The 144,179-nt window shown below is 38.7% G+C and overlaps 1 protein-coding gene across 3 annotated transcripts; it reads right to left on the bottom strand.

Annotated features, from left to right (window-relative positions):
- Window positions 1–28,831: 28,831 nt before the first annotated feature.
- Window positions 28,832–138,379, bottom strand: LOC149185226 (putative galactose-1-phosphate uridyltransferase). 3 transcript variants are annotated; one of them, XM_089417835.1, is made up of 3 exons: window positions 137,507–138,379; window positions 136,219–136,524; window positions 28,832–28,993 (listed from the first exon to the last, which is right to left on the bottom strand). In XM_089417835.1, the coding sequence occupies exons 1-3, from the start codon at window positions 137,984–137,986 to the stop codon at window positions 28,847–28,849; spliced, it is 933 nt and encodes a 310-aa protein (XP_089273961.1). In that variant the 5' UTR covers window positions 137,987–138,379; the 3' UTR covers window positions 28,832–28,846. The 3 variants fall into 3 exon arrangements, with proteins under 3 accessions (XP_089273961.1, XP_089273960.1, XP_089273962.1); XM_089417834.1 differs by lacking the exon at window positions 28,832–28,993 and adding an exon at window positions 45,941–46,509 and having other exon boundaries at window positions 137,507–138,376; XM_089417836.1 differs by lacking the exon at window positions 28,832–28,993 and adding an exon at window positions 48,609–48,677 and having other exon boundaries at window positions 137,507–138,378.
- Between the last annotated feature and the right edge of the window lie 5,800 nt (window positions 138,380–144,179).

The following is a 144,179-nucleotide window of genomic DNA, read 5'->3' as shown; positions in this document are numbered from 1 at the left end:
AAAAATTCACTCTAATAGTGAAAGATCAAAACTGAAAAAGATAGCTACTAGCCTCTCAACTGAGGGTATTGGTTGCTTCTAGTAAAACGTCCACCTTATCCATCCTTTACCTCTTGCTATGTCTAGTTTCCATGAGGACTTTTTCCTTGGTTTCCTTTGTTTTCCTGAACCTCTTTGAACTTGTAGCTTTCCATTTATTTATTATCAAGTCCTTTATTGGAACATTGTCCATGTCTATAACCTCCTTGGCAAGGTCCTGGTTTTGCTTCAACTTTATCTTCAGCCTTAATTTGTTTAAGGGCCTGGTGTGAGGTCTTTTTCCCCCTTTGAACATTTCAAATAGGGAGGGTTCTTCTTTAGCTGAAAATTCTTCATCATGGGGTTTATGGTCAGACCTCTTTCCTTTTTTTTGCTCTAGTCATTGGCTTTCTGCAGGGAACCTTCAGTAGGTATATTTTCAACATGTGGGGAACTCACAAAAGCAGAGTCTTCAACAGACTATATCTTCCTAAGCCTATCACTTCTTCTAGAATAGAGCTTGGGTATTTTAGGGACAAAAGATGAGGGTTTGTCTTCCTTTCTTCGACCTTTGGTTTGCACAATGGGGTTTCCCTAAGAGGAGGTTCCTTCTTGAGGGTTTTTGGCTTGTTTGGTTCCCTTCTTCCTTCCTCTTTTAGACTTAAGGGGTTGGGGTTGAAACCCTCCCAAGAACAGGAAATGGCTCCAATTTCTTCCAGCCTTTGCCAATTGATTTTCAATTAATAACTTAATTAAAACTTTGTGATAGATGAAATGTGAAGATGGGTTTGTTCTGGCCCAAACCTGAGTAGCCATGTGCTTGAGACTTTCTAACAAGAAATAACATGTATTCAATCTTACTTGTCCTACTATATGAGCTAAGAAATGGAAATGGTATAAGTTTGCCCAGTTAAAATGCCCTTCACACAAGAAATATAATTGGGCAATGCATAGCAGCCCATGCCATTTGTCTTCCAGTTAGGATCTATGCATCCCTGCCTTCCAATTTATTTCCTTGAACTAAGCCTTTAGGAAGAATGGGACATCAATCCCAGTTAAGACATGGATTCTAAAGACCTTCTCTCCATCTGTAGGCAGAGATGCAACCTCTGAAACCAGTTCCTCTGTCACCTGGAATGAGATCCCTCCAACCTCCACCTCTTGACCTTCAAAACCCTAGGCAAAACTCGTCATGGAAATCGATGCATATTCAGAAGAATTCCTCCCACCTAGCTTGTTGAAAATGTTGTTGAATATCTAGGTAAATCTCCAGAAGGTCAAACCTTTTGGTTCATTTTTGTTAAGCTTCCCACCTTTCCCCATTATCTTTACAACTTGGAGATTACGTAGATGAGAGACCGAGATTTGATCCTGTATCTACGCTGAGTAGTTTGAACCAAATAGCTTTCCAACGATAAAAGTTAACAAAACTTACAAATTGAAAAGGTGAAATTACTTATGCGGGAAAAACAATGATTTTTCGAGAATAACTAATTGACAGGTGAAATAATGTTTTTTCGATGGCGGAAAACCTTATTTTCAACACATACCTTTCACCTTCAGATTTACCATGGCATGACCAGGCAATTATTATTTGGTTGCTGACGTGGAATGTGCAGCACATTTTAAAAATCGAAATTCAAATTTTAATTTTGGCATTGATACTCCAGATATCAGCGAATACTTGATAACGTTGACACTCCCGTTGTCAGCGTATTCCTCTAATAAATTTTTGAACTTAAAAAGCGTTGATAGTCCCATTGTCAGTGTTTCTCTTGTTTATTACAAAAAAAAAATCACTGACACTATAATTGTCAACATTTAAAAAAAATCAAACTTAACTAAATGTGAGTAACAGTTGGCTCCACGGGGATGTTGTCAATCATTGATGGCAGGAAGAACCCCACAGACCAGAAGCCTATTTATTTCAAAAAATCTTGCCTGAAGCAATACTTCAACTAACTCTAAATAAGGAAAACCATCTTTCAAAAACATGTTCTTTTTACAAACTCTATTGGGATTTTTTGGAAAAACATAACTGTTGTGAAACAATCTTATTCTCTGATAAACATTATCAGAAACTTAGGGGCTTCTCCTTGGGCTTCAGTTCTCCAGAATGCTCATCCACCCCTGCAAGTACTTTAGAAAATATGGATATTTACAATGAAATTTGAAACATTCTTTGTTCAGGGAATGTAATGTTTCATGAAACATCCATTGACTGGACCTCCTGGTAGCAACACTCCTTCCAGATCTTCTAAAATGAAATTGTTTTTACCACGGAAAGTTGTGATTTTGTATGGACCTTTCCAGATGTTGTCAAACTTCCCATGCTTACCTTTGTCCTCAATGTGAGCATCCCACTTCAAGACTAGGTCTAGGCACTTAAAATCATCTTCTTTTGTTTTTTTATCAAAAAATTTCTTGATTTGATTATGAACTTCTTGAGACTTTTCATACACCTTCTCTTTGTCTTCTTGTACCTGTATTAACTGATTTATCCTCCTTTGCAGATGATTCGGTTCTTCTTCTAATTCCTGTAAATATCTCATAACAATGATTCCAATTGAAACCAAGAATGTTGCATCAACACCGTATACTAACTGAAAAAGGGTAGTACCTATTGATATTTTAGTATTGATCTTGTCTAACCACAAAGCAAACTTGAGTTTTGTATGCCAAGTCGTTTTGTTGTCTTCTAACAGATTTTTGATAATTATGATAAGGCTTTTGTTTGAGGACTTAGCCAGTCCATTACCTTGAGGGTAATAGGCTATGGAATGACTAAGTTTAATATGGTACTCATCACATAATTTTATTAGTCTTTTGGATTTGAAACATTGTGCATTATCAATAATAATTCTTTTTGGACTACCAAAACTAGAAATAATGTTTTCTAAAAAATGAATAACAACAAGATTAATAGCTTGCATGCTTGGAAGTGCCTCAATCCATTTGGTAAAGTAACACATTCCTGTTAATATCCATTTGTGTTGTGTTGAGGATGTCAGATGAATTTCACCTATGAATTCAAGGCCCCATTGCTGAAATGGTGCTTCTACAAAATTTGGTTTGAAAGGTAGAGACATTAATTTGGCTTTTCCTTCAAACAACTAACATTTATGGCAGGCTGTAACTTCCTTTCTGACATCAAAAAAAATTGTAGGGCAGTAGAATCCTGCTCTCAAGATCTTATCAATAATAGCCTTTCAGTAATGATGTCCTCCACAAGCTCCTTCGCGAAATTCTTTGATCATTGCTTTGGCTTCATCTTCTAATAGGAAATTCAATAAGATGTCTTGCGGGTCTTTCCAAAATAAATAATCATCCAAAATACAATATTTAACATATTTGAGCCTTAAAAATCGGGTCCGAGCTTTATTTTTCCCCGATGGCACTTGTAGATTCTACAATATGTAAATGACATTAGTATACCATGAACAATCTCTGAAACAACCATCCACTTTAACCATTAACTCATCTACTGGTAAATCTGATAATTCCATAATTGAATTCACATCAAAAGTATCAAGATTTGTTTTAGTGATTAGTATAACTAAACCCTATCCTTTGATTAATTTGGTAGGCTTGATTTCCAAATCAAATTCTAACATCTTAGCAATCCACTTCCTCCTTCTGCCATCACTATCATACTATATCAGAATACTTTTTATTGTAGCATCTGGTACATAGGAAATCACGTGAGAATGTAGTATAAAGACCCTAAAATCTTTGAGTGATTTGATCAACGCATATGCATGTTTGTCCATTATGTTGTATTTCAGTTCAACTCTCAATTTCCTACTAAAAAATGAAATGGGTTGTTCTTGACCTTCCCCATTCTTCTAAAGTAAAACACCGAAGATAATGTGCACGGAAGCAAATGAAAAAATTACAAAATCTTTAGAGAAATATGGACTAGTGAGTAAAGGAGCTTGAACTAAAGCCTTCTTGATATCACCAAAGGATGTCTTTGCTTGTTCAGTCCATTTAATCCCATTTCCTTTCTTAAGCATGTTTCACATGACCTTCAAAATATCTGCAAAATTTGGGATACATCTTCGCAAAAAATTTACCTTACCTAGAAATGACTACACTTATTTCTTGTTTCCTGGTTGTTAAATCTTTTGTACTACCATCACTCGATTGGGATCTATATGAATTCCCTCCTTTGATATTATGTGACCCAACAACGTACCCTCCTTCAAAGCAAAATGGGATTTTTTCGGATTTAAAGAAACTTTGAACTTCCTGCACTTAGTGAAGACTATCCTCAAATGTTTTAAATGAGAAGATTCAAATTTTGAAAAGGCAGTGATATCATCTAGATAAATTACAACGAACTTATCTCTTTCATCGATGAAAGTGATATCCATCGCTCTCTGGAAGGTAGCTTTGGCATTCATGAGTCTGAATGGAATTTTTGAATACATAAATGTGCCCCATGGCGTGGTGAAAGTAGTCTCGTCCTGATCTTTTTGATTAACTAGGATCTTATTATATCTAAAAAACCTGTCCAGCATGGAAATCCTTTCTAAGCCAACCACTTTTTGCAAAATGTGGTCCATTTTTGGTAAAGGATAATTATCTTTCAATGAGACTTTATTTAAATTTCTGAAATCCACACACAGGCGAATTTCCCCACTCTTTTTCTTGACTAGTACCAAGTTTGCTATCCAATTTGAAAATCTCAGTGGGATGATGATTTTGGCAGCCAACAGTCTCTTCACCTCTTTTTCAATCAGTGACAAGAAATTTGGATTGATCATTCCTAATTTTTGTTTAAAGGGCTGCTCATTTTCCTTGAGTGGTATAGTATGTTGGATGAAAATTTTGTCATAGAACTTTAAGTCCTCATATCTCCAAGCAAATACATCTACAAACTCCTTTAACAATTATGCATACTTCAGCTTCTGCTTTGGTTTCAAAGTGTTAGAAACTTTGACCATCTTTGGATTATCTTCAGTTCCCAAATTGTAGTCTTCCATCTCCCCATCACTTGGTAGGATTCTAGGATTAACTACAACATCGTTTGAATCAAATAATCTCTCTAAAGGAACTAAACCTCTAGGGATTATATTATTATTTAACTGAATTATATCATGTCCAACAACAATATTCAAGAACACTGTTGTTTCAGTACTTTCTCTATGGTCTCATCTTCATCTTTGTTAAATGGAGTGCTAATAAATTCATCAGTTCTCTCAAGAATCTTCTAATTTGTTGACCGTCTTCAAAAACCTGTTAGTGCCTAGTATTGTCCGGGATAGAAGGCTTATATCTCGCATTGATCTCATATTTTCATTAGGATAGATAGGAATTCTAAATGCACTAGCAATTGTTGCTAAAGAGTCTGCAATTCCATTTTCTTCTTTGGGGACGAGAGAGATTTCATGCTCAAAGAAAAAATTTGAAAACAAATCCCATACATAATTCCGGTAGGCTCTCATCCTTGGGGTTCTGCTTTGATAAGTGCCTTTGACTTGGTTCACAATTAGCTCTAAATCTCCAAAAATATGATTTTTCTTTGCTTTATGTTCTCTTAACAGATTCATCCCAATAATCATAGCTTCATATTATTCCATGTTGTTTGTATAATCAAAATACAATTTGTATGAATGTAACTGAATGGTACAATCTAGCAGAACAATCCAAATTCCTGCCCCAGAACCCTTCTCACAAGCGGAGCCATCAAAATACAAATTCCATACTTCAACTAAAATGTTTGAACTTGTTTTTTCTGAATATCGACCTCAACATGTTATGAAACTTCTCCATCAATACAGAAATTATTAAGGAAAATTTGTGATCCTACCTTTGTATCTACTGCATAAATGGGATGATTATCTAGCTGAGTTCTACTGCTTACAATATAGGCCATTTGGACTTCCCTATATAACCTTTTTAACTCACCAAACAAAGGGATCGATGTGTAAGACATGTCCATTTGCAATGGTCCTCATAATCTTGTTGCACAAGACCGAGACAATAGCATGCCGAATCTAGCTAGAATATCTACTACCACTATGTCCATCATTACACTTTTGGCAGGTATTTGTGCCAAAGTTATAACTAGATCTTTTATCATCCCTAAACATTTTAATTTTATGGAATCAAATGAGAACAAGTCCTTGTAAGGTCTAGCAATCTAAAGTCCTAGATAGTCCATGACTGACTTAGGCATTAGGTTATGCGAAGCTCCAGAGTCTAACATAACATTATGAAGAATTATACCATGTATGTTCAGACTTACATAGAATGGAGGAACATCATCATTTATACTAGTGACATGTGGATCAAAAACAAATTCAGGAGCATCATCATCTAAATTTAGGGAATCTTGTGAGTTTCTATTAACCTGATCACTCTCTAAACTCTTGACCACTGTAAAGATTAATTTTTTTGTATTTTTCATTTCTTAAAAGTTCAGCAAACGGAATGGATACTTTCAACTTACTAATTTCACTTTCTAGATTGAAAATTGACTATGTTTTTTCCAATTCTTTAATCTTCGTCTTAGCTTCTTTCGCTTTTCCCAGACTGTCCTTCTTAGGCTCCTCTGGTCTCTTCAATATTTCCTTGAATCATCTTGCTACTCAGTTGTTGTCTTTTATGACAGAGTCTTAATAGGAACAATCTGGCCTCTGAGATTGTACTGCCTCTGAAAATCTGCTACTACATTGTTATAACCATGTTGAAAAACTATTGAATCACAAATGTGAATGTTATCATTTTCTCCTGAGCACCTGATAGAAATATCATGCTCCTCCTTGGTAGCAAATGCTTGTGTTTCTTTATCATCGTAATATCCAATCTGATAATCTTCTTCCTCGGTGACCTCCTCATCAACAAATTTTACTAATCTCCAGCACCATTCTTCTCTCTTGGGCGATTCTGAGCACCTTGAGGTGTCCTGAAGTTTGGATTTCTCACCCGAGGTTGATTTTCAACCATGGAAATAGTTAGCTTATCAACCAACGTTTCCATCGTCTTCAACATCACATCAAATTTCAAATCAGGTGAAGAAGATGACTTTGAACACCACTCTCTTCTAAGTTTCCATTTTTGCCTTCTTGGCCAACAAATTGGATTCTACTCCAATTGCATTACTTTGCATTGCTTCTAAAGTGACAGGATTTCTCTCCCGAAGTTGATAAGAAATTTTGGCATCAAAACCCTCAGGATAATGCAACAAGGCTAATCCAGGAGGAGGTTTTATCTCAACTGGAATTGAATTGTAAACTCTGTTAAATCTGGTTATGAATTCTTGAACTGACTCCCCTGGACTCCTTTTTAAACCTTCATATTCAGCTAAAATATGTAGGGAATTTTTCTTCACCTCCCACCTGGTGAGAAATATCTGTTCAAACTACTGGAAAGTATTGATACTTGTTGCAAGTAAGGATCTAAACCATCTCTTTACCTCTCTTGATAGACTTTGTGCAAAAGTCTCAATTTGACGTCCTCATGGTCAGCGTCCTCTAAATCAATAAAGTCATTAAGTTTCTCTACATGTTGTTGAGCTATGTAAAATCCAAAGCCATCAAACTGCGTTGTTCATAATTCAAGGGGATGTCATGTATCAGACCTTGAAGGTTTAAAGGTGCATATCTAGAAGCCACAAGGTTGGGAGATGAAATGATGCTGATAGTAAGAGTTTGGACAATAGATGTCAAAGGCACTAAGACTTTTGTGATATCAAGATTATGGAAACCCACAAAAGACAGAGGAGTGGTTGAAGAAAATAAAGATGGAATGAAATAAGGAAAGGTTGAAGACTTAGTCGCAACTACCTGGAGTTCCTAGACTTTCTATTCTAATTTCTGAAAATGAGACCAAATCTCGAAATCTTGTGGTAATAATTCTAATTCTGGGATGGCAGAACCAGGGGTAAAGGTATTTAAATTTGTTGGATCAAGGACAGTATCTAAAAGACTACTTTCGAACTTAGATCTGAGTAAATTACTTTCAAATTTAATATCTAACAACAAATCCTCAAGAGCTTCAACCTTTGTAGGTAGAGAATAAGACCTTTCTAAGTAAATCATACCTGATTCCTTTGGAGTTTTCTTCCTGAACAATTTTTCTGGGCTTGACAAAATTTGGCGTGGATCCAAATCCTAGTGGGGATTGTAGGTACATCATGAAGGTTTCCAAGGCTCTAGTAGTAGATGGAAACATTGGAAGAACGAAATAAAATTTGTGGCCAGAGGATTCTCCTGGGATCAGTGATTTGTGGTGGGAGAAATTGTACTAACATCTAGAATTGTGCCTGATGATCGAGAGAGCTCCTAGTTTAAAGAAGGTAGATAGGCCAACAAGTTTGAAGGATGTCAATGTGCCGAGATCTATGGAAATTCAGTGGTGACTTTAAGGCGGATTTACAAGATCAAGCATTTGATAGATGGCAGAATAAAGCAAGATTTTCCCAAGAAGAGGGAGAGGAGATATTTGCTCCAATTGTCAGGAAGAAGTGTACAAGGAAAACCCTTTGGAGTTTGAGGTACAGGAGAGGGGATCTCATATTTGCAGACTGGAGAAAGATTTGTACGAACCTCAGGCTTGGTATGGATATCTGAGAAATCTTGGTTGATCTTGTTTCTGATGAGAGTGGAAGGATTCACTTGGTAGAGGGAACAACTTGGATTGTCTCAACAGAATTTGTTTCAGTGTTAGAGGGATCACCCAATCAGGGTGATCGGAAAGCAATTTTGGTGATGGATTCAAGTTGGTCAGGTTATGGCTGAGCCAAGGCATGTGGAACAACATTTGTTGAGGTACTAACATGGTAGAATTGGATATGGATTAAGATATGTCTCATACAATTGTAGGGATTCACAAATTCAAATTGGGGTCTGAGTAAGAAGTTGACATCACTACTGACGCAGAGTATATTGCAGTTTGTTTGGTGAGTCGTGAAGCAGTGTTGCTTTGGAATCTACTTGCAGAATTGTTTGATCAAGTGCGAGAGACAATTGTGATGACAGGTCAAAGCATGTGGTACAAAAGGAGCAATGAGGCTCCTATGTATTTCTATAATCAAGCTGGTTGCTGACATTCTCACAAAGCCTCTATCCCTAGATGAAGTTGGCATACTTCTGGGACAAGCTTGGAGTGATTGAGAATGCTTCCCTTGGTTGAAGGGAGTGTTGATGTTGTAGCATCAAGGGGTGGATAATCTCCCTTAGGTCATGGGTATTGACCAGAAATCCATGTAATATGGATGGGGGAATTGGCCCAGTTGCATCAAGGCCTAGATTTCACCCTTGGTCGAGGGTTCTCTGACCATATCGCCATGGATTTTGGCTAGTAGGTTGAGCTTGTGCCTTATAGCATCAGACATGTATTTTTACTATTCAATAGCATGTGACGACATGTGGGAATGGTAAATGGGCCTCGGGTTTCACCATGGGTTAGGTGGGTTCCTAAAAGGACTCCAAGTGACGACTTGGTAGATTGGTGACCCAAGGACTAGTCTTGTGTCAAGGTTGCCTAACCCACCAATGAGTATTTCGCTTGTGTTTGACAAGATCCTTTGCAAAGGAGATATGACTAATGAGTTACTAGATCCCTTTGCATTATGCTAATGCGACATGCTTTCCACATGAAGTGGATGGACTCATCAATATACCTAAGCTCATTCAACCTTTTCTTGGGATAGAGAATTTTTTATTCAACAAGAGAACATCTATGAAAATATTTGTGAATACCTCCCTAACTAAAAGGGACTGTTGAGTTTTGTAGCTATGGTTGATATTCTCCTTTTGTATTAACCCACAAAATAAGAGGAAGTGTGTAATTTAAATTTGAAATTGTTTTTCTCCCAAAAGGTCAGGTCGACTCCATCATGATCAAGTCAACCCAACATGGAACGACACCCATTCAGACTCATTAAGATCACTATTTAAAGGCCATTTGACCTCTTCCTCTTGGCATAATTTCAGAACACGAGATATCATCTACAACATGCAGAAGGATAAATTTGAGGTGTTATTTGAGGTAGAAAGAAGCTCAAGTTTGACTTTTATTGACTTTGCACGTGTGGGAATCTTCTATATTTTTTTTGGGAAGCAGACCAAAATTTCTGAGGAAATCGAAGGAGGCTAAATTTGTCTCCATTTGACAAGGTTTGACTTGGGTTTGGTTACTGGTCAATTTGACTTTATTTGACTAGAAAGTTCAAATTGTATCTCTTATTGAATTAGACATTTTCTCTAAGAAAATGTAGTTGGGTTTTTCCCTGGTTAGGGTTTTCCGGGATAAATTTTGTCTCTTGTGTTTGGTTGTCTCTTCATGATTCTACTATTATTAATGTTGTTACTTTTTTTCTATGTATAATTGCTTAATGATGAAGTGGCACAAGATAAATAATGAAGAAAGCATTGGAAGTAATTCCCAGTCTAGAAAATCTTGAAAAATCAACAAGTAGAAGGTGGACAACTTCTTTTTGGTTCTATTGTTGCTTGAAAGTGTGCTTTAGGGCTCTGTCTCAATGTTTTTTAGTTGATCTTGGTCCATGGGAAAGTCTTTTACTTGCTTTGACATCTTACTTGCTCAACACATGTGCCACATTGCTCTTTTAACCCTCACAATTTCCTGAAAATGAAGTCTGTCCCGTTATGAAGATCACCCAATATGAGAAAAACACTTTAAGGAGCATGTTTTGAGTGCTTCAACTTGGAGAGGACTTGGCTTGACTTGGAGGCTACAACAAACCTTCTCTATGCCTTGAAGGATGTGGGACATTTCCTTGGGGAGCGTAAATGCATCATGAACTGTGACACTGCCTTGACAAATCATGGCCATGGACAAAGAGGTGTGCATAAATCAAAATATAGTCCATGTGGGGAACAAATAGGTGTGCCAGGATAGAGGGTAAAATGGGGAACTTACAAGAAGTGGTCACCTTTATAGGGCTTTAAACAATAATCTTTCCTTTAAATGAAGCATCCTAATAAGTCCACCTCCATGATGCCAGTATACCAACTCAAGACATAAAAATTCCCATCAAGGGAGGGAGTTACCGCCCACCAAGGGGAAGCCAACAGTGCCACAAAATGAGGCACCATGAAAATAAAGCTAAGAAGACTTTCCATGACCATGGACCATTAGAGATTCTAGGATACAATTTTACACTTCATCCCACATGGCATTACAAATCTATAAATTGCAACATTTGGGCTTACAAATGGAGTGGTCAAAATTTTAGTAGTGCGCTTATTGAAAGAGTTGTAATAAGGCCCATGCATAAATTCCAATTACTTTGAAACACACAACAAAGGGTTTGTAGCCATACTATTTCTCAATAGATTCATATGCCAAACATATTCAATAGGCGTCCCATTAAAGCCATACACGAAAGACTACTATGCATAATGTAAGATCTATATGATGAGAATGTAACATACAACAAGCCATTTCCATGATGGTTCTAATTCTTTGATGCACCACTTCATCTTTCCAAGGTAATAACTTCTACCAAATAATGCCTTGAGATATGATATGAATGAGAGCCATTGCAATAGTGTCTATATCCACAATCAATGTCAATATATTTGATCCTACAATGGTGTGATTTTCCACCAAGAATTTAAATTCGTCAAACTTCTTAAGGGATTTGTTAATTTTTGCTATTTGCGGGAGGTATTCCCTAGCTACAAGTCGGCTCAAGTTAAAAGAAGGAAAATTTAATTCAAATTTAATTATTAGAACTTCAAATTACCTCCAAAAGTACAAGTTGGCTCCATATTGTTTAAGTCGACCCAACGCAAAGAGACGCGCCCCTTGGGAACCTCTTGATATAAACCAACTTGACCTCCTTCATTTGACACATCAATTCAGATCATCATCTATCATTTGTTTACACGTGCGAGGAAGAAAAGGAAGGTTTCTATTGTTTATTGCCTCAAGAAGACCAAGTTTCTTATCATATTGAAGTCTTGGATCTTTTCCATACTGGAAAAGAGGGTCAAAACCCCTAAAAGGAGGCCTTAAGGCCTCAAATATGCCAGAGGGATGAAACAATTTTGTATAAGAGCTTCTATTGTAGGGTTGAAGCCCTAGAAGGAGGACTTATAGCCTTAAATTGATGTAAAGGTTGGACCGACACCTTGAGTGTTTGTTTTTCATGGAAGAAGGGCCCGCTAAATTTCCAGGTTGTTCATAAATCTCAAATTGTACTTTGTTGAATTGAATAATTTCTCCTATGAAAAGGTTGGTGGGTTTTTTCCCTAGCAGGATTTTCCCAAGGTAAAATTTTGGGTCTCTTATGTTTGGATATCTCCTCATGATCCTACTATCATTATTGAATTTTTGTTGATATTTTCTATGTATAATTTCTTAATGATGTATGTGACACAAGATGAATTGGTTAAGAAATCATTGGAAAGTAATTATCATATTACAAGATCATAAAAAATTCAACATGGTATCAAAGTTGGTTAAGTGAAAGAACAACCTTGTTTAAGAAACTTGTGTCTAATAAGAAATGTTGGCCGAGATTATGTTGAGGGTCGAGTGAACTCCGGAAGGTCAAGAGGCCTCAATAGGTAAACAAAGGAAGCCAAGAAGCCTCAGTTCGGAGGGCAGAAGAAGATAACATACCCCAAGCCTGTGAAGAGGCCAAAAATTTATCTTTCTGTGTAGGAATTTTGTTGAACTCTTTTTGCAAAAAGAGGTTTGAATTTATCCTTCCTATAATTGTAATCCTTAGTCATAAACCTCATATTCTGGAGAAGGTTGTTGTTCATTATAAGATGATTATGAACTTTGTTAGCAGTTGTGTATACAAGACAAGGAGCTTTTGACTGATACCTTGCATATGTTACTAAGATGCCATTACTTAATTCTTGCCAGAATAGATTGGAAGGTTGTTTAATTCAAGGAAGTTAGAACTAGAGGGAGAGAGAATGTTTACAATTGAAGGAGATCTAGAAGCTTCCAAGCTATAGATCTAGATCTTCACTGCATGTTTTCTGATAGAACACCCAGGTTTTTGCCAAATCAATACAATGATTACAGAATGTAAATGACACTTCATGGTTGTAATTATTCTGACAAATATTGATAATTTTAAGGTGTTTTTAAATATTTGTGAAGGATCATCTTAAGTATCACATGCTTGTGCCACTTGGAGATCATTGTTTGCAAAAATATCGAGGATTGGTTGATGAAGCGAGTTCTCATGAAAGATTTATGGAGGACATTGGAATGCCATGGTATTATTCCCTTTTCTGAAGACATCTTACTTTCATGGAGGATTCTTTATTAGAGAATTGCAAATATGGCTCGAATGTTGGAGGGTGTTGTTTCTTTACAATGTTGATCAATAAAAAGGGGAAGGGGAGGAGGGGGTGCAGAGTACAAGCCTTATAAAGACTATATTGGATCAATGATATTGATACATTTTCTTGGACTAACCAAATTGGAACATCCTTGATTGACTGGTAACATGATGGAATAAGGCAATCACAATTTCATCACATATGCAGAGGCATGGGGACTATATGGCACATTCTTTTCCACTCATGGTTTTGGACATTTCGATATGGAGATGATAAATTCTCCCACCTATATTGACTACAACAAGATAATTTGCACATTGACAAAATTTGTTGGGTTTACAAGGACGTCGATGAAATGTGGAAGACTTAGGGTTTGTACACCCTGGAAGACTAGAAGTCTTGGATGAGAAAGTCCTAGGGTTTGTAGAACCCTAGAACAAGACCTAAAGTGTTGACTGCTAATGGAGTTTGTACTTAGTTCATCTTCTTGATATGACTTAAAATTGAGTCTTTGGAGTAGTTGGATAACTCGCAAATGAAGAAACCCTAGCTCACACATTTCATGTATGGGAGGAAAGGAAAGTTGAATGCAATAGTAGTTGATGATGAGGATGAGGATGATAAGTTTGCAGATGGATTTCAATGATTTATGCATGAAGGCAAGGATCAAGAGGGAGTTGAAAAATCCCCTTCTCCTCAAAAGATAAGTACTTCATGTCTTTATTCCTTAATTATTATTACTTTATTTTTTGTTAGCCTCTTGTCTTTTTATCTTTTGCTTGGCTATAATTGTTTCTTCCATGGCCTCCTAATGAGGATTGCAAATACATCGTGAAGGCTACCAAGGATATGGTAGTAGATGGAAGCATCAGAAAGAACAAAGCAAAGCTTGTGGCAAGAGTACTCTCCTAGGATCAGGCATAGACTCAACTAAAGTGATTTGTGCTCAAGAGGGAGAAATTGTATTGACACCTAGAGGTGCCTGATGACCGGAAGAGCTCCCAGTTCAAAGGGAGAAGGCATGCTAGCAAGTTTGAAGGAAGTCATGGTCGAGAAAATTGTGTTGAAGAGAAGTCAATGGTGACTCCCAAATGGATCTACAAGATTAAGTATGCAGCATAGAGAGGTACAAAGTGAGACTCATGGCAAGAAGGTTCTCCTAGAAAGAGGGAGAGGGCTATGAGGAAATGTTTGCTCCAACTATCAGGTACACTTCTGTTATAACTATTATTTCTATTACTTTTGTTGAAGGATACATCAGATTAATGCTAGGACCATTTTCCTTGATGGAGTATTGAGGAAGAAGTGTACATAGAGCTACCCCAAGGCTTTAAGGTACATGAGAGGGAATATCATGTCTGCAGACTAAAGAAAGATTTGTACGGACCTCAAGCAAGGTATTCTCGAATTGATGGATATATGTTGAGTCTTGGTTGACCTTGTTATCATATGACTTGTTTCTGACAAGCACAGAAGGACTCCCGTGACAGAGGGAGAAACAATGGCAAGAGGATTTGCTTTTGTGATAGAGGGGGCAATCAAGCTTCGCTTCAATATTAGAGGTAGTTGACCTCTGAGTTCAAGATGATAGATCATTAGAGAAATTTTCAGGTCTAAAATGGGCCTCCTAAGGAATATTATAAAATAATAGTGGAAATAATAAAATAAGATTAGATTATCCCATTAAGTTTTGGAGGGAAAAAGGAAAAAACTATTTTTTCAACTCGTATTTTCAACTTATCTTTGTACGATTTTACTCAAATTTCAAGCAGGAGCACTCGTTGGATGCGAAATTTAATTTTGTACCCAAGGAGTAGCCATGTTGCATACTTTCAATGAATCCTGCTACATGAAAAATGTGAAATACATGAAAAATGCAAATGTAATCACAATTTTTCACATATTTCACATTTTTCGGGTAGTAGGGTTCATCGAAAGTATGTAACATGGGTGCAAAATTAATTTATGCATCCAACAAGTGCTCTCGCTCAAAATTTGAGTAAAATCATAGGGAGATGAGTTGAAAAAATAGTTTTTAATTTTTTTTTTTTTTACCTTTTTACTCCAAAAATAGTGAATCATCCCCCATCGTTGACATCATAATATTGAATCCTATTAGTTCTTATAAAGTTGACTTTTGTTGTACATTTTTGTTTTGAGGCCCAATTTTTACCTCAAAATTTCTCTAATTCTCGGTTGGATACATTACTTCTTGGGACTAGAAGTGTGGCAAAAGCTGGGTGAGATTTTCCTTGGTCAAAAAAAGCATATTAATATGATCCTTTAGAGATTTGGGATGACGGAAAGCTAGGACATGGCCAATCCCATGGTAACTAATATGAAGAAGCTGAGTGGCAGAGCGAGCAACTAAGATTGCCACAACAGGATGTGTTTCAGTGTCAAAGGGAGCACCCAATCAAGGTGACTAGAAACTAGTTGTGGCATACCATGTGTTGAGGTATCGACATGGTATAGTTGGATAGGGATTGAGATATGTCTCAAATGCTGAAGTACAACTGCAGGGATTCAAAGATTCTGATTGGGCAGGAAGTACTAAAGACAGGAAGAGCACATAGAGATGTTGTTTTAGTTTAAGTTCTGCTATGATATCCTAAATGAGCAAAAAGCAAACATCTCTCCACTCAACATTATTGAAGCTGAGTATACTCCAACTTGTTTGGCGAGTTGTGAAGTAGTGTGGCTTTGGAAGCTACTTGTAGGATTGTTTGATCAAGTGCAGGAGACAACAGTGATGATAGGTCGAAGCACATTGAGATCATGGTACCATCACATCTGGGACATGGTACAGAAGGGAGCAGTGACGCTCTAACACATCTATATGGGTGAGAAAGTTGTTGACATTCTCACAAAGCCTTTGTCATAAGATGAAGTTTTTATACTTTAGGGACAAGATTGGAGTGGTTAAGAATGCTTCCCTTGGTTAAAGGGAGTGTTGATGTTGTAGCATCAAGGGGCATAGATTCTCCCTACGTCAATTGTACTAACCAGGTCATGGGTATTGAACAAGAGCCATGTAATGTGGCTAGGGAGACTAGCCCAGAGAACATCAAGGCTTGGACTACTCCCCCGTTCAAGGGTCACCTAACCATATTTCCAAGGGTTACTTGGCTAGTGGGTTAAGTGAGTGCTCTATAACATTGGGAAAGTGTTTTTCTATTCAATAGCATGTGACGACATGTGCGGATGGTAAATGGGCCCATAGTTTCACCATTTATTAGGAGGGTTCCTAACATGACTCCAAGTGACGACTTGTTGAGCTGGTGACCTAGGACTAGTCTTGTTGACCCATTTAGAAGTTTATGACCATATTCCCATTAGTTTTGTGTTAGGAAACCAGCTCACAAAAAGATAGAAAAGATAGATCAACGTCTTAGAATTCAGCCTCTTCGAGAGGGAAACCTCCTTTACATTACACAAATGAACAATTCTTGGATGATTCAAATGACTAAATCTCCCTTCTATATATAGGAGTCTAAGGGGTCACAATATTATCAGGTCGACATAACAGTAATAACATAAGGGCACAAACATAACAATAGTGGGTTTCTATGGGGCATACTAATAACAATATGGGGAAAATAGGGGCACAATAATAACAATAAGGGATACAATGAAAATAGTAATGGGAGAATCACTAGTATTATAGGGGCCTAACATGCCCCTCTCCTTTCGAAAAGCGTTGTCCTCGACGATTGAGTAGTTTGGATGCTTCTGTATAAAATTCTCATCCTCCCATGTGGAATCTTCAGCGGATAAGTTCTTCCACTTGATGAGATACTCTGAAATTGATCGATTTCGTAGCTGTCGAGTTCTTATTTCTATGACTACTTCTGGTTCCAATATGATTTTTCCTTCCTCGTTAAGTTCTGGCAATATTGTTTGAACTGGGATCTTGTCACCTATAACCTTCTTTAAACATGAAACATAGAAAAATGGGTGCACTCGGGAAGCTGCAGGAAACTCCCATTTGTATGCCATAGTACCAATCTTTTGCAACACCTTGTACGGATCATAATACTTTGGTGATAATTTATTATCCTTCTTAGCTTGCTTGAGGGATATTTGTTTATATGGTTGTAGCCGTAGGAATACTCAGTCACCTACATCAAAACTTCTTTCGTTGTGATGTTGATCTTCCTGTTGTTTCATTATATTCTGCGCCAACGTGAAGTTATCCTTTAAGAGTTGGAGAACTTGTTGTTGATGCTCGATGTGATGTTCCACTGCTTGAACCTTAGAATTTTCTCTTAAATATGATGTGATGGATGGTGGATGATATCCATAAAGTGCCATAAATGGGGTCATTTTCGCTGAAGTATGGAAGGAAGTGTTATACCACCATTCAGCCAGAGGCAACCATTTGACCCATTGTGTCTGTTTATCAGATACAAAGCAACAAAGATATCCTTCCAAACATTTGTTTACTATCTCAGTTTGCCCATCAGATTGAGGATGATAAGATGAGCTATGAGCTAACTGAGTATCGAGACAAGAAAATAATTTTATCCAAAAATTTCCAGTGAAAATGGGATCTCTGTCGCTTACAATAATCTTTGGGTTTCCATGTAGCTTTTGAATTGTTTCCATAAATGTAGTAGAAACTGTACTGGCTTTAAATGGATGTGATAATGCACAAAAGTGTGCATACTTGGTAAGTCTGTCAACTACCACCATGATGACACTCTTTCCTTCGGACTTGGGTAAACCTGTGATAAAATCCATTGAAACCTCCTCCTAACGCTGGCTTGGAATGGATAAGGGTTGTAATAGACTTGGAGTCTTAATTGTTTCAACTTTATTTTGTTGGCAAACCAAACATTCCGCCACAAACTTTTGAATATCCGATTTAAGGCCATCCAAAAAAAATTCCTTCTTAACCCTGTGGTAAGTTTTTAAAAATCCTGAGTGCCCTCCTAAGGGAGAAGTGTGCGATTCCATAAGAACCTTTTGTTTGAGTTGGGAATTCTTACATAGGTGTAAGCGATCTTTGTACCATAACGAATCATTTTTCCAGCTAAATGTATCAAATGCACTGGGATCTTGTTGTAACTTTCGAATGAGTGCCCACACTTCTTCGTCATTCTTCCATTCCTCCCTTGCTTTGTTTATCCAATCTAGTTGGATAATAGAAATGGCGCACAACAATGCTTCCACATCCTCATCCTTTCTTAAGAGTGCATCTGCCACAACATTTTGCTTTCCTTTTTTATAGATGATTTCAAAGTCATAACCCAACATCTTTGTGACCCATTTTTGTTGCTCTTCAGAGGATAATCTTTGTTCTAAAAAGTATTTAATACTATCATGATCCATTTTTACCTTGAAGTGTCTTCCCATTAGGTAGGGTCGCCATTTCTTAAGTGCATGTAGTATTGCCAACATTTCCTTCTCATAAATAGCTTTGTGTAAATACTTTCCCTTGATTGGACGATTTTCGAAAGCAATGGGTCTTTCATCTTGCATTAAAACAACACAATTCCATTTCCTGAAGCATCACATTCCACAATAAAGGTTTTTGTGAAGTCCGGCGTAGCTAAGACCAGTGCTTGGCACATTGCCTCTTTAAGATGTTTGAAGGCCTTTGTTCCTTCTAGAGTCCATGAAAATGCATCTTTCTTCAATAATGTTGTTAGAGGTGTTGCTATTCTCCCATAATTCTTAACAAACTTGCGATAATGCCCTGTCAACTCGAGAAATCCTCGCAGATGCTTTATGGATGTGGGGATTTTCCATTCCTTAATGGCTTTAATTTTGCTAGGGTCTACCTTAACACCTTCATGAGATACAATATGACCTAGATATACCACCTCTTGTACTCCAAAGAAACATTTGGAGCTTTTTGCATAGAATTGTTTCTCCTCCAATAGTTTGAGCACCCTGTCAACATGTTCAACATGATCCTTCCAAGACTTGTTGTAGATTAGTATATCATCAAAAAATACTAACACAAATTTTCTAAGGGTGGGTTTCAAAATGGAATTCATCAAACCTTGAAATGTAGAAGGTGCATTGGTAAGGCCAAAAGGCATGACCAAAAATTCATAATGACCCTCATGAGTTCTAAATGTTATTTTCGGAATGTCTTTAGTCTTCATTCTGATTTGATGATATCCTAAACGAAGATCCAACTTGGTGAAGTAAATTGATCCATGCAATTCATCCAATAATTCATCAATGATAGGAATGGGAAATTTATCTTTAATTGTGAGCTTGTTGAGCTCCCTATAATCCGGACACATATGCCATGATCCATTCTTCTTGTGCACCAATACTACTGGAGCAGAGAAAGAACTTTGATTAGGTTGAATTATACCAACCTCTAGAATTTCTGCAACCATACGTTCAATTTCACTCTTTTGGGCATAGTGATATCTGTACGCCCTGATGTTTGGAGGAACACTTTCTGGAATCAAATGAATAGCATGATCATGATCATGAATAGGTGGGAGACCTTTGAGAGTTTCAAATACCTTGGAATGATTGTCCAAGACTTTTGGAAATCTGGAGAAATAGATGATTTCGATGTGGGAACCTATAGCGAACATAATTGTGCAATTACACCTCGTTGTTCCTTTTTTAGAAGCTTTGTCATACCGTTAGAGCTGATTATCTTTCCCGATTTCCCAACAATACCTCTTAATTCAACTTCCTTTCCTTCCGCACAAAATATCATGAAAAGTTTTTGAAAATTAAAAGCTATTGTACCCAAAGATTGTAACCATTGGACTTCTAGTACAACATCAACACCACTCATTGAATGGAAAGCATTGGGCTATTCAATACATATTCTCTCATGGATAACTTGATATTATGGCACTCTCCAGAGCAATTTATGGTTCCTCCACTTGCAACCATCACTTGACACTCTGGTGCTAGATATAGGAAGCAATTCAATTCTTTTGCTATCTTACAATGAATAAAATTATGGGTACTTCCCGAATCAATCAACACTATTACCTTTTTCTTCTTGATATGTCATTCTATCTTGATAGTTTGAGGAGTGGTAATTCTAGCCAATGCATTACAAGATATGGTCAGATTCATTTCTTCTTTATCTAGGGTTTGTTCCTGGAGTATATCCTCTTCTTTTGACATTTCTTGTTCCTTTTCTTTCTCCTCTTCACAATCTATGTAGAATAATTTATTCTCAGCACACTTATGACCTTTAGTGTATTTGTTATCACAACTGTAACAAAGCCCTTTTGCTCTTTTTTTCTTCTAATTGTTGTGGTGTCAACCTTGTAGGTTGTGGAAGGCTAGGGGCAACAATACTTCCATCTTTATAGTTGTGAATGGTAGATTTCCTGGTTGCCGTAATTTTTCTTTCCATTTTTCTTGCTAACCTGAATGCCTTCTCCGATGAATTAGGTTCCCAAAGGCGAACCTCATGTTGGATATTATCCTTTAAAGTCCCTATGAACATATCAATCCTATGCTCCTTTGAAATATCTTTTACCCTTATGTTCAATTTTTGGAAGTCCTCAATGTGCTCCATCATTGAACCCTTTTGTTTAAGATTTATCAACTGGCTAAAAAAGATGTTGCTTTTTGTATCCTCATAATGTGCTATCATTTCTTCCGTAAAAATTGCCCAACTGACAATTTGTTTACGAGAGCAAAGCCATCGATACCATACAAACTGATTTGGTTCCAAATATAAAGTTGCAATACGTACCTTTTGTGTGTCTTGCACATTATGGAGATCGAAAAATTGCTCCATCTGTAGTATCCATGTTCCGGGTTCCTTGCCATCAAACTTCCTCATATCGATTTTTGGAACATGGTGGGTCTTCAATCCAACATTAGAGTCTATGAAATCATGATTAACATTTCTTTTGTTCTCATCATGAGTTCCCTTTACTACCCTTTCACCATTAGTGACCATTTCTTGTAGCAATTTATTCAAATTTATCTTCAATTCTTCCATCTTAGCGTCCATGCCATTCATCTTAGCTTCCATGTCATCCATCTTAGCTTCCACGCCATCCATATTAATTTCAATGCCATTCATCTTGGCTTCATTTACCTTTAGTGAGAATGAAAGTTGTTGTACTTGGTCTTGTAATTTTGATATATCATGTTGCATTTCTTCCTCTTCTTCACGAGTCATGCTATAGCTTTCATGTTGCTTACTAGTTGTTTCCATTTTCTTTCTTCGGGGCATTAATTAATGCTAATAATTCTTCACTATTCCCTTTGAATTCCTTCAAACTAATTTTTCAAACCAATCTTATGCAAAATTTTAAAAAAACTACACACCTTTTTTTTCACTTTGTAAGAGCTCGATATTGAATCTGTTGTATCTCTGTAACTGCGGATCTCAAATATCTGAAATCTCTTCCTGCGATAGCCCTTTGAGTCATCTTTCTAACCCCGCAAGTCTGATCAAGATTGGATTCTCCAAGGAAGAGTTATTCCAAATCTCCCACGGTGACCTAATTATAGACTAGTTCAGTAGAGCGAACTTGTATGACGTGCCACGTGTCACTGTTTTGACCTTAGTACCTGAAAATGATACATAGAAAACTACAAGCCGTCCTCTTTCTGAAAATTCTTATGAAATTTCAATCTAATTCTCAAAACAAAAGTTATGATGATTTTCCCCAGGTCACCTGTTTGGAATGTAATTCGGGAGTCTGCAAAAATCCTAACTTCCTCATATCATATCTCCGCAAATATAGCGAGACAAGCTCTGAAATTTGGACCCAAAGTTCAGAACGATTTCGGCTCAAATGGGTTTTTTTGTAGCTTCTGAAACGTCGCAAAAATAATGTTATAGAGAAAATGCCACGATGACCTGTTTGGAGCAGTGAAACCCTAGAATCCAAAGCTTTGATACCAAATGTTAGGAAACCAGCGCACAAAAAGATAGAAATGATAGATCAATGCCTTATAATTCAGCCTCTTCAAGGGGGAAACCTCCTTTACATTACACAAATGAACAATTCTTGAATGATTCAAATGACTAAACCTCCCTTTTATATATAGGAGTCTAAGGGGTCACAATATAATCAAGTCGACATAACAGTAATAACATAAGGGCACAAAAATAACAATAGTGGGTTTCTATGGGGCATACTAATAACAATATGGGGAAAATAGGGGCACAATAATAACAATAAGGGATACAATGAAAATAGTAATGGGGGAATCACTAGTATTATAGGGGCCTAACATTTTGGCTAGTGGGTGACTAGATCCATTTGCAAAGGGTATGTGTCTAGTGGGTGACTAGATCTCTTTGCATGATGTTGATGTGGGATGCTTTCCACATGGGTCTAGAATAATAACATGAAGTGAATGGATACATCAACATAGTTGGAGCATTCAATATTTTCTTGGGATGGAGAAATTTTTAAACAAACTATATATCTGAGGAAGTCAAGGTGAATACCTCCCTAGCTTAACAGGGAGTGTTGATTTTTGGTAGTTACAGGAGGTATTCCCCAGCTACAAGTCGGCTCAAGTTAAAAGAAGGAAAAATGAATTCAAATTTAATTATTTGAATTTCAAATTACCTCAAAAAGTACAAGTATGCTCCATATTGTTTAAGTCAGTCCAACACAAAGATACTTGCCCTTTGGGCACCTCTTGATCATTATATAAAACAACTCAACCTCCTTCATTTGACATATCAATTTAGATCATCATCTATCATCTATCTACACGTGTGAGGAAGAAAAGGAAGTTTTTTATTGTTTTTTGCCTTGAGAGGACCGAGGTTCTAATAATATTCAAGTCTTGGACTTGTTCCATATTGACAAAGAGGATCGAAGCCCTAGAAGGAGGCCTAAAATCCTCAAGTTGTTGAGAAATCAATATGCTTGTAGATTAGAGGTGATTTCTCTTACTTAATAATTACTTGTGAATGTTGTTGACCTTATTACTTATATTATCTTTTCTTCATCAAGCAATTACCAAAAATTACAAAACATGAAGATCACAAGAGATAAAGAACACGAAGATGTAAGTTCCAATCCAAGGGAAAACCCCACAAGGGGGAAAACCCAAACAAATCCTCTTCTTATAGAATTCTATCAAAGTGAGATATCCAATACCCAAAATCCAAGACCAACACTGCCACAAATACCCCAAGTCAGCGCTCCTTCAAGCCTTCTTCAACCAAGTCAAAGTCAACGCTAGTCAACACTCTTGAAATCTGGTCAAACTCTAAAAATTTTGGACCTATAGTGTTTGAGAAGTTTCGACCCTATATTAGCTCTTGAAATTTCACGTGTGAACAAAATTAGGGCAGAAAAAAATTGATTTTCTCTCTCTTTTAACCTTCGCTCTCTCTCCTTTAATTTTTGCTCTTTCTTCCTCGACTTTCGTTGGTTTTTCCTTCTCTTCTTGGCACGGAAATTGAAGTGATGACTTTATGGATGAATTGGGTCGAATTGCACTGTATTTATACAAGTCTTGGGGGTCAAATAGTTGCCTTTCTAAGCCGACTTGTCCAGGAGGGCCGACTTGGTCTTGTAGATGACAAAATTGACTTTTTGACTCAAATAATATGATTTTTCCTTTTCTTACAAATAGTCCAAATGGGACTTTGACTCAATAATATTTCTTTTACTTATGATAAAATTTCTTTTGACTCAAATAATCCTACAAGCATGAAAAACATGCTTTTACTACAAAATAAAATAATAATAATAATAATTTATTTTTCTTCTTTTGTTTTTACATGAAATACATATTGATACAAGTACAGTGATAATTATGGAGACCGAACCTAGTTACATTTCCAACACTCCCTCTTAACTAGGGAGGTATTCATAATGACACAACATGGTACTCTCAAATTGAAATATGCTCACAAGGGATTTGGATTTATAAGCATAATCATCATGATAATCATAACCAACATTGTCAAACATAGCAAGGCCTTGACTAACAAGCTATATCTCTCCAACTTTTCAGAGCACGATGTTGGGAAGCATACATTTGGACACCACCACTGCGTCTCAAGGAACATACCCCATCCGGTGTTCACCAGGTATGTCCTTACATGACTATTCTTATCTTGGATATCACCCATCCTCAAAGAATATTGGTTCTCAGGACTACTCTTATCTTGGATACTTTATCCTCAAAGAGTATTAGTCCTTGAGACTACTCCTATCTTGGATACAATTCCTCAAGAAGTATCAGTCCCAGATGCTTATCCAATCCACCATTATCCCTACTAGTGTCATCACTCTGCTTACGATTGTTAGTCATGACCATAGTGCATTACACATGGAGAATACAGTGTCCATCCTCACTCCCTCTCAACCAAGGAGGAACAACCACAAGCCTAAGCTTGTTTAGTAAAATACTCATCAATGCATCAAGTGCATGTTCTTTTGTGGAGATCTGTTGTCACTGATTTGGCCCCTAATTGCATCACACTCTCAAATCATGAAACATTTCGACCTTCCTAGTTTTTTAACAATCTTTATGTAGCTTTGAATCTAAGTCATCCTGACAGCGAGTAGCTTATCAAACACTTTTTGGAGCCAAACTTCTTCACATTTGATTGCACAATCCTTCACATATTCTTTCCTTGCAATAGAATTTTTCTTCATGTTTTTTCCAATCTTATCAACTCCCATTCATTAAGAGTATTTCTATTAGTAATAACACATGTCAAAACAATCAATGTAGAGCCAATCATAGCTCCTTCTTTCAGTTGAGGTGGGTAAACTTCTTCTTAATCAATATCAAATCCAACATATCTTCTAATGATCAACGAATTGTCTCATTTCTTCTTGATACCTTTTTCTGCCTCTATACACATATCTGTTATATGTCCTTCCTACAAGCCATATAAGGTCTCACACATTATAGATGTCATTACTTATTATCAGAGTTACCAAAACAATCGATATTGCCCTCAATTTCAAGTAGTAAGATCCTTTAAATAAATTTTTGCTCTTAGCTTCCTCTGAAGTCGACATTACTTCCTTCTCATCATCTAACTTTACATTCTTCAAGAGATCATCAATGGTCATATCAACAAAAGTTTTGTCAAAGATATGTTCCGCTAAATGATGACCATCTAGGAGGATCCTAAATGCTTTAAACTTTCTTTCCAATTATCTAACTAGGACATAATATGCTTTTGCTATTAACCTTCTTGCCCAAGTATTATGTTCTTCCTTCAACTCCTACTGAAAAATGTGAGTCCTCTTAGCTTGATTGCAATATAATGAAAACTCAAGATAAGTATACTTCTTCCCTCCAAGCTACTAGTAGACTTCTTTGACTAAAATTTCTTCTTTTAATCTTCCTTGAAGATGATGTCCATGAAATGATGAGGTTCCTTCTTTATGATGAGAAATGTTATGCTTCCATGTTGCTTCTAGATTATTTGTTGGCCATTGGATAATCCAGCACTCCTTGTGTGTTTTACGACATGGCTTGACTGCCTCTTGTGGATCCGTTAACTGTAGTGATGTGTCCATTTACTAACACCTGTGGGTTTTGGTGTAATGACAATCGTAATTCCAACAAATGGTATCATAGCGGGTTCCCTTGGTGTAAACCTGCTTGAAGGAGATCTGGTTGAGTCATGGACTATCAAATTGTACTATGCTTAGTGCATCAAACTTTCATGAATGGAGAGATAAGGTTAAAACAGATTTAATGGCTTATGGACCTGGTGTATGGAAGCTTGTATGTGCCGATTACTGCAAAGACTCTCCCTCTATGCAAGAACAACAGTAGAATGCTAAGGAAAAATGTGTTATGTATAACAATCTTCATAATAAGGATCTTGATATAATAATAGACTTAAATTCTGCAAAAGAAATCTAGGATAGATTGCAATTCATGCATGAAGGAGACACTAGTAGTTGCACTGTGGAAAAAGAGAAGAGAAAGAGGAAGAAGAAAAATCTCAGTCAAAAGGAAAGTGTTCAGTCAAATGAGGTCTATGCTAGTGTGAATGGAACTTATTTCCATGAAGAAAAGACAGCTGAAGAACAAGCCAAGCTTGACATAGCCTTGACTGAAATAGAAACATTGAAGAATGAAAACAAAGATTTGAAGAAATTGGTGCAGATATGTGATAAAAGAGAACATGAATATAAGAAGGGAATCATTAGCCTAAGGACACAGCTTGAAGAAGCAAGAAGTATAGAAGAGATGATGAATAGTCAGCTAAAGGAGAAAGAGGTACAATGTGCAAGGTTAGAGGTCAAGATTAATTCAGCTAAAAGTGAGTTAGATGAAAAGAACATGTTGTGTAAGCAACTAGAAGAGGAGGTTGTCTCTATGAAAAACTCAGAAAAGTGCAGTAGATTAAAGGCAGCGATAAAAGATAATGAAGCAGCTCTAAAAATATCTACAAAAGAAGAGTCCAACAACAACATGTTTTGTAAAGAAACAAATAAAAACAAGCAACAACATCAAGAACCAAAAAATAAGGCGAAGAAATGGTCATATACAAGAAGGTCATTTGCTCCTAGAGATGAATTGAGCAAATTTGGAAAATTTCAAAGGAGAAAATATATCTCATGCTTCCATTGCCATGAACCTGGACACATAGCAGCAGATTGTAAGAACAAGAAAATCAAGACTATTCAACAAAACATGCAGCAAACAAGAAGGTACTATCCAACAAGCAAACAAAGGAGAACATCAACAACTAGGTACATAAACTCTTTCTATGGTTATTGTTATATGTGTCATGAATTTGGACATAAAGAGTTTGAATGCAATTTGTATGCAAAGAAAAGTATGAACTCAAGAAGGGGCATGCAATTTCTTGGCAACAAAAAATGTTATCTATGTAGAAATCTTGGCCACAAAGCCAAAGATTGCATGTTGATAAATACTCTAAAGGATTCAAAACAAATGATGGAAGCAAAACCAAGCAGACCAAACAATGAGACAAAAGGAAATGCAGAGAACAACAGAAGGAAGCCAACTAAGGTATGGAAGAGGAAGAAAAAGGAGCAGCTTGAGACTTCAATAGAAAAATGAAGTTGCATTACCTAAGGGGGAGCTGCTCAAGAAAGCAAAAGAAGAATTCATTTAGTATTACAGGAGCAGCAATATCTCCAGGAGAGAGCATTTCCTTAATCTTTAAAGAAAATCTAAGTGGATCCAGAGCAATCAAAGGAAGTTGAAAGCAATGTTAAGGCATCTGCAAAAAGATGGAAAACAAGGTCAGCGTGAAAGTGAAGTGCAACCTCTATCAATAATATTACTTTAGATGCAGAAAAATGGTTTGAAGATCTTTCATGTTTTCACATCTAAGGAGCACTAGGGTTTTGAGTGGTTAGAGTTGGATCACCAACAATATTGTTTGGAATTATCATCCATGGAGCAGAGGAGTTTCAACCAACTCGGAAGAAAGGTTTGGTATTTAATGAATTAGCATTTAGAGAAGTTGGGGATTTCACCAATATCGTTGTGATCAATTGCAATTTAGGGCACAGCAAAAAAGCACTTGCAGAGTCTTTGGTATCTATGATAGGTTCCTATAAGAAGTGTTGTATTCTCCAGAATGCTTATATGCATATGCTAGACGATGTGAAATTCCAATACGAAGAAGCTTTGAAATACTATAGTGCAACTCGTTCTGAATTCAGCGATATTGAGCCAGAAAACATTTTGAGAAATGTTATTTGGAAAGAAAATTCCACACAATTTGATGATTCAAATGATGAGAAGAAAAAGAAGTCTCAGCAAAAGAAATATGATATCTCAACCAAGGATGTCATTAGAGAAGCTTTAGCATTATATGGATCACTGGGTAAAATGCGAGTTTTTTTTGGGCAAACTTTCAACTTGCTTGTTACCACAGAGATTGTTGTTTTAAGGCTTTGAACCTTGAGAAGAAAGAACTTACTCTTGAAAAAGGAGAAAATGCTAATTTGCAGCATGCAAGGAGCTATGCATCTCTAGCTGAGCGATATTGGCAGAAGGAAGTGGAATTTTACTGCGCAGAAACACATCCTGATATGTTCTTAGAGATTCTTATGGAGAGGTCATCCTCATGTCTTACATTGTCAACATCCTGCCACTCAAATACGATGCTAGAATCGGCATTATTTCACCTACTGGAAGGACGAAATGCATTTGGGGGGAATTTTGAGACTCTTTTGGAACAACACTAGACGTTAATATTGGGCATTGAAAAAAAATAAATTAAATGCCAATGGTGTCAGAACTTTAATTATTGAAGAACGTTGATGTCGTTGAGTGATCGTAAAATGCCCTTATGTCTTGTGTGGTATCACCACAATGCTGCACATATTATTATCTCTAACGTTTATTGATGGCGTTGAAATTATATGGTGTTTCTGTGCATTATATCATTACGAATAGCATATTGAGATGGCATTGATTATATAAATTATGCCAACCGTGACATATATTATGTTGCAACATTATATTTTATAATTGCAGATATGTCTGACAACCAATACGTTGAATGACATGTTACAGAGAGCATGGAAGGGCTTTTGTAAATTAGGGTTTTGTGCCCTAACGATGGTGGAAAATTTAATATTAACATTGCATGTCAATATTTATTTGTATGAGCTGTGGATATCAGAATTTCGTTCTTGGATGTCAGTTGGTAAATGATGAAGATTGTGAGGTTCAACCACAGTAGCGTTTTTTTTCAAAACAAAAATATGTATGCTACCCATGCTGATGTCGTTTATCTTTCCTCCCTGCACGAAAGAGAAGAGATGCATCATAATTAAAACATGAGAAGATACTTTGAAGAAAACTGATACACGTCTGTTCATGAAAAAAGTTGTTCAAAGTCCGACGATCAATCCTTGTAATTGCACACATATATGTAGTTGATTTTTTTTTATTCAATATGTGTCAGTTGCATGTCGTGAAAGAACTCTTCATGTTGGATCACTATGATATCCAGTGCGCGGATTCGATGAGGCATGGAGGATTGTATTGTGGATAGCTAAGGAGAGGAGGTTTGCAATTCTTTCTTTAGTGGGAAGGTGAAACTTCTTTTTGTCTTGTGTTCTTCTTATTATTGATTCAGGGTATCTTGGCTTTCTATACTAGAGAGTATGCTGAGTTCTCCTCAATTGACAGCTAGAACCCGGGCTTTTGATTTGATTTTAAATCTTGGTATCCATGCTCATTTATTGGAACCTATGCTGAGTGAAGATCAATCTGGAGTTGCAGAAGAATGATAATCTCAGTCTACCAATTTTAATAATGGAGATCAGTTTCTTACTTTGGCAAAGGGAGCTTCAAAATGCCATGACAAACTAGAAAATGGAACTCCACGGGCAGTTAATGAATTTGAGATCTGGTTATTGAACAGACTTTATGAGTGACTACTTTTCCTTGTGCAGATAGAAGAGAAAGAAGAAGTAGTTTGGGCATATGCATTGAGTCACTTAATGTATATGATCTGTGACAGAGGAAGGATCCAATGATGTCGCTTGAAAGTTGAATGGAGTTGATATCAGGTTATTAAAGGTACTTTTGGAGATTTGTAGAAAGAATTCATGGGCAAAAGAACTTCATTGCGGACTAATTAGTTTGTTATCAAATTTATTGTATTGTATTCCCGTTGGGATGGAGAAGGCTAGTCTCGGTTCTTATGTTATGGGGCATTCAACGATTGGAACTTCTTGGTGGAATAGAATTTATTTGTCAAGAGTATGCAAGAGTAAATGTCGTGGAAGAAAAGAACAACCAATTTGGGGTCTTTTTTTTACTATTTTTTGCATAAGCTCAAGAACAAGCGCTTAGCTAGTGGAATCCCCTTACCAAGTTATGATGAAATTCAAGCTATTGCAATGGTGTTTTCCCTTGAAGATGCACCATTGGCCTTTGTTGTTGCACTTAAACTAGGATTGCATGATGTTGGGGAGAAGTTAAAAATTTGATCATTTAAGTGGTCATCTTAATCCTGAGGTATTGAATGACATAGTCAAATTACTGGATTCTGTAATACAACCATTTAGATGATGAGTTTTCAGAGATGCTTCATATTACAATGGTGAGTGAGGGTCTTACTCACATTCAGAAGGGAGAGTTAAAGCAGAAGATCATAGGAGATTCAAATAGAATTTCAAAGGCTTGGAGCACTTTTAGTTCTCTTCTACACTCTCCGAGAGCTACTCATGGTCAAAATGGTTATTGTTGGCTTGTTGAACTTCTATTTGCTGAAATGTTTAGGGAGAGTAATAAGGTCAATATTCAGAATTTTCCAAGGGAGAAGTTTTCCAGCATCCCACTAAAACCTTTAACGCTATACTGTGTCACCTCTAGTATATCAATGTTTATTTTAACCAATTCACTCCAACAGATCAGCGGTGAAGAAAAAAAGAATATGCAGATCTCAGAAAAAGGATGCCTTGTCAAAGGTGACGATGTTGTCTAAGAGGATTTACAGAAGCTGGAGTATGAAAGAAAGACTCTACCCATCGATGAAGATCTCACTGGAATGGGCCAATTTTACTGTCTACATTCGATCGATACTTACTAATATTTAATTAGAGACGAGCACTTCCAAACCAAGCACCACAAGAAAAGGGTAAAGCAAATGCAAGGACGTGCACCTCATACACAATTGGATAATGTGATTTAATGAATATTTATGAGTGTAATTTGAGTTGGGCTTTTGTATATGCAGTACTCGGTAATGTTGTGAAATGCTCAAGGTAACATTGTATATAACCATCTTTATTTGGTTGTGTAAAGTAGTGTAACGCTGCAAATATGGGAAAAGTTGGAATGATAAGGACACTGCTTTATGGTGGTTTTATGATTTAGGGGTGTGTGCTTTAGAGTTATTTTATTGCCATGGAAATCCGCTGAGAAGCTATGGAATTGTCTAGTTCAATAGAAAATGTGTATTGCAGATGAAAACCATATATTGTTGGGGTTAGCACTACATCAAGAAAACCATCGACACATCAACATTTGAAAAATTGCTGAGCAATTTTTCAAAATCTTATGCACACTCAGAATCTTATGTAGCATATAAAAGTGTTTTATCATGCTCATTGCTCTAATTTTGTCATATTCAAAGCTTAAATGAATTTAGCTTTTTGCAGATGACTGTATCGTTTTTCAGATGATATGGAGTTTTTCAGATGTGGAGTTTTTTTTGGTGTAGCCAATTAGGTTCAGATCAACATCAAATATATAGAATGCTTAAGGGGCTTTATAGTGCTTTAAAGTGCTACTGCCATAGCTTTAAACATTGGAGTTCAGTGGCTTTACACAGTCCTGGAATTTTTGTTACATTCCAACCCCCTTGCCATTGATGTCAAAGGGGTAGGTAAGCAGAGAAAGGATCACAATGATTGCCATTAATGCCAAAGGGGGGGATTGATGGCATTGTTGTCATTGATGGCAAAGGAGTAGTGAAGAGGGCAGTGAAGAGGCAGCAAAGATGTGATGGAAAAGGAGCAATGAAGAGGTAGCAAGGCTAGGAGCAACAAAGAGAAGCAGCATAGCAAAGGATCAACAAAGAAGCAACAAGGAAAGGAGCAACAAAGTAGTAGCAATGCAAGGAGTAGCAAAGGAGCAGCAGCAAGCATGTATGGTTGTGATCAAGGCAAAGAAGCAGCAAAAGACAAGGTAGAAATGGAACAAGGAAAAGAAGCAGGAAAAGAAGAGGTGATGGTAAAGGAGCAACAACAAGGCAAAGAAGCAGGTAAAGGCGAGAATCCATGACTGGTGATGCAGGAGCATCTGGACTTAGCCAACAATGTGATTGTATGTTCACATGTTGTGGCTAACAAGAGATGAATTTCATTGACCTGAGTGGTCAAAATCAATTTTAGTAGAGAGGGTTGGATCTCTCGAATTTGTCTTTATATTCAATTATTGTAATAATTAGATTATTGTATTATTTTTAGATTAAGAGATAAGTTGTTAGTATAGGTGTGTATCAGAGCTTGAGAATAGAGATTTAATTGTTAGATTGATTAAAATAGGGATCGAGTTGTCAATGCAGTTAGGATAGGATTTGATTCATAAAAGAGAAAAGAATGTAATGACATAGAGATTAGAGGAGATAATCGATAATAGAGTGAGTAAGCGAGAGGTGTGACAGAGATAGGGTTTGAGATTGAAACAGAGGTTAGACAAATTGTTGTAATCGACCCGAGATGGCCAAGATTCTGTAATTTCTACATTAATGGATAATTGATTGAGTGTGATGTTGCGTGTTATTCCTGGTGTGAAATTCTCTTGAATCTGTGTATCGAAGTTTTGGACCCTAATCGGTATTTTCCTCTGTTTAAACACTTTATTTATAAATCACAGTTGAATATTGTTAAGGGTTAATATTGTGTTTAAGCGCTAAACCTTTCCTTAAGCGTCTTTCTTAAAGTATGAATTAAGAACGTGGGTTGTATTTGATAAGTGGGAAGCGGTATCTCACGCGCCCAAAAGGTTGTAAATGGTATTTGGAAAATTCATGCGATCAACCTTAGCGGTCGACACGTAGCACGAGAAAACCACTTTTCTCGCGCGCTCTCAACTTGATATCGACCGTGCAAGGATCCACGTGAGATTGCACGATAGCCGTTCGATTGGACAGGTCACATTGACAGTGGAGATCGTCCGGGTTAGTTGGAGCAGACGACGTGATATCCGTTGGATCTGGAGAAGTGAGATCAACGGCGCGGATCAAAGCGCTTGATAAAAGGGAAAAGTCAAAGAAAGACTGACAGTGATTGGTCAGATAAGCGAGACCCTCAGGGGGAAAATCGACGTACAGGATCTGTTTGCGCACAGTTGATTGGTTACAAAGTTAACCAGTAGTCTAATTTCAGACTACCACCTCATTTTCGTCAACCTCCTGCGTCATTTTTGGTATTAGAGCACAAAGATTAAGTTTTGCTACAGTAAACATGCCACCTAGGAGAGAAGGAGGCATAGGTCGGGGGAGACCTGTAGCAAATGCAGTTCTGCTGGATGAGATCTGGAATCTGCGTACAAGGATGGAGACAATGGAGACTGCTCAGAGGAGAGCACCTGATGAAGGAGATGCCAGTGCTGCAGAAGAATCTTTTGAGGAAGAAGAAGAGGATGAAAGTGAAGCTGCCAAAGTTCTCAAGGTATTGGCCAAAGCAAGTGGAAGACCAAAGGTGGAAATACCTTTGTATGATGGGAATCTCAATGTAGAAGAATTGATGGACTGGATCAGTTCATTGGACAAGTATTTCGACTATGAGGAAGTTGATGACAAAAAGAAGGTGAAATTTGCAGTTACCAGATTGAAGGGTCATGCAACTATTTGGTGGGATGAATTACAAACTCCAAAGCGAGAAAGAGAAAGTCCAAGATCAAACAATGGGATAAAATGGTAAGTAAATTGAAAGCCAAATTTATGCCAAAAGATTACCAGTTAAATCTTTTCAAACAGTTACAGAATTTGAGACAAAAAGGAATGGCTGTCAAAGAATACACATAAGAGTTTTATACGATAAGCATTAGAGCAAGACATGCAGAGGATGATGTAGAAAAGGTAGCCAGATATATCAATGGGTTGAGATACGACATACAGAATGAAATCAGCGTACTGAGTTTGAAAACAATTGAAGATGCCTATCAAGCAGCTTTGAAGGCAGAAGAGAAGATATTGAGGAAACAAAATCAAAGGAACAGAGGGAAAAGTTCAGTGAGAAGTAGAGGAACTACCAGACCAAGATTTCAGCACCATTAGAGTGAAGCAGGAAGTTCAAGTAGTAGATCACCACAGAGAGGAGACTTTAGTAGAGGAAGATTTGCACCCAGAGGAAGACGCCGAGGAAGAGAAATTCGGTGTTACACATGTGGAGAATGGGGACATGGATCATGGGACTGTTCTCATAATAAAGCAACAAATCAGAGGAATATGAATGTGGCTGAGGCAAAGGAAGAAAAACCTCAAATTGCAAACAAGGAAGAATCACCTGAAGAAGGAGAATCTTTGTTGTTGAAAAGGGTATTGCTTAAGGCAGAGAAAGAGACAGGAGAACTAGCTCAGAGAAAGAGTTTATTCAGAACTACATGCAAGTCCAAAGGAAAATGTTGTAAAGTGATAATTGATAGTGGAAGCACTGATAACCTTGTTTCTATAGAAATGGTGGACAAGTTAGGACTAGTGAAAACAGTACACCCTACTCCTTACAAAGTATCATGGTTGCAAAAAGGACATCAGCTTATTGTGACAAAACAATGCAAGGTAGAGATACAGATTGGTACTTATAAGGATGTGATATTGTGTGATGTAATGCCAATGGATGTATGCCATGTGTTGCTGGGAAGACCTTGGCAGTTTGATCGGAAAGCTATTCATGATGGGAGAAGAAATACTTACACTCTGGAGAAGGATGGAAATAAACACACACTGCTGCCATTGAAGGATGAAGCAGGCAAAGAAGCACCTAGAAACAATGTTATGCTAATGAGTGGGAAAGAATTGCTGCAAGAAGTCAAGAAGGATGAACAGATGCATTTTACTGTCATAAGGAGACCTAAGGTAATTTTAACTTCCACAAACTTAGATGATTTACCTGAAGAAATCAAAAATATGTTGAATGATTTTGTTGATATTATTGTGGATGAGTTGCCAAATGCATTACCACCCATCAAGAGTATTAGTCATCATATTGATCTAATACCTGGAGCAAGTTTGCCAAACAAAGCAGCATATAGGTCAACTCCTCAGGGAAATGCAGAAGTTGGAAAACAAGTACATGAACTGATGGATAAGGGATTAATCAGAGAGAGTCTTAGTCCATGTGTTGTACCAACAGTACTCAGTCCAAAGAAAGGTGGTGAATGGCGTATGTGTACAGATTCCAGAGCCATAAACAAGATTACTATCAGGTATAGATTTCTTTTACCACGCATGGATGATTTGATGGATTGTTTAAGTGGGTCAAAGTATTTTTCTAAAATAGATCTGAAGAGTGGATATCATCAAATAAATATTAGAGAAGGAGATGAATGGAAGACTGCATTTAAAACAAATAGTGGGTTGTATGAGTGGTTAGTGATGCCTTTTGGACTCACTAATGCACCTAGTACATTCATGAGATTAATGAATGAAGTCTTGAAGGAATATGCAGGCAAGTTTGTCATTGTTTATCTTGATGATATTCTAGTTTTCAGTAGAAGCAAAGAAGAACATCTGGAGCATCTTAAGTTGGTTTTAAGAACTCTACAGAAAGAGAAATTGTTGATAAATCTGAAGAAATGTAGTTTCATGAAAGAAGAATTAATCTATTTGGGATTTGTAGTTTCTAAAGAAGGTTTGAAAATGGATCTAGAGAAAGTCCAAGCAATTTGGAACTGGCCTACTCCAAGAAACATATTTGAGGTAAGAAGCTTTCATGGTCTTGCAAGTTTTTATAGAAAATTTATCAGAAGTTTTAGTCAGATTTGTGCACCAATTATTGAAACAATCAAAGAGACTAATCAGCCATTCAAGTGGACAAAAGCAGCAAACCGAAATTTTAAGTTGTTGAAGAAGAAAATTACAAAGAAACCAGTTTTAGCTTTACCTGATTTTGGGAAAGTTTTCCAAGTTGAAACTGATGCTAGTGGAGTTGCAATTGGAGCAGTTTTGAGTCAGGAACAGAGACCAATAGCCTACTTTAATGAGAAACTAAATGAAGCTAAGAAGAAGTATTCTTCTTATGATAAATAATTTTATGCTATTGTACAAGCTTTAAAAAAATGGAGACATTATTTGCTACCAAAAGAGTTTATATTATATTCTGACAATCATGCATTACAGTTCATAAACAACCAAACAAAATTGAACCAGAAACATGCCAAGTGGGTAGAGTTTTTACAGAGTTTTACTTTTGTGATAAAACACACAAGTGGTAAGTTGAACAAAGTTGATGATGCTTTGAGCAGAGTAAATTTCATTGTACAAGAATTAATAGTTGGTGTTGTAGGATTTGAAGAAATGGTTGATATGTATAAAGATGATGCAAAATTCAAAGAAATTTATGCAGTGGTACAAAATCCAATAGTTCATAATAGGAGTTAGTGGTTAGATTATTTTATCCAAGGAGGTTTATTGTTCAAAGGTAAAAAATTGTGCATTCCCAAATGTTCTATGAGGGAAAACATAATCAAGGAGAAACACAGTGGAGGATTATTTGGTCACTTTGGACAAGACAAAACCTTTGCTCAGGTAAATGCTTTTTACTATTGGCCAAAGATGCAAACTGATGTTAAGAAATTTGTTGAGAAGTGCAGAATCTGTCAGCATGCTAAAGGGAGAAGCCAAAATACAAGATTGTACCAGCCATTGCGAATACCAGACCAACCATGGGATGCAGTTAATATGGATTTTGTTTTGGGGTTACCTAGAACTCAAAGAGGGAATGATTCCATTTATGTTGTGGTAGATAGATTTTCCAAAATGGCACATTTCGTTGCATGTAAAAAGACTAGTGATGCGACACATATTGTTAATCTGTTTTTTCCAGAAGTTGTAAGGTTACATGGATTGCCTATAAGTATTGTGTCTGATAGGGATACAAAGTTTGTTGGACATTTCTGGAGAACTCTTTGGAAGAAACTAGGTACCAACCTTAGTTTCAGTTCAGCATATCACCCTCAAACAGATGGACAGACCGAAGTGGTAAACAAAAGCTTGGGAAACATATTGAGAAGTTTAGTGTATCAAAATCTTAAGCAATGGGATTTAGCACTTGCTCAAGCTGAGTTTGCTTATAATGACACACCAAACCAAAGTACTGGGATGAGTCCATTTCAGATTGTTTTTGGAATGAATCCAAGAGGTGTGTATGAGCTCAGAAATTTGGGTAAACAGGAGACAAAAAGTGCAAAAGCTGAAGAGTTTGCAGACCAGATGCAAAGTTTACAGGAAGATGTCAGAGGCAGATTGCAGGAAAGCAGTGGCAAATACAAACAGAGAGCTGATATGAAGCGAAGAGAAAAAGAATTCCAAGTGGGAGATCTACTGATGGTATACTTGAGGAAAGAAAGATTTCCTGTTAGGACTTATAATAAACTAAAGACGAAAAAAATAGGGCCATGCGGAATTGTGAGGAAGTTTTCAACTAATGCTTATGAAATTGAATTGCCAAAAGGAATTGGAATATCACCTATCTTCAATGTTGCAGATTTATATCCATACAAAGAGACAAAGACAAAGCTACAGAAGGAGTCTGCAGAAGATGAAGAATAGACTGTACATTGCGAAGAACAAATGCCAAAGACAGTCAAGAAAGAGGTGGAAGCTGTCTTGGAGAAAAGAGTATCCAAAAGAACCAGAGGACAGGTTTATTTTCAGTGTCTAGTCAAATGGAAGGGACAACCAATAGAGGATGCTAGTTGGTTGACAGCAGCAAAGTTGCAGAAGTATGGAGTAAACCCTGAAAGTCTGATGGGGGATTTTTTTCTTCCCCGGGAATCTGATACAGGAGCATCCGGACATAGCCAACAATGTGATTGTATGTTCACATGTTGTGGCTAACAAGAGATGAATTTCATTGCCCTGAGTGATCAAAATCAGTTTTAGTAGAGAGGGTTGGATCTCTTGAATTTGTCTTTATATTCAATTATTGTAATAATTAGAATATTGTATTATTTTTACTCTAAGAGATAAGTTGTTAGTATAGGTGTGTATCAGAGCTTGAGAATAGAGATTTATTTGTTAGATTGATTAAAATAGGGATCGAGTTGTCAATGCAATTAGGATAGGATTTGATTCATAAAAGAGAAAAGAATGTAATGGCAGAGAGATTAGAGGAGATAATCGAGAATAGAGTGAGTAAGCGAGAGGTGTGACAGAGATAGGGTTTGAGATTGAAACAAAGGTTAGACAAACTGTTGTAATCGACCCGAGAGAGCCAAGACTCTGTAATTTCTATATTATTGGATAATTGATTGAGTGTGATGTTGCGTGTTATTCCTGGTGTGAAATTCTCTTGAATCTGTGTATCGGTGTTCTGAACCCTAATCAGGTATTTTCCTATGTTTAAGCACTTTATTTATAAATCACAGTTGAATATTGTTAAGGGTTATTATTGTGTTTAAGCGCTAAACCTTTCCTTAAGCGTCTTTCTTAAAGTATGAATTAAGCATGTGGGTTGTATTTGATAAGTGGGAAGCGGTATCTCACGTGCCCAAAAGGTTGTAAATGGTATTTGGAAAATTCACGCGATCAACCTTAGCGGTCGACACGTAGCACGAGAAAACCACTTTTCTCGCGTGCTCTCGACTTGATATCGACTGTGCAAGAATCCGCGCGAGATTGCGCGACAGCCATTCGATTGGATAGGTCACATTGACGGTGGAGATCGTCCGAGTTAGTTGGAGCAGACGACGCGATATCCGTTGCATCTGGAGAAGTGAGATCAACGGCGCGAATCGAAAAGCTTGATAAAAGGGAAAATTCAAAGAAAGACTAACAGTGATTACTCAGATAAGCAGGACTCTCAGGGGGGGAATCCACGTACATGATCTGTTTGCGTGCAGCTGATTGGTTACGAAGTTAACCATTAGTCTAATTTCAGACTACCACCTCATTTTCATCAACCTCCTGCGTCAACTGGCAATAAAACTATTGTGATCCAAGGCAAGAATCCATGACAAAAAAAGGCAAGGCAAGACTCCATGACAAAAAAGGCAAGGCAAGACTCCATGACAGCAAAGGCAAGGTTGCTAAGACAATGACATGAAGATGTTGTGATGCAAGTCCAAGGCAAAGAAAAAGATGTTGCAGAGATTATTGTGATGCTTTAATGGCAAATGTTGTTATTGATCGTGAGGAGTGAATGCTCAATTATATAGTCATATGTGATTTTTATAATGTTACATGATGTTGGCATTATGTTGATGAAAATAATATTGGGTGGAGCATTTATTTTTGTGTTCTAACATTCAAAATATGAAGAGTTTGGAAACGAATGAGTGGAAGGCAAAGAGTCAATCTTGTTCACTTCATCTTCTTATGTGGGATACAAACAACCATCTTCTTATGTGGGATACAAACAGCCAGCAAACTATCTTTATAAAAGATGTGATTTTGGAAGGAAATGGTGTTAGAGAGTGGGAGAATGTGTGAGAGTTGATTGAGATATTATGCATTAGTTACCTGACACATATGAAGTTTATATAAAGCAGATTTTAAAGGAAGAAGAGGCATAAATGAAGATGGAGATATGCATAATTTATGACAAGGTAAACTAGCAAGTTGTTGTTTCTTGTTTGCATCAGGGGATTGTAGTCTCCTTTCAAGTAGTGGCTTGATAAACATCAAGTTGGAGCCTGTTGAGGTAGGAGCCTCTTGTGGGTTGTAGCCTACAGAAAACATATGGGAGTTGGAGCTTCCTTGCATGTTGCAACTTGCAGAAAATTGAGGTAGCAACCTCTTGTAGGTTGGAGCCTACATAAAATCATATGTAATAAGGAGTAGGAGCTTGCCTTTGCATCACAACAATAATAAAATCGTGGTTTTCTCCCTTTATGGGTTTCCACATATATCTGGTGTCAATATGTGTTGTTATTATGTGTTGATGTGATGTTTTGGTTTGCTTATTACTTGTTGTTCACATATTCAATCTGTTGGTCATTATTTGTTAAGTTGCTCATGTAATGTTTCAGTTAATGAGTTTAATGAAAATAATTTTAATGTCGACGAATATACTAAATTCCCCCCACCCCCCGCTCAGTTTAGTCAAGTTTTCACCAATTGGTATCAGAGCCAAAGGTCTCAAGTTCAAATGACACCTGGCTCGTGCCAAGGGGGAGATTGTTGGGCATTGGATAATCCAACGTTCCTCATGTGTTTCGCGACATGGCTTAATCGTCTCTCGTGGATTCGTTAACTCTAGCGATGCATCAATTTACTAACACCTACGAGTTTTGGTGTAACGACAATCATGATTCCAACGTTATCTTCATACTTTCATACTTCTAGTCTGCTTCAATGTTGCTTCCATGTTCTTCTAGTAGAATAGACTTCTGCTACATTCTTTGATTCATCCATTCAAAAGTCAAACTTTGGTGAAATCACTAGATTTACACTTGAAGTAAAGTTCATGTTGGAGAGACTTCTATGATGCTACATAATGACCTTAACTCTATTATAGTTTTGCTTCTATTGAGAATGACATCTTCATAATATTTATGATGAAACTAACTGCTTTGATCACTGTAGAATACTTATGGAATGATGTGTATACAACCTTTTGATGATCCAAACTCTTTTATTATGGCTAACTATATGATATGATGACTGGTTGCAACTCTTTGTGAAGATATGTAGCTAAGTGTTCCTTTTAGCAATCTGAGTAGACTCTATTTCTTCCAATGTTGTATGCTTCTTTCCATGATACTATAATTTGCAAATCCCAAGACTCTTCTACAAATGTAACTGCAACAACTATTCTAATTTCCATCTAATCTAAGTGAAAATAAATTGCTTGCAAACCTGGTAATATTCAAATCCTTCAATAATAAAGGTCCTTATGGTCTTCAATCTTTGGTTTCTTCTTGACTTCTTCATCTTTTGCAATGTGAGCTTCACTTCTTTCTTTCCTCTTATTCTTCTTGTTCTTTGGATCTTTGGGACAATCTCTCTTATAATGTCCAAATTCATTGCAACCAAAACATTGTACTTTAGACATGTCTCAATTTCCACATGGCTTATTGTTGATGATGTTGTTGTATCTACAACGAGGTTCAAATCTTCCAAACTTCTTCCTTGATCTGGCAACAAAAGCTTGAGCATTTTCAGTATTAGGTTCGGTGTCATCCTTTGCTTTAAACCTTGCTTCTTCTAGAACACATTGTGCCCAAAGTTCTTCAAATGTTGGAGTTTCTTTTCTTACATAGATTCCACTTACAAAACTACTCCAATCTAGAGGTAGTGCATTGAGTATGGAAGTAATTAACTATGAATCAAATATGACTTCTCCAAGCCCTTGAAGTTGATCCTTCAACTTTGGAATTTTCATGAGATATGAAGCCACATCTTCATATTTAGATAACCCTGTTCTATAAAGTTGATTCCTCAGAAAGTTTTTTGACTTGTAGTATTGATGGAATATAATCTTACCAATTTGTCATAGACCCCTTTGGATGTGGTCAAAACTGAAACAAAGGGGGGGTGATCCTTGATAGACTCAAAGAGGATTCTTTGAGCCGTAATCTCACCCTTATTATATTTTTCCACTTCTTGAACATTACTTTGGTCTAGAGCTAGAACTATACCCAAAACGAAATCCATAACTTCATTTCTATGAGAACCAAATTAATTATTTTCTTATGAGCCTTGAAATTAGAGGCTCCATCGAGCTTGTTGCCTTCCTTATAGATAGATCCCATTAGACTAGGGGTTTGAGACATAGACTGTAGTAAAGTACTTACTTGTCAAAGGAGAGTGATATGTTATAGGAGTGCTCCAAGAATGTTGATGATGCTTCCAAGAGTCTCCAAAGATGTTTTTGAGACATGGCTTCAAGGATGTCTTCAATGATATGAGATGTTGTTATAGTGTTGTCTTCAAGTATGGCTGCTACAATAGTTTCTTCAAGCTGCTATGATGACTCCTTCAAGAATTGTTTCCAAAAGCCTTCAATGATATGAGAGAGAGAGATATAGTTGCTACAATAGTCTCCTTCAAAAATGAGTAATGGTTGCTAAAAAGGTGATGTTTTTTGGATCTTCTTCTTCCTTATATCTTCAAGTATGATTGTTGCAAATGATGTCCTTCAAAGTAGTTGAGAAGTGTCTTCAAAAGTGCCAATAAGAGTGATCTTCAAGTTGTCCTTCGTTCACCTTAGCTCTGATACCATGTTGAGAAATTAAGATGCTTGTAGATTAGAGGTGATTTCTTGTACTTGATAATTACTTGTGAATGTTGTTGGCCTTTTATTACTTATATTATCTTCTCTTCATCAAGTACTTACCAAAAATTACAAAACATGAAGATCACAAGAGACAAAGAACACAAAGATGTAGGCTCCAAACCAAGGCAAAACTCTACAAGGGGGAAAACCCAAACAAATCATCTCCTTGAAGAATCAAATCAAAGTGAGATATCCAAAAACCCAAAAACAAGACCAAAACTACCACAAAAGCCCCAAGTTGGCCCTCCTTCAAGCCTTCTCCAACCAAGTCAAAGTCAACACTAGTCAACGCTCTCAAAATCTAGTCAAACTCTGAAATTTTTGGACCTATAGTATCTCTGAAGTTTCGGCCCTATAGCAACTCTTGAAATTTTGCATGTGTGAACAAAATTAGGGCAAAATTTTTTTATTTTCTCTCTTTTGACCTTGCTCTCTCTCCTTTGACTTTCACCCTTTCTTCCTTGACTTTTGTTGGTTTTTCCCTCTTTTGGCACAAAAATCGAAGTGATGAATTTATGGATGAATGAGGTCAAGCACTGTATTTATACAAGTCCAGGAGGTCGAATAGCTACCTTTCTAGGCCGACTTGTCCAGGAGGGCCAATTTGGTCTTGTGGATGAAAAAAATGACTTTTTGACTCAAACAAAATGATTTTTCTTTTTCTTACAAATAGACCAAATGGAACTTCGACTCAATAATATTTCTTTGACTTACGACAAATTTTATTTTGGCTCAAATAACATTACAAGCATGAAGAACATGCTTTGACTAGAAAACAAAATAATAATAATAATTTATTTTTCTTCTTTTGTTTTTATATGAAATACATGTTGATATAAGTACAATGATAATTATGAAGACTAAACCTAGTTACATTTCCAACACAAGTCTGCGAGAGGGACGGAACAATTTTCTATAAAAACTTATGTGAGAGGGTCGAAGCCTTAGAAGGAGGACCTATAGTCTTGGATTGATGTCAAGGCTTGACCGAGACCTTGACAGTCTGTTGTTCATGGAAGAATGGTTGGTTAAGCCCTAGGAATTTTCGGGTTGTTCTATAAATCTCAGATTGTACTTTTGTTGAATTGAACAATTTCTCCTAAGAAAAGGTTGTTGGGTTTCTTCTCTAGTTGGGATTTTCCCAAGGTAAAAAAATGTGTCTCTTGTGTTTGGCTATCTCTTTGTGATCCTACTATCATTATTGTATTTCTATGGAGATTTTATATGTATAATTGATTAATGATGTATGTGACACAAGGTGAATTGGTTAAGAAATCACCAATTCATCCTTGGATTTAATTATCAGATTACAAGATCATAAAAAATTCAGCAAGATTCATCCTTGGATTTAATAATACATATCCAAAGAAAGCAAGAGAAATCATCAATCAAGGAAAGAAAATATTTAGCCTCACCAAGAGGAGTGATCATAGAGCTAGAACTATCACTATGAACAATTTAAGAGGGTGAGAGGCTTTACCTACTAAACTTTCAAGAAAGAACTCGTGATGATGTTCTCCTAGCATACATCTTTCATAGACACCAATTGGAGCCTGAATTAGTGGAAGGGCATCTATCATCCTTAGATAAATCATATAATGCAAGGTCACAAAGTTGGTATGAACCAGGTGTTGATGCAATAGTTTTCTAGTGTCGTCGATAATGGCGACCATTGTAAAGGATCCACTTCATTTTGAAAGGGATGAAGATTTCCCCAACTTATGGTCAAATTTGTCAAAATAATTGAAACCAATTAGCTTAAAATCATCATTTGTGTCTTTCATAACCCATCATTCTCGACAAAACTCCACCGCCCACATTTTTGTTGGTGTCAATGATACCATATGCCAAGAAAAATATTTGATCCTATTCCAAGATCATGAAGAACCCCTTTGAATTCGAACCATTTTCCATTCATGGATCACACATTACCAGTACTTCCCTGAAAAATCTGCAGTGGGTTTTAGCTGAAAAAAAGGGGAAGGAGTGCATAGGTAAAAAAAAATTAAAAATTTGCTTCCATACATAACAATAGGGCACTAAAAGCCCGAATTCCAGATTTGAAAAACAACCTTAAAGTAGTATTCGATAAGGAAGAAAGAGTCACACTTGATCTGATACCATGCTGGGATCATAAGAGATAGTAGATCCATGGTGATCTTTTTAACAAACCCTCATCCAACAAGAAGAAATTGCAGAAATGTAACAACAGTTAACATAGATCACAAGATGATGTTCATATACAATGACTTCAACAACATAATTTAACCATAACCAAGAGAGATTCACCACAAGTAGAGTAAAATATTATAGATGCCCTTAGGCAAAAGAATGAATGAATTCATTTGAATGAGAGGCATTTACAAATGAGGGAGGTGGTGTATTTAAATTTTATACTATACTAGTGTCAAGGCACTAGCCCAAAGGAGGAAAAGGAGGATATTATGTCGACCTCACCCTAAACACAATAAAATACAATAAGTGGGTTTAACTACCCAAAGGTCAGCTCATTAAGGATCTCAATTAACGACAGAGGGGGCTGGCAAGTCGTCACAAGTGAAGATTACACAGAATCTCAAGACTTAAGCCACAGTATAGAAGCACTTGTAATGATAAGCCACGAGTTTAAAGACAGCTAGCCAAAACAAAAACAGTTGACTTGGATCAGAGCATAACAACATATTGATACCAACTGCAGGCACATAAAATTGTAGATCAAAGTGTTGCATGAAATCCAAAACTTTATTATACGTAGTTCTCCGTAGCGGAGCTTGCTGCTTTGAGTATATATGCTTGAATCTATCTATTGCATTATCTATATTCTTGAATAAATCAGCAGTCCAGTCATGGATTGGGATTATGTACCTGGTTGAGTCCATAACTTGTCAACTAGGATACAGGCACTTGCTTCAAACCAAATAAATGTCTAAGATGGGTATAGTACTGAAATTCTTTCATGCTGCAAGCTACTGTTTCGAACTTATTTTCAACTAGAGACCAGAGGTATCTATAAGTTGCAAAATAGGCAACTCCTTTTAATTTCATCATAAGAAGGAAGATCATGAGTTCAGTATATAGTGAACTGTAGTTCCCTCAAGCACTACTGTAGGATTTAATCTTCACCAACATGGTGAAATCTATCATTCTTCACTACCTGAACCATGACCTCCTGTAATGAATATGACTGAATTTCCTCTTGAAATTGATTCAAGGAAGTTGGAACCAATCAACCATAGGGAATTATACAGATAATCCATAATTCAGCACCCACTGTATCAAAAGATGGTCTCATTCAGAAACCACATGCATTAAGCTCAGCCCAGCCTAGAATGTATTGAACTGTACGTCGTCAAGAGTGAAGGCACAGATGACTGGTCTTAAAACTAACAAAGGTATGTAGAAATCATAGCATGATCTCACATTAAACATACTCAGTTGAAACTTTTATTGTTAGCATGCCAAACAATAAATAGCATACTTATTAAACTGAACATGAAATTCATATCAAGCTAGTGCTGGCAACGCAGTATACTTGCTTCTTAATTCATCAAAGCAAACAATTTTGATTTTAGTTGAAAATAGTATTAACTTTTCAGAACATCGGTTTTACATGTCAGAAAAAAAGCATGTTGTGATAACCATGGAAAAGCACTAAAACCACCGTAGAAAAAAGGGACTGCAATTAAGCCTTAAACTTTGGCAAAGAAATTTTGATGATATTTCCCTGGAAGGAAAGGAGGAGCAGTCTGCCACACTTAAAAGGGAATCATATCCATCAAACAGGTCAAAGAATAACTCAACCCAACAAATACCACCTTTTATTAGGTTGATAGCGGAAAATAAATCTTTCACCAATTGTGATACATACTTTTATAGAAGCAAGAGGACAGTCTGTCCTGCTTAAAGGTTTTCTTTATGCTGAAGAATATCATAATTAAATCTGCTTATTCAAATATGGAAAAGTTTCCTCAAGTACATGTCAATCCAAATCTACTATCTGTGACATATTGAAGATCTATGTATGATACGAACAGATGACTCCACAGAAAAATCATGACAATAACTTTTTTATTTCTCTGAATACAGGAAGCACTATTGGCTCACTGATTTTACAAATTCACTTCTCGTAGAATTGTAGCAACATTTTCAGGAAAGATTGGATTAATGTAACAGCCACTTGCAATTTCAAACCCACCAATTCGAGTTAGTTGAGGCACAATCTGTATGAACCAATGACAGTATGACCGCTCGTATGTCTCCCTAAGAGGTGAGGAGTGAATCATGTAATTATATGGTGGATTTGCCAATTGGTGATCCAACTTCTGCAGAATATGCTTCAATATATATGCTAGATCCATTGCCTGTTCACAGATTCAATGGATTGTACATTAAAAATTATGTGTAGTTTTGCCATTAGTAATTATGATTGTAAACTCTGGACTAGAAACAAGAAGGAAATTGACGGGAAATTCAATTCACTAGCCAGACACACAGTAGGTAAACTTCTACTCACTTTCAGTTTGCATATCTTGTTCCATCGACTATTTCTTCCCTACTGTGCATGATGTTTAAAATAACCAGGAACCACCAGAAAGAGGGGAAATACAATGCTACAAATGAGGGGTGACTCATGAGATTTATAAAGAGTTTCAATCCACACTAAGATGAAAAAGCTGAGACAAAACAGAAGAGGGGGAATAGTAGATGAATAAAGCAAGCTAGACGTATTGATTTTCAGTAACTGTTCAAACGAAGAAGAAATAAAATGCAGAAACCTGAATGTTCAAATCCCCTAAGATCACAGAAGCTAGATTCTGCAATGTTACTTAGGTTCACCTATTACTTTAGAGCCCACAAATAAAATGATTACAAATAAGTTAAAATCAGAACTGCTCAATGACACTGCCACTCCTAGACCGTACTTGAGCTGAACTCCCTGAAAAACAATGAAAATATGAAAACCAGTCCAAGGAGTTAATGACTAGTAAGACCTGTGATTTTCCAAATGGAGGAGGATAGCCAATGGGCCTTGGCTACACTGGAAAGGCTGCAGAGTATTAAGTTGTCCATGAGGGTTCCGTTCTTGCTGTGGACTGCCATGTTAGAATAGCATTGTCGGCCCCTTCGTTTGAGTTAAGAATGCAACAGTGCCTCAGCAGCAAGTGGTGCCTCATCAGCAAGTGATGCCAGATTAGCAGGGGACATGAGAGGAGAGGACACTAGTTTTGAGGGTTCTGGTGTCAGTCTACTGGTGGAATAAAGGAAGGGTAGCTGGAGTAGAAAGAAACAGGCTTTTATGGACACGATTTCTCAGCCCATGGAGAAGGAAGCTAGCAGCAAAGAGTAAAGTCCAACATTAGGTAGCTAATAGCAGAACAGATTCTGGATCACTGTTGGACAAAGTTAAGCTTTTGGGTGGTTCTAGTCTCCCTAGCTTCTAGTAGTCTATGTATCATTGGGCTTAATTGTGCCTCCCGTATGTATTATCCTACATAATAAGGATGTTGACACAAATCTGTGCTCAGATTTTGCTAGAGTCATGTATATGGTTTTGATCGCAATGAGTGGAATGGTGGCCCCCTTTAAAATCCATTTTATGTGTCTATTTATTATTTTATATGGATGATGTTTATTTATGTAGTGATATTTTGCATTGCGGTGAATGGGATTGCATGGGATTGATATGTTGCATCATCAAGGAATATAAATTATAATTGATCAATATGATGGTAATAAAATGAATGTTAGAGTAGTTACAGTTGCATCCTCTCTTTGAAGTTTGTTATGGCCTTGCACTATTTTATGTTCCAAATGCACGTTGGGTGAGACCTTCCCTGTAACAAGAGATTGATATGCCAGCACTAAACTACAATGCTTTTGTTGCACACCTAAGTGCACCTTGGTTTGCATTCCAAACCAACAATTAGTTCTGCTGTCGGGACTAACCATGTCATGTGTGAGACCCTATGTTGCCAGGAAACGTGGGTGCGGGGACGGGGACGGGGACGGGGATGGCATTTTTGGAAACAGGGTGCGTGGGTTCGTCGGGTAATATAATAATATTAAATTTTAATAATTATATTTTATAAATTATAAATTATAAATTTATAATTAATAATATATATGAAATTTGAATTTCTATATTTTTTCAACTTTATATTTTAAACAAGAAAACTTTAATGATAATCATTTAAACATGCATATTATTAATTAATATTTCATATATATATAATTAATAATATATATGAAATATATTAAAGTTGAAAAAATATAATTAATAATATATATGAAATTTGAATTTGTATATTTTTTCCAAACCCATTCTGATAATGCATAAATGGACCTGCTTACCATTTTCATCTGATGGCAGTCTGGCACATGCCTTCAGAATAATAGTGAAGATCACCTGGTTTGGATTTATGCCAAACCAAAGCATTCTGCCACAAATTGGAAAGCATCCATGCAACAGTTGTGGTCAGCATATCCTGCTGTCATTGAGTTCCACGAAACCGCATACCACGCAAGCATCCTATCAAATACAGTTTTGCAGGTCAAACTTGTTCCCTAACTCTATATTGCCATATTAACATTGCAGGCATCATTGTTTGTCTGATCACACTGCTATAATGTCCATCCTTTTCCATGCTTCCAATTTCTCTTCCTATGCTTATCTTTCATTTTATTTTCCAAATCCAACAGAATTTCAGACCTTTCTCAATTGTTATGTTACCTGTTTGACCCTCAAACACAAGTCCCCAGTATTAGCTACCATAAAAAAGAGTGAAGATATTAACTATTGTTTTATACAGACAAGCATAACATCTGTTGCTTGATGCAATTAACTTATTCAATTTAGAGCTGCACCATATTTTCATCCAAAAATGAAACACATGAAATCAGTACAAAGTCAATTATACAGCTTGCTGGCAAGCGTCTTTTGTCAAGCCAACATATGGAATAATACATTACAGCTATAAACTATAATTCTTGTGTGCATCTCTCTATGTCCATTAATGTCTGTTCTCTCTATGTCCATTAATGTCTGTCTATGTGTATGCATCGATTTGTGTGCATACATCTACATCTTATATGTATTTATGTGAGATTTGAATTTCAACACTTCTCATCATGAGCAAAAATAGAACAAGAGTGTCTCTGAAAATGCCTTTACTGCTATTTATAAGTCATTACCTGAAGCTCCAAGGAAACAAAAAGGTCTCTAACTGAAGCCCGATCCCTATTCTGCCTAGACAAGCTCTCTGCAATCATATATCGAAGGAGGTCGACAGTCCACTCACATCTTTTGTTCACTTGAATATCTTGATGTAACTTCAACCTAAAAATTTTGAAAATACCCATGCTACTTCAAACTTGTTGTATGGGCTCTTGTCCTTGAGAAATGCCCTAGGGATATATAGCCTTTGGCATGATACATGAAAACAGTAAACAGTCCTCAAACCTCCACTCCCTTTGTAGAGACACCCACAGAATAATATAGCACTTCCAGCTAACTTATTTTACTTAAGCCTCAATATAAATCCCAAAAAAACAGAGTTGAGGAAATAATGAAGTGGATTAAATCACTCAAGATGGTTTTCTGCATGGTGACCTCATTTATGAACTTGGCAGAATAGTGGCAATTACGACATATGCACTTCTTGCGCTTTTGATGAGACTTCAGTGGTCTTTACAACTTGCTGAAAAGCACAAACAAAATATAAGCTTCTTCCTCTTCTAAAACAATGCAAATTCCCACCACTCCTATTGCACATCATGTGATGATCACTACCACCTGCTCCTGTTTCTTATCATGCAGCATAAAGTGCACATCAGGTACATCCCCTGCTTCCTTCATCAACCCTGTCAGTCACTGCAATTCTGCATAGATCTCCTCTGTCTGTGGGTGTGATCTATCTCCTACAACAAATGTATGCACTTTGTTCTTAACCTCAATCCAACTATATATTATTAATTATATTTTTAATATAATTTTTTTATGAAGAACCCAAAGAACCCAAGAACACAAGCACCCGTTAAAGGAAAAGAACCCAATTTTTTTTTTGAAGAACCCAGTTCTTCTGGGTTCGTCTGGGAAGAACCTGTACCCGAATCCAGTACTTGGGTGCGGGAACCCGGAACGGGTTCGAGAACCCCACCCCCGGTTGCGCGTACCCGTGCAACACAGGTGAGACCCCTACAATATGGGGTAGCAACTCATGAGGAAATTGTATCTGCCAGATTTTCTAATGGGACTTTATAGTGAATTTGTACAATTAGCTTTTGGGGTTATTCCAAAAAGTGTTTTCACCTTGCTAGGAGAGCACTATTGTAATCTCCCCAACCGCTTAAGAGGCATACGACGAGGTTCCACTAGCTTAATAAGTTCTCGTAGGCTAAGACAAGGAAAAATTTAACTAAGGGACCGTAATTCGCCTAGGTAAAACATTATAAATGTTGACAAGATGAAAAAATGATCATATCCTAGGCTAATAAAAAGTTACCTTCAATTTATAAAGTGAAAAGTTCATAAAGTGACTTTATAAAATTAAAAAGGTAAAATGGCGGCAAAAGTGGCCACTAAGTTATAAAAAGGGAAAAGTGAGGAGTCTCTCCTCATTCTATCATTTGTCATTTGAGAAAAAAGGATTTTGGAGAGCTTTTGGAGAAAAGCTTAGGGTTTGAGAAACCCTAGCTGCCATTGCTAGCTTCGGTGTTGAAACTATACACCCTAGTTGGTTTAGAGAGTGGAATCACTCAGATTTCACCATTGTGCTACCAAGAAGAAGAAGATTTGTAGAAGATAATGGAGGTAAAGGTTTTATTAGTTGATTTTACCTTCTGATTTTGTCTACTCTATATATCTTCTTATAGGTGGGAGTTCCAAGCCAAATCTAGAACCAAGGTTATTGTTGAAGAGAGGTTGGGTTTCTTCCTCATTTTGTTGGACGTGTTCAATAAAATAAAGGTTGAGTTTAAAAGAGAAAGGAAGGATGAGTTATGGGATCCCTGTAGCATGAGCTTCCTTTTTCAAAAGGGTCAAATCACCTTTCTCACTTGTTGGGTCAAAGTCTGCATAAAACTAGTCAAGTTTACAGCCAAGAGGGCATTTACATCAGAGTTGTGGGCCAAATCATTTCTGAAGTAGTTGGACGCAACTATGGAGGAGAAAGGGACGAATTTGCTTCATTCAAACTATTGGTCAAGTTGTTCCCTTGTTGATCGAGATGTATGGGTTCATTGAGCAGAGTTTGTTCCTCATTATGGATTGAATTTGTGCAGCAAAGAAGCTCGAGTTCCATCTCTGCATGGTGGCTAAGATATACAGTGAAAGGAGCACGAGATTCCCTATGATCCTTGAGGCTAAGATTAACTCTGAGTGTGGGACGAATTTTTGGCATACCATTGTGCTTGAGATAGAGTTATCCTTTATATATTTGAGTCTACACACCATGTTCTTGTCTTCTATTTACAGTGCTACCAACATATGTATTTTGTGCAATGTTGCAATAATCGCAATCAAGATTAAATCGGCGAAGGTTTGGAAAAGGAAAAACCATAAAAATCAAGATAGAATCGGTAAAAATCGGCAAAATTAAAAAATACAAAAAAATCATTTTTATTCAATTTTTTTAGTATCTAAAACATTCACAACATAAAATAAATGCATTGACACATAAATATGAAAAGAGAACTAATATATAAGATGTACAATATGTCTAGTGCTACATCACACGTGACATAACAGTGAATCATGTCTTGAACCTCGAGTCTTGACTCAGCCTCAAAATATCAAGAAAAAATATAATAATGTATCTCATATCATGAGTCATATACAATGAAATGAACCACTAAGTAACTAATGATTTCCTCTGCCCCTCTTGCAAGAAAATGTAATAGCTTTCCCTCTAGATGAAGAAGGCCCTTGGGCTAGCATTGGACTCTGATGTCCTCTAGAAGCTGAAGAACAAGGAGCCAGAAGAGGCAGACCACGTCCTTTACTGGTGACCATGGTAAGTGGTGTCACCTCCTCTTCCTGTTGTTCCTCCTCCTCCTCCTCCTCCTCCTCTTCCACCCTTGCGGCTACTACCCCCTCCACTACCTCCTCCTCTAACCAATTAGGGGTCGATTCCGTGATAGGCCTCTCGACATCAACCCTCCAGCAGAAGTGGTGTCAATCCCATCCAATGAGATGGCCTCCACATTAGGTATCCTCTCAAGTTGCCTCACCCACAATCGGAGATTGTAGTAGACGTAGATGTTGTTTTTCCACGATACTGGAGTCTAGGTTAGAATCTTACAATCACTAACACTACTAATCCAAGTATCACAACAAACTATTTTGCACAACGGAACAATACACAGTAGTAAATCTACTAGTGCACAAAATATAAACAACTTTTAACAAAACCCAACTTCATTATATTAATCAAACTGATAATACAACAGCCTAGGGCTCTTGTACCAGGGATAATGGCCCCCATACATCCACTAGTACAAGAATAAAAGAACAAGATACTCTGACGATCTAGCTGATGTAGTCAACGATCACAACTCCTCTTGTTGTAACATGAATGCACTGCAAGTCCTTCGCTTTCATTCTGCAACTCCTACCTCTATCAATGTACCAACTCCTTTAGGCCACTGAACATGGCTCTTTGATCTGCCCTTTAGCTAATCATAAGTCCATCTACAACCAACACATAGGGTCTTCACACTCACGAGTTGCTCCTTAGTCCTTCAAGGACACAACACTTTGAGACTTCTTGCCCACTGCTGCTCCTCAACTACTTAGGAACTTCTTCCCACTATTGGTTTCCTGTGTTGCTCCAATGAAGACAAACATAGGGCCGGAGGGCTGCCACCTATCACTGCTAGAAGCCCTTCTCCAACAATGAACTTGGGCTAGAAACTGCTCCTCTATGACCTCCTTTAGTCCTTTAAAGATCAGTCAATGAGCTCATCAATTCTGCCTCTCCTAACAGACCTAGTGTCCTTCCTAGTTCTGCACTTAGGGCCCACAAGGATCACTTTCTCGCTGCCCTCCTATTGTCACCCAAGATGTACAACTAAACATGGAAAAAGTGTCCAACCCCACAAGGTGTAGTCTTTATGACTCAACGCTCAGAGTAGGGGTTGTCACCTAATTCCTACTCACTTTGTTTAAGCTTTCTCCTAGGCAAGCTAAGGGGGATAGTCCCTAAAGGATGGAGAACTAAGGAAAAACTTTTTGGAACAACAAGTCTAGGAGATCAAGAGGCAAGGCAATCACTTCTCTTAGTAACTTGAATTGAGATTAGATGGCAAGTTAAGTTATTAAATTGAGCAATGTGAGATAGATAGATTTAATTAGATCAATATGACACTTGAGATTAAATAGTAAGAGACCAGTGCCTCGATAACAATGCTCAAATAAATCTTGAGTACTTGCACAGTGGTAAATAATATTCCAAGCTACAAGATAAACAATGCTGCAAGGAGATGTTAGTACGAGAAATTATTAGATCAAGATAATCAAAGATATAAGCAATAAACTATTAAAGGACAATTGCAAGGAAAAGAAACTTGTGCTTTCAAGTAAATATGATATTCAAAGCTAATAAGCTTGAAATCATGAGTATAATAATGTAAAGCTTGCAATTATGGACTGAGCTCACAATCCCAATTACCAATGATCAAATGATGAATGAATGCAAGACCTACCTATTGTGAAATGCAGGATCTTGTTTAATTTTAATTATAAGCCTAATCTAGATGAAAGCCTTCTCCTCAAATTTTTTGAAGCAAGTCTTAAACAAGGTTGTAGAAGAAGTCCTGGGGAAAGAGGCTAAGGCCTCATTAACGATACCTACCCAGGAATTCTAATGACCCAAGTGCCTTCGTTCCTACAAGGGATTGTCCACAAGATAACTGCAAGGAGACCCGTTTTAACCGTTGAGTAAGGGTCAAGCTTCTCAAATTGGTATGAAGAAGGTGGTCCTAAGTTTCTATCAACCAAGATTATGCTTGGAGGTAAATTTTAGGAATACAAAACTGGACTAGAATGATAATGCAAATGATGATGAAATTAGATAGTTTCAAAGAGATACAATAATGATAATATGCTTCAATGTAAGAGATATAAACCACTTATAACCAAGCTTATTTAAAATCACTTTAAAACACAAGGTTACAAGATTCCAATGATAAACCAATGAAGCAATTTAGGATTACTCAATGAAACGATAACAACAATATCAAATGCCTTAGTTATAGTGTTAGTTAAGATGATTTTCACTTATATGATATTATGATTGAAGCAAGTGAAAATTTAATGATGCCAACACAAGTAACCAATGACAAATGATATTGCTAACAATGATTTAATGAGAGAAACAACTCAAAGACTAGATCTAACTATGATATCAATGAAGTCCTATCTAATCAATGAGAGCAAATAGAAAAGGTTAGTATCTAAATCCAAAACAAGAGAAACTAACTAAGAAGATAGAGGCTCCTCCCAATACCTTGAGGAGATCACAAGAAGATGAGTACCTTAACAACAACAACCACTCCTCAAGTTATCAAACACCAAAGAGGAAGGCACAAGGCAATGGATAGTATACTCCAATGATGAACGACTTGCACCAAACCTCAAAAACCCTCACGACCTTGATGAATCAGTCAACTAGAGCCCACGACCAAGCAAGAGAAAAGGGTTAGAAAGTTTATGAGTTATATGTGATCAATTTTAATTATTTCAAGCCTTTTATTTGTCAAAATTTTTTAATGTGAGAACCCCTTAAAGGGTAGCTTCATATTTGAGTGGTATTTAACCTCCTTAAGGTTCATGGCTAGGAGGGATATGGCCTCCTAGGCCTGAGGCCTACCTTTGAATAATGATGTGTCATAATGAAAAGTTAAAGGGCAAAGCCTTAGCCACAAACTAGTAATAAAATCCTTCCAACAGTGGAGCAATACCTTTGCACACAAGAAGTGTTAGTCTTGACATATATGAGGTTAGGACTAGACTTTGAAAAGCTTTGTGGCTAGGCTAGGTGAGGCCTCTAGGCCTTGCGGCTAGCCCTCAAGGTAGCCTCCAAGTGATCAGATCCAAACCAAGTGACAAAACCCTAGCAAACGATGGACTTAGACCTGCAAAACCCCAAGGATTAGTCTCTTAATCATATGCAACAAGAACAGACCCTAATAGGTCTGTGGTCAAGGAAATAAGCCTCAAAAGGCATGTGGCTAGGCCTAAAATAGCCAATGACCCTAGTGGCTAGCCACAACAAGGTTTGCAATCAGACTTAAGTCCCAAAAATTTGATCTATAAGCCTGCCATGCCAAACCCAAGTCAGATTTTGATGGAAAAATAGAGAAAATAATTTACAAAATTTTCAAGCTCAAACCCTTGCCAAAAATGAATTTTGATGTGAGAGCAAGGGATCAAACCCTAGTGGCTCCTTTAGAAAAAAATTGTTGGTGATGAGAAGCCATAAAAATGATGGATCAAAGCCTTTAGAGGCCTAAAGAGGCCTTAAAACCCTTGTGGCCATGAAGAGGAGCTAGACGGTATTCAAAAGTGAGAAGTTGAGCCCAAACCCTAGCTGTCTAGGCTAGGTGAGGGCTAGAACCCTAAAAAAAATCAATTTCTTTCTTGATCCCTTGAATATCCACCTGCAAACGATTTCAAAAAAAAAACCATAAAGTCCTCTTCAAATCTGCAAGAAAAATTAAGCTAAAAGCCCCAATGGCTATGGATACTGGATAGTAAAGAAATATGTACAATTATTAGAGAAAAATTATTTACAAAATTTACAATGATTATGGCTCTTATAAGCAAATGTATTCAATTAATGCACAAATAAAATAAAATAGATGAGAGAAATAATTTTATAAGTAAGCAATAGCAAAATCTCTGCAAAACCAATTGTTAGATAAGCCTTGAAATTTAACAAAGTGGGCTCTAAATCTTTATTGTCTTGGGAGTTGGCTGGTCCAACCGAAGACTTCCCCTCAAACCCAAGATCTGAATACCATAAAGTCTCTACACACTTAAGATCAAGTTATTAGATCAATAGAGGCTAGATAGACACAATAACCCTCAAGATCTAGAGATACTTGCTAGATCAATCAAGTTAGAATGTTTCTCTAAACCCAGTAACTAATGCAAGATACCTGTGCAAATAGTTAATCCAACCATTGGCTAATGAAATAATAACTTATAAAATATTATTCAGTAGAGCATTAAGAACATGATCCAAGAAAACATTACCACAAGAAGCAGAAGAGGAACACCACCATGAATAAACCCCAAATACTTCTTTATTATTCCAAAATATATATATATATATATATATATATATTAGAACTAGCAGAGCTCGACTTAGAGCTCGATTACAATTTTTTTCATGATCAAATGAGGAGAAAATAGCTTCCTTACATAGAAAAAATGAGAGCTTGAGACCACTCCAAGTGGAAAAATGGCTAGTTCCCTTGGTCCATGGCTTGATCCGTGTCAAAATAATTCAATCCCTTAATTATTGTCGCACAGATATCCAGAAGAATCGAATTCCTTGATGGGTGTGCTGGATGGACCAAGCTTTGACTTCTGGCCCCTGGGTGGTTCTGGACCCATGGAGAATCTTCAAACAAATAGAATTCTTGAAATTCTCTCATTTAAAATAACCACCTGGACCAAAAATTCGATTTCCTTGTGAAAACAATTCCTTCTAGCCCAACAAATTTTTTGAGGGGATTTTCTGCCTTGGAAATGAGACCATTCTCATATTTTCGACTTGATTCCTTTTAGGAAAGGCCTTCAATAGTTTTTTTGATAATTTTTCCACTTGGAGAGAATTTAATTTTCTCTCATTTTTATTTTGACAAATTTTCCAGCTTAATTATTTTGACATTTCTCACTAGAAAATAAAATAATCGACTCATGAGGGGATTTATGCATATTTTCCACCCTCAAAGTGGGTCTAAAAAATATTTAGGTGATGATGTCTAATTATGATTAATCATCCACCTAAAATATTCCTAGACAACACTTTTACATCAAAATGTACATAGACATCCCATACAAAAGCGGAAATTTTACAATAAGACATGACCTCTAGACATAACCAAATTTTGTGACACAAGACGTATGATCCAGTATGATAATTACATAGACTCAATAACACTAGGACTCACCTAAGACCTTACCATCAAGCCCCACTCTAGCTTTGGAGTATGTGTGGGAGAAAAACTTTGTCGATTATTTGGGTTAGAAAATGCAAATAATTGGTGGAGGGTAAAAAACTCCATAGAGTGAAACTCTTTGCTAAGAATCAAAGGCTTACCTAGATGTTTTTACATGGCTTTATAGTCATACTAGAATCATTTTTACAATAAAGGCCCACGGGGCTGCAGAATTTGGAGTTAAAGTGACAAATTAGAAGTTGCAGGATGATGATGCCTTTGAAAAAAATTCATTTGTTGACATGTACTTTGCATCTTGGGGTCGTTGACACGTGTGGTCAACACCTCCAACAAACCACAAGTGTCCTTCAAATTTGTCCACCCTGGACACCATCCACTAGCATCAAATCAACTTTAACACATCAAATACATGCCTTAGAACTTGTGCATACTATTGTAGCTTTCATCCACTAGTTAGGGCATTAACACAGACTTGTTTAGCCCTCCAATTATGCTCCAACGATCCACTAGAAGTCTGCAGCCTTCCATTCTTAACTTCCTGCTCCCACATGTTGCCTGTATGCCTGGATCTGCTATGGAAAACTAGCCTTTCAGCCCCTCTAACTAGCCCAAAAATGGACTACAGTCCTTCTGCAATACTTCAGAGCATGTAGTTTGCCCAAAACAGAGAGGAAACATCTTTAACCATGCACAACCAGCCCTACCAACCACCCAAATTTGTCCCCTAACCATGCGGCTACCCTCCTGCAACTACTCGGCCCTATAAAAGACACAAATAACCCTTCTTTTCATCTTCAGCCCTGTCTCCTTAGCTGTGGCTGCCTAAGCATTGACGGGTGCATACGGGAATCCATATCATTGACCAACATAAAGAAAACTTCGCAAGGAAGCTGACAGACAGACTGGAAACTTCTTTGCTCAATGCTCACCCTTCAATGGCGATATTGATATTCGATTGTATTAAGTGAAGAGTCGTTGTCACGTGAATGGCCGTAAGTGATATATGGTATGCTTGAAGACGGTGTTCCATTAGTGTCATTTTAAAAGGAGGCACATATATTTTATGAAGACCATGTTCCATTATCGAGTCTTTTATAATAAAAAAAGGCATATAATGTATGGTAAAAAAAAATGGTGAATGGTATATTGAATAGTTTATGGTGAATGGTATATTGAATAGCACCGGTAAATGGTCGCTCATTAATTGGCAACGTGATTTTCATGGTAACGCTTGGAGATCTGAGATCAGTCTCAGTCTTGTACTTCTCAATTCCTATAGCTGGGAGATGAGCATACTTGTCAAGCTTTTAGTTCTAAGAGGCTGGTATTTTGGTATATTAAAGCTGTTGTCTTTGTATGCGTTAAAGTTCCTGGCATTATATTAACAATAGTCTTATTGAACGCTGAAATTTTTTGGCCATACGTTGAAGTTTTTGTTGACCAAGCGTGGTATACAAGTTGACTTCTCTGTCCCATCATATCAGATGTATATTGTTTCCCATTAAGAGTAAAATTTTGCAGCAGAAGTTTTTTGTTACAGTATGCATTCAAGAGGAAGAGGAAGATATTTCAGAGGCAGGGGGGGCAGACACTCAAGGAGAAAAGGCAGATTTGCACTGCAAACTACCATGGGACAAAATTGAGCAGCAAAGAAACCAACAGAAAGGCAAAACTGATGATACAGACAAAGGTAAAGCACCTGAATCTGCTCACTATGTTGTGGCACAATGTAACATTGGAGTAAATGAAGATTTATTTAATGCTTCACTTGCTTCTTGGAAAAATGATTGGTTGCTTGATTCAGGAGCAACCTGCCACATGACTCATAGAAAAGATTTTTTTGAAGATTTCACTGACAATGTTGATGGAGCAGTGTACTTTGCAGATCAATCAAAAATCAAGCCATCAGGGCTTGGCACAATCAGGCTTAAACTGCCTGGTCTTCCAGACTTTCTTCTGCATCATGTTCTATATCTCCCACAGCTCAAGAGAAACTTGTTGTCCTTGGTCCACATCCGCCAGCAAGGTCACTCCATTCATATGTTTGATGGCAAGCTTGAGCTAAGAAAAGCATCTGACCACTCAATTGTCATGAGGGGAATAGAAGAAGAAAGGCTTATCAAGCTGCAAGGAACCTCTGCTCATGCACAACATTTCTCATACAATTTTCATCATGAAGAAGGTACACTTCCATCAAGTTTATTATGGCATGCTAGATTTGGACATTTGAACTATGACAGTCTCCGCTTGTTGAAGAAAAACGGTGTTGCTGGTTTGCCTACAATTCCTAGGAAACTTAAGCAATGTGATGCTTGCATTCTAGGAAAGCATAGCAAACAGTCTTTTCATGATTCACATTCAAGAGCACATAGAAAACTTGAACTCATTCATTCAGATTTATGTGGTCCAATGCTTGTTCCTTCTGCAAATGGAAATAAATATATCATGACATTTATTGATGACTACACCAGAATGTGTTGGGTTTATTTATTGAAGAACAAATCTGATGCTTTTCAAACATTCAAGAATTTTCATAAATGGATTGAAAATGATGCACAATCTCATATTGGGTCTATTCGCACTGATAATAGAAAAGAATACACATCAAATGAATTTGAAAACTATCTTTGCCAACATGGGATCAAACATCAAACAACTGTGCCTTATAATCCCCAACAGAATGGTGTAGCTGAAAGAATGAATAGGACAATCTTAAATATGGTACGATCCATTCTCTTCTTCAAGAATGTAAAGATAATGTTTTGGGCTGACGTTGTGCTATGTGTTGCATATATAAAGAATAGATGTCCTATGTGTTGCATATATAAAGAATAGAAACAAGACTCCTTATGAAATGTGGTATGGAGATGTTCCTTCGGTAAAGCATCTCAGGGTCTTTGGTTCCACCTGTTATGCCTTGATACCAAAGGTACATAGAAACAAACTTGGTGCTAGAAGTCGTAAGTGTATCTTTCTGGGATATTCAAACACCTCCAAAGCATACTGTCTTTATGATGAAGTAAATAAAAAGTTTGTTCTATCTAGAGATGTAATTTTTTTTGAATCATCCAAAACTGACGATGTTGTTAAGCAGCAACTTGATCGTTTGGATAGATTCGCAAAAGCAAAATCATTTCAAGAATTTGATAATCAGATTCTACATCTTGAAGGGGGGGATTCCTATACTAGATCGACATGTGGAATCTTCTTCTGAAGAACACTCTCCCCCGCATGAAACTCCAACAACGGATGATGCTTTAAGTGATGTAATTGATAGAATTGGGAGACTCAATCTTGATTCAATCCCAACTCAATCAACGGAGCAGCCTGGACCATCTAAGTAAGGTCCCCCAAAGTGGCTGACAAAGACACTTGAAAGTGTTCATCCTGATGAAGTTGGAAAGACAGGAACCAAAAATTCAAACCGACAAAATGGAGGTGATGTAGATGACTCTAATTCACCTGTTGATATGGATGTTTCTTATGATTGTGAATTGAACTTGTCTACAGATTTTGAACCAACTTCCTTCAAAGAAGCTACTTCTCATGATGAATGGAAAGAAGCGATGCAAAAGGAGTATGATGCCCTCATAAAGAACGGCACTTGGAAGCTGGTTGATCCTCCATTAGGAACCAAACCAATTGGCTGCAAGTGGGTCTACAAAAACAAGTATAAAGTTGATGGCTCACTTGACAAGCACAAAGCTAGGCTTGTGGCAAAAGGTTTTGCACAGAAGGAAGGGGTTGATTATGAGGAGACTTTTGCCCCCACAGCAAAATGGGCTACCATCCGGACACTCTTTGCACTAGCAGCTCAGAACAGTTGGAAAGTCCATCAAATGGATGTAAAAACTGCTTTCTTGAATGGAGATCTAAAAGAGAATGTTTTTATGTCCCAGCCTGAAGGATTTGTTATGAAAGGACATGAACATAAAGTATGCAAACTTGTGAAGTCCTTGTATGGCCTCAAACAAGCACCACGAGCCTGGTATGAAAAACTAACTGAGCATCTTCTGAAACTCAATTTCAAACATTTTGATCTTGATGATGCAACTTTATTTGTCAAGAAAGTTGGCAAAACAGTTGTATATCTTGTGGTATATGTAGATGATCTTTTGATGACAGGGAACAATGAAAGCTACATTGCATCCATAAAGAAGGAATTGGGGAAAAGTTTTGAAATGACTGATTTGGGCTATGTTCATTACTATCGTGGCATTGTAGTAACCCAACATCCAAAGTCCATATTTCTTTCTCAAAAAAAATACATTGGAGATCTGTTGAACAGGTTTGGCATGACAGAGTGCAATCCTCTTGCTACTCCAATGGAACAAAACTTAAAGCTCACATCTATTGAAGGTAAAGAATTTGAGGATGCAACAAAGTATAGACAGCTTGTAGGAAGTCTCAACTACCTCACTACTACCAGACCAGACATTTCGTTTGTTGTTGGAATCCTCTCCAGGTTTATGCAAAAGCCTTGTGAGAGACATTGGTCTACTGCAAAAAGAGTTCTAAGGTACTTTAAGGGAACTCAAGACTTTGGAATCAAATATACACAGGTGGACGACTTCAGCTTGATTGGATACTCTGATTCAGACTTCGATGGAGACAAAGAAACTGGGGTATCAACTTCAGGATATGCTATGAGTCTTGGATCAGGAGCTATCTCCTGGAGATCACGCAAACAATCAGTTCCAGCAGATTCCACAATAGAAGCAGAATATGTGGCAGCAACGGAAGCAACAAAAGAAATTGTGTGGCTCAGGAAAATTCTTGAAGATTTGCAAGTAAAACAAGTACAATCAACTCCACTCATGATTGACAATACCTCTGCAATAAAGTTGACCATGAACCCAAAGTTCCATGATCGAACGAAGCACATCAATACTAAATATCATCTAATTCGACATCATGTTGAGGCCAAAACAATCCATCTCCATCATTGTTCCACAAATAAGCAAATTGCAGACATCTTCAAAAAAGCGCTTGGAAGAGAAAAACTTGAACGATTCAGAATGATGCTTGGACTCACCAACATCCCTTTCAGATTAAGGGGGGGAATGTTGACACCTAATCCTTGTGATTGGGTGAATTTATGTAAATAAATAAATTAGAAATATGAACAGTCATCGGGAGATGAACTGAACAGTCTCTTCCTCATGTATATAATGAAGATCTACCTTGTGGAATAATATACGAATCAGTTTTTGCTTTGTGGAGTTACTTCCTGGCCTGACATAAACTAGTCTGCATATGGCCTCTCCCTCTGGTTGGCAACTAAATGACAAAGCATGCCACTCCTATGAAATAAACATTCTCTTCACATCCCACATAGAATTCAAGAGAGATTGAAGAGATATGAAGCTAGTAGCAAACCGTATAATAGCAAGGCGCACCAACTCCTTGTTATTGGTGAATGTTCTCATCAAAGAAAGCACAAATGTATGATTATATATAAATTTTGTAATGTTTTTTGATGATTCAAGTTTTCAACAATATCCCTGACAAAATGAATTTTTCCTATTTCCTCCAACATCAAATCAATGTAGTGTGCAACACAAAGTGCCCAAAATAAGTTAGGATGCCTCTCCATAAGCATTCTTCCAACAACAACATAATTTGCAACATTGTCTGTTATGACCTGGACAACATGTTGTGAACCCACCTCCTAAATGAACATGTCCAACAAATCACATAATAATCGTGCATCTTTGATATGTGCAGATGCATCAATAGTTTTCATAAACATTGTCCCCTTGGGACAATTAACCAAGAAGTTAATAAGGGTTCTACTTTTTTGAAGAGTCCAACCATCTGACATCACAATGCATCCCATCTGGGACCATGATGCCTTGAACTCCTCCAATCTTGCAATGCATTCACCCTTTTCATTTTGAAGAATATTGTTGATTTTTGGGTAGCATTGGATGTGCTCTAGCTCCAAAATTTTGAGGGGCTAGAACACATGAGATCTCCAAGACTTAGAAATCGTTTGGTGAAATTCCACCTGGATTGTATTTTATTAAAATAATTAATATTTTTAATGAGGTTCCTAAGTCTAAACTTAGGAAAATAAAAATATTAATGGGTATTAATGAAAATATGGGTGAGAAGCTTCTAAGAGACGAGGATCAAGTTTAATTTAATCTTAGCCGTTGATTAGAGATTAGATCAAGGTCGTTGATTTCTCAACAAGAAAAGTATAAAGGAAGGTTTGGGGTCAGTTGGAGAACACACGGAGAGAGATTGAGGAAATCGATTTTCTAAGGTGAGAAGTTCTCAGCCGAAAAATTGAATGAGGAGATTTTGCTGTTGAGGGGCAGGGATAGTTCAGGAATACAGAGAGAGAAGCAGAGAGAAGCGTGTGGAGGCAGCGCAATAGCCAAGAGAGTTGACGTTGGGCCAGTTTGGGCCCACGCAGCCTTGATGCAGAGCCAGAAGGGCCAACGCAAAGAGAGAAAGCTACCTTCCACACAGAGCAAAGCCTTAAAGAGCTCCACGCAGGCCCACGCAGTTACTTCGAAGGGGCCACGCAGTTGTAGCCGGGGCTAGCCAGTATTATTGTCAGATCAGCGGAAATTTGTCGGGTGAAGTGAGGTAAAACTCAGGTTTTCCGTCATTGTATTTCTCTGTCACTGGTTTGTCGGGAGGGCAACCAACATTTGTATTCAGAACTACTACTTAATAATAGAAAACCCTCAAAGTTGTTGCACTGGTTTTCCCACATTGGGATTTTTCAGGGACATTTAGTCCAAAAATAAGTGTGTCCTTTGTGTGGTTGTCTCATTTATTTTTCAGTACTTGATCTATATAGTGGTGTAGGCTACAGTGTATTTGCATTAATATTTTCTTAATCTTTCTGAAAATAACTTGTTAAAATGAAGAACACAAGTAGGTAATTGATCCAACTGGATCCTAGAAAACCCTCTAAATCTTCAAACACTCAAAACTATCGCAAAAGAAGAACCTGTTAAAAAGTCAGATTACACTATCGGGAGGCAAAAACATGGAGAAAACAGTGAAAACAGGCTTATCGGAGGCTTAAAACAACTTTGTATCAGAGCCGTCGGATCTGGCCGATCAACGGTCTAGATCCGATCGGCAAATCGCAATCGACGGTGGTAGGTGGAGGAAATCGGAGCACACCATATGGAACTTGCGATAGCGATCAGCGGAGTCAACGAGGACCATCGATCAAGCACACAGATCGACGGCCCAAGTTGCATCACAGTATCACAATCGGCAAATACAAAGGAGCGCTTACAATGGCCCGGGGTATGTGCGATATGCGATTGCGATCAATCGCATCGCAATATCACGTCGGCACATTACAATGGAGCGGGGCCGATATACATATGGCTTGCGACAGCCGGACCCGATGGAGTTATAGACGATATTCTATATATTTTGAAATCTGGAAAGTGGCAATTTCCTTTGTATTTTGCATTTCTGCCAAATGAATGGATTACAAAGGAAATGCGCCTGATGCGATGAAACCGGACCCGAAAGGGTTCGTTAATGCAAATATATATTGTTTCAAGTCCGATATGAGCGGGATTTCATATTTTAATGTATTTTAAATATAAAAGGGAAATCACGATACAAGCAGGATTTCGGGCGGGCCAAAGGCGGTAAGTGGTTTGGGTCGGGCTTCGCCCGATCCCATACACTGGCTGCCACGTGTCCAGGCTAAGGAGAGAGAAAACCACCCTTATCGGGCGGTTAACCCCCGTATGAAAGAGCCGCCCGAAATGAACCACAACCGTTGGATCCAGATCTCCCAGATCAACGGTGGAGATGCGATGTGATTAAAAGGCGGACCTGATAGGAGTTATAAGGCGAAATTGATAATTTTCAAATCCGATAAACGGAAGTTTGGCAATTTTTCACAGTTTTTAGTGTATTTCTCTGTGAACACAAAGAACGTTGTTTCTGGGGATTTCAAAGGCCCGATGACCCATTCCGTTACAGAACAAGTGGCCACCATCCCTGAAAGCGTTTAGCAATGATTGCTAACGCTCAGAGGGGGGTCTAAGTAGACAGAGGCCGGGAAGCCAGAGAGCCCGAGAAGGAGAAACGAACAGACAGCGCCGATTGGCTTTAAAGCCACACACTGATAGAAACAAAGATAGGCAGTATTGGAAGCAGTGTTGAGACAAAGAGCAAACAGAGACAGAGTCGAGAGTTTGTGTATTCACAAAGACTTGGGGGATCTAAGTAAATCCTTGTTGTTTTGTATCTGTTGTGTGAGACTCAAATTGAGCTCACTTTTGTAAAAACTCTGCATTTGAAGACATAATAGAAAGGTCACCAATGAAGGCTAGACCAGAAGACGTAGCCCAAGAGTGTTGGGTGAACTCCTTATTAAACTCGCTGTGTTTATGTGTGTTTGTCTATTATGTTCTTTAACTGCTTCATTGTCTATGTATTTTGCAATCTTATCGATCCATTGCACAAAGTAACATAGGCAAATCCATGCACATGAGTCTGTAATACCTTAATAATTGTCTAAGATCTCATTTCCAGATCAAGTGGTATCAGAGCTTTAGGTTTGCTAAGGTTAGACAAGCTTGTGCTGGATTGTTGAATGCTAACTAGGTCAAAGCTCAAATTAGGAGAAGGAGAACTAGTTGAGGCTAACCTAGAAATTGGAAGAGTCTATCCTAGGAGGAAAATGGCAGAAGAAATTCCCTTGGAATCAGACTCTCAGTTCATGGACAGTTTCATGACCATGAGAGCCATGGTGGAAGAAATGTATCAGGAATTTAAGAAGGATTGAGGTGCAAGAACCTCAACACCCAAACGAAGCAAAGGAGAAGAGGAACCTCTTCTATTTGCCCATTCAGAAGGCAAAGGGAAAGGAGAAAAGCCTCCTCCATCAACACCTCCTTCTAGCCTTGAAAATAAAAAGAAGAAAACATCTTTGATTAAATTAGATGTAAAATTTGATTTTCCAGTCTATGATGGAGAATTAAATGCGGAAAAGCTAGATTTTCTAGCCTTGAAAATAAAAAGAAGAAAACATCTTTGATTAAATTAGATGTAAAATTTGATTTGCCAGTCTATGATGGAGAATTAAATGCAGAAAAGCTAGATAACTGGATTAGATAGATTGATGTGTATTGCAGGGTGCAGAACATCGATTCAGAAAGGAGTAAGATTCAGCTGGCTAGCCTTCGCCTTGGAGGAACTGCCCTGGTGTGGTGGGAAGGCAGGACCCAAGCTGATTTGAAGAAGCATGGTAAAATTCTTTCTACCTGGAGTGAATTTGTTTCTGCCCTTAAAAAACAGTTCTATCCACTAGCTTATATGCAGCAAGCGATGATGAGTTGGCAAACTCTTCGCCAATTAAAGGGGCAAAGTGTACAAAGCTATACCCAAGAATTTAGAAAAAGAGCTTTAATTCTAGGCATCTCTAGACTCACCTAGAACTTTGTTAAAGTAAATAGATGGTCTGCATAGCTATTTGAAGCACACCATTCTCATGTTTAACCCCACTAACATAGATGAGATATCCGTTCAAGCTACACATCTAGAGGCTAGAGGCAAGAATGTGAACCCCAAGATTGGGGGATCATCAAAACCCACTGCAAGCAAGAACAAGGAAAAGAGGAAGAATAAATGGAAAGAGAAGAAGGCAAACGTTGTACAAAAAGACAAACCTTCATGCACTCACTACAAGAAGGTTGGACATGATGATGAACACTGTTGGTCTTTGCATCCGGAGCTGAAACCCAAGAAGTTCGATGGCAAGAAGAAGAAGATTGTTGCTGCTATTCAGAAAGATTTGGGGTCAAACTCAAGTGATGAAACAGTAGTCACAACCACAGGTATAAAAGGTAAAAATTCTGAAGCATCTACTAGTAATTATGCACAATCTATTGATAATGAAGAAAATGAGAGGAAAAGACATGAGCTTTTTCATATTAGAGTTATTTCCAAGCACCAAAAGATTGATACTTTATTTGATAGTAGTTCACAAGTAAACTTGATTTTTGAAGCAATTGTAAAGAAGTTGGGATTACTAACCACACCTCACAAGAAGCCATATCCATTAGGTTGGGTATGTGATAAAGCAAAGCTACAAGTGACTAGACAATGTAAACTTAAGTTTGCATTTGGGTCAACATTTGTAGATGAGGTTGAGTTAGATATAGTTCCCCTGGATATATGTGGTATTGTTTTAGGAAGTCCTTACTTGTATGATAGAAAGCCATTTTCTATAGTAAATAAGTATCAACTCACAAAAGATGGAATAGAATATATTCTAAGAGCTCATCAGCTCAAAAATAACTACACTCTCATTAACTCAGGGCAGATGAAAACAATGTAAATTCATGCAAACAATTTTTACTAATGGTTGTAAAGGAAAAGAACCCTGATAAAAACAATGTATTTGAAGGCTGTGATGCTAAACAGAAAGTTGATTTAGAAAAAGTTGTTTCAAAATATGATATCATATTTCAAGAACCTAAAGGTTCGCAACCCAAAAGGGAAATTGTACATGATATTCATTTGCAGCAAGATGCTCCATTGCCTAACATCGGAATGTACAGGTTATCCATTTAGAGAATGCAGAGATCAAGAAGCAGGTACAAATGCTGCTCGACAAAGGGTTCATAAGACCAAGCACATCACCATGCGGATCTCCAATTGTGTTGGTAAGAAAGAAAGATGGTTCGTGGAGGATGTGCATTGATTACAGAGCACTGAATAAAATAACGATCAAGAATCGTTATCCTCTTCCTCGGATTGATGATCTATTAGATCAACTGAAAGAAGTTGTTTACTTTTCCAAGTTGGACTTGCGTAGTGGCTACCATCGGGTCAGAGTTGCAGAACAAGATGCATGGAAGACTGCTTTCAAAACAAAGCAAGGGTTGTATGAATGGCTAATTATGCCTTTTGGCTTAATTAATGCTCCTGCCACTTTCATGAGAGTTATGAATGATGTACTCCGACTTTTTATTGATGATTTTGTAATTGTATATTTAGATGATATTCTTGTTTTCAGTAAAACATGAGAAGAACATTTGAAGCATGTAAAGCAGAGTTTAGATGTTTTGAAAAGAGAAAATATCTATGTTAAGTTATCAAAATGTGAATTTGGCAAAACATCTTTAAATTATTTGGGTCATATTGTAGGGGGTGGTGAATTGAAGATAGATCCTTCTAAGGTCGATGTCATTGTGAAATGGCCTAAACCCAAATCTGCTACAAAAGTTAGGAGCTTCCTAGGAGCAACACAATATTGGAGAAATTTTATTGCTAACTTTTCCTTGATTGCAACTCCCTTACATGCTTTGACAGGATTGAACAAGGTGTTTCAGTAAGGAGGCAAACAGTAGAAAGCCTTCGACACCTTGAAAGAAAAAATTAGTACAACACCAATACTAGCATTGCCAAATCTTCAAAGACCATTTGAGATTGAAACAGATGCCAGTGACTATGCCATGGGAGCAGTGTTGATGCAACACGGTAAACCCATATGTTATCATTCTGAGACATTTAATTCCGCAGTAGTTAATTATCCCACATATGATAAAGAATTGTATGCATTAGTACAGAGTGTGAAAAAGTGGAAACATTACTTAATGGTCAAAGAGACATTTATACATATTGATCATCAACCACTTCAATATTTGCACTCACAAACTAAATTGCAGCAATCAAGACAATATAGGTGGATGGGTTTTCTACAACAGTTTCATCTTGTCATCAGATATAAGAAAGGCATACAAAATAAAGTTGTAGATATGTTGTCCAGACCAATCATAAATGCATCCACTATACTTAAGCATAACTCGGTATTGCATGAAAGCTACATTGAACAATATGCTCAAGATGTAGATTTTAAAGATGTATATGCAACTTTAAGTCATGGCAAACATGTAGAAGAATTGGATTATCATGTTAAGAACCAACTCTTGTATCATTTGGGAAAGTCATGCATTCCTCAAACTGAAAGAGTTAACATAATCCGAGAAGCACATACTTCTCTTATAGCAGGTCATTTTGGTGTAAGTAAAACAGTTGCACAACTACAAAGGTTCTGTTATTGGCCAAGAATGCATGAAACAGTTTCTAGATATATTAAAGGGTGTACCATGTGTGCTAAAAGCAAGCCCAGCAATAGAAAACTAGGCTTGTACACTCCACTTCCAATTCCTTCTCATCCTTGGGAAAGTGTTTCCATGGACTTTGTTGGGGGACAGCCAAAATCTAGAAAAGGTCATGATTATTTATATGTTATTGTGGACAGGTTCAGCAAAATGTGTATTTTAATACCTTGTAACAAGTAGATTACAGTTGAACAAATAGCAAAGTTGTTCTTTCAGCATGTATGGATTCATTTTGGGTTACCCACTTCCATTGTATCTGATCGAGATTCCCGATTTGTTGGAAAGTTTTGGTCAAGTCTGTGGGAATTAATGGACACCAGATTGAATAAAAGCACAGTCTTTCATCCACAAATAGATGGCCAAACAGAAGTGGTCAACAGGACAATGATCCAGTTGTTCAGGGGTTATTGCAGCAAGCATCCCAAACTTTGGGGTGAACATTTGTGTTATGTGCAACATGCTTACAACCGTGCTAAACACTCTTCTACACAGAGATCCCCTTTTGAGACTTGTTTTGGTTTTATACCAAGGTCTCCCTCGGATTTTGTCTTTAGTAAAGACATAGCAGTTGATGGACACAATGATGTGGACAAAGCAACCAAGTTCATTGAACAGATCCAAGAAATTCACTAGGTAGTGCAGAAACAGCTAGAAAAGAGCCAAGCCAAGTACAAGGCAAGGCATGATAAGCATCGAATTGAGCATAGCTTCCAAGTTGGTGATCAAGTCTAGCTGTACATCAGCAATGACAGAATGCAAGGTGAAGGTAAGAAGCTGAAGCCAATAAGGTATGGGTCTTTCAAGATACTTGAGAAAATTGGTGAGAATGCTTTTCGCCTTGATTTGCAAACTCATATGCATATCTATTCAGTCATTAATGCAAAGAACTTGAGACTATTTGAACCTTCATTGATTGAAGATCCCGAAAATCAAAGTCAGTTGCCTTCTATTGATGATCTGTTGCCTGAATCTCTCAATGAGTTGTAGGAAGATACAATTCTGAACAGGAAGGTGAGAACTACGCACAGAGGGGATGTTGAGTACCTCAAATCGGACTCAAAGGTTCAAAACCAAGCAGTGCAAGATGGATAGAGATTGGGCAAGTGAAGAAGCTGTATCCTCATTTGATTAATACTTAAAAACCAACTTTTCGTGGTCCAAAAGCCTTTTCAGTGGGAAGGTGTGATCCAAATGGATCCTAGAAAACCCTCTAAGTCTTCAAACATTCAAAACTATCGCAAAAGAACAACCTGTTAAAAAGTCGGATTACAATATCAGGAAGCAAAAACATAGAGAAAACAGTGAAAACAGGGTTATCGGAGGCTTAAAACAACTTTGTATCAGAGTCGCCAAATCTAGCCGATCAACAGTCCAACGGCCCGGGGTATGTGCGAGATGAGATTACGATCAAACGCATCACAATATCGCGTTGGCACATTACAATGGAGCGGAGCCGATATACATATGGCTTGCAACAGCTGGACCCGATGGAGTTATAGACAATATTCTATATATTTTGAAATCCGGAAAGCAGCAATTTCCTTTGTATTTCGCATTTTCGCCAAATGAATGGATTACAAAGGAAATGCGCCCGATGCGATGAAACCAGACCCAAAAGGGTTCGTTAATGCAAATATATATTGTTTCAAGTCCGATATGAGAGGGATTTCATTATTTAATGTAGTTTAAATATAAAAGGGAAATCACGATACAAGTGGGATTTCGGGCGGGCCAAAGGCAGTAAGTGGTTTGGGCTGGGCTCCGCCCGATCCCATACACTGGCTGCCACGTGTCCAAGCTAAGGAGAGAGAAAACCACCCTTATTGGGCAGTTAACCCCCATACAAAAGAGCCGCCCGAAATGAACCATAGCCATTGGATCCAGATCTCCCAGATCAACGATGGAGATGCGATGCGATTAAAAGGTGGACCCGATAGGAGTTATAAGGCGGAATTGATAACATTTCAAATCCGATAAACGGAAGTTTGGCAATTTTTCACAGTTTTTAGTGTATTTCTCTGTGAACACAGAGAACGTTGTTTCTGGGGATTTCAAAGGCCCGATGACCCATTCCATTACAGAACAGGTGGCCACCATCCCTGAAAGCGTTTAGCAATGATTGCTAACGCTCAGAGGGGGATCTGAGCGGACAGAGGCCGGGAAGCCAGAGAGCCCGAGAAGGAGAAACGAATAGACAGTGCCAATTGGCTTTAAAGCCACAGACTAACAGAAACAAAGACAGGCAGTATTGGAACCAGTGCTGAGACAGAAAGTCAGTGAGGAGAATCTGTGTACTCACAAAGACTTGGGGGATCCAAGTAAAGCCTTGTTTTTTTGTATCTGTTGTGTGAGACTCAAATTGAGCTCACTTTTGTAAAAACTTTGCTTCTGAAGACACAACAGAGAGGTCACCACTGAAGGCTGGACTAGGAGACGTAGCCCAGGAGTGTTCGGTGAACTCCTTATTAAACTTGCTGTGTTTATGTGTATTTGTCTATTATGTTCTTTAACTGCTTCATTGTCTATGTATTTCGCAATCTTATCGATCCATTGCACAAACTAACATAGGCAAATCCATGCACATGAATCTGTAATACCTTAATAATTGTCTAAGATCTCGTTTCCAGATCAGTAATGCAAATCAGTTTACTGCAGTAGGATTTCTGGGTTGTTAGATTCAGAAATTTTCACATGGTATCAGAGCGATTGCAGATCAAGGAGGATTGAAGCCATCGGCGGAAGGACAGAGGAAAATCTGTGTGAAGACAGTTGTCCCGAGAGAGCGTAATTTCTGGCCAACAGAGCAGAGGAGGGGTGACACAGTCACCAAGGGAGGATCACAAAGCTTGCGTCAGCGTGACTGGGTGATGTTGTTGCTACAGAGGGCAGCGCAATGGTTACTGGGCCAGAGCAGAGAATGTTGAGTCTCGATTTTCCAGTTGCTGTGGCTAGAGGTGCAACGCAGATTTCATCTGGAGTTGCTGGTGGGGTGTTGATTCTATTCATGCAAAACAGTACCTAGTGGGACAGAAGAAAAGTAGAGGGAATCAGTTCTTCAAAAGATTTCTTGCCAAGAAATCTAGATCCATTGTTGAGCAACAGCAAAGAGAGATCAGAGGGGTGGTTTGGCAGTGGTTGGCAGAGGGATTTCCGTGAAGGAAATCGAAATTCAAAGGGAGCTTGTTCCTTAGAGTATTTCTAGCGCCAAAGAAATCCAGATCCGAGTTTCGCTGGGGCAGCAACGAAAGAGGGAGAAGAGAACCAGTTCGACATACATTTGAGCAGAGATGGTCGTTAATGGACTGAGGGATCATGGCAGGTTGGATGGAGCATCCAACTTCGTCATCTAGAAGGCCAGGATCCTAGCAGTTTTGGACAAAAACCCAGTGTTGCAAAAATCGTGATTTAATTGACTTTTTGAATTAATCGATGTTACTGCACGATTTTTATAATTTTTTTTTTTTTTTTTTTTTTTTCGAAAAAACCGTTGAAAAAATCGCGATTCGAGCAAAAGTAATCATGGGGCACCGGGACAGCGCATTTTATAAGCGATTTGATGAGTTTTATTTCTCATTTCTAGTAGACAATGGACTTGTTTGAGAGCTGAGGAGGAGAGGAAGGCGTCTACTAGGGCAAAGGAGGAGAAAAACGGGAGATTTTAGCATCCCAAGAAAGAGAACTTTGTGTTTGGACCAATGTTGCACGAAGCGGGAGCGAAGCGGAAGCGCGAAGCGGAAGCGCGGAGCGCGGAAGCGTCATTTTCCAAAAATCTAGGGAGCAAAGCGTCCGCGGAAGCGTCTGCTATATATATATATTTTTTTATATTTTTTTGCATTTATACTCAAAACAAACATCCCAAATACCAAATTAATTGTAGAAGACATGAAAACATGCATATTTTTGCATAAATCAAGATAGATATGGCATCCATGATTCCATTGTAGTTACTAGTATGTACAACAATCATCTATATTCTAGCTATTACAAACATACATCAAATTTTTAAGCATATTATAAAACATAAAACATTTAAGCATATTATAAAACATAAAACATAGAGCATATTATGATTTATCTAGCAAGTGAGCAACTGTCAACATTTGTCATGTCCAAAATTCAAATAATAATGTTTACAAAATATGTCACTTGGTCACCGCCAAGCCAAAAAGGTTCAAAATTCAAATTCACAAGTCTACAAGTCTAATGAGTAATCTATGACAAAAAGAAGTAGATTGTGAATATATCTACTAATCTCTCCTCCTTCCACCACGAATAGAACGTGATGGCGGGCCTCCACGTGGTGGCAATGAAGAAGATGGTCCCTGTGTAAGTCGTGGCACTGGAACTGATGAAGAAGAACCTCCTCTAGTAGAAACCAAGGGACCAGATGGGGGTGGGGGTGGTGGCATATCAACACCCGTGTCATCATCCTAGAATCGCTCAAAAAATTCATGCAAAAAAAAAACACTAGTTAACAAAAAAATTAAAAACATGAATTCTTTATAAGGGAAAATTGGAAAATTCATACCACAATGGACATACCTGGATAAGAGAATCCTCTAATTGCTCTAGTCGCAACACTCCATCCTCCAAATTGGGCTCCTCTGGATTCTTGTCCCAAGTCAACAAGTCTTTATTAGACTTTGCATCTTCACAGTAATGGGACAACAATCGCAAGTTGTAATGAACATAAACCAAGCTCTCTGCCCGGTCTAAATTCAACCTGTTCCTTTTAACACTGTGGATGAAAGAATAAGAGCTCCAACACCTCTCTGCAGAAGAAGTGTTTACCACCTGTGATAGCACCCGCAATGCCAAACTCTGTAGAAGTGGAGTAGGCCCTCCATGCATGTTCCACCACTCAAGAGCAGAAAAATTCTCTCGATCTTGAATTGCATGCATGCTCGAAAATGGACCAGTGCTGCTCGTATAGTTGCTCACGTGTCTCCGTACCAATGCAGCCTCCTCCTCATCAGGGATTAATCTACTCAATGCAGCCATATATTTTTCGTGAACCTCTTTATCTTGGTGTGGTTTTCTCCTGACTCCCCCCCCAGGTGCTGGTTTTGAAAGCCATGATGGATGATAGTATTTAGGTGTCAAAACATATGCTAATGCATGCAATGGAACATTTAGCATATCCCATCGTTTTACCACCTCTTCACGAATATAATTGTACAAGGTGGTATCTCTAGGCTCAACAATGTCTTTAATCTGCCCCAACATGCTATCCATTTGCTCATACACCTCCCCAATTACTGGTCGATCTGAATCTGCAAACTTGATCATGTAATAAATTGGTTTGGTGAATTGCAAAACATATTTAACCTGTGACCAAAAGTAACTGTCAAGAACAGTGTCCTTGACTTCATTAGCACCATCTGTGTCATTGTTAATTTCATCCCATGTTTCAGCACACACCAGATTAGTTAAAGCTTGTCTCACCTTCACTAGCCGCCTAAAGGTGAGGTAATAACTAGCAAATCTTGTCTTTGCAATTTTAAGCAATTGCAACTTGGAGTAAGTGCCATATAAGTAGTTTACCCTTGTATGCCCTGTGATGAATTTAATGAGCTGCTTCCCTTTCCTGTAAACCTCAGCAATCCACCCACATTCTTTGTGTTTCACAATATCATGCATCAAAAGGTTCAATGTGTGAACCAGGCACCCAGACCAAAAGATGTGTGGATGAGTACGCTCAATAATTTTTCCTGCTAACTTACAATTTGCTGCATTATCTGTGATCACTTGAACCACATTATTCGGACCAACATCTTTGATTGATTTCAATAGGAGATCTGCAATGTTTGGTGCAGTTGCACTGATGGAGGAGGAGTCATGAGATGCAATAAATACTGCACCACTAGAAGAAACACCAAGAACATTTATCAAATGTTGGTTTCTAATATTTGTCCACCCATCTGATACAATGGATACCCCAGAATCCACCCACTCATGTGTAAAACGTGTCAAAGCTCTTTGAACCTTAGCTTTTTCTCTTTCTAATAACACTGTTCTAGCTTTCTCATAGTTGGGGGCCTTGTATCCTTTTGGGGCTTCATTGATGGCCTTTACCATTTCATGCCAATAGGGAGAGCGAAGCACATTGAATGGTACACCGCAAGCACAAAGAAAACGGACTATCTTTCCATCCACATCATCCCTCCCAGTAACATTAAGGAAATCCCCTATTGTTTTTCTACCTCCAGAGGTTGCAAAAGTACCATGAGGAGATGGGCAACTACCAAATTTAGAGGTTGCACTTGATTCAGAATGAGTTTTTTGTTTCTTGTTTTTTCCTTGTGCAGCCATCTCTAATTTGATGTCTTTTTGTCTTTGTTCACTTGAAATGTTTGGGCAAATGGTTACCCCCACGGAACCCTTTTTTTCATCACTGTCTAGCACCCCACAAAGATGCCTCCTCAGACGGGTATATGAACCCGTATATGGTTTTCCTCCATGACAACCATGAGGGCACATCCATTTGTAAGATCCACCACCCTTTCCCCCTTCAAGTTTGGTCACAAAGGTCCACAAGGGATTTGATGTACCTTTCCCATCTTGTGCTTCAGTGTCCTCTTCAAGTTCATCCCCTTCCTCTTCAAACCCTTCCTCCTCATCATACATTGGGTCACTACTATTAGGACCAAGTTCATCCCCTTCCTCTTCCCCTCTATTCCTCACCCTTGCCATCATTAAAACCAAGAGTGGAATGATACATAGAAGCCAAAAGAACACCATCTTGGAATATGGATATAGGTGGTGGACAACCTGTAAATAAAGGAGCAAGTAGAAACAATGGGAAAGAGTAGGAGAGGGAGGAGAAAAATACAATTTTTTTTTCAAAAAAACAAGGGAGTTTGGGGTTTGAACTTACCTCTTTAGCTCTTGTAGATGAAGTCCTCCAAGCTCTTGCTCCAAGCTCCTCCTCCTTCTCCTAGCTCCTCCTCCTTCTTCACTCCTCCAAGCTCTCCTCTCTTCTCCTCTCCTTTCCTCTCTTCTCTTCTCCTCTCCTCTCTTCTCTTCTCCAACTCTCATAAACTCAAAGTGAGAAAATGAGAAGAGAATGGGGGCTTTATTCTTTTCTAAAGTCACCCTAGACTCACCCTAAACTCACCTAACCCACCCCCTCATGCTAGTTAAGTTACATGTTAAAACAAATTTAAAAAAAATAAATTAAAAATCCGCTGCCGCGGGGTTGCATCCGGAAGCGCCTGGGTGGCGTGCGGGTGGCGTGCGGTTCCGGGCCGGAAGCGTGGCGCCACCCCGTGCCCGAACCGCCCTCCGATCCGCGGTTCCGGGCGGCCGCAACCCAAAATGCCAGGAATCGCATTTTTTAAACGGATCCGCGCCACCTCCTCCTCCGATCCGCGCTTCCAACTTGGATTCCGGGACGCTTCGCTCCGATCCGCGGTTCCGGGTTTGGATCCGGCGGGGGGGGGCGATTCCTGCATCACTGGTTTGGACCAAATTTCTTCGGCAAACCGTGGTTTCCAAGTATGGGCACCAAATTTGGCCATTTTGTTTTGGTTTTTTTCTTGTTTTTGCTTGGGTTTCTATAACCCATTGATTATCAATGATTTTTGAGTGGATTTGATGGTGTTTTTTTTTCATTTTTGTTGCATAGAGTGGAGAGGGTTCATTTTGGTCAAAAATGCAAAAACTTGATTGTTAGATTTATTAGTTTAATTTTTTCTTGTGCTCTATTTTTTTGCATCATTTTTTATTGGGTTTGAATGTGCATTTTTTCTATTATTGTTGGATTGAGTTGAGGTTTTTTTTTTTTTGTCAAAAATTCAATGTGTTGTGTCATGTATGTAATTTTTTTTTTTAATTTTTTTAACTTGCAATTCTTATTGTGCCATAAGTTCAACTTCAAACTTCATCTTATATTAAAATTCAAGAGTTCAACCAAGTTACAAACATGCCAAGGAAATTGGACCCTCTGTGAGAATTTGGTGAACCTGATGGAAGGTTTGATAGATCAAACTTGTCTTGCAAGTTGTGTGGGCATCATATGTCGGGGGGGTTTATAGATTGAAATATCACCTTGCACAAATCCTTGGACATGAGGTAGGGCTTTGTAGCAATACAAATGCGGAAATCATCCGAAAAGCCATCAGATCATTGGAAGAATTAGAGCAAGACAAAGTGACCAAAGCAGATCTGAAGAAGCAACTAGCAGGGAGAGTGTTATGAGGTGAATATGAAAGTGGCATTGGTTCTGCTTCAACATCAATGTCTACAACCAACCCTGTAGCTACCTAATCATTTTGTGTTCCTAGAACTACAGCTGGTTCACAACCATCTATCACTTCAATGCTTAAAAAAAAGGAGAAATAACAAGCTGACAAGTTGTTGGGCAAGTTTCTCCTTTGGAGTGATATTCCTTTCAGCATTGCAAGGAATAATCCATTTTTCCAGCCTATTGTTGATGCTATTGCAATTGTTGGCCCAGGGTACAAAATCCCTTCTTATGATGACTTTAGAGGCCGCATTCTTCAAGATGAAAAGGTTGACTACACCAAAAGATTGGAGGAGTTTAGGGCATCATGGGCACAAACAAGATGCATTGTGATGTAAGATGGTTGGATCGACCAAAAGGGGAGAACCCTTATAAACTTCTTGGTTAATTGTCCCAAGGGGGCAATGTCTATGAAATTTGTTGATGCCTCTTCACATATCAAAGATGCAAAATTATTATGTGATTTGCTAGATGTGTTTATTTTGGAGGTGGATGAAGAACATGTTGTCCAAGTCATAATGGACAATGTTGCAAATTATGTTGCTGCTGGCAAGATGCTTATGGAGAGGCAACCTACTTTATTTTGGACATCTTGCGTTGCACATTGTATTGATTTGATGTTGGAGGACGTAGGAAAAATTTCCTTTGTCAAAGATATTGTTGACTCATTAAAAAGCATTACAAAATTAATATATAATCATGCATTTGTGCTTAGCTTGATGAGAAAATTCACTAATAACAAGGAGTTGGTGTGCCCCGCCATTACACGGTTTGCCACCAGTTTCATCTCTCTTCAATCCCTCTTGAATTCTATGTGGGTTGTGAAGAGAATGTTTCTTTCAGACGAGTGGCGTGCTTTGACATTTAATCATAAACCAGAGGAAGAGGCCATATGCAGATTAGTTTCATACCAGGGAAACTTATGGGCGGGAATGCATGAAGTGTGCAGTGTTACTGAACCTTTGGTAAAGGTTCTTCGATTAGTTGATGGTGAGAAGCCCGCAATGGGCTATTTGTATGAGGCCATGGACAGGGCCAAAGAATCCATTCGAGCCTACTATGATGATAAGGGAGATGAGGGGTTTCAGAAACAACTCCTCCTATGGGAAGTGATTGATGAACGATGGAACAACACACTCCATCGTCCCATTCATGTTGCAGGGATCTACCTGAACCCCGCATTTTCTTACCCATGTGGATTCTTATTTGATGCTGAGATCATGGATGGATTCTTAACCTGTGTTCAGAGGATGGTGCGATCTCCAGCAGAACGTGCAAAAATCTCCAAAGAAATGGAGATATACAGGATGGCAAGTGGCACATTTAGCTTTGAGATGGTTGTGGTTGATAGGAAGACTAAAATGCCAGGTATTTTTTAGTTTGTTTCAAATTTCATTGTCTCTTCAAGTTCATAACTTCATACTTTGCTTCAACTTTCAAATTTCATTTTTTTCTTATGTTTATCTTATTTGTAATTTTGTTGTAGATGCATGGTGGACTCGCTATGGTGCCAGAGTACTCCATCTGCAAAAGCTTGCCATTTGAATCCTTAGCCAAACATGTAGCTCCTCAGGATGCGAGCGCAACTGGAGTGTATTTGAAAAAATACACAACAAAAAGCACAACAGGTTAAACTTAAAACTTAAAATATTCCAAATTTCCAATTAATTTTTTGAATTCAATAAATAATGTTTTTTTATAATTATTGTTTTATGATCTTTGTACAGGTTGGAGTCTCAGCGACTTAATGACATGGTCTACGTCTACTACAATCTTTGATTGTGGGTGAGGCAACTTGAGAGGATACCTGATATGGAGACCATCTCATTGGATGGGATTGACACCACTGCTACATGGAGGGTTGAGGCCGAGAGGCCTCTCATGGAGTCTGTCGATGATTGGTTAGAGCAGGAGGTAGTGGAAGGCGTAGAGGGGGAGGAGGAGGAGGAGGTGATACCATCTACCCAGCTACCCCTGCCACCAGTAGAGGACGTGGTCTACCTCCTGTAGCTCCTAGTTCTTCAGCTTCTAGAGCACAGCAGAGTCCACTGCCAATTCCATCGGCATCTACATCTAAAGGGAAAGGGAAAGCTATCGCATTTTCTTGTAAGAGCGGCAGAGGAAATCAGTAGTATTAGTTATTTGGTTCATTACATTGTATATGACATTATGACTCATGATATGAGATACATTATTATATTTTTTGTTGATATTTTGAGGCTGAGTTGGGACTCAGGAGTCAGGACTTACTATTCAGGACATGATTCATTGTTATGTGTGATGTAGCACTAGAAATGATATTACACATCTTATATATTAGTTATTTTATCATATTTATGTATCAATGTATTTATTTTATGTTGTAGATGCTTTAGATATTAAAAAAATTGAAAAAAAATGAATATTTTTGTATTTTATGATTTTTTCCCAATTTTTACCGATTTTTTCCGCTCGCCGATTTAATCCCAATCGCGATTTTTGCAACATTGCAAAATCGCATCAAGGATTATGCCTTGAGGACGGTTGATGTTCCAGTTGATGTTGATCCTCTCAAGAAGTATGAGGAGGCTCAGGCAAAAGCAAAATGCATGATCTTGGACCAAGTCAAGGATCATGTAATCCCACATATTGCTGAGAAGGGCACAACAAGGGAAATGTGGGAAGCCTTGACCACATTGTACGAAGGAACTTTTGTTCAGCAGAAGATGTTGCTTGAGAGTCAGCTGAGACAATTTCAAATGCAGAAGGGAGAAGAAATTGATCCCTTCCTTCTCAGGTTGCAGAGGATCCGTGATCAGCTAACTTCTGGAGGGTGAATTCATGGTCAGGACTGCCTTGAATGCAGTCACACTGAAGACTAGGAAACCTTTGTCCAAAGCATGTTAGGCAGGGTTTCTCTTCCCAGTTGGGAGGAGATGTGGGCAGCTCTTTGACAGGAAGAGATTAGACGGTTGACCAAGGCAGGAAGCAACAGCAAAGGGATCAGAGTCAAGAAGGAGGAAGAGGAGGATGCAGCTCTCGCATCAGCGGGATAGCAAGGGCAGCAAAAACGAAAGAAGGACATATCCAAAGTCAGATGCTTCAGATGTGGAGAAATGGGTCATTTCGTCACGCAGTGCCCTCAGAATAAGGGCAAAGAAGGGAAACCTGACTCAAAGGTTGCTCCAACGAAAGCTGACGGTGAGGACGATGATGATTGTGCCATGAGTGCTCATGCACCTCTAGAGAAGAGGTGGGGTGATATTGAGCTGTAGTCGGGAGGACTACAGTAGAAGGGTAGGATCCTTGAAGTGCCCAAACTCTTGGATCACATACGGCTACAGGAGCCCTTAATGACAGTAGCAGAATGACGGGAGTCAGTTGGTGCTAGGGATGATGGAGCAACAGTGACAGAGCTAGAGTGCCAAAGTCTGAAGCAGTGCAGTGGAGTGTTGCAGCAGTGCAAAAAGCACAAAGCAAATACAACAGCGGTGCATTAGCATCAGAGGATCAACACAGATTAGCAGCAGAGGTAGTTTCAGTGTCAAGGGCCATCCAGACTAACCAAGATGTCAGCGTTTGGGTGACTTTTCAGTTGCTTACCCAACAGTTAGCAATGGTAGTGCTATGGGCAACATGACGCAGCATATTAAGAGGGAGTTGCAGTACGAATGCAACAACAACAGTGGCAGTGTCATGGGCAGTAGTACAGATTGTAGCAGCGCAGTTGATGAAGGGTAGCAGGCCGAGCATCAACAGCATAGAGGACCGATGTCGTGGATGAGTGTGATACTTCTGCTAGGAAGTATTGCTAGAGCACATTCCTTGCTAAGAGGGAGTGTTGATTTTTGGGTAGCATCGGATGTGCTCTAGTTCCAAAATTTTGTGGAGAGGCTAAAACACATGAGATATCCAAGACCCAGAAATTGTTTGGTGAAATTCCACCCGGATTGTATTCTATTAAAATAATTAATATTTTTAATGAGGTTCCTAAGTCTAAACTTAGGAAAATTAAAATATTAATGGGTATTAATGAAAATATGGGTGAGAAGCTTCTAAGAGAGAAGGATCAAGTCTAATTTAATCTTAGCCGTTGATTAGAGATTAGATCACGACCATTGATTTTTCAACAGGAAAAGTATAAAGGAAGGCTTGGGGTCAGTTGGAGAACACACATAGAGAGATTAAGGAAATCGATTTTTTGAGGTGAGAAGTTCTCAGGAGGAAAATCGATTGAGAAGATCTTGCAGCTGAGGGGCAGGGATAGTTAGGGAATACAGACAGAGAGGCGGAGAGAAGCTTGTGGAGGCAGTGCAGTAGCCAGGAGAGCTGACATTGAGCCAGTCTAGGCCCACGCAGCCTTGACACAGAGCCAGAAGGGCAAACATAGAGGGAGAAAGTTGTCTTCCATGCAGAGAATCGGAATTGTTGGGAACTGTTAGAATAGCCGGGAAAGATGACGTAGTGGGCAGAAGAGTTGACGCAGAGCCTCAAAGAGCTCCATGCAGGCCCACGCAGTTACTGTGAAGGGGCAGCGCAGTTGCTGCCGAGGCTAGCCAATTTTGCTGCCGGATCAGCCGGAATTTGTCGAGAGAAGTGAGGTAAAACTCACGCAAGTTTTCCGCCATTGTATTTCTCTATCACTGGTTTGACGGGAGGGCAACCAACATTTGTATTCAGAACTACTGCTTAATAATAGAAAACCCTCAAAGTTGTTGCACGGTTTCCCGCATTGGGCTTTTTCAGGGACGTTTAGTCCAAAAATAAGTGTCCTTTGTGTGGTTGTCTCATTTCTTTTTCAGTACTTGATCTGTATAGTGGTGTAGGCTGCAATGTATTTGCATTAATATTTTCTAAATATTTATGAAAATAACTTGTTAAAATGAAGAACACAAGTAGGTAATGCAAATCAGTTTACTGCAGTAGGATTTCGGGTTTGTTAGATTCAGAAATTTTCACAAATATGCCCTCTCAAATCATCATAGGAAGGGGCTTTATACCTCGAACCAACAATAGCAATAGCATCAACCACGAGCTGGTAAAATGGATTGTTCGTAGAAATGTTGAAGGGACCGTCACTCCATAGAAGACACCTGCCCAACAGCTTGTCAGCTTCCTCCTTCTCCTTTTTTTTAAGAGTTGACATGATAGACGGTTGTGCACCATGTGTGGTTCTAGGAACAAAAAATTATGAGGCAACTGTGGGGTTGATTGTAAAAACTGACGTTGAAGAAGAACCACTCTCACAGTCATCTCCCACCACTCCACCCCCTGCCATTTGATTCTTCAAAGCTTCCTCGTTCATTTTGGTTGTCTTTATATCTTCTAATGATTTGAGGGCTCTACAAATGATTTCTAGAGTTGTTTTTGTGCAAAGTCCTACTTCATGTCCTAGAATTTGTGCAAAGTGGAACTTCGATCAGTATACTCCCCCTATCATATGTTGCCCACATAACTTGCAAGTCAATTTCAATCTATCAAACCCCTCATCGAGTTCACCATAGTCCCACAAAGGGTCCAATTTTCTTGGCATGTTTGTTGAACTCTTAATGTAAGAATGAACCTAGGGCACAAAAAGAATTTAAAGTTAAACAAATCAAATTAACAATCAACATTTTGAATTTTTGACAAAAAAATAACCTCCACTCAATGCAACAATAATGGCAAAAAAAACACACTCAGACCCAAGTAAAAATCATGGAAAAACCTAGGGCATAAGAAGAATTTAAACAAACAAAATTAACAACCAACATTTTTTATTTTTGACAAAAAAAATTCTCCATTAAACGCAACAATAATGGCAAAAAAAACACACTCAAACCCAGGCAAAAATCATGGAAAATATATGGGTGACTAAGACCCAAGGAAAAACAAGGAGAAAACACAAAAATAGGACCAAATTTGATGCCCATACCTGAAATCCACGCCCTGTTGAAGAAACTCGATCCAAATTCAAAATTTCTTTGCTTGGGATCCTAAATTCCTTCAGTTTTCTCCTCTCTCACCCTTGTAGATTAGTTCTTCTCCTCCTTAGCTCTCACCCTTGCCCTCTGATTGCAAAATGAAATAAAAGAAAAACCCAAATTAACCTTTTAAAAGTCGTTGTTTTCACAGGCCACGATTTTTATCTATCGGATCGCATTTTTTTCAAAAAAATCACAATTAAATCGTGATTTTTTCAAAACGAAAAAATCGTTGATTTAATCGTTTCAACAAACAAAAAAGCGTGATTTCACAACACTGATTTTGTGGTTAGCATAGCTTGTTTCCTTGAGTTTGTTAATGTTGGAGCTTGTATATAAATATCAGTATGTTTTCTTATTCTTGAAGTAATACAGGTTGCATGTTATTTTTATCTCTTTAAATCATACATAGTGAAAGGGAAATATAAACATATGTTGTTCAAGCTATCCATGGTGGTTTGATTATCTCTGGCTAAAATATCCTTCATATATCGCTATTAGGAAGTCTCTAGAGCACTTGTGTGGTACTTTGTATTTTTCATTTTAAATTAAACCCAACAAAAGGGCATCTACAGCCATAGACACACCAACTGTTTGACAAAATTCCTCATACAAACTCCATAAAACTTGGAAATTTAAGGAGAATTTTGAGATACTTCCAGGCAGGTATCTTACACTTCCCTAATAACTAAGCCCTAGGGAGATAAGTCTTTTACATAAGTTCATCATGCTAACATAATTTATCACAATTCCCCAATGGGGGTACGGAAATTGCATAGAGAAGAAAATCAAAAGAAAGGACAAAATTGTCCTGCAAGACTTCTGAACTTGAAATTTGAACAAGTGTCTTGTTCAACATTGGTGGCTCACTGCAAGTCCTACCCGGTACATCTGGGGAGGTAACAAATTTAATAGATGCAAACCCTAACTCTAGCCATATGACATTTAGGGTGTTCTATGCTATTTAATGCAAGTTTTGCCAAATCCTAACCCTAATTTACCAAAAAATAAGAAGACAATTATAAAAGATTGACACACAAAGACTAGTGCATCAACGGTGGAAGACCTTGAATGGAGACAGAATGAGAGAGGAAACCTCTCGATCTAACCCTAGTGACTTTCATGAAGAGGAGATTTAAGGTCAAAGAATGTTATTCTTAGTGTCCTTGATGGATACTTGGTGAAAATTCCTGCATATGGAGATTTTAGAGCCAATAAAAATACAACATATCACGAAGACTTCATAAAACCCTAATTCTACAGCATTAGCAAAATGGAAGAAAATACTCACAATAAATTAACACCATTCACCAAAGTATCACTTTATCAATCCAAAGAAAGTCTACTATCCATGAAATTTTATCTTCCCCAAGTCAATTCGCTAGCCTAGTGATCCATTGCATCTAAGAGAGAGAAAAGGTTAGTGTGCATGCTTTCAAATGAGAAGAAACGAGTATGTGGGACAATGATCCTCCTAAATTCGACTTCCCTCTATTCATATGAGGGAAACCAAGTCGATTTAGGGTAAAATATATTAAAAGCCCTAAAATAATATCTTTAAGTGTTTATAAGTTAGCGGACCACAAGCTAACCTAAAGGACAACTCTCATAATGATAAAACATAAGAGTTAGCCTCTTTTTAGCCCACAAGTGTGAATAAAAAAGCTTCCAAAGGTGACATCGTCATCCAAAAGTGAAAATATCCATCAATAAGGTGCAAAAGATGAGTCACATGAGTGCTCCTCACTCAAAGCCATCTCCTCATCAACAAGGTGTACAATGGTCAAGCAACCCCTCCTTATCAAGATATATCCATGATCCAACCCCACGTCATCATCCTAGGCCTCATCATGGTGACATCATAAGGCTAGGGCATGATGTCGTCATCAAGAAAGGTGTACCATCCCTTCCAAAGGGATCTCAAGTCATCATCATCCATAAACTAGTCCAGGAACAGGGCAACATCCATCAAGAAGGTGCAAGGCCATCTTGGAGGCATCTTGTGGTCACTCGGGCACACCATTTTTCCTGGCAACGTCCCAGCTTCCTTGAGCACTGTTTCAATCTATAGACAGAGAGGAGAGGGTCATCATCAATGTTGGATCAATCCCAAGGTCAACGCTCTTCTCTAGGTGGTCAACTTCCTGGATACAACGCTTTAAAGTGTCATCAAGTGTGGTCAAACGTCCTCTCTGAAGTGTTGGAGAAGGCTCAATCAATCCCTCATGAGATAGTTGTTGTACCTAGGAGACACATCTGTAACATACCCTCAAAATCAAGTGAGATCATCATCATAGGTAAAAAAAATCTTACAAGTGTCACAGTGGACCATATTTAATGCAAAAGGCAAAATAGTACTTCACACAAGCATCATCTTCAAATACCTTTCTAGCTTAGGGTTTGTAAAAAAGTTACCATCGTTAGGTATGGGAGAGTTATCCAGAGGCCCTATTAGGTGCTTCCAACCTCAAGGGGAGGAAAAATTCTTAGGCCAACCCATTAATTAGCAAATGAAAATGAATAGTGGTATGATGGAGGTTTACTCCATGGAGGATGCCACAATCTGAGTACCAACTATGAAATACCATCATTCTTGAGCATTATAATATGCAAAGAGAGAAATCGTGGGATCTGAGTTAGTCCTTTCCTTGGCCTATTTTTACCACCCCTCTTGTTTTCCCTTTTCTTAAATAATTTTCTCTTTCTTGCGTAGCCTGGGCTATAAGCTTGATTATGCATTTATTACCCCTTATGGATGAGGCAGTGTCTTGCTCATCGGAGTTGGGATATCAAAGTTCCTTTTATTTTGACTTTTGTTGGCTTAGCAAGGAACTGGGTGAGGGTTGATAAGAGGGGTAGAGCTCAATCTAGGCTTTTGTCCACACACTTTCTTTTATCCTAGCCAATATTTTGCATTTGATCTTTATGGCTCATGCTTTTTCTTTTCTTTCTGTTGCATAACCTCTGAGGGAAAAAAATTCGGGCTCCTACTCAAGAATGAGGAATTTAGGGAACCAATATTGGTGATAGATAGCAATCAACATAAAGTCAGGGAAAGATGGAAAGTGAAGTATCGATTACCATGGGTACGCAACATTAATCAGTGCCTCCTATTCGTGCCCCCCCTAGATAGTGGAAAGAAAGGCTTGAAAGAAGGTTACACTAAACTAGGATCCAGGGATAACCACCAAGGTGATGAATGGGAACAAGAATACAATGAAAGCATTCAATCATCCAATTCAACCTATGATTCATACTAATATGCTCTTAAACATCAAATGAAAGCACTTGATGACAATCATGATTAGTGTATATTATAATGGATGACCCGTCTTCATCTAATGAGTAGGCTAGATGTCACAAATCACATACTAAAGCACAAATGGAGGGCCTTTGAGGCTAGCTATCTGTAGATCACATAGGGCTACTAGTCAACAAGCTGAACATAAAAAGAAAAGTTTTCTCCTAGGGGTCCCCCATTTGGATGGGTAACATGGATCATGTATCCCTATGCCATGATCTAGAGGAAGTCTCCTATTTACTGATATTGTGTGAATTGGCCTAGGATTTGAGGCAACACCCCTATAAGGACCTCACAAGTTGAGCCTGTATGGCCTCCCAAGGTCTCACAAAACTAATGAGTAATATAGTGCTCCTATGTGTTGACCTTTTGGTGCCTCTCTCTGCAAGATCACAAGAACAAAGGAATAATCAGCCTAAAAGTGTTCGGTTTGGGCGGGGTTAGCCAGAGTGACTGAGATCTAACATTGAGGACCCATTTGGATGGGTAACATGGATCATGTATCCCTATGCCATGATCTAGAGGAAGTCTCCTATTTGTCGATATTGTGTGAGTTGGCCTAGGATTTGAGGCAACACACGTATAAGGATCTCACAAGTTGAGCCTGTATGGCCTCCCAAAATCTCACAAAACTAATGAGTAATTAGTGTTCCTATGTGTTGACCTTTTGGTGCCTCTGTTTGCAAGATCACAAGAACAAAGGAATAATCAACCTAAAGTGTTTGCTTTGGGCGGGGTTGGCCAGAGTGAGTGAGATCTAACATTGAGGATGTCCCTCACATATGGGACTAGGCATCTCTAGTCTAGAAACTAAAAGAGGGTGGAGAGACAGTTATGACACTCCCTAAAATGATAGTGAAAATGACCTTTGATCTTGTAATAAATGGGACATTGAAATATGAAGTGTTCCTCGATCTCGATCCCATGAAGACAGAAAAACAAGTAAATCCTATTTTTCAATGTGATATGATGATCAATTTTGACCCAAAGCTAATGAGAACCCACCCAAAATTTCCCAAGAAGGAACCTAAAAGCATGCATTTAGTGCCTAAGCATTTAAGGGGGATGAACAATAAGGGTGTCCCTCGACTCCGTGAAATGCTCTACATATAAAGCCATCTTGGAGTTAAGTCCCTTGGTGGGTCGAACCAAGTAACCCAAATATGCTTTCTAAAATGTCTTCTCTAATAATCTTATTCAACTCCTACTCAATTTGTAGGGGTCAATAAGGGGACTAAGACTTTGAGGGATAATAAGATTGTCCCTCAACTCCATGAAATGCTCTACAGTGTACACAAAAGGCCATTTTGGGGTTAAATCCACTAGTCAGTCGGCCCACGTAACCCAAATATACTTTCTAAAGATGTCCTCTCTAATAATCCTATTCAACTCCTAATTGGTTGGTAAGAGTCAACAAGAGGAATTATGAGTATCTAAAAAGGGGGAGGCAATCCCTTGAGATACCAATCAACTAGAATAGATAAGTGACTCCCACACACCACCAACAAGCCTAATCAACAGTGTTGGTAATGGTTATAGCTTCGAAAGAACAATAAGCAAGATAAGGTTAGCGATCTCTACTAGTTGAAGAGGCAATGTAGCCTGGAAGTTAGTGCATAAGGGAGACCAAACCAAAGGTGGTTTCAATCCTAAAGGGGAGCCCCACAAACTTTGCCTGAATAATGGCCTAGAGAACTATCCTCTTGCATTTAATGATAGGACAAAACATGAGGACTTGAACTCACTTTGTCACGGCCCAATATGACTCAAGTGAACTAGGCCCCTAAAGCTTTGAACTATAGAAAATTGTGGATCTAATAAGGTTGTCCATAACTTCAATCATGGACGAAATGTGTTGAAGGTGGTTTTGAAAGCACTGATGCTCAAGGAGAATGACTTAGACATGGCCGTTGTTGATACAAGGCTAGAAGGCCTTCCTCAAAACAAACCCCAACCTAGAGAACTAAACACCTAAGTATGTGTAAGAAATGGTGATCTCAATCTCCACACCTCATAAGTAAAAATGATACTCTAAGAGGAAGTTCTTCTACAAACTAAAACTCATGTCCTTGGTTTGCCAAGGTTGACCATTAGCTTATGAAGATCACAAATAGTAGATAAGGCATTAAGTTGTATTTATAACCCGTATGGGGTGGAGGACAAAAGGATCACATCATTGGCAATAAGGAGGATGTAGATCAAGACTTGTTTAAGGAGGCACCCATCCCCTTTTGAAATTTTGATGTTCTATGTTGTAACAATCACTTATTACAAAACGTCTTTAGGCAGAATATTAGATAAGCAACTGTAGGTAAAACATAAATCAAATGCACAATAAAATATAGCCAAGAACAAAATGAAACACAAAGAATTTAGGTCCAATGACCAAGGCAAAACCCACAAGGGAAAAACCAAACTAGATTCTTCTTCTATTAGAAATTAATTTTTCAGCGGAGATACAAAGTACAATGAGAGACCAAGAGAATGAGTAAGTTCCCCCAAATTTGAACAAGCTATAGCATGAAGATCACTAGTAGCAGCAGCAGATGCACACACTGAATCAACCATCCCCTCAACTGAATCAACACCGAAGCACTGAATCGACCATGGATCACCAAGTTTTTCTCTTATTCTCCAAGTCTCTCTCTCACAATATTCTTCAGCTCTCTCCAACTCTCTCTCAAGTTCAAATTCTTCTTTCACAATGCACTAGTGAGGGGAGAAAGAATGAGGCACATATATATAGGAGGAGCAACGAATCCATGCCACAAAGGAGTAACTCGCATGCCAAGAGGAGTGTAACTCATACCCATTTAGGAAATGTAACTCATGTCATTAAGGAGGTACGCATGACTTATGCTTTTAAGAGAGTGTAACATATGCATTAAAGAGTGCGTAAGAGGAATATTTTATGACATACTTTTATTGAGTGTAAGAGAGTGTAAGAGAATCTTTTATGACGTGCTTTAATGAGTGTAAGAGAGTGTAAGAGGAATATGCCATGCCAATAATGAGAGTCGTGATTATTGAGAGTCGTGATTGACTGTCTTGAAATTCCTTTTAATAATAATAATAATAATAATATCATAAAGAGGATAATAAGAATATTGATGATAAAATATTAAGTTGAGATTGAACTATTAGGATTGATTAATGATAAGAAGTGATTTTTCATCAACAATACTTGATTACCAATTGATGCAAGGTTATTTACTATCTTGCGACTTTCTATTTTTAGAAATTCTATTTTTGGACTTCTATTTTTAGAAATTCATCCCTAAGCTACCAATTTTCAACACTCCCTCTTAACTAGGGAGAAATTTCTTTATACAACAAAGCTCTTTGCTTTCTTTTCTCATCTTTGTTCATCTCTAGTCTATATCATCTGGAACAATGACATCTCACTCTAATGAAGAAGAATCAACATAGGGGAGATTCATCCATCACTCTATATTCACTTAAGAGGATTGCCACTTACCAACATATGACAAGGATCTCACATAACCAAGTCTCATCTCTACTTGGGGGGGTAACCCACTTGACAAGGATCCCACATAAACAAGTCTCATATGGCAAGGATCTCACACAACGAAGTCTCATCTCTGCTTCAGGGGATAACCCATTTGACAAGGATCTCACACAACCAAGTCTCATCTCTGCTTCAGGGGATAAACCATTTGACAAGGATCTCACACAACCAAGTCTCATCTTTGCTTCAGGGGATAACCCATTTGACAAGGATCTCACACAACCAAGTCTCATCTCTGCTTCAGGGGATAACCCACTTGTCAAGGATCTCGCACAATAAGTCACATCTCTACTTGGAGGGATAACCCACTTGACAAGGATCTCGCACAACCAAGTCACATCTTTGCTTGGGGGGATAACCCACTTGTTAAGGATCTCGCATAACCAACTCACATCTTTGCTTGGGAGGGATCCACTTGTCAATGCATGACAAGGATCTCGTACAACCAAGTCTCATCTCTGCTTGGGGGGATCCACTTGTCAACACATGACAAGGATCTCCCACAACCAAGTCACGTCTTTGCTTGGGAGGATCCACTTGTCAACACATGGCAAGGATCTTGCACAACCAAGGCTCATCATCCATGACCAACCTCTCACATCCGTCAATCCAAGTTGCTCCCTAAAAACCAAGAACTTCCCTTTCGGCAAAGGCTTAGTAAGAATGTTGACACTCTAGTCATCAGTCGCTATATGATGGAGTCTTACTCCTCCGCTCTGCACCATATCCCGAATATAGTGATATTTGATCTCAAAATGCTTGGATTTGTCATAGAAGACAAGATTTTCTGCGAGTCGAATCCCACTCTTATTGTCACAATAAATAACTATTGTGTCCAGAACATGCTCAAACAACTCTCCAAAGAACTTCCTTAGCCATACTGTCTCACAGCTAGCCATGCTAGCAGCAATGTACTCAGCTTCAACTGTGTTGAGGGCTACAGACTTTTGCTTCCTTCTCATCCAAGATATCATGGAAGATCCTAAGTTGAAGCATCACCCAAATGTGCTCGTTTTTTTATTCTATCAAAAGTGTTACCAGCCCGATCAACATCAGAGTACCCATGTAGCTTTACACCTCTGATAGTATATCTTAATCCAAGATTGATGGTCCCATGCAGGTATCTCAGCACATGCTTTGCAATAATCCAGTGTGTATGAGATGGCTTAATCATATATTGGCTCAAAGCATTGACCGCAAAACATATGTTTGATCTAGTGTTCACTAAGAACATCAGTGCTCCAAATCAATTGACGATACTCAAAAGGATTAGCTAAACCAAGTCTTGCAGCTTGACCACGTGACTGTTGATTTGGGGTAGCATCGGATGTGCTCTAGCCACAAAATTTGGTGGAAAAGTTGGGGCACATGAGATCTCCAATACCCAGAAAGGGTTTGGGCAGATTCTAAACAGATCAAGAGATATTAAAATAATTAATATTTTTAATGGAGTCCCTAAGTTTAGACTTAGGAAAAATAAAATATTAATGTGTATTAATATGAATCTGTGTTAGAATGGTCCAAAAGACATGGATCAAGCCAGATCTAATCTTAGCCGTTGATTAGGGACTTAATCTTAGCCGTTGATATGTCAACAGGAAAAGTATAAGAGGAGGCTTGAGGGTCACTTGGAGAATACACCAGATGATCAGTCATTCTATTCTCTAGAGCGGGGTTTGCTAAGAGAGATAGAATCAGTGATCGGGAGAGCAGCTGAGGGGCGTTGAGTACAAAGAGGCAGAGATAGTGTCGCGATAGCAGCAAAGCAGCGAGAGAGAGAGACGCAGGAGCAACCAGTGCTCATGCAGGGCCACGCAGAGGCAGCTAAGTGTTGTGCAAAGCACCAGAGGGGCCAGCGTCGCTGACGCAAAGGCTCAGAGAGCTGACGTGGGGCCTCCTAGGGCTGACGCAGGCCAAGATAGGCCGACACAAGGCCAGCGCTGGGCTAGGAGAGGCTGACGTAGTCCAGATTGGGCAAACGCTGGGGTTTCAGGGGTAGATTGGTGCTGAGTAGCTGCCGGAAGGATTATCCGGGGTTTCAGCCAATAGATTTGTCTGAAACAGAGAGGTATTACTGCTAAGGAAATTCTCTGTTAGGTAGGTCAGTTTCGGCACCCAGATTGTACTCTGATATTGCTTAATAAGCCCTCAGATAGTTGCACCAGTTTTCCCGCATTGGGTTTTTCCGGGGACATTGGTCCAAAAATAATGGTGTCATGTGGTGTGTTTGTTCTTGTTTCTTTTAGTTGCTGATCTGTAATATGTTGAGCATGCACTGGTGTTTATTTTCAGTATTTACTTTGTAAATAACTTGTTAAATAAAAATAACAAGTAGGTAGGAATAAATCAAAAAAAGTGCATAAAGGGTTTCTAATTTAAGTAAACTTATAAACTTCAACATGGTATCAGAGCGTGATTGTAGATCACAGGAGGACTAAAAGACATCAGCCAAGCAGAGCAATAGCAGCGAAAAACAGTTGTCTCGAGGTGACAGAAGCTGTTTCTAGCAGCGCAGAAGCCAAGAAGTGTGATGCAGAGCTAGCGAAAGCCACGCAGAAGAAGCCGGGAGCTGCGCAGAGCCTTAGAGAGTCCAGCGTTGCTAACGCAGTGGGCCAAAGCGCTGACACAGGGCATCCCAGGGCTGATGCAGACCCATCTGGGGTGACGCAGAGCCAGCGTGAGGCAGAGAGGGGTTGACGCAGTTCACAAAGAGGCAGTTGCTGGAGTCTAGAAGGCTGCAGAAATATTGCAGAGTGGAGCTGGTGAGGTATTGTAGTCAGAACAATACCTGACAGAGCAGGGACAGAGGAGTTGTTATCAAGGGTTTCTAGCCGAGGAACTTGGATCAGCAGTGCAGTTGCACAAGATGATCAGAGTAGGGGGCATCTCGACAAGCGACAGAAGGATTTCCTGGAGGGAAAACAGGACTCAGAGGGAATCCAGAAGAGAACTTCCAAACAAGAAGTAGAGATTCAGAGGAGTCGAACAGAGAACTTCCAGGAGGGAAGTAGAGGAGCATCATGGCACTACACGGGGTAAGAGACCAGGATAGACTGGACGGAGCATCGAACTTCGCAGTCTAGAAGGCCAGAATCTTATCAGTGCTTGACAGGAATCGTGTCAAGAACTTCGCCTTGAAGGTTATAGCTATCCTAGTCGACCCCAATGATAACGACAAGTACGAAGAGGTGATGGCGAGGGCCAAGTGCATTATCCTTGACGGGGTCAAGGATCATGTGGTACCACATATAGCCGAGAAGGAAACGACAGTTGAGATGTGGGAGGCTCTCAAGAACCTGTACCAGCATACTTTTGTGCAGAGAAGAATGTTGCTCGAGAACCAGATGAGGTCGTATCAGATGAAGAAGGGTCAATCGATTGACACCTTCCTCGGAGGACTGAATGAGATCCGAGACCAGTTGACTGCTATAGGAGCGACACCGGATCAGGAGCTTATGGTGAGGACAGCCCTGAATGTTGTCTCAGAAGATTGGGAAGTGTTTGTCTAGAGTATCCTGGGCAGAGGGACTCTCCTACCTTGGGACGAGATGTGGGCAGCTCTTCGCCAGGAAGAGATCAGACGGCAGTCAAAGACAGGTAGCAGCAGCAAAGGGATCAAGGTCAAGCAGGAGGAGGAGGATGTGGCCCTAGCATCTGAGGGAAAGCAGGAGAAGCGGAAGAAGAAAGATCTCTCCAAGATCAAGTGCTTCCACTGTGGGGAGATGGGTCATTATGCGACCTAGTGCCCAAGGAAGAAGAGTAAGGGAGAGTCTTCCGAGACTAAGGCAACACCAACACAGGCAGAGAAGGAAGTTTTGACAGACGATGATTGTGCCATGAGTGCACACGCACCACTTGAGCGGAAGTGGGGAGACATCGAGCTGTAGTCAGGTGGACTACAGGCGATGAGGGGCAGGATCCTTGAGGTACCCAGCCTCTTGGATTAGACCTTGCTACGAGAGCCCCGACGAGGAGTAGCAGGACTGGCTGGGTGGGTAGAGACGGATGCAGATGGAGCGGCAGAGAGAGCTACAGTGCAGGAGTCCCAAGACAACGCAAAGCTAGCAGGCTGCAACAGTGCAAGAGGCACAAGAGTGTTGCACCAGTGCAGGAAGGCACAGCGAGGTGTGCAACGGTGCGAGATGCAGGGAGTTGTTGCAGCAGCGCAGAGGTCAGAGAGAGGGAGCACTTGTCAGCGGTAGAGGGAGCTTCAGCATCAGTGGGTGTTTCTAGCCCAACAGGGAGGTCAGTTACTTACTTCTCAGTAACTGAGTTGCAGTGCAACAATGGGCAGCACGATGCAACATGATGAGAGGAGGTGCAGTGCGGATGCAGTGCTGGGAGAAAGGACCAGCAGCAGCATGGATGCAGAGGGAGTTGTCGTACAGATGCAGCAGTGGCAATGGCAGAACCATGGGCAGCAGTACAGGAGGCAGCAGTACAGGAGGCAGCAGTGCAAAGGATGTTGGGCAGGAAGGCCTAGCATCAGCACAAGTACCGATGTCGGATGATCAGAGTAATACTCAATGAGGAGTATTGCTAAAGCACAGTCCTCGCTAAGAGGGAGTGTTGATTTGGGGGTAGCATCGGATGTGCTCTAGCCACAAACTTTGGTGGAGAGGTTAGGGCACATGAGATCTCCAATAACCAGAAAGGGTTTGGGCAAATTCTAAACAGATCAGGAGATATTAAAATAATTAATATTTTTAATGGAGTCCCTAAATCTAAACTTAGAGAAAATAAAATATTAATGTGTATTGATATGAATCTGTGTTAGAATGGTCCAAAAGACATGGATCAAGCCAAATCTAATCTTAGTCGTTGATTAGGGACTTAATCTCGGCCGTTGATATGTCAACAGGAAAAGTATAAGAGGAGGCTTGAGGGTCACTTGGAGAATACACCCGATGATCAGTCATTCTATCCTCTAGAGCGGGGTTTGCTAAGAGAGATAGAATCAGTGATCGGGAGAGCAGTTGAGGGGCATTAAGTACAAAGAGACAGATAGGCAGAGATAGTGTCGAGATAGCAGCAGAGCAGCCAGAGAGAGAGACGCAGGAGCAGCCAGTGCTCACACAGAGGCAGCTAAGTGCTGCACAAAGCACCAGAGGGGCCAGCGTAGCTGACGCAGAGGCTCAGAGAGCTGACACGAGGCCTCCTGGGGCTAACACAGGCCGAGATAGGCTAACGCAGGACCAGCGCTGGGCTAGGAGAGGCTGACGCAGTCCTGATTGGGCAAATGCTGGGGTTTCAGGGGCAGATTGGTGCTAAGTAGATGCCGGAAGGATTCTCTGGAGTTTCAGCCAGTAGATTTGTTTGAAACAGAGAGGTATTACTGCTAAGGAAATTCTCTGTTGGGTAGGCCAGTTTCGGCACCCAAATTATACTCTAATATTGCTTAATAAGAAAAACCTCAGATAGTTGCACCGGTTTTTCCAGGGACATTGGTCCAAAAATAATGGTGTCATGGCATGTGTTTGTTCTTGTTTCTTTTAGTTGCTGATCTGTAATATATTGAGCATGCACTGGTGTTTATTTTCAGTATTTACTTTGTAAATAACTTGTTAAAAAAAATAACAAGTAGGTAGGAATAAATCAGAAAAAGTGCATGAAGGGTTTCTAATCTAAGTAAACTTAGAAACTTCAACAGCGGCTTCTTGAAATTCATCTCCATTCGAGTATTCATGGACTTACATTTTGTCATGTCAAATCTTTCCAGTAGCTTGACAACATATTTTCCTTGAAAAAGAAAAATCTCACCAGGTCTTTGCAATACTTCTAGGCCCAGAAAGTAGTGCATAAAATGAAGATCTTTCATTTCAAACTAAGAAGCTAATTCCCTCTTACACTGGAGGATAAGATGTTCTCCATCTGTCAAGAATAAGTCACAAACATATAATACCAAAATCAAAGACATGCCTTGGACCATTTTGAAGTAGAGATTTGAATCAACATTGCTTCTGGTAAAACCTGTTAATTTTTCAACACTTTGTTCTATGTTGCAACTATTACTTCAGCAATATTTAATAGCATTCAATTTCTCAATTTCATTTCTTCAATGTTCTAAGCACAGTAGAGCAATAGTAGATAGAACAAATAAACAAATGCACATAGAAAGGCAGTCAAGAGACAAGAGACACAATATTTGGTCAATGACCAGGGAAAAAACACACTAGGGGGAAACTCTTGCAAATCTTCTTCTATTAGATTGTCTTTAAATGTTTAGCAAAGAGAGTACATCATCCAAGAGTCAAAGTCAAGCTTTGACTTAGCCAACATCCAATGTCAATATTCAATATCAAACAATTTTCCAAACCAAAGGCAAAGTAGAGAGATGTAGTCAACAATGGTCAAATCTGAACCTTCTACAAATCTGACTAGGTCAACATCAGTAGAGTCAACCCTAACTAGTCAATGGTTAAGGGTCAAAACTATCCTCTAGCAGCTCGGTCAAAGGGCTTTCAATTCGATCTCCTCCGCAGGTCAAAAATCAGTGCAAACAGCGCCAACTTGTATAGTCAAACTTGATAAACACATAGGTGAAGTTTGCGGTCAACTATATGAAATAAGTTTGCAGTCAAAGTGCCCAGATTTCCTCAAATTTTGTGCCCTCCAATGTGATCGAAGGAAACAAGAACAACGCCAAAGAAATCATGCCAAATGTGCCCAAGTCAACGTTGGTCAATGTCATGAAACAACCTTGCAATTTGTCCCAATCAAAGGTGTCTTTTGTCCTTCGCACGTGTGATAGTCCTTCCAAATATGAGTTGTACAAACCAATAATAAGAGGAGAGAGAGAAGATGTGTTGTGTTGCTTGATGCCAAATGAGGTGTGAGGACAACCAATAATAAGAGGAGAGAGAGAAGATGTGTTGTGTTGCTTGATGCCAAATGAGGTGTGAGGACTCTTGTATTTATACAAATCCATGTGGGTGAAAAGACATGTCCTTTAGGCTTCTTGAGCCTACATGTCATTGAAGTCGACCTTATCAATTTGTACATGTGTGGGCTTTATTTCAAAATAGCGCTTCTCCTTGTCCGAATTGAGTGATCTTTTGGTCAATTTTGGTCCTCTCGAAAAGAATAATTTAATGCAATAATTATCTCCATCAAATGAGTTGCCCAAAGTGGAATTTGACCCTAGTTGCATAATTTAACAAAACCAAGTTTCATCAAAAAGCTATCAATGCAGACATACCAAGCACTTTGGGCTTTCTTCAATCTATAGAGAGATTTCTTCAGTCTACACACGAGTTTTCCTGTCAGGTTTTTCAAAGCCTTGTGGTTACTCCACAAATACTTCTTCCTTGAGGAAGCCATGTAGAAAAGTAGTTTTCACATCCAATTGGTGAAGTGTCCATCCCTGGCTAGCAGCTAGAGCCACAATAGATCTAACAAGAAATAGGTGCAAAAATCTCATCATAGTCTATTCCCTCTTTCTGAGAGAAACCTCTGGCCACAAATCTAGCTTTATATTTTTCAATACTACCATCAGCACCATGTTTAATTTTGAACAACTATTTAGAAGACAACAGATTTACCTTGTGGTCTTGGAACCACTTCCCATACATCATTATGAATGATGGACTCATATTCTTCAGCCATTGCATCTTTCCACACTTGAGCCTTCACAACTTCTTCAAAAGTGCATGGTTCAGCTTGAATAATGTTGCTCATGGCTACAACATATCCTTGGAACCGACATGGTTTCTTGCTTTCTCTGAAGGTTCCTCTGGGAGCAACATGTTTATCAGCATCTTGAAGGGTGTCACGAAGCCATAAAGGTCTCATTTTAGCAAGAGGATCCAAAGGATCCATGGGCTCCATGGGTTCATCAACAAGATCAATTTCAGGCTCAAGATTTTCTTGTATCTCAAATGCATCATCTTGACTATCAACATTAGCAGGAGGAAGAGGAGTGTCTCTTGCCTTTCCAAGAGCTACATCTTCATCAAATGTTACATCCCTGCTAAACTCTATATTTCTTTGTCCAGGTACATATATTTTGTAAGCTTTAGAATTTTCACAATAACCAACAAACGTACCTTTCTTACCTGAAGCTTCTAGCTTGTTCCTCTTTTCTTTTGGCACGTGGAAGTAGACAAGGCAACCAAACATACTCAGGTGCCTGCTTTGTTCTAGGTTATATGGTATGGTGATCTCTTTCTTGATTCCAGCTTCCTTGTAGAAGTCTTGAGCTTTTGTCCAGTTCATGTGCCACTTAAATCATGGGATGGCTTGACATCTCCTCAATCTCAATACAGAGTACTTGGTTCTCGCATTCATCAAATGTACCTATTGATCCCAAAACAAGAGCAAGAGAAATAGTTAGCAAAGCAAATAAGCATAATAAAAATATACTTGGCAATGAGGCAGGTCTTTCTTTCTTTTTAGATGTGAAAGTGGCTTCTTCATTATCCTACACCATCTTTCTCTTGGAGTTTAGTCTTCCTGCACTATTTTCATCCTAATGATCTTTAGGATATTCTTTTCTTGATTGCATCCTCATCAAGAAGTTAGTGAAGGAATCATTCAAATACTTGTTTGGGAAAAATAACCAATGGTCTAAAAAAATAATCTTAAACAAGAGCAGTGACACAGAAACAACATAACACTCGAAAATAGTTTTTTTTTTAAGAGGATTTGAAGGAAGTTGTTAGTTCCCTCTTGATCTGGCCTCTATTAGTTACAACTTTCCATCAATCATATGTCATCGACAGAAGAAATGCATCTTTCTGAGCACCACTTGGCAAACTCCATCATGATCCACTCTAATCTTAAGCATCTCGGAAACCATCTTTCTCACATGAGGTAATGATTTATAGTGAAGATGAGCGAACTTTCAGTGCTCTAGTTTACATTGATGATTACTTATCATGAATCAATGCATGGATAGGTCTTCCATTGATTTTATAAATATCTTCAAATCTTGATCCCGGAATGAAGGCATGTACTATATATATATATATATATATATATTGACTTCATTGTCTGCAATGATATCCATCTTTGATCACTGCAAAAAAGGTTAGTTTAGAAAACTATCATTCCATCTTTTACAAAGTCATGATCCTTACCTGCAACCACTATTGTCAGTTAACTCTAATATCAAATTACCAAAACCCATAAGATTATGTCATTTCTCATATAATGTGAGAGAATTGAAATCAGTCTATCATCAACATTCAATTTCTATCAGTGATTCTTTCATAACCTTCTATGCATTATATTTCTTTTCAAAGCAACATTTTCTTGCGCATACAAAAACATAAGTAAAATTATTATTTACTTTTGCATGCATCAACAAGTATCAAAACCACAACTATTAAACACATGTAATACCTTGATTACTATCTACAAATGCCAAAATTACTATCATATCTTGGGTCCTTGAAATCTTGGAAGAACAGTAGCAGTAAAATTTCAGTAGCAAAATTTCAACAGTAAAATTTCAGGAGTAAAATTCACAGTAAATTTCAACAATAAAATTTCAATAAGAAATGAGCAACAAGTAGAAGGAACAAGAAGTGATATTTCAGCAGAAAAATAAGCTGCAAATAGAGTGGACAACACTTGATATTTCAACAGAAAATGGGTTGCAATTAGAGTGGACAGCCTTGATATTTCAGCAGAAAATGGACTATAAATAGAGTGGACAACAAGAGATATTTTAGCAGAAAATGGGTTGCAAATAGAGTGAACAGCAAGAGATATTTCAACAGAAAATGGGTTGGAACAACACTTGTCTTCTTGATTTTGTCTTCGCTAAAGCTCTGATACCATGTTGAAATTCTGATGTTTTATGCTGTAACAATCACTTATTACAAAACTTCTTTATGTCGCAATATTAGATAAGAAATTGTAGATAGAACATAAATCAAATGCACAATAAAAGATAGCCACAAACAAAATGAGACACGGAGAAATTAGGTACAATGACTAGGGAAAAACCCACAAAGGAAAAACCCAACCAGATTCTTCTTGTATTAGAAATCAATTGTTCAGCAGAGATACATAATAAATGAGAGATCAAAAGAATGAGTAAGTTCACCCAAATATGAACAAGTTGTAGCATGAATATCACTAGTAGCAGTGGCAGATCCACACACTGAATCAACCTTCCCCTCAACTGAATCAACACTGAAACACTGAAGCACTAAATCAACCTTGGCTCACCAATATCTGCACTTGCTCTCCAATTCTCTCTCTCACAATCTTCTTCAACTCTCTCCAACTCTCTTTCAAGTTCAAATTTGTCTTTCACAATGCACAAGTAGTGAGAGGAGAAAGAATGAGGCACATATATATAGGAGGAGCAACGAATCCATGCCATAAAGGAGGAGTGACTTGCATGCCAAGAGTGTAAATCATACCCATTTAGGAAATGTAACTCATGTCATTAAGGAGGTACGCATGCCTTTGTAACTTATGATTTTGAGAGAGTATAACATATGCATTAAAGAGTACATAAGAGGAATCTTTTATGACATTCTTTTATTGAGTGCAAGAGAGTGTAAGAGAATCTTTTATGACATGCTTTAATGAGTGTAAGAGCATTAATGAGAATGTAAAAGGAATATGGCAAGCCAATAATGAGTGTAAGAGAATATTATTGAGAGCCATGATTGAGTGTCTTGAAATTCCTTTTAATAATAATAATAATATCATAAAGAGGATAATAATAATATTGATGATAAAATATTAAGTCGAGATTGAACTATTAGGATTGATTGATGATAAGAACTGATTTTTCATCAACAATATTTGATTACCAATTGATGCAAGGTGATTTATATCTTGATACTTTCTAATTTTAGCCTTTCTATTTTTAGACTTTCTTTTTTCAAATTTCCTATTTTTAGAAATTCATCCCTGAGCTGCCAATTTTCAACATCCCCTAGCTAGATATGCTCCTGGAGGAAGGACTCTAACTCGTCTATGTAGATTTGCAACAATATAGGGGAAGGAGGACATCCCTTCTTCACCCCAATGGTACTTCTAATGAAGTCTAATACTTCATAAGTTGTGTAAGATAAGAGAAGATAAGATAATTTTATTTATGTCCAACTGTTGAGAAACCTAGGGCATTAGCATTAGGTGATTTCTCTTTGATTAGTAATTGCTTGTGAATGTTTTTTACTTCTTTGGATTAGGATCTTCTTCTTATTAGATTATTACTGTTCTTCATCAAACAGTAACCAATGCATGAACATAAATAGACAAGAGACACAGAATGTAGGCTATCAGCCAAGGCCAGAACCTCTCACTCTTTGAGAGGAAAACCCGCACAAATTCTTCTTATAGAGATTCCAATTAACGAATACGAAGACCAAGACCCTTGACCTATTAGCCACTCCAAGACCAAGACACTAGTTTTTTTTACTGTGTTCTCTTCTTCTTGACTCCTCTTCCTCTTCAATCTTCTGAGCATTGAAACATTGACACCACTGAGATGTTATCGAGATCTCTTCTTGTGAGACCTTCTTACTGTCATCATCAACGAACTGTTGTTGTAACGAACTGTTATTTCCTCAAGAATGTATCTCTGATCCAAGACAAAGAGACCCTTGAGCTTGTCTCTGCCATCTTGTATCTTAGACCGAGCTTCTGCACTAAAACAGTCTCTACACTATTCATCCGAAATTCCAGAGTGATTTCCGAACTTTCTTACTGTGATTAGCCCAAAAGATATCCTCGTTGTACCTCCCTTCTCTATCCGAACTGTACCTTCTAAACTGAACTATAGCACTGAAACTTCATACGAATCTCAGAAGGTAATCCGAACATGTCTCTCTGTTAGGCCACTGAAATCCGAACTTGTCTCCTATTACTGTCACCCAAAAACTCGTAGAGAGATATCTGAACTTCAATCTGCTGCTATCCATCCGAAACCACAGAGAGATGTGAAATTCTGACTGTGTAATGCGAAGAGCTAGCACATATATTTATAGTGGTTTCCCTCTATAAATAAGCCGACATGTATGTATGATCTCCATAATTGTGAGCTGACATGAGTTCTGCTTCATCTTGAGGCCGACATAGAAGAGGACTAGTGCTTGTCGTTGGAGGGCTTCTAAACATATTTATAGACTTATATACATTCCATACATGACATTAACTCTATGACAATTCCTAAAGGCTCACAATGGGAGCCATCTAAAATAAAATCCCTTGCTCATGAAACCCATGAAGCAAGTCTTACAATAATTATTTTATTTTCCTTCTTCACATCATTTACAAAAGTCACAGTTACATGTCATTATGAAGACCAAACCTAGTTACACTTTTTCAACACCAACGAACAACCATAAATAGGTCAACGGGACTAAAGAATACAACTAGTACGAGTACAATGTGGGAGTGCAAATGCAACTCCTAGAAAATGCCAAAGCTAAATCTAAAGATAAAATGAAGTAAAGAAGGATGCATTAATAGGACAGACTCATAAACATGTATATCACTGAATCATGTAGAAGGCTAAGTGAATAAATCCATGTCTAGAGGTCGATGACGTAAAGAATTCCAGAGTCTGATAACAACCGGCGAGGGTGGTGACAATGGTGTTAGCTCACTATTAGAGTCTAGATCTAATGAGGAGTTTGGTTGCATGATCCTGGGGGTGTAGGAGTGAGGGATACTCCTAACATTAGAGGCCAAAGGAAAGAATCTCTAGATAAGTCTCTGGTTGCTCCACTAGGATTGGAGAGGATCCCGTTCGGGGGGGCCATGCTCGAGAATCGTTCGGTACTAAACCCTCTGATACTCTAAGTGAATTGATGTTTTGTTCGGCACCTCCGCGACAATCTCAAGGGTACCAATTGGCCTCCTAAAGGGGGGGGATGTTAGAAAATCAAAAAGGTAGAAAGATTTTCTCTTGTTGATAATTACTTGTGATTATTATTATAAACTTTCTTATGTTCTTCTTTTATCTTAGTTCATCAAGCAATTACCAAAACTAAAACACGAAGATCAAGGACACCAGATGTAGGCTCACAGTAAGGGAAAAACCCCTATATAGGGGAAAACCCAGTCAAGAACTCTTCCTTCAGTAATTCAAAATGAGATAGGCCAAGACCCTAGACCAATAGACCTTCCTCCATCAAGTCAGCTCTCAAACTGTTCTTCCAACCTTCAAAAATTAACTGCAACAATATTGCATAAACACTGCTTCAATACTTCATCAACTTTGCATCAAAGACAGATTTTTGACCTACCGCATCAGAATTTTGGCCCAGCTTCAAGTCTGTAATTTCGGCCCTCCAACAACTTTAGTTCCTTCACATGTATGAGATAAGAGAGAGAATTTTGACTTCCTTAGCAAGATAATGACCTCCTTCTCCTTCGTTATCCCTTTCCTTCTTCCTCCTTGAATTTCACGCTTTTGTTGCTTCCATCTACTGCAATTCGAACTTGTTGTTAGTGAGTGACAAATGAGGTCGAGTTGCTTCAGATATCCCTATGTCCAAAAAGCAACACTTTTTTTAGCCAATTGATGAATCTCAAACAAAAGGGTTCAATAATGGAGCACATTGAGGAGTTCCAAAAATTGAACATAAGGATAAAAGATATTCCAGAGGAGCATAGGATTGATGTGTTCATAGGGTCTTTAAAGGATAATATCCAACATGATGTGCGCCTTTGGGAACCTGATTCATTAGAGAAGGCATTCAGGTTAGCAAGAAAAATGGAAAGCAAAATTATGGCAACTAGGAAGCATACCATTCACAACTATAAAGATGGAAGTGTTGTTGCCCATAGTCTTCCACAACCTACAAGGTTGACACCACAACAATTGGAAGAAAAAAGAGCAAAAGGGCTTTGTTACAATTGTGATAGCGAATACACAAAAGGTCATAAGTGTGCTGAGAAGAAATTATTCTACATAGATTGTGAAGAGGAAGAAGAAAAGGAGCAAGAAAGGTCAAAAGAAGAGGATATATTCCAGGAACAAAGCCTATATGAAGAACAAATAAATCCGACCATATCTTGTAATGCATTGGCGGGAATTACCACTCCTCAAACCATCAAGATAGAAGGACAAATCAAGAAGAAAAAGGTGATAGTGTTGATTGATTCAGGAAGCACCCACAATTTTATTCATTGTAGGGTAGCAAAAGAATTGAATTGCTTCCTATATCCAGCACCAGAGTGTCAAGTGATGATTGCAAATGGAGGAACAATAAATTGCTCTGGAAAGTGCCATAATATCAAGCTATCCATGGGAGAATATGTATTGACTAGCCCAATGCTTTCCATTCCAATGGGAGGTGCTGATGTTGTACTAGGAGTCCAATGGCTACAATCCTTGGGTACAATAGCTTTTAATTTTCAAGAACTTTTCATGAAATTTTCTGTGGAAGGAAAGGAAGTTGAATTAAGGGGTATTGCAGGGAAACCAGGAAAGATAATCAGCTCTAATGGTATGACAAAGCTTCTAAAAAAGGAGCAAAGGGGTGTAATTGCACAATTATGTTTGCTAGATGTTTCCACATTAGAATCATCTATTTCTCCAGATCTCCAAAAAGTCCTGGACAATCATTCCAAGGTATTTGAGACTCCCAAAGGTCTTCCACCTATGCGTGATCATGATCATGCTATTCATCTGATTCCAGGAAGTGTTCCTCCAAACATCAGGCCGTACAGATATCCCTATGTCCAAAAAAGTGAAATTGAACGTATGGTTGCAGAAATGCTAGAGGCTGGTATAATTCAACCGAGTCAAAGTTCTTTCTCTGCTCCAGTAGTATTGGTGCACAAGAAGGATGGATCATGGCGCATGTGTCCGGATTATAGGGAGCTCAACAAGCTCACTATTAAAGATAAGTTCCCCATTCCTGTCATTGATGAATTACTGGATGAATTGCATGGATCAATTTACTTCACCAAGTTGGATCTTCGTTCAGGATATCATCAAATCAGAATGAAGATTGAAGACATTCCGAAAACGGCATTTAGAAATCATGAGGGTCATTATGAATTTTTGGTCATGCCTTTTGGCCTTACCAATGCACCTTCAACATTTCAAGGTTTGATGAATTCAATTTTCAAACCATTCCTTAGAAAATTTGTGTTAGTATTTTTTGATGATATACTTATCTACAGCAAGTCTTGGAAGGATCATGTTGAACATGTTGACAGGGTGCTACAACTATTGGAAGAGAAACAATTATATGCCAAAAGATCCAAATGTTTCTTTGGAGTCCAGGAGGTGGAATATTTGGGTCATATTGTATCTCATGAAGGAGTTAAGGTAGACCCTACCAAAATTAAAGCCATTAAGGAATGGAAAATCCCCACATCCATAAAGCATTTGCGCGGATTTCTTGGGTTGACAGGGTATTATCGCAAGTTTGTTAAGAATTATGGGAGAATAGCAGCACCTCTAACAACATTATTGAAGAAAGATGCATTTTCATGGACTCCGGAAGCAACAAAGGCCTTTGAACATCTTAAAGAGGCAATGTGCCAAGCACCGGTCTTAGCTACACCGGACTTCACAAAAACCTTTATTGTGGAATGTGATGCTTCAGGAAATGGAATTGGTGCTGTTCTAATGCAAGATGAAAGACCCATTGCTTTTGAAAGTCGTCCAATCAAGGGAAAGTTTCTAAGAAAAGCTATTTATGAGAAGGAAATGTTGGCAATACTCCATGCACTTAAGAAATGGCGACCCTACCTAATGGGAAGACACTTCAAGGTAAAAACAGATCATGATAGCCTTAAATACTTTTTAGAACAAAGATTATCCTCTGAAGAGCAACAAAAGTGGGTCACAAAGATGTTGGGTTATGACTTTGAAATCATCTACAAAAAGGGAAGCAAAATGTGGTGGCAGATGCACTCTCAAGGAAGGATGAGGATGTGGAAGCATTGTTGTGCGCTATTTCTATCATCCAACCAGATTGGATAAATGAAGCAAGGGAGGAATGGAAGAATGACGAAGAAGTGTGGGCACTTATTCGAAAGCTACAACAAGATTCCAGTACGTCTGATACATTTAGCTGGAAAAATGATTCGTTATGGTACAAAGATCGCTTATACCTCTGTAAGAATTCCCAGCTAAAACAAAAAATTCTTATGGAATTGCACACTTCTCCCTTAGGAGGGCACTCAGGATTTTTAAAAACTTACCACAGGGTTAAGAAGGAATTTTTTTGGGATGGCCTTAAATCAGATATTCAAAAGTTTGTGGCAGAATGTTTGGTTTGCCAGCAAAATAAAGTTGAAACAATTAAGACACCGGGTCTATTACAACCTTTATCCATTCCAAGCCAACGTTGGGAGGAGGTTTCAATGGATTTTATCACAGGTTTACCCAAGTCTGAGGGAAAGAGTGTCATCATGGTGGTAGTTGACAGACTTACCAAGTATGCACACTTTTGTGCATTATCACATCCATTTAAAGCCAGTACAGTTTCTACTGCATTTATGGAAACAATTCAAAAGCTACATGGAAACCCAAAGATTATTGTAAGTGACAGAGATCCCATTTTCACTGGAAATTTTTGGACAGAATTATTTTCTTGTCTTGGTACTCAGTTAGCTCATAGCTCATCTTATCATCCTCAATCTGATGGGCAAACTGAGATAGTAAACAAATGTTTGGAAGGATATCCTCGTTGCTTTGTATCTGATAAACAGACACAATGGGTCAAATGGTTGCCTCTGGCTGAATGGTGGTATAACACTTCCTTTCATACAGCAACAAAAATGACCCCATTTATGGCACTTTATGGGTATCAACCACCATCCATCACATCATATTTAAGAGAAAATTCTAAGGTTCAGGCAGTGGAACATCACATCGAACATCAACAACAAGTCCTCCAACTCTTAAAGGATAACCTTGTGTTGGCACAGAATAGAATGAAACAACAGGCAGATCAACATCGCAGTGAAAGAAGTTTTGATGTAGGTGATTGGGTATTCCTACGGCTACAACCATATAAGCAAATGTCCCTCAAGCAAGCTAAGAAGGATAATAAATTATCACCAAAGTATTATGGTCCGTACAAGGTGTTGCAAAAGATTGGTACTATGGCATACAAATTGGAGCTTCCTGCAGCTTCTCGATTGCACCCAGTTTTCCATGTTTCATGCTTAAAGAAGGTTATAGGCGACAAGCTCCCAGTTCAAACAATATTGCCAGAACTTGACGAAGAAGGAAAAATTATATTGGAACCGGAAGCAGTTATAGAAACAAGAACTCGACAGCTACGAAATCGATCAATTTCAGAGTACCTTATCAAGTGGAAGAACTTATCCGCTGAAGATTCCACATGGGAGGATGAGAATTTTATGCAGAAGTATCCTGAACTACTCAAGCGTTGAGGACAACACTTTTTTGAAGGAGAGGGGCATGTTGGGTCCCTATAATACTAGTGATTACCCCATTACTATTGTAGTTATACCCCTTATTTATATTGATGTACCCATGTAGTGCCCATATTGTTACTATTGTGCCACATAGAAGCCCACTATTGTTATTGTTGTGCCCTACAATATTATTGTTATGTAGGCTTTGATTGTATTGGGACCACTTAGACTCCTATATATAGAAAGGAGGTATTTTCATTTGTATCATCCAAGAATTGTTCATTTATGTAATGTAAAGGAGGTTGCCCCCTCGAAGAGGCTGAATTCTAAGGCGTGGATCTCTCTTTTCTATCTTTTTGTGAGCTGGTTTCATAACACTTCTTGTGAGGTTGAATTCCTTTGTTGAGGCCGACTTGTCCTTCCTTGAGGTCAACTTTGTGGAGGAGGCCTAGATGACCTAAAATACAATAAAATAAATTTCTTCTTTGACAAATAAATCCCAAGAAGGGTTCTTTACAATATGACATGGACAAGGACACTTGACATAAACCCTGAAAGCCTACAACGGAGGATTTAACCTAAAAACAATTGACCCAAGCATAAAATCCATGCTTTAATAAGTCAATTTATTTAATAATAAAAATTATTTTTCTCAATCTTTCCATGGTCCTCACTGGTGTGTCTTATGTAAGAACTCATCTGAATCGACCCCTCACTTATTTCTACATTGCACCTCCCTGATCAATCTTTGGCAGAATATCTCCTCTACAATTCATATCACTAGGCATTGGGAGGGAGATAACATTGGTCGAGCATGGGAAAGTTGGTGTAATCTTCATCAAGGCACTAAATTACAATGCCTTCCCTTAATCATTTGCTGGCATATATGGCTGGCTCGGAACCGAATTATATTCGATGACAGACCTGTTTGCTGGCCTCATATCACTGCTCAAATTATATCTGCCTATCATGAGTTGCCTGAGCCTCACAAACCTCGACCCCGTAGACCACATGATCCTGCTCCTATTGATAAAAATTCCCCATGGGCCTTTTTTGATGGTGCTGCACAGCATCATGGATGTGGCGGTGGTTTCATTCTTTACATTAATGAACAGCATTACTACAAAGTAAAGATGGGGCTGGGTGAGGGCACAAATAATTTTGCAGAGCTCATTACACTCCGTCACCTACTGCATTTCTCACTGGGTCATAATTGCACGGATTTGAACATATATGGCGATTCAAAAATCATAATAAATTGGTTCAATAATATTACTGTTTGTCACTCACACACACTCAGTAATATTCTGGATGAAGTAAATCTTTTCAAGGCTCAGTTTAACACTATTTCATGCAATCACATTTACAGGGAACATAACAGCAATGCTGACGGGCTTTCCAAGGAGGCCACGGTACTTCCCCAAGGAGAGTGGATGATACAGGAACAGCGAGGCCCCAATGGATACCATTACTATCATCGGCCCTACATTGATCAACACTATCACAGGGCAGAGAGCCCTTAGACTGCAGTTGATTTTTTGGCAAATTTTGATGTATTCACTTGGCTCATACATTGTACATACTTTTCACACAGGCTATATCTTTAGTGTATATAAGCAAGAACTATCAGCAAAGACATCACCCTGCGTGGTGTATGTGGAATCTACTATAGATGACAGACATATTTATAGCTCCTTTTATATGCTTTTTTATTATAGCGAACAGTGACTGAACACCCTGCGTGGTGATGATTGCACAAAAAACTCATAGTTTTTGACAAACTGAAACATTTTTTGAACTGCCCATAGTGGCAAAGATTGATATGGCATATGCTGATAGCATCTACAATATGTAATTTTTCAATCATAATGAAAGATTATGATTTTTCCAATGGAAAAAAATAAAAATTATTTTTCTTTCTTTTGACAAATACATTTTAAATATAATTATGAAGACCGACACTAGTTACATTCTTCAACAGGGGAAGGGGCAAGGGAAGACCCGAGGTCTCACTACTCTACTATCTGAAATACCCTAGAACTCAGCTCATCACTTGTTGCTCCGATCAATCGGATCAACTTGAAAGTATGATTTGATTGTCCAAATCATCCCTAAGTGAGGCGGGGTATGTAGGATCTGAGAACTATGTTTAAATATCTCCCTGATGAAGAAGGCTAGGCATCTCTGGTCAAGATACTGGAAGAAGGTAGAGAAGGATCTTCCTAATTCCCTAATAGGAAATGTGTGGAGTTTTCCCAGTATAAACTCATAGAAGTATGTGATAGTCATGATAAGTATCTTCGTGATGTCAATGTCTAAGTCTCTAGAACAAGATACCCCTTATGACTAATCCAAATGCCTTTTGAAAGTCAAGAAAGAAACAAAAGTGTTTTGAAGAGAAATGCCTAGACTCCTCAATGTTGGCCCAAAGTGTGAGGATGTGATCAATGGTCCGATGCTCTAGTCTAAACACTACCTATTCAATTGCCTAAAGATGTCTCCTCTCAAGCTCCTAGGATAGACTAATATGGAAGGAAATATCATGAGGCTAAGAGAAAGTATGGCTTGTTGTGATTGTCTTACAGTTGTTCAAATCTACCCTAGACCATGATTTGTAGATTAGGTGAATAATGTGGCAAGACCATACTTGTGGAAATCCCTACAAACATGGCTAAACATATCAATGATTTAATCAAGAAGAGTTGATCTACAATTTTTAAAGAAAGAGAAGCAGTTAGTGCTCTCATTAAAAAATTTCATTTTGAGTCTACTCATTGCCCAAGCCACTCAAATGATAGATGAAGAATCACTCTAGGAACAGTTAGTAGAGATGATCACACTAGAAGAAGATAAGTTTCTAGTAGTGTTTCATTGGGATGTGAAAAAATGTTGAAAATGTCTTGGCATGAACACATAAATAAAAAAACTTTTAACAAGGATGAGGTGGTTTTGCTATATAATAGCAAGTATCTAAAGCATCCCGATAAATTGCAACTGCATTCACTAAGTCCATTCTTAGTTGTGGGCATCAAAAGCTTTGGATCCATTCAATTGATTCAGTTAGATGGTGTGCTTAGGGCAAGATGGGTGAATAGCATGTGTGCAAAACCCTTTATCCCTACCTCTCAATAAGTTGGGTATGACTCCCTTGTCTGAGAGTTTGTTAGTGTAAATTAGCTTAGGTTTATTCATCTATTTATCTTTCTTTCTTCAATTCAAGTCTAGAGTCAATATCTATTTGATTTTGGGTTGTATTTTTCCATTCCACCTAGAGGTTAGTCTGTGTTCCCTTTTGTTTTTAGTATAGGCACCACCTTTATGGTTAGAGAAGGATATTACTATCTTTGAAAAGTCACAACTTAGGAATGAGTCATGAAAAAATTAGGCTGGGAAACATGAAATGGGACAATTGTGTTGCAGTAGGGCAAGTTTGTATCATTTCATAATGGCATCACAAACTATGGGTTGCGTCAAGTGGGGTTGCATCTAAATGGAGTTGCAACGTGCAATAGAGGTTGCATGGGAAGGCACTAGGTTAGGTGAGGTGACCGATTTGAAAAAGTTCACTCGAGTGATATGACGCATTTATTTTAGAAGATTTCAAGCATTATGTAATGATGTTGATGCGATTCCTTCACTGAAACAAAATATTTGAATCATGACAGCATGATTAACACCCTTTAAGGCCTACCTAGCAAACCTTATATACTCTTTCATTAGAAATATCAAGACTTGGTAACTTTTGGTTCATTCCACTTGTATGTTTTCAATTGTTCACTTGTTGGGCATTTTTTGCCTTATGTACAATCACAGTAATAATGAAAGTGCCCTCCAACAAATCTAGCAAGGCCTTCTAGTAGTATATCACTATTGTTATAGACACCACGCACAAAAAGAGGTTAGTCCAATTTGAAAATTGGATGAAGTCATGGACCATAGATTCATGCAATTTGGAGATTTAAAAGGGTAGGTTAGAACCAGAAAACTAATGGACCACAATTTCTTAGACAATGTGATGTTTCCAAAGTTGCAATTAAATGTCTATCAGCTAACAATTTGGACAATAATAGATGAAATGAACATAGAGTTGATGCCAAAGTTTTAGGGACTGCAGAACTCCACAATGATGGATGTGATGAAGGCCCCTATCTTCAATAGCACAGAAGAGGCAGATTTGCACATAAAATTTCTACTCAATAAAATGCACAATGTGCACCTCTACATGGATAGATCTTATCCTTTCAATGTATGGGCCATGAAGATTTAATGGGTCTTTTCAACATTGGGCCAAACACCACAACAAAAATCTAGAATAAGGAAAGTGCCAAGAAGAGAGAAAAATAACTTTTGTACCAAATATGACACCACATGAGGCAACAAGGATGTGGAGATAAAGAACATCAACAACTCGGTAATCAAAATGGTCTACAAAATTCAAAATTTTGAGACATTTTTCGGTAAAAATCACATTGCAGAAATTTTGTCGACGCGATTCGAACCATCCAGTGTGGTTCATCGTCAAGACAAGATGAAGAATCAGATCTAGGCACCAGATTAAATAGAGAAGGCATCCATAAGAGAAAGTCAAATCTAACAGTTAGATTCAAACAGCTAGTTTGACTCAAATGTTTTCAGAAATAATGGATATAGTAGGCACCAGTGTCTTAATGCATTCCTTAAAAAGTTAAAGCTAGTAAAGGTCCTAAGGTTAAAAATGAACCTAAAGATCAGAATACAGGGGTGCATCTTCCATTCATCCAAGGGACCACCGATAAGATTGCAAAGATCCTAAGCATAAGGTTCCCTCGACCTTTAGGCCCCTAAGAACCATTCGTAGCTCCTTAAGGTCGGTAAAAGACCCTGTGGACCCTAAGAACATGAAAGGTGTTTATGTTATCCTTAGTGCATGTGGGACTCCCTACATTGGTGAGACAGGCCACTCAATAAATCAAAGGATTTAGGAGTATGCGGCCGACATCAAGCATGGGAGGACCCACTCCTCAGCATTAGCAAAACATGCTAAGAAGACAAAACACCACATATGCATTGATTGAGGCACAAGTCATTGCAAGGATTGATCTTTTCCATTGCTGGAAGTTTAGGGAAGCGTTAGAGATCGAAAGGAGGCCTAGTAATCTAAATAGAGATGATGGGTGGAAGATTAGCAATTGTTGGATCCCTGCCATCTCTTCTTAGGCTCTTTTTTTAGGGTTTTTCCTTTTTCATGTTTTTCCTCCCTTCCTGGTTTTTATGTTGGTTTCCTTCTTTTCCAGCATTTGTTTCTTTCTTTATTCGAATTCTTGATATTATCCTTTGATTTATTTATATTATTTTTATTTCTTCATCCACATTTCCTTCCCTCTATATCAAATATTGATCTATCTTTTAATTTTTGATTCTCATTTTAGCTTGTTCTTGTCTAGATTATATTTCTTCGTCCTTAATAATTATAGTATCTAGAATAATTAGGACAACAAAATTGATCAATTATTTAAAAATTTAATATAGTTAATTATAACTTTCAATTTTGACCTTAATATCGATTTATTTATCATTTAATTAGGGCTTCCCTCCCCTATTCCTTTGGTTTAATTTGACCCTAATTATTGTTCTTTTTTATTTTTGATTGAATTTTCCGATATTTTACTATTTTTAATATTATTTTTATTTGAATCAATATAGCCATTAGAATTGACTTTCTCCTCTTGACGCCCTCTAATTATTATATTTTTTGGATTTTTTAATTGAATTATTCTCCTATTTTTAAATATTATTTTATTTGAGTCAAACTAGCCATTTGAATCTAACCTTTAGATTTGACTTTCTCTTATGGACGCCCTCTCTATTTAATCTGGTAACTAGATCTGATTCTTCATCTTGTCCTGACGATGAACCACACTGGATGGTTCGAAACGCATCAACAAAATTTCTGCAATGTGATTTTTACCGAAAGACGTCTCAAAATCAAGATATGGATCACAGAAGCCTAAATTCAGAACAAACAAAAAAATCAAAATTATCAAATAATTAGAAAGTCTTAAAGGTGGGAGTGCAGGTCGGATACCTTGCCTGCTATAGATTTATGTATGTAGGTCACCACACTTACCTAATGAATGAGTTTGTGGATGCAATACACGATGCCCAGGTTGTGCGTTACATCTAAACTTTTCAATATGGTCACTTTTTGGTAGCCTAAATTGGAAGCCCCACAAGGCCACGAGGCCGCAACACCATTTCTCTTAAGAGCAAAGACTCAGTGTCTGGTGTCCACAACATTTTTACCCTGAAAATTCAAAGATGGGGATAATAAAACTCAATGAAAGATGTTTCTAAGCATGGCACAACAATTAATGGTGGTGGTCACCCAATATGCCATTAAAATACACAAGTACCTCATTAAGTACTATAAATTTGCACCAAAGTACTATGTTGACCAAGACTACTATCATGTTAGGCTTCAAATGGATAGAGCTTATCCTTTCAATGTCTGGGCCATGAATATTTTAACGAGTCTTTTCGACATTGGTCCAAATGTCACAACAACAATCCAAGATAAGGAAAGAACCAACAAGACCAAAAAATGACTCGTGTGTCAAGCACAACACTACATAAGGCAACAAGGATGCAAAGATAAAGAACATCAATAGATGAATTGAAACAATGGCTTGCAAAATTTAGAAATATCAGATAATGTGAAAGTCTTAAATAAGGGAATGTAATTGAACACCTTGTTCCCTATAGATTTGTGTATGAAGGAAACCACACACACTGATGAACAAGTTTGTGGATGTAATATGAGATGCCCCAGTTATGGGTTAGGGCTACCCTTTCTAGTATGTTTATGTTCCAATAACCATCGTCATGTTACATTGGAAGCCCCTTGGAGCTTGTTACCCACCAAAAGTGGGGTACCCATAGGAGAAAAAATTTCACCTTATTTGGCAACCAGCCACCCAACAGCCTTATGATGATCTTCATATAGCATTATGTCAAAGTTCTCCACCTATTGCTCCAATCAATGGTCTCACCCATCTAAGCATTCTTCTTGAAGGAAGGTGGGTAATCTATCAACAAGTACTCTAACCATTTCAACAATCATGTGCTTTTATTTAATGTTATGAGCATATTAATATGAATCACGGGGAAAATTGGATGATTGACCAGTTCTAATTGTATCATTGTTTTCACACTTCACCTCGCAGGTTAGTCTTTAACTCTAGTCCAGTGGGACCTCCTTTAAGGTCTTATGGTTTAAGACGGGCAATATTGAGGAGGCACTAATTGATATAGCGTGTCCAGGGTAATCCATACTTCCCATTCCATCTCTCCCAATTATCCATCTCCAATATTTGAGTTGATTATCATTGGTCATTGTGATTGGCACCCTACATCCACATCCTTGAGTAAAGGCCCAAAAACTTGGCCCCAGTCATTGATGCAACTAAAAGAACAATAAAAACATATAAAACCACAATGGAAAGAAAATGTAAAATGCAAAAGATGGTTGGGACTTGTTGAAGCACGTGAGCAAAAGCCTAACATGAGCTCTACCCTCCTCATTAGTCATCACCCAGTTCCTCAAGCATTTAATGGTTCATCTAAAGGAAAGAAACTCATGAATGTCCCAACCCTGATGAGCGAGAAACTGCTACATATTAAAGCGGTGTTAGAAAAGCACAAAGCAAGCTTGGGCTCCTAACCTCAAGCATTTAATGCTTCATCTAAAGGAAAGGAACTCATGAATGTCATAACCCTGATGAGCGAGAACTTGCAACATATTAAAGGGGTATTAGAAACGCACAAAGCAAGATTGGGCTCCTAAGCTATGCACCAAATAAAGATAAATCATTAAAATAAACAGCACACCAAGGGATCAAAAAAGCAGGTCGAGGAAAGGGGTAACTCATGCCTCCATGATTGCTCCCATCTTACATCATTACACTCAGGATGTTGGACCCCCATTCCTCAAACATCAATGCTTCATCTAAAGTAAAGGAACTCATGAATGTCCCAACCCGATGAGTGATAAACTACTACATATTAAAGGGGTATTAGAAAATCACAAAGCAAGCTTGGGCTCCTAAGTTATGCACCAAAGAAAGATAAATCATTAAAGTAAAAGGTGCACCCAAGGGGTGGAAAAAACAGGCCAAGGAAAGGGGTAACTCATGCCTCCATGATTGCTCCCTCCTTACATCATTACACTCAAGATGTTGGAACCCCATTAGTTGGTCTCATGGTTGTGGCATCTTCCATGAAGTCTTTCCCACTCCATGACCACTTTATCACACACATATATGGATTGATGGGTCTACCTGGACACGTCACTCCCTTTGGGGGTTGGAAACACCTAATAGGGTTATTGACCTATCATCCCTAACATAAGTGAGGTAACTTGTTTACAAGTCTTGAGCTAGTTAAACATTTGAAGATGAGTTTTGTGAAAAGTATCTATGTGCCCCTAACATTAAATATGGTACATTATGATGCTTTAATTGTTTTATGTCCCTAATGGTATTGATCTCACTTGATCTTGAGAGGTTTTGTTTAGATGGTATCACATGTAGCAGAGATCCCTTGAGGGATAGCTTGACTTCTTTCTAGCACCTTCTGTGGGGTACTTTGCCCCATTTTGAGAGCAGAAATGACCTTGTGGCCCTAATGTTGCCCCTCCAAAGATGAGCATTATGCCTTCAACAACTTCTACATGATTCTACACCTCTTGATGTGCCTCAAGATGTTGAAACGTTAAGCTTAAAAGCTTGGGTGTTGATCTATTTGATGGTGCGCCTAGATGGACCTAGGATGCCCCCAGGCTAGCCTTGACCCTGTTTAATGGATGATGCCTTGTTTTGAAGCCCTGATGGGGATGGTTGTCACTGGGATGACTTGGGAGGGCTAGCATATTCCTTCTTGATGCCAACGCTTTCCCTAGATGGTCCACGCCACTCCTACATGGCTTGGAAGGGTTATGTAGGCCTCTTTTTGGATGACATCGTAGTGGAGGAGGTGTCTTTTGGAGATGTACACATGCACTTTGAGGGTTTCTTAGAATGAGGAGCATGTTTGGACCATTGCCTCACTTTATGCATTATTGACCATTCTTTGAGGATGACATCATAGTGGAGATTATTTATTCCCACACGTGTGCATTATTTTTGGCATTTATTTATGTTTTAGAGCTATCTCAAGGTCTCCTTGTGACCTTTGACCTAATTTTACGCCCAAGTAAACTTGTTTAATAACTTTTGCTTGTAAAATTAATAAAATGACACTGGGTTGCCCTCATACAAATAGAGGAGAGTCTCACTCACTTATCGGATCATCATTCGTCACACTTCTCTCTCTTTGGAAGTGTGCACCAGCTATTGTTGTCTTTTTTACTTGGCTGCAATGTAATTTTATGGAGTGAATCGTCTTTTGAGGATAAATTTTGCATGATGAGACTTCTTTGGGATAGATTGAATAGATTTTGGTGAAGTTATTGTAAGTTTATTGTTTATCATCTTCCATTTTTGCATGTTATCTTATGTGAATTAGGGTTTCTATGTGTGCCATGTTAAAATTGCAATATTTTTCTTGAAATCTTGATTCTTCATGGTATGTAAAATTGTTTTCCTTGAATCCTTCAAGAGAACTTTGATATATGCCTCTCTTGAATTTAAAATCTCCCATCTAAGGAAGTCACTAGGGTTTCTAACTAGCTCTCGCCCTCTTTATCAAGGTCGTCTTCATAAAGTCTACCCTAAAAGACTCCATTTAAAATCTCCCATCGAAGGAAGTCACTAGGGTTTCTAAGTAGAGTTTCCTACTCTCTCACCCTCTTTATCAAGGTCGTCTTCATAAAGTCTACCCTGAAAGACTCCATTTCCCAATTAGATCAAGGCACTAGTGTAGTAGGTGTTGATCAACCCCTTATTTATACATATTCTCTATCTTCTCTCTAATTTCTAAGTGTCTAGAGTTAAGGTTTTTTTTTGAAATTGTATTTAATAGAAAATTTATTTGATGTGTTATTTGAGTCATTTCCCTCTTAATAGGGATTGCATTTACTAACTTGAAAAAGACAAAATCTAAAATTAATTTTGCATGTTAAAACCCTATAATTAGGGTTGACATTATCTCTTTTATTGTTGTTCTATGCATGTTTCAGCCACAAAAACTCACTTGCCTGCCATAAAAACTCACTTGACTACCCTAAAACTTGCTTACCTAATTGATAACCTTAATCCTTTATTGATATATGCTTAAGGACCTTTTTCTTCTAACTGTTATATGACATTACATGCCATATCATTGCATATCTCTAAAACCCTAACTTATAACAACTCGTTAATATATCTAAGAGGTCTTAGGAAAGAATATTTGAACCTTGGTAAATCTTATCTTGGCAGTTTCCACCAGTACCTTTTCCCAATCATTAGACCTTGCATCACATTAAATCCTTCTATTGAATACCTTTAAGTGATCTTTAAAGCGAAGCCTCCATTTTGGGTTTAATTAACCACTAAACAGCTGGAGAAAGGTTGTTGAGGTGACAATGGTGGCTGATATGTTGTTGCCATAAGGTCTAGATTTTCCTAGTGGGGCTTTACACTAAGCCTGCTAGATTTTGTGGTGACAGGGCCACAACACCGTTTGAGCTATGCTGCAAGAAACGTGGGGGTAGGGCTCATTTCGTGCCCATTTCGGCCCAAAAACGTGGAAACGCATCCCAGACAAACTTGAAATGTGTTTCCAGTTGTACGAGTGTGTTTCCCAAGATGGAAACACGCTCGAATGGCCGGAAACACATTTCAAGGCCATCTGGCCCACCATACAGCGTGTTTCCACTTAAGATTGCTTTTTTTAGTTTGTTTTTATTTTCACCTTTTTACTTTAATATTTTGTGATTAAATTAATTCCTAGATGTTTCTAGAGGTTTCTCTCAAGTTATAAAAATAATTTCACCTCATTCCCTTATCGCGCAAATTGGGCAAGTTATTTCACTTGGAAAGGGGCGATTTTAGCAAGGGGAAAAGAGGAAGAGAGCATTGGTTTCAGCTAAGGCAATTTCAGCAGTGAGAAAAGGAGATTTCAACAGCAAGCGAGAGAGATTACACAGGCCGATTCGGATTGGGGAGTTTCCAGCTACGACATTCTTGGTTTTTGGCATAGCTATAACCATGTTTCTCTGTTGTTTTGTGGCGTTTTGCGGTAGCTTCAACTACAACAAACTAATTGCGGTAAGAAGCATTCAATTTCTTAAAAACCTTTTTTCCTTTACATATTTGTTTTTTATTTTTATTTTTTGCAACAATTGCTTCCAACCAAGGTGTAAGGTCATCCCCCAAGCCCAACAAGAGGGTTGAGTATTATCCTCTTTGGAGGCATGTTCAAAAACTTTCAATATGTGAAGGTGGTGGCTCATGGGAATGGCAATGTAATCTTTGCAGTAATTCGTATAAGGGCCCCTACCCAAGAGTGAAGATGCATTTTTTGCATGAAGGAGGATAGGGGGTTGTAGGTTGCCCAAAAACAGCAGACCAAATGGCAAGGAGGCCATATCAAAGAGAGCAAGATGAGGCTGATCGACTTAAAAGAAGGCATGATGAGCTTGCTATGTTATTCCTCAAGCTCCAAACACTAAGCCAAGGATTGTGGTTGAAGCAAGGAAGAGGAAAGCAGCTCAGCAACAAAAACTACCACCATCCAAAAATACCAAAGGGGCGTCTCCTTCAATTCAAGAGAGCAGAATTGCTAAATTGGTGAATGTACAGGGGAGAGGAAGAAGTTGATTCGAGAGTGGCTACGTGCATCTTTGCGTGTGGTATCCCATTCAATGTTGTTTGGTCTCCTTACAAACAAGATATGATAAGGGCAGTTAACAAATCTTCTACAAGGTACAAGGGGCCCAATTATGAAAAAATCAAAACTGAACTTCTCATAAATGAGAAGGAGCTTGTGGAGGATATCTTATCACCGATTTGTTCTTCCTAGAGTAGCTCTGGGGTTAGGATAGTCTCAAATGGATGGACAGATACGAGGCGTAGGCTATTGATAAATACCATTGCCACTTCACCAAAAGGAGCAATGTTTGTAAAGGCCAAAAATTGTTCAGAAGTGGTAAAAGATGCACAATTCATTGTTCATATTTTAATAAAATCTATTGAACAAATAAGACCTAACAAGGTGGTGCAAGTTATCATGGATAATGCACCAATTTGCAAAGTTGCATGTTTAATTATTGAGGGAAGGTATGACCACATTTTGGACACCCTTCATTGTCCATAATCTGAATTTGATCTTAGAGGAGATTAACAGTGAAGTTTTGTGGATAAAGGATCTAGCAGGGGAAGCAAGGGAGATCGTTAAATTCATCACCAACCACCACCAATCTCAAGCAATATTTCAAGAGTACACCAAATTGGAGTTGTTGAAAGCTGTTGAGACAAGATATGCCTCAAACTTCCTATATTGGGTCGTCTTGTTGAGGTTAAGCAACCATTAGTTTCTATGTTGGTGAGTCAACTTTGGGCTGAGTGGAGACAGGCAGATTTGAAGTGGGGATATATGGTGCGTAGATTGTGTCGTGATGAGGAGTGGTGGAGCAAGATAGATTTCTTGCTAAAGTTCACACTCCCTGCATTTGAGCTTCTTCAGAACACTGACAACAAACCAACCCTTTTTAGGAGAGGTATATGATGGCATGGATACCATGGCTGAGAAAACTATGGAAATCATCTCACAGGAGTCTCCTCAACTTGTATTTGTTGATGCTCATTTTGTTGATTTAGTCAAGAAAATCAGTGTTGATAGGTGGAACAATTTCAACACTCCGTTGCACACTTTAGCACATGCCCTGAACTCAATATTTTATGATGAAGAGCTTATTGCTCAAAGCAATGGGAAGAGGAAGACACCCTATAAGGATAGAGAGGTGGCTAATGGGGTGAAAAAATCCCTTATGAGAATGTGTCCAGTTCATCTACACAAGGAGGTGAAAGAAGAAGTTGACAGTTTTGCTGCAGGATTAGATGATTATTTAGATATATCAGCTTTGGAAAAGTGAAGCACCATGAGTCTAGTTAGGTGGTGGATTTTTCATGGAGCAAATGGTGTACATTTGCAAAACCTTGCCATTCATGTTCTTTCACAACTAGCAAGCTCTTCATCGGTAGAAAGGAATTGGAGCACCTGTGGTTTTATTCATTCTATGAAGCACAACAGGTTGGGTTCATAGAAGGCAAAGGATCTTGTTTATGTGCACTCCAACCTTCGCCTTGCATCTGGTAGGGGTCCAGAATATAGCAGTGGTCCTTCTAAAGAATGGGATGTGGATCCAGAAACCCCTGATTTGGAGATCTCTCTTGTTGCCATATATATTGAGGACTGGGAACCTAGAAGTGGAATTGGCCCATCATCTTCTTCTACTCCACCATCCACTATTGAGCATGCTTCTTCTTCTATTTTTGATGAGGATTATGATGACGAGGATGAAGACTATTGGCCTTTATTGTTTACTAGATTGAGCTCATGTTTTATTTCTATGTATGTTCATTGTCCACAGTTTGATACTTGTTGATGTAACATTGTAATTGCGGCCTCATATATAAACACTGATTTTGAATATATATGTATTAGCCTCGTTTATCAAGGTTGTTTTTGGATATTACTACTTTCATTATGTGATCATTCATGAGTAAATGTGATGTTAGTATGTTTCATCATCATGTATAATTTATAGACTTATAGTTTATGCAATGGCATTGGACAATGTAATGTAATAATGTATCTTGTATGATTTATGATTGCACATAACATTTCTTAAATGTCCTAACATATATAACATTATATTATATTATGTTATATATATATATATATATATATATATATATATATATATCGTGTTTCCCCGTTTCCAAAATTTGGGGGGGGGGGTCATGTTTCCTACGCGTACCCATTTTGGAAACTCATCCCTACTTCCCCGTTTTGTGCAACTTAGCTTGAGAGCAAGGACTTAGTGTCCACGATGTTTTCACATGAAAGCTCAGAAAAGATGAGCACAATATCAACCAAAATGAAAGATGTTTCCAAGCATGGCACAACAGAATGGCGATGGTCACTCAAGATGCCATTAGAATACCCAAGTACGTCATTAACCAGTATGAATCTATGCTAAGGTTTAGCATGGACGAAGATTACTATTATTGTAATACATTAGGCCTAAAATGGTCATTGGTGATCAAGTTGATATTTCATCACTTCCATTCATCCTACCAAATGATGTGATTATAAGGGAGCTCTCTAGTTGGCCCCAAGCGATAAAGAAAGAAGCACCATGCAACAACATCTTTTTATTCTTGCAAGCAAGTGATCAGCCATAGCATAGATCTCGTTAGCTTGGATGCAGGAAAAATGCACACAAATAGTTGTTAGATATACCATTAAATGTGATATAGATGAGGAGCTAAGAGGAAAATGCACAACCATCACCTTTGATGAGCAAGGACCAAATCCTTGTGCACCTCAACTATTGCCAACCTTGCAAACAAAATACCAGATGATGTTACCATTACTAGTAAAGGAACTTAAGGAAGGTCTTCACAATCTTGCCAATATCCTTGCAGGTGGCATCATTACTAAAACATTGAGAAAATATTAGACATTGAGTGTGAAGCCACCAAGTATTCAAGAGAGTAGCCCACAAAAGCGTCATATGCCGCATCATCCAATGGTGCAATAATAGGAGCTCACTATTGTTGTTGTGAACTTAAGAGCTTTTGTGCAAGTAGCACACACCATTCCAACTCCCCTTGGCCTACCTGCCAATGAGTTTGAAGTTGCGCCAACACAAAGCAAGCTACTAGCACTGCATAGATTGTGGATAATCACGATGATGGGGATGACCCTTCAATCAAAATAATGGCACCCAAATTGAACCAACAATCCAAGAGGCCACAACTATGAAGAAGGCCAAGGAGGTTACCTCTCCAAAAGAACTTTTAAGTACTTCTAGCCAGCAACCTTGGGAATTTGATTATAAATCCGCCATTCCTCAACAACAAAGTTTACACAATTTTGGTGCAAAATATAGTGACAACCCAAAGAGACAATAGATATAGGAAGGGAATCATCAATGGAGTCATCCAAGAATCCCAAAGACAAAGAAGCCAATGAGGAAATGTATGACGTGACCCATAACCAATCTATTCAAAACGTTGCACCACTATATTTGCTTGATCGAAAAACAACCATCACTCACCTTCATTCACTAGCTCAAAATCCTTAACACAACTAGGAGAAGCTTAGAGTTTGCCTACATAACTTCAATTTTTTCTACCTAAGGGCACTTTTAAGACTGATTACTACCACAAGATTAGAGGATCCAAAAGTTCATAATTGAGCCACAAATTCTATTTAGAGTAGTCTAGCCCACACTAACATGGACCTCACTATGCATTTGCATTCGCACGCCTCATCAATTCTCTTCCTATGATCAAATGTAGCCATTCCAATCAATAGACAAAATAGTTGGTCATTGTTAGCTAAAAATGGAGCAAGACTACTTTTACCTACATCAACAAAAACAACAAGTCCAAGTACAACTAAATGAGACAAAATGAGAATGTGTTCATTTTAGCCAACAATGGTATGTTCTATGCTTTAGAGCAATTTTACTTCAATTTCTTTATTAGCCCAGTATCAATATTCAGAATAGCAATCACATCAACATGATAGTAAAATGCAGATAGAACATAAACATAAACAGTAGAAGACAAGCCAAGACAAGAGGACACAAGATGTGGCAACAGCCAGGGACAAACCCAAATGTGGGGAAACCCTTAATCAAATCTTCTTTTAGTCTTCAATAGTTCAGCAGAGAGAGATAGTACAATTTACAAATCTGATAATTTATAACAACAACAAAAGAGCCCTAACCAGAAAAGTCAACGTTGGTCAATAGGGCAGATTTGACCCTCAAAAAATTGGTCAACTTCGGCCTCCTAACAGCAAGATAAAACAGCCATCAAAACAGCGAAATTCAACCCAGTGAAAGTCTGGTCAAAATTCAAATAGCCCACCTGCAGTTAGCCCTAGCTGCAGTCAACGCTAGTCAACAGTGAATGTTTAGCCTTGATTTCTATGCCCAGAAATGCGGCCTGCCCAAACACAGATAACCCTCACAAAAACGTAGTCAAAGGTGGTCAACGCTTGGTCAAACTGTCGAAAAATTCGGTCTCCTGAAATTTCGGATGTGTGGAGAGAGAGAGGCCCAAAAATCCGTACCCAATCAATGAGGACAGAGAGAGAGAAGTATGAAGATGAGTGTGTCCAAATGAGGCTAAGTCACCTTCTATTTATATGCAACATTGGGGATGAATAGACATGATTGTTGGGCTTCTGAGCCCACATAAGTTTGCTGATCGATCTTGACAATTTGACCATAATCAAAATAAATTCATAAATTCATTTGTACATATCAAAATCGGATGATTTTTAGATCAATCCTATACCTCTCAGAGAGATGAATCCAAGAAAAATATCAGTTGTCATAAATAAGATGACCCATGTGGAGTTTGGCCATAGTTTCCAATTTTAACACTCCCTCTCAACTAGGGAGAACTCCATCTGCTAATCCATCTACCAATTTGTACTATCTCTGCCATCAATGCACTACTCTGCTCAGCTGAACTATGAAGAAGAAAAAGTGATCGAGAATGTATCATACCATTCTCTACTGACCCGAAGTCAGTTCCAATCAAAAGAGAGTGTCTCATACCACTCTTACTGACCTGAAGTCAGTTCCAATTGATCCTAGATCAATTTCAGTCATCCTAGCATAGGAAGTACGATAATACACAATGCGTCCATCGATAGTACTATGGTCCCTATCCTCATTTCCCTACTCATTGGCCAGATGAGAGGTACTTCCCATGATTCCCAGACTGCATGGCTAGGATGTCTCAGCAGGAGAAGGATGAACCACTCATCCTACCTACACGTCATCAAGAGGTATTGCAAGGGAAGGCTGAACCACTCACCCTGTACACAGTGAACCACTAGGGGAAGGCTGAACCACTCACCCTATGGTTGCTCATCGCTCCAAGAAGTACCCCAAGCCCCCTGGAGCTCCCAGAGGTCAATGTCCATCTCATACAGGACCCTCATAAGAGGGTCTCTCCACGACTCCAAGTCGTTCTCGGAAGGCCAAGAACTTGACCTTCCCCAAGGGCTTTGTCAGAATAATGGTGACTTGCTCATCAGTCCCAATGTGATGGAGCCTTATTGCTCCTCGTTGTACCATATCCCGGATAAAGTGGTACCTGATATCTATATGCTTGGAGCGATCATGAAACACGAGATTCTTTGATAATCGGATCCCACTTTGGTTGTCGCAGAGGATAACGGTGGTATCCAACACATGTCCAAACAGCTCACTAAAGAGCTTCCTCAACGAGACAGCTTGACAGGAGGCCATACTAGTAGCTATGTATTCGGCCTCAGCGGTGCTCAAGGCAACCGATTTCTGCTTCCTACTCATCTAGGATATCAAAGCAGAATAAAAAAAAAAAAAAACAACATCCATAAGTGCTCTCGCGATCCACCACACTGCCAGCCCAATCAGCATCAGAATGCAGCCTCACATCTCCGACAGTGTATCTCAATCTATGAGTGATCATGCCTCGAAGATATCTCAGAAGATTCTTGGCACCAACCCAATGTATATGATGAGGCTCAACCATATATTGGCTCAATGTGTTAATTGCAAAACATATGTCCGGACGGGAGTTCACCAAGAACATCAGTGCTCCTATGAGTTGACGATACTTGGAAGCATTTCCCAATTCACGTCCAGCAGCACTACCACATAACTTCTTAAAGTTAAGTTCCATCGGAGTAGTCACAGGCTTGCAGTCCACCATCCCAAATCTTTCCAATATCTTCACAACAAATTTTCCTTGAGAAACCCTAGGAAATAGTACATTAATCCTAGGTCCTTCATCTCAAATTCAAAAGCCAACTCCCTCTTACGTTTGTGAATGAGAGGGTTTGCACCTGTCAGAAAGAGGTCGTCGACATAAAGTACCAGAATGAGAGGTTTATCATTTTCAACCTTAAAGCAAAGGTTCAGATCGACTTCACTTCTAGTGAATCCCAGCTTCATCAGATAGTTATTGATCCTCCCATATCAAGCCCGAGGTGCTTGCTTCAATCCATAGAGAGATTTCTTCAACCTACATACATGAGATTCCTGATCATGAACCTCAAACCCCTCGGGTTGTTCCACATAGACTTCCTCTTTGATTGAACCATGCAAGAAAGTGGTCTTGACATCCATCTGATGTAGGTTCCATCCTTGCGAGGCAGCAAGGGCTATGATCGAGTGGATGGTGGTGTATCGGGCAACAGGTGCAAATATATCATCGTAATCTACACCTTCCTTTTGAGAGAAACCTCGAGCAACAAAGCAAGCCTTGAACTTTTCTGCACTTCCATCAGCTCCATGCTTGATTTTGTAGAGCCACTTAGAGGTGACAACCGATTTGTCTTGGGGTCTAGGGACCACATCCCAGACATCATTCTTCATAATTGACTCATATTCTTCATTCATAGCGTCTTTCCATACTTGATGCTTCACGGCTTCTTCAAATGATGAAGGCTCATTTTGAATGATAGTGCTCATGGCGGTCAAATATCCTTGATACATGTTCATCTTCTTGCTTTCACGCAAAGTCCCCCTTGGTCCAATGTGTCTCTTGGCATCTTCGAGAGTCTCCCTAAGCCATGAGGGTCTCCTTTTGGAGGAGGAGGATCAATAGGATTTCGTCTTCTTTTGCACCCTGATTTCCAATGTCAGCTTCTTTGTCCTTCCTTAGGATAGGAAGGTTGTTAATCTTCCTGAGGTCCATATCTTCGTCGAAGGTGACATCATGACTTATCTCAACTTCCTTTTGACCAGCCACATAAATTCTATATCCCTTAGAATTTTCACTATAGCCCACAAAGATTCCTTTCTTCCCAAATGCACCCAATTTGCTTCTTTTCTCTTTCGGCGCATGAAAATATATGGGACTTCCGAAAATTCTAAAATGAAAGACATAGAGTTTCTTACCAGTGAACATTTCTTCGGGAGTCTTGGAGTCCAATGCTTGATGAGGGCATCGATTTTGAACATACACGGCAGTATTTGCAGCTTCAACCCATAGGAACTTCGGAAGGCCTTGATCATGAAGCATGGCACGAACTGCTTCTACAATAGAGCAATTCTTCCTTTCAGCCACACCATTCTGCTCAAGAGTGTATGGCGTTGTAGTCTCCCTCTTAATGCCATCTTCTCTACAATAATCTTGGAATTCATTGGATTCGTACTCAGTCCCATTATCAGTCCTCAATATCTTGATTTTCTTCTCGGATTGGTTTTCGATCAAGGCTTTGAAGTGTCGGAACCAGGTGAACATTTCATCCTTCTTCTTCAAGAAGTAGATCCAGGTCTTGCGAGAATAATCATCCATAAATGTGAGATAATATAAGTATCCTCCCAAAAAGTTTACGGGCTTCATACCAGATATGTCGGAGTGGATCAATTGCAATATATCTATGGTCTTGCTATTACTTGAGGGGAATGGTCCCCTTGTAAGTTTTCCTTCAGCACATCTCGGACATACACCTTCATGCTCTACTTTGAACTTGGGCATACCTGTCACCATCTGTCTCACATCGGGTAGGGCCTTATAATGAAGATGGGCAAACCTTCGGTGCCATAATTCAAATTATAGAGATGTGTCGCAAGACATGGCTCCCAATGGGCTTCCTCCAACTTGAACAAAGTGCAACCCTGAACCCAAGAGTAAAAGCATCTTTAAAATTTCTTTTCCAAACACGTACCTTTCCATCGATGAATGCCACCTTGAATCCTTTGTCCTCCATGGTTGAAATGGACACCAGGTTCTTCTTGAGATCAGGTACATATATTACTTCTTGCAAATGAATAGTGTTACCTTGATTCAATTGAAGGGTAACATTCCCTACTCCCTTCATGGGATAGGTGGCATCATCTCTAAGGATGATCTCCAAGTTTGTCTCCTTTTCTATCAGATTAGAGAGGGCTTCCTTATATCCAGTGAAGTGCCTTGAGGCACTACTATCAATCAGCTAATTTCCCAAAGTGTCCAGAGGAGAGGCAGTGGAGAGGGCCAATATAAGATAGTACTCTTTTTGCTTATTGTTAACAACATTTGATTCTTCATACCTGGAGTTCCTTGATTTCTTGGAGGGTCAACCATTTCCTTGATGTCTCGCATTCCTTTTTCCTTTGCCATTGGACCTGCCATTCCTTTGATCGTTGTTGTTGAAGTTGCCCCTGCAATGATTGTGATCATCATCATGCGATGTGTCCCTTCTATTTGGACACTCCCTTGCATAGTGGCCAAACTTATTTCAAATAAAGCACCTGCCCTTCCTTCCTCCCTTAGAACCACGCTTTCCATGGAAATGACCTTTAGACCCTGCATTATTTCTCCTTTTGTCATGAGCGGAGAATGCATTGGGGTTGCTTCTATTAGAAGGCATTTCTTGCTCCACCATTCTTGTTTCTTCTTGAATGCATCTCAACATTAATTCTTCAAACCCTAGAATTCGATCATTGTTGAGGACAGTGGTTCTAAATACATACCACTCAAGTGGAAGTCCTTCAAGGGTGGTGAGAGTAAGTTCCCTGTCGGGAATGACTTCTCCAATCAAGAGTAGATCATTCTTGATCTCAGTAATCCTCAAGAAATAGGATTGAATATCCTCGGCCTTGCCCTTCTTAATACCCTTCAACTTATTCTTGAGAAATAGAATTTGATTAGCATTACTAACCTTGAACATGCCAACCTACCTATCGTAGATCTCCTTGGAGGTCTTCAATTCAGAGATGTAGGTCACCAAATGCTTGTCAATGGAATCCCTGATAATCTTCTTTGCTTTGACTTCAGCCCTATTGTACTTGGTCTTCGCAGCAGTCGGTGCATTTGAAGGAGGTTCAGGGATTTTACCCTGCACGTAGTCCATCACTTCTTTTTCTTCCAATGTCAAATCAAGAGACATCTTCCATCCATGATAGTCAGATTTATCATGGACCTTGTCTTCAGCCAGGGAGTAGGATGAGGAACCCATTGAACCTTTTGTCCTTGTCCAACTGTCTTTGGTGATTGCTCTTTCACTCTTGCTTGGGCTTTGTCTTCACCTCTGCTCTAATGCCATGTTTAATTTTATGCAACAATGGTATGTTCTATGCTTTAGAGCAATTTTACTTCAATTTCTTTATTAGCCCAGTATCAATATTCAGATTAACAATCACAACAACATGATAGTAAAATGAAGATAGAACATAAACATAAACAGTAAAAGACAAGCCAAGACAAGAGGACACAAGATGTGGCACCAGCCAGGGACAAACCCCAATGTGGGGAAACCCTTGATCAAATCTTCTTTTAGTCTTCAATAGTTCAGCAGAGAGAGATAGTACAATTTACAAATTTGATCATTTATAACAGCAGCAAAAGAGCCCTAACCAGAAAAGTCAATGTTGGTCAACAGGGAATATTTGACCCTCAGCAAATCGGTCAACTTCAATCAACTTCGGCCTCCAAACAGCAAGATAAAACAGCCCTCAAAACAGTCAAATTCAGCCCAGTCAAAGTCTGGTCAAATAGCCCACCTACAGTCAACCCTAGCTGCAGTCAGCGTTGGTCAACAGTCAACGTTTAGCCTTGATTTCTGTGCCCAGAAATGCAACCTACCCATTGCCCAAACAAAGATAGACCTAACAAAAATGCAGTCAAAGGTGGTCAACGCTTGGTCAAACTATCCAGAAATTCGATCTCTTGAAATTTCGGCCTCCTGAAATTTCGCTCCTAAAATTTCGGACGTGTGGAGAGAGAGGCCCAGAAATCCATACCCAATCAATGAGGAGAGAGAGAGAGAAGTATGAAGATGAGTGTGTCCAGACTCCAAATAAGGCTAAGTCACCTTCTATTTATAGGCAACGTTGAGGATGAAAGACGTGATTGTTGGGCTTCTGAGCCTAAATAAATTTGTTGGCCGACCTTGACAATTTGACCATAATCAAAATAAATCCATAACTTCGTTTGTACATGTCAGAATCGGATGATTTTTAGATCAATCCTACACCTCTCAGAGAGGAATCCAAGAAAAATATCAATTGTCATAAATAAGATGACCTATGTGGAGTTTGGCCCTAGTTGCCAATTTTAACAGAATGCAATACTTTGTGTCAGAAAGCAAACCCTTTTGAATGAGTTCAAAGAAGTCTGACAATGTTTCATGTAAATGTGGCCCAAGCTAATGATTTGGAGATAGAAGATATTGACAAAAATTGAAGTGAACAAAAAGTGGAGCAGAGGACTACTCTTCTCAGTATTACAAATCACTTAAATAAGATTACATTGGAAACATCAGTAATAAATGACTGGAGTGAAACTCGACTTAAACTGGACTAAGTGAAACTGAACTAGGACACTTGGAGGGACGGTTTTGACACCTAACAGGTGGTTGGAATTAGATTCTCCAACACTCCCCCTTAATTTCAACCACATAAAATTTAATTAAGATACTTGTTGGTCTATGTCTCAGCTAGGCTTACAATTTAAAAAAATTGACTTCAACTACATTTACTTTTCTTCTTCTCTTCTTCCAGATTTTGTAGCCTCTAAATTGTTTCAACTTTTTCTCTTTGTTGTATCCTTCAAACCTCAGTTTCTTCATTTGTTGGTGCAGGTCTTCCATTCTTCCAGACTGTTTAAGCATATCCTAGACTTCTTCAAAAAACAACTTGTATGTGGGTTGTTGCCACATATTATCTTCTATAGTGCACTTTTCATCATCAATCTGCTGCAACATAAGACCATAATACAATTTCATCTCTTCAAGACTCCAATACTTGAAAATTTCATTAATTTGTTCATCATCCAAGTTGTCTTCAAGGTTCATTTCTACAGCTTCTCTGCAGACTTTCTCAAGGCATGGTGTTGCAATCCATGCTTCAAGGAAATTTAACTGTTCTTCAAAATCATTTTGTGTACCTGCACACTGGAAATCAATAGTAAGTTTAAAAACATCTACAGAACCACATTGGTTCTGTTTTTTCTGCTCTGCAATGAGAGCTTTCTCTGGTTGCACTTCCTTCTCTATTGTTGCCTCTATCTCTATCTCTGTCTTTGTCTCTATATCTTTCGCTTCTTTACTAACCTGTGCTTCTGTGGACAAATTGTCTTCCACTTGGTTTTCAAATTCAAGTGGGATCATGTTACCAAATAGCATCATCTCAATATGATGTTTTTGTTGCATCACCTGCAACCATTCATCATTAGTTAATAAATCTTCATCAAACTTTACATCAGCAGTATTAATTGTTGGATTCACCATCGCATTCACTACTCCAATAGCAGTTCCATTGTCATCAGCAAGCTCTGTTGCTAGATTCAACAAAATTTCAACAGCAAGCTCTGTTGCTGGATTCGTCAAATTTTCATCAGCAAGCTTTGTTGTTGGATCACCAAATTTCCCTCCACTTGTAGCTATGCACAATGGAGTTCATGAGCATCAATGTGCTCTTGTTTTGCTTCTGCGACTTCTTCGCAACATCATCCACTTCTTCGCAGACATCATCCACTTGTGACTGAGCACAGTGGGATTCAACAAACTTTTCATCTCGATGTAGATCTGTTGCTATAGATCCACGTTCATCTTCAACTTCAATGCTCCCCCTTACACCAAAACTCCTCTCAAGGGTATCCCAGGCTTCCTTGGCTGTCTTGGCTTCTGAAATAAGGGGAAGCCTCTTGGCTTTTCCCATTTATTGAGTGTTGCCTCAGTGCAACTCAACAACCAAAACAAATTGTAGACATTGCATCTAACTACAATAAAAACGCCTCTGCTTCTTGACTTCCACAAACAAACAAGTCTACAGATTTTAACAAGGGCGGCCTTTCACAAAAGCTTTCACATGCCCTTCTAGAACACCTTGCAAATGTCTTTTTAAAGAAAATGTTTTTTTTTTTTGAAAAAAAAACTTTCAAACATGAAAATTAGTTTTTTTTTTTTAAATAAACATTCCTTCGCAAAATCTCATAAACTCCTCACATAAGCCAAAGCCCTTTAAGAATTTTAATACCTTTGGATCCTTTCTCAAAAAAGAATTATTCGAGCGCTTTTTTTTAAATTCCCTTTTTCACAATATAACATAAGAATTTTTTAACCAAAATGAATAACCTTTCTTTTAGAAAGTCGTCGAGACAAATTTGTTAAAACAAAAGTGTCTTCCTTACTAATAAACTGTGCCTTGACCTTTTTTATGCAAACTGACTTTGTTCCGACTTTGTTCCGACTTTGTGCTCCGAATGAGTTTTGGTGACTTGTGCTCCCAATCGGATTCCGTTCTTTGCTCTTTTGTTAACGCTCTGTGTAATGAACAGAGGTAGCGTTGGAGCAAAAAGGCTATAAGTAATTGAAACTAACGCGTGCTCTTCCAATGTTGTTGAGCGTTAGTACCGCTAACGCGACTCTGGTACTTTGTGTGGGCGTTAATAACATCGTCTTCAAGGTTGTAGGGTGCGTTAATACAACTACCCCTCACACAAAAATTCTGATTAACAAAAACAAAACAAACAAAGAAACAAAAATTCCGACTTTGAGCTGAACTTTCTTCAATCTGTTTCACCCTTGCCTTCAGAAGCTTAGTCGTAGCTGGCTTCTTCGTTCTCCTGCTGCTTCTTCGCAGGCTTCTTCAAACTTCAACTGCTCTCTCAAGTCTTATGCAGGCTCGCCTATTCTCTCTGCTTCTCTCTCTTTGCTCACGTTGTTGCTCTCTCAGGGAGTCTTATGCAAACTAGCCTATCTTCTCTTCTGCTGCTCTCAAGGACTCTCACGTAGGCTAAGCTCCAATAACATGACAAAAATTGAAGTGAACAAAAAGTGGAGCAGAGGACTACTCTTCTCAGTATTACAAATCACTTAAATAAGATTACATTGGAAACATCAGTAATAAATGACTGGAGTGAAACTCGACTTAAACTAGACTAAGTGAAACTGAACTAGGACACTTGGAGGGACGGTTTTGACACCTAACAAGTAGTTGGAATTAGATTCTCCAACAGATATGCCTAGTGATGAGAGACCCTTTACCTCTACAAGGAAATTCCATACTTCTCTATTGTGGTGTGGAGAACTGAACAATGGCTTGACCAATAGACCCCTTGGTCACTCAGCTCAAGCATCATAAAGCACAACCCCAACTTGGGATAAAATAGACTAATGTTATTCATTCCACCGTCCAAAACTGTTTGGAAATTGTCAACACCAAGGAGCAACATGCACTTGACTTATAGATTTGGAAACAACAATGGTAGCAACAAGCTGATCAAAAAATCGACCTCAACCAATGGACTGAACTCCACGGCGAAATCTGAAACATTGATGAGTAGTTGCACACTCTATTCCAAGCCTCTTGAGAGGTGCAGACAAATTTGATGGTTATGGCCAGCCACAACAGAGCATTATGAAGCATTTCAAAACCAAATGTTCTCACTCACCTTGAATGGACTATAGTGCACCAGAAAAGACCAACCAAGCCAAATCAAGAAAGGTACAAGCCTTCGTAGTCAGGACACCTACTTTCATCCAAATGGCTCCCTAAAATCCAAACCTTTCAAGAATTCAAGTCCTAGGCACTAGAGGTTCTTCCGAAGTTAGCCCCTTTGTTTGAAGGGAAATAGCAGGGCACAAATTCCAACACCAAGAAGAAAGAGGAGGTAGGTCAGAGTTGACTCAAGGGAAAGTCAACATGTGCAGTCGAGGTTTGTTGGCTCCTTCATTTTGAGTTAAGAATTTGGTGGCACCTTGTTAGCAAGTGGCACCACATATCTCGGGGATGTGATAAGGGAGAATGTCAATTTTGAGGATTTTGATAACTAGGTTGCAGGCAGAATAAGGGAAAAGTGACTGGAGTTGTAATGTACCTGACCACCCCAATGTTGCTGAGATGGCTAGGATTGGGAAATTTAACAATTTCTTTCTAAATTCACCCATTGATTCACCACTCCGATACCATAAATAAATTACACCTTGTCATATGATACAAATGTGCAGACAAATGACATGCAAATTTGTGCATTACTTTTAATAACATACAGAACTGTAAATGCAAACCATTCATGAGATATAACAACAAATTGAACATACAAATATACATAATTTACAGCATAAACACATATACTTAGAATACTTATCTTTTTATGAAAAATTACACCCTGGCTGCTGAAGTGGGATGATCCTCCCAGTCATAAGCACTGTTGCACCAGTTTTCTCTGCAACAGGCCACCCCCAAGCTAGGCCTATGAGTCCGCAGGGACAAACAAAGACTCTCTTAGCCAAATTCCCACAAATTTCCCAGCCTATTCATTCACAAAACCATCCCAAATCACTAACTCTCTTTCCCTTTCGGTCTGCACAACCTAGAGAAGTGGATCCCCTTCTCTGCAATGCAATCCCTCAAACTATCACACCTCTTTCCTAGGCTCTAGCACAAACTCGCTAGGAAATCTCAAGGATAGGATCTATAGGGGTTCACAATGGGTAATTTTACACAGGATTACATACATTAAATCTCAACCTTCAGTTACAGGCTTCACTCTTTTAGTTTTTTCCCTCTTGCAGCTTGTACCAGGCTAGTATGATGGTAAGAATGATGGTGAGAATGATCGACCAAATGATTCTCAGCTTCTCAAAAACAAAGAATAAGTATGGATGTTTTTAACTTGGCAACCAAAGAGCTCCACTTAACTACCTTGGCACATATCCCAAGGTTGTTATGCCTTTTAAATAAGCTAATGTATAGGACTTCAGATTACAATAAAAAATATTACTTTCAACCTTTAGCCCCTTCAGGTGGGCCCTCTTAGCACCCTCTCAATCATCTCTCATGGAGTCATAGCCCCCCATCATTTTAGTCCCCTTTGTCTCGTAACTACTGGTGTGTTTTTATTAATAATTTTAATGTACATCATTTACATTACTTGGCCCTTGGCCATACTATTCGACTCATAGCCTAATTCACACATATGCATTACATTACATTACATTTTGTGGATCAAATTTGGGGTGTTACAGGAGCAGAAGTGGAAAGGCCTATTGGAAAGATCTTTAAGTGGCGTGTGTCAAAACGGAACAAGTGGCAGAGAGTGATGTCCACACTTGGGTAACCAATAGCAAAACAATGTCCCGATTTGCAACTCGCCTAAGGGAAACGACTGTAAATTGTAAGGCTAAGGCCCGGGGTTGGGTTGATCACTGTTGGACATAGCTGGTTTTTTTAGTGGTTCTAATTTCTCTAGTTTCTGGTAATTTGTATGTAGGGTTGGGCTTCACTATGCGGCCTCTATATATTGTCTTGCATAGTTTGGTTTTTAAGCAAATATTGGGGTGCTCAACTTTTGTCGGATTCATATATATGGTTTTGATGGTTTTGATTCATATATATGGTTTTGATTGGTGACACCCTTTAAAAGCTTGTTTATGTGTCTATTTTATACGAATCATATCTATTTACTATCAGTTATATCATGTTGCGCTGAATGGGTTACATGGATTTGATATACTGTGTCATCAAGGAATAGAATAGATGGATATAATGATAATGGAATCACTTTCAGAGTAGTTACATTTGCACCCTCTATCTGTTCTTGCATTGTTTTATGTTCTATCAATGTGCCTAAGGTGAGAAATTCCCTATAACGAGGGATTGATATGTCAGCAATAGACTACAACGCTGCTGTTGGACACCTAAGTGGACCCTTGCCTAAAGTTCAAGCGAATAGATATGTCTCAACAAGGGATAAGGCCAAGTGCAAATGTAAAGTAATTTTGGCAACGTGATAGTGTTGAAACCTTTCCTCGAGCCAAAAGAAGTATGTGCTATGCAATGCAGCCCACAACCAACATAAACAATTGTGACTGTCTTGACACTGCACAAGATCTTGGATTTGGTATAATTGTTGAAGGGTAACTGTTCCAATGACTTCCGTCTATACAGGTCAATCACATCCATACTCAATATTAACAAAACAGAATACTCTATCACATGGGAACCCAGTACAAACCTAAAAGCACATGACAATCTACACCAGTCATGAACAAGCTGGGGAGATCGTGCCTCGAGTCACCAGAACTGCTATGAGCAAAATTGTAAGTGGAGACCGTGATGATCAAAATTTTGTAAGCCGACGGTGTGGACCTCTCAAGCTATGGTAAGAACGTGAGTGCCTAATGAGTACTGAGTTACATTTGAACCCTAAGCTTCAGCATCTCAAAATCAAAACAAATTCATTGTAAACCTTGGAACCAGCTTATTCTTTAAAAGTATGTGAAGCAAAAGAAAGCTCACCTGTTCGTCTTTTATCTCCTGGTAATGAGAAGCGTGTTCCTTGGGAGCGATCCATGTCTCAAAGGGAAGTGAAGCTGCATAAGGAACAAATGCAATGAAGTGTGCGGATTCTTCTATAAATCGGCACCTGGACTGTATCTCCCTGCTCAAACACTCACAGAGGTTGCATTTTCCTGTCCTGGTAAAGTACTCCTTTGCATTATTAAGCCTGCATTCCACATTAGTAGGGACAATGGGAAGGCCAATGATCTGACTGTGAGAATGCCTCATTGATGCTCCTGCTGTGACTCCGTGATTTTTGAAAACCTGCCATACATGCAATCCTGTTTTAGAACAATGGTTAATTTTAAACGTATTTCACTGACAGAAGGCAGGTACTTCTCAATGGGGTGGGAGATCTATAAACACTATGTGCATGTGTAGCGGTGCATTGGTTGATTGAATATGGACACCGGCACGATTCATCTAAGACTCGGCTTGATATGCACCTCAAAGTTGTTAAGCTAAATATTAGAATTTGAGATATCTCCAGACTCCAACTGCATATCAGACCCAGCTTCAGATGGGTATGCACTTTACAGCCAGGATGAGAATGTGGTGATCAATCAACTCTTTCTGTCTATGCTGTAAATGTACTTTAAATTTAGAGGGCGCATCTGATGCATTGTAATATTATATTGTATATAGACAATAGCACCAAACCATTTATACATTTTTTTCTATATTGTAACAGTAAATTAAATCTAAAGGCGCATTGAATGCATTGAAAATAGACACTATCACAACCCCATCTATAACTGCAATGTCTGTCTACCATGGACACTGTCCACAAACAATATGCCCTGATAAATGCAATATGTGTTGGGATACACACAGATGGATCGAAAATATTTCAGTTCAAACTGTGTATATCTCAGAATATATTGGATTTATTGTTGCACTGCTCGGTGCTTATTGCTCACCAAAACTGTATGCTCAAGAACTTTAAAGTGACAGGTTTTTTTCCCAGAACCTGAAAACCCTATCGTTCCCACCTGCCATACATGTCACCACAAGGTTCCAGGCAGATAGTATGCAAGGTAGATAGACATTACCTCTATACCCCCACTCTGATATGTGAGATTGAGAAACTCGAATATGCATGTCTCAATTGCACACACAAATAGATAGAGTATCAAATATTGGAAATCAACTTCAAGCTTCATATCAAACCCAAGTTTAGACGGGTTTGTGCTAGAAACAAACAACCTAAATAACAGTTGAACTGTATGAATTCGAAGAGAATTACCTGGATGTATTTAATAATCTCGTTGCTTGCAAGCTGTTGAACTCTTACTTTATATGCAATTAAAACACGAAGTATACTTGATTCAGGCATGTTTGCCAAAGTCATAGAATGTTCAGGAGTCTCGATAACTACATCATGAGAGCCGAATCCTGTAAGGGTAGTATGAAGTTGGTTGGGAGAACGATGAGAGAATTGGGTGGATTCATGATCCATTGAGAGAGCCGGGTACAGGTTTTTTATGACTCTAACCATCCAAGCTGAGGTGCCCTCGGGGATTCTAAAGATTTCGGGGGCACATTCATGCTCATGGTTGAGACAGAATGCACAGGGCCCTTGAGATTGAGTATTACTTGGGTCTGTATTGGATTTGAAGTCCGTCGGGCGTTTGCCTCTAGCAGGAGATATGATTACCCATTTGTCTAGAATTGGGTCATGTCTCATCTCTGAACATCCAGTTGCTGTTGCTAACCCTCCTTCCATTGTTTGGAGATTAGCTGAGATGCTTGCTCAGAATTAGTCCATGAAAGCAAACACAGAAACAAGTAGAGGATTGGGTTCTTTCACCAATGATATTTGGGCGAATCTCATAACAAACACATCGAGTCACAAATGTCAAGACGGGAATTCATTGTTTCTCACCCGAGTCACAAATGTCAACTCACTGAAATACGAGAATTCATTCCTCCTAATCTTTTGGGCGTTGCAATGTGTCCATTAAAATTTACGATGAACACAAAATGATACTTAGAACCAGGATTATCCAAGGACTGTGAAGTTTAGCTGCCAAATGGACGCAGAACAATGACATGACAATTCCAGTGGGGAGGATAAATAGCGTTTGGTATGTCAGAGGCTACTCCCAACACAAAGTAAATGATAAAATATCTTATTAAAATTTGCTTAGACTTCAGACTGTACACGTATTGTGATGGTACAGACAACCAATCTATTAAGCGAAACATATTTCCTTTCACAGAAGGAATTTATATTCGTTCACGCTTGTATCTATGTTATTTGTATGGCGAGGTTTTGTTTCAACCACACAGTCACTTGTAAGAATGATGTTGGTAATTTGTAGTGTATTTGCAATGTAATGCGGTTTTTTTTTATACTTTTTTTTTTGGTCATTTGTAAAAGGAATGATACCAATAGTTTTTATTATATTGTGTAAGTTTATAGGAGAAATACTTCTATATTTTATAGGAAGAATATACATGTTTTGGTTTGTAAAGATTGATTATTCATTATGAGTTCAACATGTCATATGCATTGAATCGTATTTAGGGAAGATAACAACATTTTTTTAGCCACTTAGACTTAACTTAATTGATTCAAAGCAATACCACTTGTTATTATACAAGGTGTAATAAAGCATTAAATTTTGTATAGGTTTTTATTTATTTTCAAAGTTAACACTACTATAAAGTGAACAAATTTAGAGTATTGAAAATTTTATTTGTAATGTTTAAAAATAACATTTTTCATTAAGTTAAGAACATTGGGAAGAAAGCAATGATGAACCGCATAACTAGCATGATAACTTGGATCAATTGTTGGACTACTTTCTTGATGTTAGATCGACTCTGCAACTAGGGTTTGAATGTTCTAGGTTTCAATAGTCATTCTCCTAGTTCACCACCATGGTTGCTCCATTGGGGGGATTCGCAAACCCTAGTCCCCACCCCTCCACAGCCCCCACATACAAATAATTTTTTGCCAACTAAGCCCTTTGTCACTCCAGCTAACATTTAGCCCCAAATGAATCTCCCCACCATCAAGACATTGTTGCTAACATCCTAGCTCAACTCAATCCAAATGGCAAACTTGAAGATCTAAATGCAAATAATCAGTGGGCATCTTTGCAAATGTCAATGCATGGCAACTAGGACAATGCATCCCTCAAATGGATAACATGCCCACTTATGAGATCAAAACAAAACACACTTGAGAATATGTTCAATTTATGAAAGATCGTGTTATCATTGGACATTTCTCGTGTCTCTAGCCAACAGAGTACGATGTAGTAGCCTAGATCAATACCCTTTGGAAACAGGGTCATATTGATCTTAAGCTTGGCTCCAAAGGTTTCTTCACATCTATTTTCCATAATCATTCAAATCAAGATGTAGTTTTCGACAATGGCCCATGTTTCTTCTAATCTACAAGACTCCACCTAAGATACTAGATAGAGAGATTCAATTCAAACAAGGAAAATTCTACCTGTGACCTAGTATTAATATGACTTTATGGCCTCCCAGAATAATACCAAGACATGGAAATCTTCGAAGGCATTGGCAATTGATTGGGATCCTTTTTCAAAGTTATAGAAGCTACGAAAGAAGGCAAATATATAGCTTATGCATGTGTATGTGTATACATGGATGTTTCAATTCCCCTCCCCGCCTTAATCTACCTCATATACCATGACATAGAAAGGGTTTAGATGGTGGATTATGAATATATCTCCTATCGGTGTTGACGATGTCATGAGCACAGACATCTTTTCAAGGAATGCCCCTTGCTTGTGCCCCGAAAACCCTCCTCCCCTGACTTTGCAAAAGATGCAAAGGGTTTTGTCAAAATAGCTTCAAAATGCAAATTTAGTTGAAAAGCCTCCAATCTAGTTCCTTAAAAATCCATTCCCACAAAGAATAACTTTGATTCCTTAACTTACCATCCTAAAGATTCCTCTCATAGTCAACCCCCTAACCCTCCCATAGTTCCTTCCTCTTCAACAATGGGGGTTACTCAACCCTTGGATTCCAAAGATACCAAATGCCATAAAATATATGATCCCCCTCCCCACTGGAGGATGCCTCAAATGTGATAATGGAAACATAAGAAGACACATCAAGAAGGAGAAGAAATGGACCTTGATGATATAGATCTAGAAAATTTCAACGAAGTGTGTAAGCATCAAAACACACAATCCATACCTCTACAACACATTCAGTGATTCAACAAGCTCTTCAACATCACAGAAAGGTTTCAACAATGGGTTCTTCTTCCTTCAACCTAGCACCAGGCGTAGGGTCCTTGTTGGATAGGTAAATCCCCTCTGCGGACAGAGGCGATCCCACTACCCTAAAACAGAACTAGCCACAATCAAATCACGCTGCCACGCAAGTTCCTAGTTGTACATTAAAGGTGAATTAAGAAGACCAACCTGGAATCCAACGCTATAGTCGAAGCAGAGTTGGTATTCCCGCTTCCTCGCTCCGGCAGGTCACAATCCTTGCGATCCTTGCAAACGGACACCTGCACATGCAAAGGAAGAAACAAAGACAAGCATAAAATCCACCAAGGCACAACTATATTTCAGTCAGAAAGGAAATAAATCAAACATCACTATAATAGACAATGAGATTGGAACTATAACAGCAGTCGTTCATTAATAAATAATAGACAGGAAAAGTTACAACCAAGGTTCTGACATTGAACCTCTCCTCTGGCTGGGCGAGCAACTATATGTGTCTTGCAATGTACCTCCTCTCCGGCAGCATAACCTCTCTATGCTTCACTATCACTCACGACAAGCATAATCACAACTAGCATTCCTCCAAGAATTAAAAACTAGCTTGTCTAATGCATGAGGACAGATATTTATAGATGGAGAAGGGAGAAAGATTCGATGAACCAGGACACCCATTGTGGATTGGCATTATCTCTAAAAAGCCACTGTGGATAGATGTCGAGGATAGATGATGACTCTCGACCTCTATCAGATGGATTTTTCCCTCAAAAGACTTCGTGATCTGAAAGGAAAAAAAACAGACGGGCGTGCTTCTAGCAAAAATCATTACCAAACTGGGCTGGTGCGGGTATTGTTCTGTGACAGAGCGCCAATGGTCGCGCCCTCTTTTGAGGATCTCAGTGATTGGCGCAGGTAAGATACTTGTGGACCTGCGCCAATGGAAAAAGAGTACTTTTCAGGGAGAATTTGCAGAAGGTGTCTTCAGGGAACATGAAGTACATACTCAGGGGAACATAATGCAAGTGTTTTTGGGTTATGTCACTGCTCACAGGTCCCGGAATTCGTCCTCCAATGTACGGGAACGGGGCGATAGGGATGGTGACCAATGGTGACAAATTACTGTGTAACAGATGCCCCCTAAAGCATGAAGTCCGAGAGGGAAAGAGAGGGGTGAAATGCTTTATAGGAACACACAAGAACACATATAGCTGCCGCCGAGGATCTGCATTGAGAGACACGACTGATAGTTCAATTACATGATGTACGTGGTATGGTCGCAGCCATCCATAAGAGAGTACATAAATAATCTAGATCCATAGTATGGACGCAGCCATCTGGTTAGGATCAATGAATTGACTCAGGTATGGTCGCAGCCATCCAGTGAATGAGTCATGTATCAAGAATCACGCCTGGATTACAACAGACACAATCCAGGGTCTTGCGCTCCATCTCGACCCGAACAAGAGTACAAGTTCAAGCATGCGAATATATGAGCTGAAGTCGAGCATGCATGAACATCGTCTGATTACCAGTCAATAATGGAAACTGTTAACAGACGCGAGAGGTACCACCAATAATGACAATGGTCCTCAAGGTACTATAGGTACAATCTACGGCGTGCGAATTAATGAGCTGGCGTCGAACACCCGTAGAATCATTCGATCGGAGGCCAATGATGAAAACCTCACGTCGAACACGAAGAACCTGCCATTGAGGCATGCAGGCTCCAAGGCACCAGAAGGGAGTCTCTAGATCAGCTTCTTGGATAATGAGCTGAAGTCGACAGGAAGTGACCTTGATTGAAGGTGAGCCATAATGTTTCCCACATCATCGACACGAGACAGAGAGATAATATTGTGAATCAAGATCATGTGAACTGTCAGATGGAGGTTGTTTCTTTTCAGAGGTCAACTTCTCTTGAACATATCGGTGGCACGATAGTGGAATTGGTAGTATTTGACATCGATGGATCAAAGGTCATGATGACGAGGCAATGAGTAGATGAGAGGTCAAATAGGGTACCCAAGTCCATGGAAGCAAGTGAAAAATATGAGATGAGATATCCCCACCCTGGACACGAAAGCAGAGAAGTGCCATGTTCAAGAGCGACATACTGCCGACACGATGGTAACTATGGTTCCTTTTCCCCCCGCCATTTCTGGCGAGTACCCCAATTATTTTTAACAAGCTTGATGGGGATAGCATATGCTTGTGGTACGTCATTTCGACAAAATCCGATGTCATCAGGTTTTAACGAGTCTGACAAAGGAAGAACTCGGCGTCTTTTCATGTTTAGAGAGTTTGAAAAGACAACAGAAAAGGAAACTCCAGGGGTGTCCTTTTTCGTAAAGTTGTGTCTCTCGGGCCCGAAAAAGTATAAAATAATGCCCGAAAGAACCGCCCGACCATTACGATCGAGGAGTACTTTTCATAAATAGTGATTCCGACCTGAAAAAGTAAAAAAGCGGTTGAAATCACGTCGTTTCATGACCATTAACGAGTTTGAAACGACAAAACCCGGTAATCTTTTTATGTTTTAACGGTCGATAAAAAGAACTTAAAACGACTGCCCCTTATTAACGTTTAACGAGTCAAGAGGAGTAACTCGGCAATCTTTTCCTATTTTACGAGTCTGAAAAGAGCTTAAAGGAGACTCGTCCTAGAGGAACGAGTGGTATAAAGGGTAGCAACTGGTTCCGGCAATGGTGGAACTGCTCAAAACATGTAATGGTCAAGAGGCTGGCTAATAAAACCACTCATCGCTGCGGTTCCTTAGGAAAGGATAAACAATCAAGTGAAAGCATATGGTCGGCCAAAGAGATGGTGGCGATGGAATGAAACAACCAAGGCTCATCTAGCAGAATTTAGCAGATAAAAGGCAATCACGGGATGTAAATCAGGTATGGGTTCATTTTTACACAAGCTTGAACCATATAGAACTTTGCTTGAATTCGGTTTCATGTTTACACAAGCTTGAAACGAAAAACTATGCTTGCTATAAATTTGCATGCCCCCAGCATGATAATGCAAATCGAGGTACAGGCCCCCCAAGCTTCATGGCATTCACGGAGTGGATGGAATGAAGGTTCACTTGGAAAGACTCGATTTTAAAAAGGAGGATGCATGCCCCCCGGGCTTCAGTCACGCGCCCGGGTCAGCTGCCGTCATCAAGATGACGGACTGGATGTTGAGGCATTTCCTGTGGAAATAAGACCATTTAGGAATGGTAGATGACTATATGTGAAGTGTGAACTGGGGAACGAAAGTTGGTCTACGACCTTGATCGTCCTTCCTTCGTGCGGAAAACACATCACTCTGAAGAGTGAGGACACAATTGCGCGTATGCGATAAATATAGTCTCGCCCAAGGAGTAAATTGTAATCTAACGGACCTTGGACTACCATGATGCCCATTTGAACGGTCTTCCCTTCTAATGTGATAGGTACATTGGGAAGAATTCCTAAAGGTCGAATGGTTTCTCGATGAAAACCTGTAAGGTTTCTCATCTCAGGCAGAAGCAGTGGAGAACCAAGTGCTTCCCAAGCTGTTGAAGAAAGGATGCTCACAGGAGATCCCTCATCAATAATGGTACCGGCCATAACCATTCGATAGACTTGAACTATAATTCGAAATGGTATGGAAGCTGGTAACCGGGGATTGCCTAGTTGATCCCAATTGAAGGAAACAACTAGGTTGCTT

Source organism: Pinus tabuliformis, chromosome 3_2 (assembly GCF_031772625.1).
Source record: "Pinus tabuliformis cultivar Carrire ecotype Pingquan chromosome 3_2, CPIR1, whole genome shotgun sequence".
Lineage (NCBI taxonomy): Eukaryota > Viridiplantae > Streptophyta > Pinopsida > Pinales > Pinaceae > Pinus > Pinus tabuliformis.
Note: the sequence above shows the minus strand (reverse complement) of the source record. Positions and strands in the feature narration are given on the sequence as shown.

Bases quoted from the DNA above. Each gene is read 5' to 3' on its own strand.
- LOC149185226 (XM_089417834.1), bottom strand. From the start codon at position 137,986: ATGGAAGGAGGGTTAGCAACAGCAACTGGATGTTCAGAGATGAGACAT. The intron at 136,525-137,506 runs GTAATTCTCTTC...CATGTATGGCAG, and splicing joins AGATTATTAAATACATCCAG to GTTTTCAAAAATCACGGAGT. The intron at 46,510-136,218 runs GTGAGCTTTCTT...ATCTGTGAACAG, and splicing joins AGGAGATAAAAGACGAACAG to GCAATGGATCTAGCATATAT.